Consider the following 144,179-nt stretch of genomic DNA (forward strand, 5'->3'; position numbering starts at 1 on the left):
GAAAGCAAGATCAAGCACTCTAATATGTTTGGTGTCATCCAGAGAAGGGTTCAGCTAGTGTGCCAAATGCTATCAGTGAAAGGCACCTTGAATTTTTCAGAGCATATGCTTATTCTACACTTAGCATCCATGGAAGAGTGCAGTCCCTAGATCATTACTTCTGGGGGTGTTTCAGGAGTGTGTGTTTATACTCAAAATTCTCTACAGGAGTAAAAAACAAAAACAACTTGCAGCTATTTCATCTGTTCTTCTTTCCATCCCTTCCCCTTTCACTTATTGTAGTTTCTTTACTAATTGGAGATGTTGAGATTGGAAAATGTAGCCATTTTCCAGTGGCTAATTTCATGCTTGCAAATCCCCATAGATCTCAGCAAGAGAGTGTGTAGTCTCTTGCAAACAAGAAACCACATGCTAGGATTACAGTGGCACAAATTCATATCCTGCAACGGCTGTATTTAACAACAACAAAAACCATCCATTGTTCTTTGTTGCCATTATACTTTTTGGGAGGATTTTCTCTATCCAGATATGAGATAGGCAACTGCATAACCACATCTCTCTCACTCTGTAATCTGATTTATATTAGATCAATAGAGACAGCCACCACTCAGCACATCTTAGCACGAAATACTTTGTTTGTAATTTTTCTTTTGCATGCTGTGCCCTTCACCCAACACTCAGAACTGTATCAAAAAGATTGCATTGTTAATGCAACCGGGAGTTCACTGTGGAAAGTATTCTATAATTGCTAAATAAAACCATGACCGTAGAATAAATGTGTGGCCCTCAGAGCTCCAGGGTCTTGGCTCAGTGATAGCAGCAGATGTCTTGCTTGCTGAAAAGTTCCCAGTTCAATTCCTGGCATCTCCAAGATGAAGGAATTAGAAAATCAGGACTAGGAAAGGCCTTTGATTGAGACCTTGGGGAGATGCGGCCAGATAGAATAAACAATGTTGATCTACACGGTAAAAATAAAAAATGACCTACACATCCACTATGTCAGAAGTATGAAGCCTCCTGTGGTCCTTCAGATGTTGCTGGACTCCAGCTCCTGCATGGAGAATTGTGGGAGTTGTAGTCCCAACAATATTTGGAAAACCTCAGGTCTCCACTCCTGCCATATATAGAAAAAGCATGTGCTCAACCCAAGCACACGTTAACCTTCATTTCAGTGGCCCATAACAATGGGACTTCTCATTTTTGGACGTATCTTTCTGAAAGAAGCTCCTCAGCCCTTATAGAAAATGTCAACAAGACTGAAGAACCCCATCACAGGGCTTCTCAGAGATTGTGACAATGAAATGTTTTCCCATTGTGCTTGAAGCCATGGTAAATGGCGTCAGCTGATACATTGAACTGCCATTCATCAAATGGAGAGCAGTTAAGATTACAGAACTATATGCTGTAACATACATGTAAAAAGGATGAACTGATTGTTTCCCTCAAATATACTTTGATTCAAGGATCACTTTGGTTTCAGTGAATACTTTCCAAATATTATTAAATTTGCCCATACACAATCTTCTTCTGAAAGCAATCCATTCATGGTTGTAAGAGATGTCATGCCATCTATCCATTGATCAAAAGAGGCCATGTTTTTGTCCTTCCAATATATCAATATCAATCTTTTTGCAGATGTAATAATGGCATAGAGAATCCATTTACGTTGACTGTCTGCAATCCTAAATATGTCTACTCTAGAATTAGTCCTAATGAGTTCAATGGGGGTAATTCTCAGGTGAGGTTTGTATTGTAGGCTGTGATTACATTCTTTTTTTTTTTGAATGAATCACACTGTAGCACAATTCTATTATTTTATTTTTTGTTATTGGCCTACTGTTTTATACTGTTATGGGGCTATATCCTAGCTTCACTGATGCAGATCAGTTTATTTTGACCTTGAATGCCTCCAGATAGATAAGTTGAAGGACTCATGGATTTTTTATGATATTCATGATTTCACATAGTCAGATTCATGAGAAGACATCAAAAGAGTTATGGCTTAAAGTAGGAACAAATGGTAAAAAGATACCAGCGAGGGGGAAATGTTTCAGAACATGGTAATTGTACATGGCTACTGTTAATGGACAGAGTATAATATGATAGATTGTTCTGCTACACAATAATTAAAATTTTATGTTGCTGAAATTAATCTTTAAAGTTGTCTAGAAGAATATGGTGAACACTGTCTGCAGAAGTATGGAGGTTTTATACTTGTATTTTATAGAGTAAGAAAAATTCTAATAATGGGGAAATGTACTAATTGTAACAGTAATTTTACATTGGGCTTCTAGATTTTTGGCATTTATATGCTTAAAAACAATAATGACATTTTTACAACCAGGGTTTTTGAAGTCCCTTTTTTCACTTCCCCATTTTAATGTCTCATTACACATATGCATCCCATTCCTGCACAGATTTACATGTCTAAGTCCATTGATTTCAGTGACAGACCTAACTCAGCACAGGATAAGGCAATCATGTCAGATGAACATACACTTAATTCTTAGCATGGCACATTCACTGTAGAAGTAGCAGCAGGAGAGTGTTCCCCAGTCCCAGAGGTATGAGGTAGCTTTGATTTGGCAGTAACCAAATCCATGGGAGTGAGATTAAATCTTCAAATATGACTGGTGCAGAATCAAAGTACTGTATTTTTCTGTGTATAACATGCCCCCATGTATAAGACGCCCCCTATTTTTCAAAATTCAGAAAATGGGGGGAGATTGCCCAGAGTTGTTGGGCTTTTTTGGGAGAGAGGTGGCATTGCCGTTCTAAGAGAACAAGGGAGGCATTCATGACAAGTTTAGGCACTCATTTTCCCACAAAAATAGCACTGATTGTGGTACACTTAAAGTCACGTGTGAAGGGAATTTTATGCCTCAGCTCAGCCACTTACCTGACCAGTGAAAGCCTTTGTACAGAGGAGGAATGGCCGTGATCCCTCACACACATAACGTCGTCTGATGTGACATGAAGCCCTAATAGTGTGGATGCTTCTTTCTGCAATCTTCCCCCCTGAACAAGCCACAAGCTCCATACTTCATTGAGTTCATTTTCCATAATGCCAGAGCGATAGTTATTTCCCCGTAGTACCAGAAAGGAACCATTTTGCCCTTGCACTCATCAATCTGCCAGCACGTTGACACGTCTAGAACAGTTCTCTTCCATGACATCTAATCACATTATCATCTCATGTTCTGTAGGCTTCCACATGATGCAGCTGTGCACCTGAGTGACAATATGGATTTCCGTCCACATAGTCAATGCTCAGCCATGTTCTGTTGAATATTTAAGAGCCATGAGCATGGATAGCCTGAATGGTATTTCTGCAGTGCAGTCTCATTTGCCATTTATATTCTCATCTTGAGGCCCAGAGATCTATGCAAGCTGTGGATTTATTGACTAAGATTTTGCCCTTCTTCTTTTAGCACAATTCTACTCCTATTTAGGTGATCTGGGTGTTAGATACAGATATGCTCCTGGTCCTTCCTAGTGTTGGTTCCATTGGGATCTATATCCCTCAACAGCTTTTCTTTCCATGAACCAGAATATCATCTTTTCTTTTACCTCCCATTACTACCTAAACACATCCTGTAATAAAATCACAGCAGCATCCCTAAACAGTATTTTCTTTCATCACATTAGACGGTTGTGTTTCCCACACACAACTGTCATTGCAGACAACTGTCATTGCATCTGAAGGGCAAAACACGATCCCCTGATAGTTATTAGCAAACAGGAAAATGCTACATTAAAACAGCCCCTTTTCCAAGGAGCCTGCATTACTGCTTGAAAAAACACTGATTGCTGCTTGACAGAATCTGTGGATAAAACAGCAAATCCCTCGAGTATCTGTTATTTATAGACATTGTCTTTAAAAGTGTGTGTGTGTGCTTATTTCCACGTATCTGTATATCAATAGGTATCATCTGAAAAACTCCATAGTTTTCATGGTTTTCAGCAGAATGTTACATTATTTTCCACAAAACATTTAAGATCTTTATTATTATTTTTTTGATGTTAACTGCTAGTCTGACATTTTCCACCCATATTTTAACACCCTTTACCTTTACCTATATGCAGATGACACAACCTTGATGGCAGAAAGTGAGGAGGAATTAAAGAACCTTTTAATGAAGGTGAAAGAGGAGAGCGCAAAATATGGTCTGAAGCTCAACATCAAAAAAACGAAGATCATGGCCACTGGGCCCATCACCTCCTGGCAAATAGAAGGGGAAGAAATGGAGGCAGTGAGAGATTTTACTTTCTTGGGCTCCATGATCACGGCAGATGGTGACAGCAGTCACGAAATTAAAAGACGCCTGCTCCTTGGGAGAAAGGCGATGACAAACCTAGACAGCATCTTAAAAAGCAGAGACATCACCTTGCCAACAAAGGTCCGTATAGTTAAAGCCATGGTTTTCCCAGTAGTGATGTATGGAAGGGAGAGCTGGACCATAAAGAAGGCTGATCGCCGAAGAATTGATACTTTTGTATTATGGTGCTGGAGGAGACTCTTGAGAGTCCCATGGACTGCAAGTAGATCAAACCTATTCATTCTTAAGGAAATCAGCCCTGAGTGCTCACTGGAAGGACAGATTGTGAAGCTGAGGCTCCAATACTTTGGCCACCTCATCAGAAGAGAAGACTCCCTGGAAAAGACCCTGATGTTGGGAAAGATTGAGGGCACAAGGAGAAGGGGACGACAGAGGATGAGATGCTTGGATAGTGTTCTCGAAGCTACCAGCATGAGTTTGACCAAACTGTGGGAGGCAGTGGAAGACAGGAGTGCCTGGCGTGCTCTGGTCCATGGGGTCACGAAGAGTCGGACATGACTAAATGACTAAACAACAACAACACCTTTACCTATATCTGATGATCACTCCTGCATCCCAGTCAAAGAATCCATTGTTGTGAAGTTCTAGCTACATTCAGAAGAACAGAACTCTAACAGCTGCTTGACTTTGTACCAGAAACTGTACAATCCTGTGCATGTCTACACAGAAGCAAGTGTACACTGGAGAGTGTATAAAGGATTTTAGAGGACTGGCATAAAGCTACAATCCTATCTACACCTCCTTGGAATAAGCAAATCCAGTGATACTTACCTTTGAGTAAGCATGCATAGGATTCTGCTGGTTTCCTCCACAGAGTTTGATTTGTCTATCAAACACAGCTGCTATCGAACCTCCACTGCAAAAGCCCCATTAAAACCAGTTGAAGTAACGGCTGCAGAGGTAAGACCTGGCAGAATGCACTATGTCAAATAATGGGAAAATTTGCCAAATGGGAAAATTTACTTACAACAATGTTAGCAAAAGAAGAGAAGCAATGAAAGAATGCATTCTGTAGCTCGCAACAATGACAGATACTCAACAGTATAAGGTAAGAGAAATATTTATTTAAATTTTGCACAAGAACGAGCTTATACTGAACAAATTTAATCAAGAGCTAAGTGCAGTCGAACGAGGAAATATAGATGACTTCTCCCATCAGACAATATTAAGTAGTCATGCCTGTGCATTATTATTATTATTTTACAATAACTTGAATCAGTTTCTCAGAGCTGTACATATGTTGTTGCAACATTCAGTGTTTCCAAAAGATATCTTCCTTTTAAAAAAGATTTCTGGCAAATTCTGTAGTGAGCAATAAAAAATAATGATGATGTAGATTCAAATATCATTAGGCTACAAAATAAATAAATCTGTGGCCATGGATGAGGTGTATTTTCAAAACTCCAGAAAGCTTTTTACATTCTTGAGGATTCTGACACCTTTATACGCACAACATGTCAATTTTCCTCTAGTCCAGTATCTTACATAATGATGTCAAACACAGACTGGACCAGAAGTTGAACCTCACACCCAAACACAGGTTTATACATCTGAAGTCATTACTAGTCTTACACATTTCACCCAGAATGAGGAAAGTGACAGCTCATTCAATTCATAGCATTTCTGCACTTTAATTGGGAGGGAAAACTGGTCTTGCTCCAGTTTAGGCTTTATACAATTTTTGGTCTGTAAGTCTTTTGCGAAGGAAAAAATTCTATAGCCAGAAACTGCCTGCCTGTGATACATGGTCATTAGCTTCACAGTTCCTGAAGGCAATGTGGATCCACCGAACAACAAACATGCCCATTCTAGAGAAGACAAAGAAAAACAAGAGAAAGTGATTCACATTCATGCAAACAACTTTGTTTAAACAGAGTATAAGCATTTACACATGACTGCTTGGACACGTGCTGAAATACCAGCATTTGCTATCTAGTGATTCTGCATTAAATTCTTTCTGATGTTCCGGTGAAAATTAACTTAGTGGCTTTTTTACTTCTGAATGTCAACATAAAGAGAGCAATTTGAGTTCCCATCAGGCAATCATCCAATGTATTTGCATGGCAGAGGCAGATTCCACTGCTGAGCCATGCTGTCAGCAACCACACATTTGCACAGTGCAGAGTGAGGCAAATGCTGCTTTCATGAATGGTCAGCAGTTCCAAGGAGGAAAATGCCACACAAGCCAGCACTCTTCACTAATGTCAAGAAAGGACTGCATGAAAAAATAACACTCAACTTTTTTTGTAGCTTACAGTAGCCTTCCTTCCTTTTCATCTGTTTTACTAGCCAGAAGCAGTGTTCTTTTAGGAGATACCCAAGGGTTGAACTTTCGTTGTTGTTAAAAAGTGTGGCACTTACTGTAACAACTTCATGGTTGAGTACCGGCACCTACGGTATTTTTCTAGAGGAGGAAAACAGCACTGGCCAGAAGTAACTTATCCAGAAGCTATTTAGAAGCCTAACTTAAAGCAGTGTTTCCATTAAATTGAATTGTGAGGTGAATGAAACTGGAGAAATAACTTTCGCAAGTTCCCATAATTCATTTTAGCTATAAAGTACTGATGCACACGAGATGGATAACCATGTCCAGCAGCTAATTAAATTGAGGTATTAAGATTGTAAATTAGCTTAAATCCGTTTGCTTTGGTTTAAATTGAACTGTATGTTCTAGGAAGCAGCACTAAATAAGCTTTCCCCCATGTAGCTTGGTTTAAATGGCTTGTGGATGGGGCCTGATTTCTCCCGATTATAAAGCCTAGGTCCACAATGCCTCCACCTTGCTGCACCTAAGCAGATGTGGGTCAAGGCAGCATCTGGCTGGCCCATCTATTGTATGCAACCTTGAGTTTCATGATGGAAGAAAGGCAGAACATTAAGGCACTAAATAGATAAATTTGTAAACATGGATTTGTGGAACCTTTGGACCCCAAAACTCAAACTTAACTTACGTTTCTTCATCCGACACACATTTCCCGTGAACAGAGGGACAGATGTGATTGAATAAACTTAAACTATTCAAGAAAAGGAGGATAAAATTGTTTCTCCTTCCCTTTCCCAGTCTGGTTCTCTTACAGTACAGAAGGTTTAAAGTAGGTGATCATTTAGGAAAACAATACCAAAACAAAAGCAAACACATTTTGATAAAGTCACACACTTGAAAGGACTAAATGCAATTACATGCCAATTCTGACTATATTTACTTGCTTTCAGTAGAAGTTTGGTGGGAACTACATGTTTATCTTCATATTGGGATGCAAGTGAAGAGAGAAACAAATGGTCTCTCTGTAATATTTTGGCACATTTAGCTGTGGCAGACCAACATTTTTGTGGCCCTGAAACTTGAACAGTTATGGGGGCCTTTTCGCAACCAGCAACAAGGTCTGGCTAACCACTGTTACTCAATGGGGTTGTTCCGCGACAATTCACCGAACCATTACATCATCTGTGCTACTGACTCTCAGACTTTGGGGTTGTTGAAATATATACAACAAAGAAATAATCCATTTGAGTCTTGTGACTCAGATTGGGTCTACTAGACCCAAAAGTTTTAAGCAGTGTGGACTTAAGTCACTTCTGGAGCCTCTCCAGGATTAGGGACCCTGAAGTTTAAGCTTCACCATTTTTGCAGCAGATCCACCCATCCCTGTATAGTGACATTTTCAAGTTATGAATTTCTCTGCTTTCTTATCATTGGCTGCTGGTGGTGAATGTGGAAAGACAGACTCCATGATGCCAGAACACTGAGGTGTGCTTAGACATTACAGAAGGAAAGATGTTGACATGAGGTTGCTGGTTCTGGTGGCAGTCCCATGTTAAAAACATCACATAGTTACTACCTTTATAAACAAGTTTAGCCTATGGCACCTGGTATACCCAGGTGGTCTCCCATACAAGTACTAACCAGGCCTGACCCTGCTTAGCTTCCGAAATCAGACGAGGTCGGGTGTGTTCAGGGTACAAGTTTGCTTAGAATTGCATTTGGGCAATTTGTTATTTTCTTTTCTTGACTTGCTGTAGAAAACCATGACAGCAATCCTGCTGCTCACTTTTTCCACTTGCATTTTTAAAATGGTTTTGTGCTTAAAGCTGCTTCAGCCGATGCTCGGCTTTTCTGGATTCTTAAATGATTATATGTAAACCTATTTTGTGTAGCTTGGCTACAGAGGCTTATCCTGTAGCTCTGACCTTCTGTGAGATGCACTCTATTAATGTACAGAGCATTAATGTTTCATTTTTTACTGTATACACAGTATACCGTACTATTAGTCTAATTTGAATGACCTTTTTGGATTGTTTTAAAATTCAGGTGCCAAAATGCTTATACCATATGTTAGGCAAGAAATAAGCACAGATTCTGTTTCAAGGATAAAGTGGTATATTATGATTTCCAGTGCATCAACATAAAAAAAAACCCCAGCTGCTCTTTCATTTCACATATTCTTCCCCAGCCATTCCCCTGTGTATGTGGTTACAAGGAAAAATAAAATCTGGATGTATGCTGATAAATCCATAGGGTAAACAAAAAAACCAATTAGTCTACCCCTAAATTTATTTGGGAACAGATACGGGATGGGTGGTCCCTGGGTCACAACATGGGGGCCACAGATGAACACCCCCCCAATGGTGGGTCGGGGAGTTGTGCACAGTCCTAAAATTACAGCTGAGTTTTCTTTTCATCCACTAAGCTGCAATCCTATAGACAGTTACCTGGAAATCAGCTCCATTGAATCCAGTAGGAGTTACTTCAAAATAAGCATGTAAAGGCTTACACTGTTAGGTTGTGATCCTGCAACCCATTACTTGGAGCCAACCACACTGAATGCACATGAGCTACTTTCAAGTAAAGCTGTGCAGGCATGGATCATCTGGATGACATAATAAGACTGTGGATGTTGGGAAGAGGAGGTGGTAAATGTTCAATTTATCTAATTCTGCTTTATTGGTATGAGTTAAGAACATAGGAAGACCCTGCTGGATGAGGCAATAACCCATCTACTCTAGCATGCTGCTTTCATAGTGGACAATCAGATGCAGGACTTGACTGCAACCTTTTCCTCATTTGTGATTCCCAGCAAATGGTATTCCAAGACATCCTCCCTCCAACCGTGAAGGCACAACATAGCCATGAGGGCTAGTAGTCTTTTACATAATCTTCTTTTTTAAGCTATCCAAGGTGGTAAACACCACAACCTCCTGTGGGAGCATCTTCCATACTTTAACTACATGCTGTGCAATTTTGTCTACTCTACATCTTCACATATTCAGCTTCATTGGAAGTCCCAGAGTTTTAGTGTTATGAGAGATGGAGGAAAAAAAATTTCTCTATCCACTTTGTCTGCACCATGAAGAACCTTATACACCTTTTCTGAAGAGCCCTAAAGGTGGGGTGGGGTGTAGCAGGTAGAGTACTTGTTTGGGTTCAGTGAGAAAAGTAGGAAATGCACTTTACATCACTTGTATAAATGAGAAGAGTTTATTCCAGTCCCTTTTTCTTAACTATTTTTAGAGGCTGCAAGAGTCATGTCAGCATATCACTGTGCGCCCTTCTTCTTCAGATAAGTGTTTCTTGTTGACCCTGAGGAATACTAAAGACCCAAATTATCATGTGGATTCTGTTCCCTTCACTTTATAAAAAAAAGGAAGGAATGGCTGTATTTCCATTATTGCCACGACAGAACATGAAAAAGTGTTTGATCACCGCAAAGCTTCAAGATTGTCTTGGGTAATTTTCTTCTCTTGACAGAAAATACTTTTTTGGGGGGGGGAGGGGAGGTGTAGAAGGTTATAGCCTATATGAGAAATTGTTTGATAGTTTAAATATCTTCAAAATACCCCCCAAAAAACTGATAACAGCAAGATCAGCAATCACAGCTGAGCCAATATATTTCCATAAAAAGTATACCATATGTAGATGTATAGAGGGCTAGATATCTTCAAGGTCAGACAGTGCGTGGACTTTGAGAATTTTGCCTTGCTGGTACATCTAAACCATTATCCAGATTCTTGAATGCTCCTGTCCCCCTGGCAGAAAAGAATGATGTCAACAACACTGAATGATTTATGTTGCAAGTGTGGAAAGAGACATCCCAGTGACTAGATGAGATGCATCAATATTTATAAACCGTAAGGCCAACTAGAAAAGACCCTTCTACAGCTCGATTTAGCTCTTCAGTACCTTGCACTGGCAGAGGGTGCATTCTGTGCCATGCTTGATCCAAGAGGACCCGGTGAAGCGAACCACATTAGTTTCATCCAGACAAGTCTTGGTGATATCGTTCCTAATGGTGTCTGCTTGACAGGGGTCAGTGACGCAGTGAGGGCAACATTCATTCTCAGGGAGGGTGCTGAATTCACACTCCATATCTGGACAAGGCAAGGGCCAACAGTCCACTTCACCCTGCTGTTTTTTTTTAAAAAAAAATGGACAAAGGAGCATTAATTCTACATTGTTATATCATCATCATTCATATTATGTTAAGACCCTATTATACCATCATAAAAAGGGACAGGGAAGCTTGTTCAGGCTGAGGGCCATGTTGAGTGCTGCTGGGGGTGCATTTTCCCACTAACCTGCCAGAAGCCCCATTGAACACAGTGGGACCTCTAACAAAAAATGGCAGAGGTTTGTGATGTGGATTTGTTTGCCATTACTAAAGCCAAGCAATGGAAACTGAATGATAAAGGATCTAGCTCTGAGAAAACTGGGCATGCTAAAGTCACATTGATTTCAACAGAGTTAAGCAGTGAATTGTTCATGTAGTTCCACTGTCAAGTGTGTTTTGAATTGCACCCTGTGCTGGGGGAAAACTTCTTTCCGTGATAAGGACTCACTTTCAATAAATATTTGCAGTGTACTCCTTGGGTTTCAATTATTTCAAGCTGCTCTTTCAACCGTGATTGGTAATGAGGCATTATTTCTATTCCCTAGATCCATTTTTTTTACAGTCAAATATGAACAATTGATTTTCATGCTGTGATTAGATGTATCTTCAAGTTACAAAAAAAGGTGATCCCAACTAAACATCATGGGGGGAAACTTTCTGACAGTAAGAGCTGTTTGACAGTGGAATGGTCTCCCTTGAAAGGTTATGGTCTCTTCCTTCCTTGGAGTTTCTTAAGCAGAGGTTGGGTGGCCATCTGTCATGGATGCTTTGGTTGAGATTCCAGCATTACAGGGGGTTGGACTAGATGACCCTTGGTGTCCCTTCCAACTCTAGAATTCCATGATTCTATCTACAGTCTGAAATTTTCAGTCTCTGATCAATTGAGCAATAGAAAAATTTAATTTCATTTTTTGAAAACTGATTGAAACAAACATGCACAATAAAAGAACAATTAAGGCAGATGTAGCTCCCGGCCTCTAGAGTGAGATGAGCGCACAACCCTAGAGTCTGTCAAGATTGGCCCGTATGGGCAGGGGTACCTTTACCTAACTCATAATGATTGCAAATGGTTTTGATTTAATTGTCTATTGTAGGAGGAGGACTTACCAAACAGCGGCATTGTTGACAATTTTGAACCCAGGTGTCTCCACTGTTGTATAAGATCTCACCGCTTTGATGTAGACACTGACTGCTGAGCCTTGGGTCACATTCAGGGCAGCAGAATAAGTCAACTGTGGGGTTCTCACAATCACATACCATTCGCCGACACATTACGTATCCACTCTACCGTTGCAAGACAGAGCAGCATGCAGTAAAAATTAGAATCAGCTTGCATAACTATGGTGAGGGAAATGAATAACTAACAGTTTGCGAAGCTACAGGACTAGTTTAAGAATGGGAGATTCAGGGAAGTCAAAAGGAGGAAATGGTTCTTCACACAGTGCATAGTTAAACTATGGAAAGCATTTCCACGAGATTTGGTTTAAAACAGGATTAGACTAATTCACTGAAGGTAAGGCTAAGTTCTACCTCCACTGCCCCAGAGCAGCAGTCACAAGTGAGGAGTGTGCTGTTGCAAGCAACTAGAGAGGCCTTTTGTGTAAGTCTGCAGGGCTCTTCTTAAATTCTCAAAGCTAATTTAAAATGAAGGAAAGGATTAAAAATTTGTAATATTGTGCACAATTGACAATACAGTATAATGGTTCAAATAAGGATGGGCTATGTTCTTTGAATATAGTGGGTTGGATGCAGCTGTGACCTTGCTCTAGCAGAAAGAGCTACTATTGGTGCAAATTGTGGCACGTGAGTTTTGCCGACAGCTCCTCCCACCTTGCCATCTGTTGGAAACAGGAAATTTGGGCGAAATTGATTATTTTTCTGCCTCAGTAAATCGGCAGTGGTGACTTAAGCATACCACCTTCATCCCTCGGGGGGGGGGGGGAGGAGTGAACAAACTATTCTATCTTCAGTTTCCTCCTTTGCTTTTTCACCTTCTCCCACCCCTCAAAGAACCCCCTGCTAATGCTGATCAAACTTACCTGGCAGGAGCAGACAGAGCACCTATCGTTCTCCAAAACCCAAATCTGCCCATTGTGTTTAATTTTGCCTTCGTGGACACAGTCACCTGTGCAGTTCTTCCCATGGGGACACCGGCAGTCATAGCCACCATCCAAGTTAAAGCAAATGGTGTCATTGGCGCAACTGTGCCTTCCTGTCGCACATTCATCAATATCTGCAAAGAAACAGCCATGGACTGATTTTAAACTAAAGACACTAACAAAAACTATATAGTTGATAGAAATTATCCTCGGCCATTAAGCCTCAGCTCCATAGTAATATGCATTAAAGTCTAAATTCTTCGTATTACAATTTACACACCATTAATTACGTGAATGGAAGTTCAAGTGAAATAACTGTGCAGAGCCTTACTTACTGTATATTAAGCAAGGAAATTCTTTTATGAACTTCCAGATGTTAGCTTTAAGTACTGGGGCAGTATTCTTATTCAATCTATTGTACCCTTGGATTCCAACCTGCTGAGGTTCATGGGTGCCTTGAAGTTGACTGGGCCAGGCCAAAGGGCTACTTGATTGCTAGCCCAATATGTGGGGCTATTGGGACCCATATGAGAAGAACTGTTGAGGGTTCTTGGAGGCAGCCCCAACCTACATTGCAGAATTGAGGACCCATGTGGCACTGGAAAAAGCAGAACTGCCAAATACTCAGATAAGCCTTAAGTTTGCATGTGGCTTGTAGACCCAGACTGAGCTCTCTCTGCCTTGCTGGTGCAATCTACAGCTGGCATACCTTCACTGCATCACAATATTCACCAGGGATGGAGAACCTTGGCCCTTGGCTACATTTCCAATCAGCCCCAGGCTGCATGGCCAATAGTCAGCGACCATCTGAAGGGTCAAAGGTTCCCCAATCCTGATATACACCTTGCTCAAGCTGGGTGAGTAAGGCATGTGAGAAGAGAATGGGTGCTGCTGTGCCTGTCAGCTAGCCTCATTTTCATCATGCAACAACCTGATATGGATGCCAGCTTTGCCAGCATTGGCTCCAGGGTGGCTTGCAACTTGGAACCATCCTCAGATGCTCTTCAGGTACACTGGTTATGCTTTTATGGGCTATGGACTATTTAAGCAAGAACAAGATGGACTTCAAGGACATTGTTAGATGTGATCAGCACAAGTTCTTCCTTGTTATATCTTAAGATTACTTCATCTAACTTTTCCATCAACTCCTGCCTTGTTGAGTCTTAACTTTAGGGACAAGCTAGTGTCTGTTCTTAGTGGAAGCCTGAGGACAACTCAGACAACTCAGACTTTTAATTACAGCTGTAAAAAGTGGCATTTTCAGGGTGGCAGAGCAATAAAGAGAGAACTTTGCTGATTAAAGTGTATATCAAGTTTATTTAAGTAGATTTTGTTTAAGTTTTTTTAAAAAAGCAAGCCAGCCAAGATCTCACAACTAAACATATTAAGCCAAAACATACAAAACAGATTTTAAAGATGATATAACAAATATGGACTATGGGTAATAAATATGCTGAATCCTTTAGAGCTAAAATCAGACCCTTGTGAGGAAGCAGCCGAGTATACTTGCCCCAGGCCTCAGAAGGCTAAGCTGGCTGGGGGCCTCCACCAGAGGCCTGCCAGATTAATGCTGTCATGCCAAGAATACCCCGTGCCTCCCAGCCAACTGGGGACCTAATGGGTGGAATGGCATGTGCAAAATGTATGCACTTACAAGGCTTTGATAGTAAAATCCAGACCTGTGTCACCAGTTCAAATGAGGCAGTGGCACATCTCATAGACAAGACTCACACACCAGGCCTCATATAAGCTCTGCGCAGGCCTGGCTAAACTAGTAGCAGGATATCCATGTATTTACAATTTAATGTGCTTATATATTCTCTCACACATGCTGTCATTTGCTCTCTAGAGGTGGTCTGACTTCGAGTTCACAAAGTTACAGAAAGTGAGTTGTATCCAATTTTTATTCAAAGTAAACCCATTGAAATCAACTGCCCTAAGTTACTCATATTAATTAATGTCAGTGGGTCTACTCTGAGTAAAGCTAACATTGCCTACATCCTGAAATCAGCAAGATCTTGGGATCTCCCTGGTTGCATTCATTGCTTGCAATTTTGTCTAAAAGAGAAGAGAGGTAAGCAACCTTAAAATTTCCTTAAACTAGCATTCAGGAAAGTCTTTGGGTTGCAGGCATGGAGCGTGTGCTACATTTCCTAAATATTATCTTTTAATATGTGTTAGTATTATTTTAAATTTTAATTGTTTAACTTTAATATTTTGCAAGCTGCTGCGTAATACTTGGTTTTTGTTTTTGTTGTGCAGGCAGACTGGGTTGCTATGTGCCTACGGCATTCTGGAAATAAATATTATGAAAATCGGCAACAACCAAAAAAAGCAAGGAAATAGACATGAAGCCTGCACAAATGAAATACACATCTGCATTATTTAGCAGCATCAAACTTTCAGCCATTATCTGCAAAAGTGTTGCACCACAAATCATCCACCCCTGCAAAAATCTTGCTCTACGCTTTGATTTTGGACTGGTAGCAAACCACCATAAAGAGTGAGTTATGCGGTTGACATTTTGTTTACAGCTGTAACAGGAACACCAAGCCCCATAAAATACTGAGAATGGAGGGACCAAACAGAGTGTCAATTATTGCTGCACACAGCAAAAGGAAGGGAGAGAGTGGGAGTTGGAGCTTGGAGTTATCGTTAATTCCAGGCACCAGGTGGTATGTCACTATTATCACTCCCATGTCATTTTAAAATGATACATTATATAAATGCATTGCAGCTTCTACCTCACAGAATTGTGCTGTGTTTCATTATGTACTGCCATGCTATGTAGAACATTTAGCCTTATTTTTTCCTCTGTATTAACAGACTATATGTGTATAATATGTGCCAGCCAATTTGTTTCTCTGTGTTATTTTTATATAATATGGGGACAATATTTTGCACCCCAGTCCTAGCTTTCCAATCGTTGCTTGAAAGTAAAGCTGGTTGCTTTCAGGTTTTTCCCCATTGCTATCCCATGATGCAAACAATCCAACGTCTTGAATCTGGATATGTGTGATAGCCCTGCTTATCCCTTCCGCCTGAAAATTAACCTTCACTAGAAGAAGATACATAACAGACATTGCTTCATTCTGACTTTGAAGGAAAAAAGAATCTCCAAGAAGAGAAAGAAAAATCCACTGGTAGACCTTAAAAGATTAATCTTCCTTCTGTATGATTATGTACAGAATCTGGACAGTCAATGATACAAAAAAAAAAAAGTTAAGAGAATTTTTGAAATTTAGGTTTAGAGAAAATAATATCCCCCCTCCCGCAACAATTTGGTTTTAACAGACCATATCTGAGCATGCTGTGTTGTCTTCCTCAAATACATTTCAACCTAAGCTTATAAATAAATACGACTGGATGTTTTGTTTTAGAAGAGCAGCAGCTTAAAATAACTGCATGCCCACTAACCTGCTGTTCCATGTAATGCCATTTGCCACAGCATCTAACGATCGCTGTGTTTCTAAGCTTGAAATACTGTTGCTCAAATTGCTTTTTGCTAAATGCAGTCGTTTCTACAAGCTGCAAAAGCAGCATAATATTACCCCACGGGTGGCAGTAGGTTCACTGTGCGATAAGAGGTTTCCTTAAAATGTATATTTATTATTTACAGCAAAAGAGGAAGTACATAAAACCAGATGGTTTTTACTCAGAAACCAGTAAAATTTGGGAGTGATTATATGGCTAGCATTGCATCTGCAGTCTACTTCTCTCTTTCTGCCTCAGACTGAGAAGTCAGCAGTGGAAGAGGTGAACCATACCTTCATCATTATGGTTAAACAGAGAACACAAGTTAATGCCTTCCTTGCCTTTTAGAGGTACAATTCTTCAGATCAACCCTAAATGCACATAGACAGTAGAACGAACAGTGCACCTTCCAATGGAGGCATTACATTTTAATAGGGCCCATGTGCACAAAATAGCCTGCACAGTTTCCTTCAGGCATAGGTAAACTCGGTCCTCCAGATGTTTTGGGACTACAACTCCCATCATCCCTGACCACTGGTCCTGTTAGCTAGGGATGATGGGAGTTGTAGTCCCAAAATATCTGAAGGGTCGAGTTTGCCTATGCCTGGCTTACTTCATCAGTCCCAGATTTTTTTTATCAGGGATTCTTACTACATAATCTGAGCCTGGTCACGCATTTCATGCCTTCAGACTATTTGAGCATACAGTTCTGCATACTGTAGCTATCTGGAGACAGCAGCAGAGATGGGGCAAGTCATTGGGAGCCACCATCTTTCTTTCTTTCCCCAGTTCTAGCCTGGAATGGGACTACAGTCCATCATAATATGTCGTTCCCAATGAGGCACTGTAATAGAACATGGCAGCTCGCTGAGTGTCATTTGCAGCTTCAGCACTGATGGAAACAATAAGCTGTTTTTAAAAAGAAGAAAACAATACAACCATACCTCTGCCAATTATTCTAATAAGCCTGAGCCCACCATTCTGCACCATTTTTAGAATTCCTCCTATCTCCCACACCTGAGGAAACTGTTGAATTTCTGCCCAGTTCCATAGTTTCTGAATGGCTGATAGGAACAGGCTAGCGTTTCTGGTTTAGCACTAGATAGAACTAAGAGTTGTATCCAACATTCTCTTGAGCTTAGTGGACAGTGAGTTTTAAAGCTGTGCAATCTATTGAGCAACAGAAGTTACCAGTGACATGTTTATTTTTGTATTCTCTTACACAACATCCCACTGCCACATCTAGAAGAAGGAAAACTCTAGGAGAAGGAAACCTCCACTGCCTTGCTGCCATACTCATCTGTGAGAAAGGCTTGGGGAGTAAACCTCGAGGGAAAATCCATACCCGCTGCCTTGTGAAACATCTTTAGGAGAAGAAAAGGCTAAAGAGTAAACCCTACACAAATCTGGAATACAGTCCCTAAGACAGTTGGATGGCACCTTGTACACTTCTTTCTTTCCATGAACTTCCTTCCATGGATTTAGCTTTGTAGCCAAGCTATAGTGTGCAGTGCCTTTTTTGACATGAATATGTACGACTGAGTGCTGGGACCCTGCTTCTTTGAGTTGTGAAGGAGAAGCAAATCAAGAAATCTATGAAAAATGAATCCCTTTTTTACTTGGTTATGGATCAGGCTGCTCTTCTGGTGTGGGTGTGATAGGTTTCTGGAAGTGATATAGGGTGGTATTCAACTAAGTTCTAATTAGATTAGAACCTTTGATGTTTACAGACCTAGCTTTGTCATGATAATTAATTTCAGTGGGTCTGCTCTGAGTATTTCACACTGCTGGAAAAATCCTCAGTCACAGGAATCCTGAGTTTTCTGGAGAAATCTATCATCTATCTATATCTATCTATCTATCTATCTATCTATCTGTGTACCAATTGATTAATTGCAGATTAATATTATTTTAAAAAATATTTCTCTTTGTCTGTTTAGGTCATCAAAGAATTTAGGTTCCCTGGGTCAGAAAGTACCTTGAAGCTTACATTTGAAGATGGCCCAAGGACAATGAATTCAGTCTGGGGCCTGGTTTGCACAACATGCAAGGCCATGCAAGAGTATGAGCTCTTAGAGAGGATTTTGCAGCCACCTTAGTCCTTTTTGCTGCTACACCACACTGAGCGAAGCCAAGTCTGGCTTAGAGTGTCGTGCAAACCAGGCTAAAGTCAGCCACACCAAGTATGACTCAAACACAAATGCATAGCAAAAGCACATAAATTATGCTACCCCTTTACTGACCTTCACATGACTCTCCACTTGGTGAAAACATGCCATTATCATGGTAGCCATCCCTGCACTCACAGTGGTACCATCCAGGGAGGTTAATACAGGTGGCCCGGCTGTCGCACTGAACAAAGCCATCTGAACATTCATCAATGTCTGTTCATCAAACAGAAAAGGAAAAACAGCAACAAGACTGTAACATAAACTAGCATAAGCTGCTGTTTGTGGACACACAAAAGAAACTGATGCATTCGTGAACAGGATACAGTATAGGAATATTTCTAAGCAGTAGTGTTTAAACTCCATATCCTAGTATGCAATAAATCTAATAGGAACTGGAACTTTGCCAGCCTTCTTAAAAAAAAAAGTGAAATGAAAAATAAATGAGAACCATAAACAAAACAACATTAAATTATACTCTGTATTGTTTAAACATTTCTAATTCATTCAATGAAGACAAATGATAAACAGACTGCTTTGTGTTTCAACTGACCATGGCAAGCGGGGAAAAATATGATTCCAGCAATAGTTATATTTCTAGCCATTATCTCCTCCCGGCAATCCTTACACCAGGCTGCCTCATGTAAACCAGGATTATCTATTTCTAGAGAATGTCAAGACATTAAATCCTAACTCCCATTATCTAGGAGCTAATGCTGCTGGGAATGACTGCAAAGACTGCTGATAGAAGAGACATAATAGTCCTAAACACATTTTTGAATATGAATCGCACCATTTGATTCTTAATAATTAGAAGGCTTTTTGAGCTGTAACAAACAATTTTCCTGGACCTACATATTGTTTCCCCAGAGAATGTGAAAAGGTAGAACTTTCAAGCCACACAAGCGATTGTACCAAATCTCTGCAGATGCTGTTTAGTACTTCTCTGAGAAGTGGAACAAAAAAAATAATGAGAGAAGTAAAGCAAATCTATGTCTAGAGTTTGCTAAAGTAATAAAGAGTAAGTAGTGAACAGTGCTCTACAAATTAGTTCCAGAAATAGAAGGACAGCAGCTAGTGTATTAAAAACCAAACAAACTAACAAAAACCCACATAGGAACAATTGATCCAGCTCTCTCAAAAAACCATAGTATTTCATTATACCTTGGGGGAAATGCTTAATTTGAAATCTATCTTGTTTAGCAATATTGATAATCCCAGTTACGACAAACCAAGACTATGGTTGGACACCCCCCCCAGTCTACATAATGCATAAATTGGGTAATTAATGAAGTAAATTGCATGCAACAATGTTGTGTACTCAGGTTACCATCTACTCTGTGATATGACTTAAAATATATTCCCAGAGTTCATTTCCTTTTGTCAGTTATACACATTAGACCATTAAGCCTCCTTCTGGCTACCCTTTTATAGTATTAAGCAGCAAATCCAAACCCAACGCTTTTACTTACAGCTTCTCACACCCTCCCTCCCAAATGTTTTTGCAGCTACAGAAAAAAATCTACACCAGACCTTCCAGTTCTGTAACGAATCCCTAGGTGCCAATAAAACAAACTATGCTCAAGAAACTAATTGCAAATTTAAGCCCAACTTCCCTTCTGCCTCTGCCTTTGCTTGCTCTTGGAAAGAAGTTGTAAGTGAGATATTGGGTAGCGGAGGGAGATGAAGATATCAATGAGAATTGTGTTGATTTGGAGGGAATGAACCTTTTTCTGTTGGCAGGAAGAATGCATTTGGACGTGCTATACAACACACAAGGAGAAATGAAAGCCTATCATCAGAAACCCCACTGTGTTCCTTGGAAATGATTGCCCTGATGCTTTCATGCCAGCTACCACATACTGGCCATGTTGGACATCATAGTAGAACACGACTTATTGTGATGGGAATGAGCGTAGCTTCAGCCTGGCTTGCATGCTTCCTCCTGCTCATCTGACACCTTGGATGCTATCAATGCCTGCTAGTACATATTGGCCAGATCTGAATGCCTTGAGAACCCATGGATTATCATAAGTGGAACTAGCATAGCTTCCCCTGGTTTTGCAAACTCCTGACATGGCCACAAAGAGGAGTCTGGAAGTTTCGGCTACAATTTTTGATCAACCCCAGTTTGCCCTGTCAACACCACCTACAGTAATACACTGGTTAATTTTAACAATGATTTGTTTGAAACAAAAATTCAAGCCATAATTTAGGAATGGACTGGCTTAAAACAAACCATAGTTAAAATTAACTAGTTTGGAGTTTGGATGTAACACTAAGCTGTGATTAATCAAAGCTGAAAGCAAAAACTTCCAGTTTCTTTCCTACAACTAAATTGGAGAAGTGTGGTAAAACTGCTGGTGAGTCCAGGGAGAGGCTAAGGTTCACATCACAATAAACCATAGTTTATCATGATGTCTGAACTAAGCCACTGAATTAAAGGCTACAGTGGCTGTCATACAGAATTCTTGGTAGTTTAGGAATAGTGAAAATCTCCAAGCCAAAACCATAAAAATGTTGAATGCAGTCTTTGTTGCAAAGGCAGGTGAGAGTTTGCATTTAGAATTATAGCCACTACTTAGCAACATGCATTCAAAATACTGAAAGACAGATTTCTCTCTTGCTGAGAGATCGGATTCATTCACTGAGAACAACAGGAAAGAAAACGCACAAATTAGGTCAAAGGTGTATTAATGAATTAAACAAATTTTGTACTCCTCTCTTCAGAACAACACTGTGACGCTGTAAACTTCTTAATTATGAACAGAGCATCATAGTCAGGGGCATTATGCATTTTTATGAGCACTCTTACTGATTATTCAAAAGTGTGGGGCGTTGGACAAATCTTGATTGACATGTCAGTACTGGTAAACTGACAGCCAAAATAACTATTCTGTATTTATTTTCCAAAAAACTGACAAACCAATATCACAAGAAATATTACTTCGGATGAAATGCTTTTACATATGCCAATAAAGAAAGAAATACTCTCCTCTCATTTCCTTATGTCAGAATGCAAAGTTGTTGAATGGAGCTGCGTATGACTGTCTGCCATTAATATGCTGATGGAAGAATTCTGCTGGTCTCTAGGAAATGACAGATTGTCTGCTAACAGCCAATTCCACTGAAAATGCCTGCAGTCAGTCAGTGCTAAATAGTATTCTATTACCCTCTAAACTAGAGGTCTAAAGCTGCGGCTGCAACCCATCCCTTTAAGCAAGGGATGGGCAACCTTTGTTTCTGCCAAGGTCTGCATGTCCTCAGGGATAATCTGTAGGTGGAGACCAACCAAACATGCCAACAGTACTTGGAGGGAAAACCAATGATGGGTGGAACCAGGGCTTTTTTTCCAGCTGGAACCCTGTGGCAGTTCTTTAGCAGGTGTTGCAAAGGTTTTATTTGTTCAATTTCTACCCCACCCTTCATCACACAGGGATTCCAGGGCAGGTTCCACACTAAAAACCATAGCATACAATCCATACGTAAGGTAACAAACAAAATGAAAATTCTCAGCCTGTAAAATTCTCAGCTCTTGTCTCCAATGTTGTTTAAAATCCAGGAGACATTGCCAGGGGACACTGATCTGGAGGTTTTGACACAGCTTTATTTTGCCTTCTTCTCAACTCCAGATGTAGCAGTGGATTAGCTAAACATGTTGAATAAAAAATAATCATGCAAAGTGGGTAATGTGGATACCCCTTGTCCTAATTCATGCAAACATTTGTGTGATTTGTTTATTCGTTTTATTTCACCACCTTTCCTCCAAAGAACTTAAGGTAGATCAGGCTAAGAATGATAAGCGCAGGGTCATCCAGTGGCCTTCATAGCTCCAGACCTAGATGAACTGTCTAATCCAGGTTTTCTCAACCTTGGGTTCCCTGATACTGCTGGACTACAACTCCCGTCATCCCTGACCACTGGTCCTGCTAGCTAGGAATGATGGGGGTTGTACTCTAACAACATCTGGGAGTCCAAGATTGAGAAAGGCTGGCTAACCACTATATCATACTGGTTCTCTTTGCTGATGCTAACATCACTGTACCCCAGAAAAAGACTCACGAGTTTTGAGTAGCACACCAGTAATTTGACAATAGTATACTCTGCTTAGTATTAGTCTGAGCTATTACTCTTTGTGTGGAATATTCTTCCTTTCCTTTTCCAGTGGATTTATATTGTGATGTGATTTGATGGTTAATTAGTGGCTCACTGAAAAGTTTTGCTTATCTAGCAGCTCTGAGCTCTGAGGAGCAGTGACACTCCTAATGAAGGCCAATTTAAGACTGAACTGGTTAAACATCAGAAAGCTGACTCTAACATAGGAATATATGCCTTTGCGATCTAGAAGAAAAACCCCAGTGAAGACCAATGTGACACAATGAGGTATTGTGCAAAGTATGTGCTTTCTTCACAGGAAGATAGTGACTTTTAAAAGCAATGACAAATCTCGATGCTACTGGGAAGCCAATTTATAGCAAGAGGCATGAAAATCTGTCTAGCTCATTACCTGACTATCCTATGGAGCCTCTACTAGTTGGCACTGTATAAGATTATTAATAATTGTGATCAAATGGATCCCATGCCTATTTAATAGCCAAGCCATTTAATGGCAGTTTAAGGCAGGCATGTTTTCAGACACTTGCAATTGTACATAATTAAATGTGAAGCTGGCCTTCCCAACTCAACTTGTGCCAGATTCTTTTTAGTGGTCCAAAGCAAAGGAGTTCCAGTGGGTTTCTTCTCACCAAATGTGTGCTCTCACTTTTAATCTCAGGTCTTCAGGAGTCATTTTCTTCACCTTTTACACAACAGCTTCTGGCCAGCAACAAAAATGTCTCCCAGTGGGTCTCTTGATTAGCTCTGGGGCAAAACTGCACAGAGCAGTTGCTAGGCAACTACTGAGATACTGAGATGCCCTGCTGCGTTTCCCTGTCAGCCAATTTCAAGTATTATGGGGGCAAGGGTGGACTCCAACTCCCATCATCCCTGACTATTGGACATATTGCCTGGGATTGATTAGAACTGGAGTCCAACAACACTTGAAGCTCCACAAGTTCCTGTTGCAACTTGACGTAAAGTTACATCCATCTGTTAGATCATGTAATAGCTTTTTAATAATAAAAATAATAATAATGCCTTGTGTTGTTAGTTATCAGACTATTAATGTTTATCTTCATCAAGAGAAAAAATTCCACAAGCCAGCCAAATACTCCCCCTTCTTTTTAATCATTCTACCAGTGGGTTTTATTATGCTGGAGTTTAAATAAGATTTTCATAATACATTTCCATAGCAATCTTGATTTCACACACCTCTGTCCTATCACTTTCTATGCTTTCCTTTATAAGCTGTTGGATTCCATTGTTTATTTTTGTTTTCCTTGAATGAAAGCATGTTTCAATAAAGAAGCAAAACACAAGGCACTCTCAATGAAATTGCATTTCCATGTATCTGAAAATTATGGACAATTGCAAATGGGCAACTGCATTTATTGGTCTGAAAACCTTTGCTTTTTTTTACTCATCCCAAACACAGATGTAGAGATGGTGAGTAGCATTTGCTGTGGGAAGTTTGACCTTTATTTACTTAGAAGAATGTGGTGCCAGGATTAACCTTTTAAAACAATAATTTAACATAGCTCTCTGGACTCCCAAAGTTGAGTTTTGATCAGCTGTAAATTGCAGAAGACCTTTATCCCCAAGACAGTACATGGCAATGGCAATAGATTTTGATGTAAAGGCTCCCTAAGGCTACAAGAAGCAGTTTTATTGCAGTAGCCCTTTAGAAGACTTGCAGTTCCAAAGGCCACTGCTGTTTAAGTACATCAATAAGTAAGGGGGTGGGGCAAAGAGAAGAAAAATATTCTGATGCTGCTACTGCAAGCATCCCTGTTTGCAGGTAAACAAAGAGGATGTGGTTGGTCATTTTAGGGGTGCAGAGCTGGTGAGTGGGTGTGCTTCATTTCCCAAGCCCCTTCCATTGTCTTAGGAAATTAGCACATTTGATGAAGATGATAATGATAAATCAGATCATTTCTGGACCAGTCTTGGGGACATCTGGGACAGTTAGCAGGAGTACAATCCTAGGAGTGCAACCCTAATTCATTTTATTCAAAAGTAAGACCTTCTAAAATCAACGGGTGTTACTTCCTAGTAAGTGTGCCTAAGACTGTGGTCATTGTTTTCAGTTGGGAAGCAAGGTTGGATTCTTATCCTAAAGAATCAGGAAGACCCAGTTCTAACAGCAAGAGTTTGTTGAAAATGAATCAGCTTAGGGGCCTTCAGGGAGACATGAGATATTTATACCAGTGTCTAGTATAACATTTACTACTATAATTATCAGGGGGCATGCATTTGATTCTGATGAATCCCAAAACTTGAAAATAAAAATGGCAGTTTCAGAGAGATATGAGGCTCTCCTGAGATCAAGTGGGTATCCTTTGAGGTGTCCCAAACTGAATCAGGCTGCTTCTGAAGCATTTGGACTGCTTTGGAGGTCCCAGAGAACTTGGACAGGCTCAGACTGTGTTTTTCAAATAGTTTCATTTTCCCATTTAAGGACAAGGGCAATTGTAGGAGAAAGATGAGAGGTGAAGTTTTTTGACTGTCAACTCTAGCTTCTAAACAAAGAATAGCTTTCCCAGGACTCTCCATTTTATTGTAAATCACAGTGGCCTGGGAAGGGATGCAGAAGGAATGAATCTGCTCATTGTCAATTGGACAGAAAACAAGCCCAGGAAGAACCACGAACTGTTTTCTTATTCCTTATACCCACATGAATGCTTCTGAAATTTCACTGGCTTCTTTATCAAGAGCACCTCTTTGATGTTTGTTGTTTTCTTGAAAATTGCCCACAAAACAACAGCAAATCACAAGGAGATAAGAATGGCTGGCTGGATCAGGCTAATGGCCCATCAAGTCCTGCTTTCCATAGTGAGTAACCAGATGCCTGGTTCACAAGAAGAAAACAAGCACAACTTCCCTCCCTTTCTCCACTTGTGATTCTCAGCAACTGCCATTCAGATACATGCATTCTCCAACAGTGGAGGCAGAACATATTCGTCATGGCCAATCCTTTTCAACAACTCAAAATGGTAAAGGCTGCCCTTTACCCCTGCACCTGCCCTTCTGAAATTTAGCAGTATTCACCCCCACAGGAGGGTCTATCAGAGTCCCTTCAATTTCCATGGAATTCTGCCAGAAAAAAAGTTATATAGACTCTGCTCTCTCTTCTTAATGAGACTAAATGAGAAAAGTGACCAGCAAAAATGCCCCTACAAATATTTGTCTGAAATTTGACAGGCTTTATATCCATGCTACAAAGCACACAAATTTCATCGAATGCCACCAAAAGTTAACGGCATTAAAACTGCTTTATTATTTCCCCATGACAGTGAATGTGGAGACACAAAGCTTCACAGGTTCTCATTCAAACCTGAGGTGAAGCAGATGTCCTCAGAAGCAAATCAGGCTTACCTCCAAGCAGCTGAATTGGGAGTCTGAGCAAAATTTCATGCTTAGTGCATACCCCCTAATAATTAGATTTGCTTTACCAAAGGGTTTGAGCAAGAAAGGAGGGAAGGGGAAGAACAGGAAATAGTATGGAGAAATAGAAAGCACTAATCCAGTTCAGAAATGCAGGTGACATCCCTAATATTATTTTTTTCAGACAAACAAATTCCACACTCTTGATAATTACTGAATTTCAGAAAAAACGTAAGTCATTTGATGCATTCAGGTTTGATAGGAGAAGGAGGGAAATGGATTACTTATTCACAGACATGCATAATGTTTTGCCACAGATGTGAAAAGTAAACTTTTTGGCCATAATAATCCTAAAATTGATTGTTAAATCCTTTCAAAATCAAGAAAACAAACGACTTATAACCAACAGGTTCCACGCATTGCAATGCTACTAACTTTAGTTGAACCAGGGACTTCTTTTGTGAGCTGACCCTTTCAGCTACAAATCTATATTTTGACCATCAATGTCTACTTTAGATTAGTAGGGTTGTAAGAAGCATCTCAAAGTTGCTTTTGGTATACCTATCTTGAGCATTTCCGTATCTACTAGCAAGACCAAACCTACCTGAAAAAATCCATCAATATCTTCTTGGCTCTCTTTGTTAAACTTTTGTGAATGGCTATAAAAGGTTTTATTTTAATGCTGCAAGGTCTACCGGTGTTTTATATTCAACAAACAAAAAGAGCATGCAGCACAGTTTTAGCATGCTCGAGCACACCACAGTCCTCAGTCACATATTTTATTTGAGATTGTGCATGGATCTTAGACCCCATTTGGGAGACATAACCGCCTGGAAGTATTTTGATATATGGCAGCTATTTCCATGTTTAAACAAGCTATCAGTCTTTTGGTTTCCTATACTGCCATAGCACAACAACACACGGCATAAGCATCCTGCAGAGGAACAGAGATAGATAAAGCAAGCAAGGTTCCATTTTACCAACTGATGTGGTCTGGCTCAACAGTAAAAGGTGCCCGAACGATCACATTTTGTATCAAGGTAATTCACTATTTAAAAAGCCAAAACACAGTTAAGAGGATAAAACTAGGTCTTTACTTGGTGCCAAATTGGCAACATCTTAGACAACAAGCATTTCTATGGAGGACATTGCATACCTAGAATATGTTATAACTAATAAATGCTCAGTAATTACTCATTTGTGGGGAGGCATTTGTGCCCATTTTTCCTCTGAAGAGTAGCGGATATTCTGCTCCTGTAATGCTGAAAGCAAGAACCCAGCAAAAATGTTACATGAATTATCTTAAAGTATTAATCTCTCACAAAGAGGAGGAAATTGGTTACAGCAAATCCATTTCCGAACTGTTTCAACAGGTTGAATTAATGCAGTTCTTCAATGCAATATTTCTGCTGTCATGTTGTGTGAAAGAGCAAACTTATTTCTACGACATATCAGGGCTTTTTGTAGCCTTGCAAGAGCATGGCTGTGGTATTTTGTGTGTTTTTTTAAAGTACCCTGTCCATGGAAAACTAATTTAGTTCCATTAATGAGAAGGAAGCAAAATGCGATTGAGAATGTAGTATGGAATTATAGTTCATTAATTCTTCAAGTATGTAATTTCCCACACTCCTGATCCCCCATTGATTTTTCTGCACACCCCTATAAGTCCTGCTAAATACCAGCGAAAGGAAATTCAGTCCCGTTGTTATTTCATGTGTGGCAGTGGCAGTGCTCCAAAATTAGATAGAAACATTATGAAAGGTGTGGGTTTTTTTCAGTGAATGCTTCACCATGTGGCCTTGTTAACATTTCTTTGTTGTCAGAAATTGATCAATCACAGACCCTACCGACAACCGAGGCTACCATAGTTTCTCATTAGGCAGCCAATAGCATCAAAAGATATGACACTTGTAACAATTGAAGATGATAATTCATAGCACCTAATTAGGCATGATGAATTGAGTGCATGCTTGAATACTTTAAAAAAGGGGAATATATTTTTTGTCTACTGGGATGTGTGCCTTTGGCTCTGTCACTGCCCATTAAAGAGACAGGCTAATTGAAAATACTGTATTACTATATTTAGATACTGACTCAGACAGAATCTTTAGGTACATCTACTTTCTGTGCCTCTCTCTTAACTCGTCCTCTAAAATTAAACTGGTTTTCCTATGACCTTCATAGTTTTGAAATATATGAAAAATAGAAAATTGATGGTGATGATGATGATGCATCTAACTCCCTGCTAGTATCAGAAAGAGTATTTTCAGCTGCACACTTTAGAAAGGGTAAACAGAATGTCATCAGGAATCTTTCCTATTTCCATTATTTCCATTCCTTTTGTTCCTTAGGCTTCAATCCAGGGGCAACATGCTAGGGAGTGAGTCCAAGTGAGTAAAATGAAGCTTACCTCCAAGATAGATAGATAGATAGATAGATAGATAGATAGATAGATAGATAGATAGATGTACCCCACCCATCTGACTGCATTGTCCCAGCTACTATGGGCAACTTCCAACAAAAATAAAAGCACAGTAAGACTTCAAACATTAAAAAGGTAATTATACAGGGCTGCCTTCAGATGTATTCTAAAAGCCACACAGTTGTTTAGCTCCTTGACATTTGATGGGAGGGCGTTCCACAGGGCAGGCACCACTATTGAGAAGGCTCTCTGCCTGGTTCCCTATAATCTCACTTCTCACAGTGAGGGAAATGCCAAAAGGCCCTGGAAGCTGGACCTCTGTGTCTGGGCTAAACCATGCAGGGGGAGATGCTCCTTCAGGTATACATAGCCAAGGCTGTCATTACATTCTATTTACCCTTTAACTTAAATCCTTTTCAAACAACTATCCATCTGTCAACTTCTGCACGTATATTAAATTAACATTTCCAAAACCTCAAGATAACCCTTGGTCGTTATGGAGTTATACAGAGGTGGGACCCGTCACACATGGCTTACCATGGCTTAGGATGAAAAGTAAAATCTGGATATATGTAGTCCAAGCTCCCAGCCTTGTCATGATGTTGCACATGCCTAGTGCTTGAGTTCATGGAAGTATAGGCACCAGCCTTGCAAGGCCAATGAAATGCACCTTCCCATCTGCCCAATGGAAGGCAGGTGTATGGAACGACTTTCTGTCCCTTATGCATGTGATCTGCAACAACTGCAATCCTTCAAAGAAATACACATTCACAAACTTTCTTCTCTTTTCTGGCCCAGGATTTAAGCCTGATAACAGTAGCATTTACCTGTTGCTGATTAATTGTATCAGGTTGCTCTTTTTATATGGGTAATGTATTGTTCTTTTAGTTTGGATTCACGTGCCCATGGAAAAGCATACATTTTGTGAATCTATTTAAAACAATGTTTTAGTGATAATACAGGCTTGGGCCGAAAGTAGACCATATGTATATTGTACTAAATATGAACACTGTTGCCACCTCTAAAATGAACACAGGGAAAGGGATAATAAAAGGGTGGAGGGGGAATTGGCTGTTGTCATTATTCACTTTATTTCCTATAATAATATAATGGACCATAATTCATAAAGGAAAGAGCTTGGAGTGAGTAATGAAGGTCATTCTTTATTCTCTTCATATGTGGAAAGAAATTATATTTATAATGTATTGCTGAAACTTCCTTTTCATGTTTTATTTATGCCACACTATAAATTTAAGAACTAAGGATTTGATCCAGTCCACCCAAGCATAGCACCTCTGCAATGAAAGACTACCATAAGAAATAATAGAGTTCTGTTCTCCCTCTCTCCCTAGCCTTGTGTAGGGTCACACACATTTGTGACAGAGAATGGGAGGTCTTCCTCTATCCCTGTCCCCAACCCACCTCCTCACATGTCTTGACAGAGCAAAGGTGACCGACTCAACATGGTAAGGTAGTGATGACAGTCTCTCCTGGCCACATACATTAGCATTGTATCCTGAAGCGAACAGAATCAAACCTTTTCATTTCAAAGATCTCTTAGTAAAACCAAAGCAAGATAAATATTCAGGAAATCCCCAAATTATTTTGTTATTTATGCAGCACACAATCAGTGTTCAGGGTGCTTTACGGAAAATAAACATAAACAAGAAGGCAGACTCCTGCCACCCCTTGGAGCTTGCAATCTGCAATTCAACACAATGGATTTATTTATTTATTTCATTTATGAATTGCTCTTCCTCCCAAGGGAGTCCAGAAAAAAATGTATAATAATAATAAGAAAAAACCCAAAATAATAATAAGAAAAAACCCAAAATAAAACACAACGTAAAACCAGATATAGTTATAAGAACCATATATAAGCAGGCAATACAGCAAAGGGGTGGGAATATAGGACCTTGAAGTATCAGGTGCAATCCTATGTACGCTTACTTGGGAATATGTCTCATTTAACCCAGTGGGTAAATGTACATAAGAATGCACTGAATTATTCTATGTTCATTTCAATTCCACATACTGAAGTTTAGTTAAGATGATGGAGAAAAGCTTTGAAGGATGAAGAGCTTGTGCTGACACTGTGAGTAGAGAGGATACCAGTGTAGGGATTAAAGACGGGGCTGAATGTCATCTTAGTAATAAGAAGGAAGGTGAACCTTTTTGGGTAGCAGAGTTGTGAATGGAGATGTAATAGCAATTAAAAAATAATGAAAGGCTAGAGAGGAGAAGGTTGCAGTGGCCAAGTCAGAAGACAACCCAAGCTGCAACACGCATTCATTTTCTTTTTAGAGGCTGCTGCTCTACAAAGCTTCCATTTTGGTCACACAAATTGGTCCTTTGTGGTACTATACCCAGAGACCCACAAATCAACCTGCCAGCTCACCGGGGCCAGTCCCCTTGGCTTTCTAGTAAGTAGGATTCTTTTTGGCGAGTTTGGAGAAGGTAATCTCTTCAATGAGCAACAGTGGAGACTCTTGCTGTTTCTTGCCTTCTACACCCCCTAACGCAAATGAGCGAAGAAATAATAGCTAGCTAACAAACCAAGACAATATTTGTGAACTTCTGTTGACACATGTTTAGCAACATGTTAACATTGTTGTTGTAAAAGAAGTATTTAATTTTTCCAAGGAGATACGAAGGCAATTATCAAAATACACAATTATTATTCCCCTTTCCTGTAGAAGTGCAGGGGATCCCTTGACTAAAATATAAAATAAAAGCAGCAAATAAAAGAAACAGAATCTTAGTCTGAGCAGAGACTAAGCAATTTTCTTCTTCCTTTCACACTCCTCAAAGTGCTTTATGAGCTGCATGATTAACTTGACAGGAAAATTCTATTTTGTATAACATTTAAGTTGCTAGGAAAAAATGAGCCACAATGCGTTTCTTTATGGCATAAAAGGAGCTAGGGAAATTGACCCCAGTCTGACTTATTAAATCCTGCCACACTTCTTACTTAGTGAAAAGTACAAACTTTAATGGTGACCTATTTTATCTTTACATCTGTAGAAACAGACATTCATCCTGAATACTAATTAAAGGAGGGCAAAAGATTGATTTATGGAAATAGGGCTAGGATGCACACAGAATGTAAAAGATCCTTGAGTTATATTCTCTCTTTCTTTAGATTGTATCTACTGTATACTTCAGAAAGTTGTTTGCTCAATATGCCATCACCAAACTTTAAATAATGGTTCCTGACATCACAGAGCTGGTTTTTGTCTAAGACTGGATACAATTGGAGTCCATTTTGAATCAAGATGGTGGGCTGAACCTTTCAAAACTGCTCTGACTTTTGGGTTTCTTAGAATTCTCAGTAGTATGTATGGAAATGAGAGCTGGACCATAAAGAAGGCTGATCGATGAAGAATTGATGCTTTTGAATTATGGTGCTGGAGGAGACTCTTGAGAGTCCCATGGACTGCAAGAAGATCAAACCTATCCATTCTGAAGGAAATCAGCCCTGAGTGCTCACTGGAAGGACAGATCATGAAGCTGAGGCTCCAATACTTTGGCTACCTCATGAGAAGAGAAGACTCCCTGGAAAAGACCCTGATGCTGGGAAAGATGGAGGGCACAAGGAGAAGGGGACGACAGAGGACAAGATGGTTGGATAGTGTTGTCGAAGCTATCAGCATGAGTTTGACCAAATTGCGGGAGGCAGTGGAAAACAGAAGTGCCTGGCGTGCTCTGGTCCATGGGGTCACGAAGAGTCGGACACGACTAAACGACTAAACAACAACAACAAGAATTCCTGAGCAGTGCCAGGTACAAGGGTGATATATCGACATATTTGTTGAGGGCTGATCAGCAACCTATCGGGAACCATAGATTTCACTTCCTTTTCAGTGAGTGAATCTGTTCATTGCCTTGCCAGAGATGAAGCACGAAGAGGCAAGTTCTTGTCCTTCTGCTACCTGGCTACCCATTCAGTGGGATGAGCAAAGGAAGAAACGAAAAGAAACCAGAGAAGGGGAAATGAAGCGTTACTTCTCTCCTGAGAGTTGAGGAAAAACGTGGACAAACTTTCTTGATTAGAATTTGGTTAGGGTCACCTGGAGTCCTATATAATTGCTCAGACCAAATCCAGTTAGCGATCTTACAAATCAAGTGGGTATGGGTTCATTGTGACTACTGTTATCTGAACACAGCAGTATATCTGAAGTGCTAAATACTCCAGCAGCTTTAGCAGTATCAGCACACTTAACAAGCTTTGTGGCAGCTTTGACAATAAATTATATTCTGAGTAGTAGTAAAACTATTTTTCTAAGAAACCATGAGTACCGGAATTAAAAGGATTTTATGCAAGCCTCCCCTAGGAACAGTCATAATCTAAATCTTTCTATTATCATGGCCAGTGCACCTGAACAAATTAATTTAAAGTTGCAGTGAAGAGCAGCAGTCACACATGCAAAATGTTTAGCTTCCACAGAATGTGACACGTAACTCTAGAGAGATCTAATCTATAGCAATTACCTGGGCAAGCCTCTAACCTGAGCTGAATTTAAATCTTTCAAACCTCAGGTATGCAAATTAAATTATAAAACAGAGAAATGATGTATTATTGGTCATGAAGCTCACCGTGGGACCTTGGACCTTGGACTAGTCATTGCCTCACAATATACCTACCTCACAGGGTTGTTGTGGGGGATTAAATAAGAAGGAAGAGAACCATATACGCCCCCTTGAGATCCTTAGAAGCCTTACCATCAGCTGAGTGACACCACTGGATACCACCCAAAGCAAAACAAACCTATATGCATTATTTGCCCTCAAGTAATGTTTGAAAATAGCCCCATCCATTTGCAGAGAAATGTGTATTCTTTCTACATGAAACTGTTACTACAATGGCAGTTTCTACCTAAGAACAACAGGATTATTTTTCACTTCTCAGGTGGAGCATTGCTGTTTAGAGCTTGATAACATCACACACAGACCTGACAGCTGTTTGAAAATCTTTTTGATAGAACTATGGCTTGATTGTCCTGTATCTCTTTATAGCATCTTCCTTCCAGATGTTTTGTACAAATACTGTTTAGCTTATGACTGATGAGGTAAGATAGTTCACAATGAAGATTGGACTTCACTGAAATCTGAATACATTCCTTGGCATTAGAATGGCAACCAAAGTAAGATCATGGGAGGCAGTTCTGACAGAACGGAAGGCAATTTTCAGATTTTAGCCAAAATGCTAAATTTCTATTTTCATTTTTCAATCAGAAATGGAATGCAAATCATATATATATGAGCTTTCTGCTCATGGATCAGTAGTAGTCCTGTAATCTATGTAACGTGCAGTATGCATGTGAAAGTGGACATAGACAAACAGGGTTATACAAATAAAAACTACACAATTGGAAAGCTTTTTGCATAAATTTCAAAACCCAGACTTTCCCTCTTGTTGCCCCAGTACACTGTAAGCCACACATAAGTAGTTTGGTTTGATCATAGCCATAAGATAGAAATAATTTCTAATGAACTCAGCGGGGCTTACTGCTACAATATAATGTACTTATGATTCGCTGCATTGCTAATATTGTCATTACCTAGCTTTAGATAATATTTCAATATATCTATGCTGCAGAAAGATGCTTATTTGCTTCAACCTGAGATAAACATAAATTCAAGATCTGCGCAACTCCATTCTAGGTTGTAGCAACAACTGAAAACAACTACAATTAAAACTAAAATAATGCCCACATACACACAGTAACAATTCTATGTACCAAAAATAGTGATGCAAAAAATATATTCCATGACTACATTTGATGCAGAAGAATTTACTGAAAGGAAACACGGAGCAAATGATCCAGTTATCCTTCCACAGCTGTACTTAATTTTAGATACATGTTAAAAAAGTGTAATTTTTTTGGTATGACTTTATGTAAGAATGTAAGACTGACTCTGCAAGTCAACGAGAGGATTTCTCACCACTTTCACAGCTTGGGCCTGTGAATCCTTGAGGACAGGCACAGACATTGGAAGCGATACAGGCTCCACCATTTCTACAACCGTCTTTGCAGAAAGCTGAAACCATAAAAAAAGAAAAATGAAAGAAGAAGAAGAGGAGAAGGAGGAGGAGGAGGAGTTTGGATTTGATATCCTGCTTTATCACTACCCAAAGGAGTCTCAAAGCGGCTAACATTCTCCTTTCCTTTCCTCCCCCGCAACAAACACTCTGTGAGGTGCATGGGGCTGAGAGACTTCAGAGAAGTGTGACTGGCCCAAGGTCACCCAGCAGCTGCATGTGGAGGAGCGGAGACGCGAACCCGGTTCCCCAGATTACGAGTCCACCGCTCCTAACCACTACACCACACTGGCTCTCAGTATTAGTAATAGTATTGTGGGAAAGGATCCCACAATACTATTGTAAAAAACAAAATAATAAGGAAACAATCTTATACCCACTTACCTGAGAGTAGACATGAACTGCAAATACCAAAAAATGAAAGCACTGTAAATATCTTAAATTAACACACTGTGAATGTTTTAAGTTAATGTGGTAGCTTTCAATTGTACTGAGTCCAAGGGCAAAAGTACTTTCCTAAGTGCCTGATTAAGAAGGATTTTGAGCCTCACTTGCTCATGTATTAGATACTGTAGCCTTCCAGCCCATCATGTTTTGATCCATGATCTTAAAAAGTCTAATGTGATGCTTGTCACATTGCCAGTGATAAATCTGATGGGCTTAATTACATCAGCCTGAGGTCTTCTTTGAACTTTGCAGGAGTGCTATGGTAGGCCCTTTTCCATGGATGCACAGCCTTCATTCAATGGTGTTTTGACATTTAAAGCCTCAAAAACATTGGGGGGTGGGGTCATTTGCTGCGATCTTCTCAAGAAAATTGACATCCTTCTAGAAGGGAGGGAGCCAGAGCCATACAAATGGCTCTGTCTATGTTTGGTGTGTGTTTTTAAATGTTGCATGAATGCTTATTCAGCTAACGACTGTCACTCCCTTGGCAGGAAGCAAAGGCCTTCAATTACAGACTTTGGAAGTTTCTAAAACTCAGCCGATAACCAAGTTTGCTTGCCTCTGTGACAGATGCCATACCTGAAGATAGGGGCTGAGCAACATAACTGATTTTGTGGGTGTGCTGATGGATAAAACTCTTTCTGCTATTCACATAGGAGGGGTCTAGAAATAACTAATAGCATTTAAGATTACAGTGGTACCTCGGGTTAAGTACTTAATTCATTCCGGAGGTCCGTACTTAACCTGAAACCGATCTTAACCTGAAGACCACTTTAGCTAATGGGGCCTCCTGCTGCTGCCGTACCGCCGGAGCACAATTTCTGTTCTCATCCTGAAGCAAAGTTCTTAACCTGAAGCAATATTTCTGGGTTAGCGGAGTCTGTAACCTGAAGCGTATGTAACCCGAGGTACCACTGTACATAAGTTTAATACCTTGCAACTCTTTAAAAATGGATCAATGTCTATTCACTCCCCATGCAGAAGTTCAAAGTATAAGGAGGGACTTCTGGAACAAAACTAAGGGTTTATTTAATTTCACCCTATGAGGGTTTATTTTTTCACAAAGGATGCATAAAACCTAGTTTAAGATACACACCCTTTCCCAAACCAAATCTCAGGTAGATTTTTCCCATTTAGAATGGCTATCTGTGTTCCTATCCAGCAACACTCACTCATCCAACAACTGTGTTGCCTTGAGTAGCTAACCCCACTCAAATAGCCCAAACCCCCAACTGCCCACAATGGCAGCTAACGCCCACCTAGCCTAACAAATAGTCCTCACTGAGAGTCAATTCCCTATCTGGCCATGAAACTGTAAGCTTCCAACTTTAACTCCCTGCCCACTGGCTGTTAGTCTCCCCAGCTCTCACTGGTTGCTGGATGAACAGGAGGCTGACCCAGAGCCTGTCCATCACAACCTCACCAACATTCTGAGATAGCTCAGATGGTGGAACACGAGTCTCTTAATCTCAGGGTTGTGGGTTCAAGCCCCACGTCGGGCAAAATATTCCTGCTTCGCAGGGGTTGGGCTAGATGATCCTCACAGTCCCTCCCAATTCCACAAATGCTATGATTACCGTATTTTTTGCTCTATAAGACTCACTTTTTCCCTCCTAAAAAGTAAGGGGAAATGTGTGTGCGTCTTATGGAGTGAATGCAGGCTGCACAGCTATCCCAGAAGCCAGAACAGCAAGAGGGATTGCTGCTTTCATTGCACAGCGATCCCTCTTGCTGTTCTGGCTTCTGAGATTCAGAATATTTTTCGTTTTCCTCCTCCAAAAACTAGGTGTATCTTGTGGTCTGGTGCGCCTTATAGAGCGAAAAATATGGTATATGAAATACAAACACCTATATGAAACACAAAGCAGATATTGACACAACATCCTGGCAGTGCATTTATCACTGAATGTTTTGCATCAATGCATATTCCCGGGAGTTGTAATTGCTCACAATTCTCCACTGCATTTGGTGGTAAACATGAAATCACTGCTTTGTCTGGTGTGAAACAGCATATTATTTATAAGTAGAGTGCATGCTAAAATGAATTGACTAGGTTTCTATTGGTTCTGCTTAAAGTCGTTGGGCCTGAATTATTCGTCTTCCAGGTACAAAGGCAGCTTTAGCATTTATCAGTGAAAAGGTAAAATCCAGCAAGACAATAAACAATTGCGGTTTTGTTCTGATACCTTACCTTTGCATACAGTGCCATTTCCAGTAAAACCTGGCTTGCAAACACAGTTATGTCCTCCCACGGTATTGAAGCAGAGTGCATTTTCATCACAGCTGTGTTGGTTTGTGAGACATTCATCGTGTTCTAGAAGGTGAAACAATGCTATTTAGAACAGCAACAACGACTCTATTTCTGATGCTAAGAAGCTGAAAGTTGTAGGAGTGGTTCATTCTTATTTACTCAAAAAGCTTTGTAAGAAATAAAATTGATATTTTGTTTCAAAGCTTGGGTGTTGAAACAGTGGGAATCCCAACACGTTTTTGGGAACTGACTGCTTTTTATGAAAGGGATGGCAATGTGCTGTTTTTATTTTAGTTACTGGTATGGTTTTAATAAATTTTATGTATGTATATAGTTTTATTTCTATCAACGTTTAATTGTTTTAAATGTTGTTTTTTCCCTAATTGTTTTTAGCAGTCCTTATTTGTATCTGTAAGCTGCCTTGAGTCCAATCAGGGGGAAAAGCAATGTATAATAATAATAATAATAATAACAATAACAATAATGTGGTATAACTCTCTTATGATCACTCAAAACAGAGTACACAGTCCAAAACCATTAAATCAGTGGGAGTTTTGCCATCATTGTCTCCACAAATCAATGTAATAAAAATAACAGAAGTACTCCACAATCTTAATAATTGTGCTTCCATTCTCACATACAATTCTAAAATGGCAGAAATAAATGTTTTGCTCCTTTGTGAAAAGATCGACATAATTTGAAGTTTCATACAGCAACTGATGCATAGAATTAAACCAGCATTTTATTTTATTTTTATTAAGAGTTTTACCATGCCTTTTCTTCAAAGAGTTTTCAATACAAGTCACCCATTTTACTCTCACAACAACCCTGTGAGGTTGATTAGGCCCAGAAAGAGGTGGGAGACCCAAAATCATTCAAGAAACTTTGTGGCTGAGCTGGGATTTGCACCTGAGCCTCCTCAGGTCCGAATTTGACCCTCTAACCATCACAGAACAATTGCTCAACAAACATTTCTCAGAATCTTGTCCATCAAAATGTCCAGAGTTCTATGCTCACTCTGCTTATTGCTACCGTACTTCCTTATTTCTGTCCCATTTAACAACAGAGATTGAAGTCAAGAACTCCTGAATTTAACACTAATTCTTCTGGAACCTTCCCCGGGTCTCGTGAACTATAGTCACTCATTTTCTAAGCTTATGGGAATAAAGCAGTAATTTTGTGGAGCTAGTCCTTTAAGCAAGGCTAACCAGTTTAGGACTGCACGCCCATCTGAACTTCAGGTTACTGCCTAGGTGCTAGCTAGACACCTTTTCTTTTTAGAAATATAATTTCAGATACCTGAGATACATCACATCAGCCTCTTTTGATGCTTTGGATTGGTAGGTTTCAAACTGTGTTTCAGGGAACCCTGGAGTTCCTCTGAAGCTTATCAGAGGTACTTGAAAGAAAAGATCAGTTATACAAGACAAACTTCATTAAAAGACAGCTTGCCTACTGCTATTGGTCTTTTCCTGCAGTGTGCTGCCACAAGGTACAGAGTTTGTACTAGGATATACACTGCAGGGCAAAATCGAAGTCCAATAAAGCCTCCGGCAACCACTTTTTGTGAACTATGGACCTGGAAATGTGCGCCCAAATTGTCTACAATCTGCAAGGATTATATGACAAATGTACCAGAGGCTCCTTGGCTGTTTGGTAGATATGAAAAGAATGATCTGAAGGATGCAAGTTTGAAACTGGCTTTGATTAATAGTTAAAACTGTATAACGTATGCAAATATCGCATCAATTTGCAGTATGGAAGTAGCACCTCTTTTTGGGTTGTGGTTCACAACTTCGTAGCACTGAGTGGCTCAGCTGAGAGGATTCCACCAACACATAACTTGAAATTATGTATGGGTTGTTTTTGCAAATCATGGTTTTGAGGCAATCCTAGTTACAGAGTTTGGGCTGATTTTGATATCACAGGAAACTACGGTTATAACCAACAAGAAAACGAAGCTAGAAATCTTACAGAGGAGGAGGCAGGGAAAGTAAGTTCTCACACAGTAAGTTCTCAGTGGTCCAAATAATAGTTCAGAAAATTAGAAAAGGTTGTCTGAAGTGGGTCATTGTGCAACTGCTTCATTTTCATCTGCCTCAGATCATAATGATATGGTCAGAACATTTGATCTTGCAAGCTTTTATTTAGTCTTTAGCAAACTATATTAAAGAACTTCTGTTTTTGATTTCTGAAGTACACAGTTTAATTACTTTCACCTCAGCATGTATAACTATATTACTATTCATAAAATTACCTAGCTACCTCAGTAATCTTGTTTCACTATATGACTTGGTGACCTCCAGCAACCATGAACTCCACAGGCTGCCTCTGTGCAGGAAAAAGAAGTGTTTATATAGGATCAAGCTATTAGGAAAGAAAGAGAAGTCACAACTTTGACAATGAGGGCTATGGACATTGGCTATGCTACAGAATTAAACAGATAGGCTTGGCTACTTTTTATCATCATCTTAAGGCTATTGAAATCTAGCTGGGTTCTCTTTTCATGTAATATATCCCATTCGGTGGACTAGTTGGTCTGGTGAAATTTTGTTACCTTTTCTTCCATTGCCATACTGTCTTGTGTAGATGTGCAAAGACATGGAGGAGCGCAGAATTGCAGGTGGTCTTTAATATATTTATTGCAAGGCAAAGGCCTTCAGCTAGAAATGGCAGCTTTGAAATTCAATCATATTTTAAGCTCAGCTGATTCAATTCTCAGCTGTTCTCTTCCACCCCTGGTGCCTGGGGAGCTGTAATCCTATAGCATTACTGGACCATGGCAACTCAGGAAAAGCCAAATCTATAAGCTTCTGCTCACAATGATCATAATCTTAAAAGGACCCCTTTGCCCAAATTTAGAGGTTATTCAAAGGGGCACCTTTGCCCATATGAACTTCCCTAACCTATAAGATTGTCTTCCCAGGCTCTGTTATCTAGTCTCCCTTTACATCAGACTTGTTTGGTGAGTATCAGACACAGAGCCTTTTTATAGATGCACTTCAATTATGGAATTTCCTGCCTGGAAAAAAACATTGTAAGTAAAGAAGTAAAACTGGAAATGAGACAGGGAGTGCAGGTGGTTCACTGGGGTGTCCAAGGTAAAAGGAAAAGGCTATTAATTTTGTTAAAGGCATTTTCATTCCTGTCACTCTGCATTGAAATGTTGTCCTCCATCTCCGCTACAAACCTCAGAAGAGGGGGGGGGGCTTGAATGAAAATGAGATGTGGTGGATTAAAGACTAATGACTCTCCTCCCCTACCTTTTACTGTACTTGTTTTTGTCTTTATGACTTGCTTAGGAGAGCAAATAGTGTGAGATTTAAGGTGACTTCCATTCAGCACTGGGCTGCCATGCCCCAACAACCATTCACTAGCTTAAATAACAACCCGAGAAGCCTTGATGGTTGTCTGGGACAAACAGGATGCATTTTACAGGGACAGGAGGGATCTTATCAATAAATGAGAAGATTGCAAAACTATTTGGCATATGCTTACTTATAAGTAAGTCCTACTTAGTTAAGTTACACTTGCTTCCTAAAGGTAAAGGTAAAGGTACCCCTGCCCGTACGGGCCAGTCTTGCCAGACTCTGGGGTTGTGCGCCCATCTCACTCAAGAGGCCAGGGGCCAGCGCTGTCCGGAGACACTTCCGGGTCACGTGGCCAGCGTGACATCGCTGCTCTGGCGAGCTAGAGCCGCACACGGAAACGCCGTTTACCTTCCCGCTGGTAAGCGGTCCCTATTTATCTACTTGCACCCGGAGGTGCTTTCGAACTGCTAGGTTGGCAGGCGCTGGGACCGAGCAGCGGGAGCGCACCCCGCCACAGGGATTCGAACCGCCGACCTTTCGATCAGCAAGTCCTAGGCGCTGAGGCTTTAACCCACAGCGCCACCTGTGTCCCCTACACTTGCTTCCTAGTGGGCTGCAATTCTAAACTTATTTATCTGGGAGGGAGGCTGACATCTTGCTTGGGAGTAGCAGCCATTGAATATTGCAGGGGCTTCCTTCTAAGCCAGCATTCACAGGATTATGCTGGAGTGGCCAAAGCCTATCCATGTTCTTCTTGGTAAGAATGCATAGGACTGTGTCTTGAAGCAATCAAAACTACTCACTTCCAGCTTTTACATTCTCCTTGCTGCCATGCATCTAACTGCCAAATGTGCATTAATTAAACAGGTAAAGCTTTTTTTTAGATAAGCAGACAGAGCTGGCCCTACCATTAGGCAAAGTGATTCCCTGCCTTGGATGCCTAAATAACTTGGCCAGCTTCCAGTACTATGTGCCTGGACAATTTACCAGGGCGATGGGTCGGGAATGCAAGTGTCTGCCTGCAGCTATCTATGTACCTTGTCCACATCCTTGAACTAACTGAAATTCTTCCAACGTAACTGGACAAAACATTACTTCCTTGTTATTGATTTGGGCTAAACACAGGGGCTGGGAACTAATGCACACATCTAGCTTGACCTTTAGTTACATGCATAGAAATAGAACTTGGACCTAAATTGTTTCCTATGAACTACAGCTTTTGAGAAGATCAAGTATGGTTTATTTGCTCCTAAGAAATAATATGTTTTTCAGTGATTCTCAGCCTTGGCATAAAAAGGGTTAGGCATTCACAGCTTTTAAAATGGAATTTTCCTCAAAATATACACCACCATCGAAGCAACCACTCTAACAGCTAAATAATGCAACAGAGAGGGGAAAGAGAGAAGACACACTTTTTTTTTTAATGCTGCAGTGCTCTGGGAAGGGAGCCCATCCATTTTTTACTATACTGCTGTAATGGAATTCTCAGGAGAAAGATGCTTTCTTAAAGATTTCAGGTTGAGTAGACAGTCAGATGCAATAGCTTTATTGCCACAAAAATAGCCAACATTGTTTTTCCAGGCCAAAATTATTGGGTGCACGGTGCTTTTACTAGTATATTAGTACAATATATCACGTTCCTAACAGAGTCACACTTAAGGTATTGCTTATTCAGGGATGGATGCGGACAACAAGCAAAGGGCTGATTTAAATTTCTGCCACATATAGGTATATTTCAATGCTTACATGAAGAAATAATTAGCTTTATCACTGAGTGATCATATGGATTCCTGAAGGCATTGTCTAAATTTAAAGCAAAGATCACATTTAAATTAAAGCTGCTTAAAACGTAATGCTTGTTGACAGCCTATTTGGATCACATAATGATATAGAGCACATAATAACGCTGCAGAGTTAATGAAGTGGTTGCGTTTCCATTAAATGTCTAATACAAACTGCACTCTGCATTTGCTTCGCGGCATGCACTTTGAATGATGCACCTAATGTGCTTTCCACATCGCTTCTGAGAAAGCTGTTCAGATGACCAAGAACATTATTTCCAAACAAAGATTGTATATATTGGTAAGATCTGATCCTAAAATTTACTGGACCAAGAGCTTAGCATACAGATATCCAATCTTGCACCCCCTGAACATATCTCGCCAACAAATGGCAGGCCAAATGGGGAGGCCAGGCAGGCCAAATTTGTCCTGTGAGACAGAGGTTACTCACCACTGCTTTAGGTAAACCCTTTTCCTGCTTCAAGCCTCCCTATGCCTCTAAAGCACATTTATTTTCTTTCTTTTTTCAGAACTAATCAGGAACTCTCAGTAAAGAGGCTCTTTGCTATTGCCTCTCTAAGGAACACAGGACTGTATCTCAATTTCAAAAGCATATTTTGGTGAATTCAAAAGGAACCCAGGGGCAATCAGATGTGGAAAGGGGAGTTCACCTTGGGGTCAGATAACCAGCCACTATTTTTGACAGGTGCAAAGGTTACCTTTACAAGCTAACTCCCTGTTGCTCAGCGTCTATAAACCTTGCCTGTGACTGTGAACTTAAGAACCACACTACTGGATCAAAGCAAAGGTCATTTATAGTCCAACATCTTGTTCTCACAGTGGATAACCAGATGCCAATGGGAGGCTTGCTAGCTAGACCTGAGTGCAACAGCACTTTCACCACTTGTGGTTCCCAGTAATTGCTCTTCAGAGGCATACTGCCTCCAACAGTGGAGATACAACATAGTCAGCAGGGCCAGAAGGCATTCATAGCCCTAAACACTGTAAATTGGCCTAATCTTTTAAAGCATGGATAGGCAAACTAAGGCCCGGGGGCCGAATCCAGTCCAATTGCTTTCTCAATCCAGCCCGTGGATGGTCCAGGAATCAGAGTGTTTTTACATGAGTAGAATGTGTCCTTTTATTTAAAATGTATCTCAGGGTTATTTGTGGGGCCTGCCTGGTGTTTTTACATGAGTAGAATGTGTCCTTTTATTTAAAATGCATCTCTGGGTTATTTGTGGGGCCTGCTTGGTGTTTTTACATGAGTAGAATGTGTCCTTTTATTTAAAATGCATCTCTGGGTTATTTGTGGGGCATAGGAATTTGTTCCCTTTTTTTCCAAAATATAGTCCGGCCCCACCACAAGGTCTGAGGGACAGTGGACAGGCCCCCTGCTGAAAAAGTTTGCTGACCCCTGTTTTAAAGCCATCCAAGTTAGCAGCTGTTGTTGCTGCTGCTGCAATTGTTATTATTACAATTTATTGCCTGCCCTTACTCTAAGGTCCTAGGACAGGTTACAACAATTAAAACACCATGTTAATATTAAAAACGGTTTAAAACAATTAAATTTTCAAAAACAAATAAGTGCACTACAGCTTGTGGGCCTGCATTCCATAGTTTATATTAACACGCACATGAAATGTTTTATTTTTATTTATTAAATTTGTATACAGCCCTATACCTGCAAGTCTCAGGGCGGTTACAACAAAAAATCATAATATAAAAACACAAAATACATAATAAAAACAAAAACAAAAACAACACAATAAACCCCACTCTCCCCAACACAGGGCATTGGATGTCAATCAGCCAAAGGCCTGGCTAAAGAGGAACATTTCTGCCTGTTTCCTAAAGGTGTATAATGAAGGCGCCAGGCGAACCTCCCTGGAGAGAACATTCCACAAACGGGGAGGTCTTTATTGCAATAAAGACGTTGAACCTAAAGTAATGCAACATTCTGGCATTTTTATAAAATGAATCTAATTTTATTCAAAAAGGAAGGCGGAAGTGTGAGAATATTTATTTTTCACATTTATCTAATTCCTTAGTCTCAGAATTATTGTCAGTCCAGTAACTGTATCAATTACATTGTTAATAGAGGAACAAGCTGCAGAGTATAACAGTGGGAACCTTTGGCAAGTACTCCTTTGAAAGTCGAGGATTGGTATCATTCCTTTTCAGTTTTCCATAAACATATGTGCAGATCAATATTTTGCTTGAGAAGAACTGCTTTAAGGAACTCATACTCATCTGTAACCAAGGCCTAAATACACAAAATGATATATTTGCTCTTCTTCATTGATTATTTTTACATTCCATTTTTCTTCCAAGGGAGCAGACAGAATGCTGTGCATGGCTTAGGTGACGAATCAGAAAAAAAATCACCCCTAAAACCAACCACTGGCTATTCAAGCAAGAAGTAAGAATAAAACCAGAATTAATTTGATTTCGCAGATATTATGCCATGCACTTTCTGTTACCTTCATAGATGTTTTAAAAGAGCATAAATCAAAAACATCAGCAGCATTAAGTGTGTTTTTCATTTTAGGTTTGCATTGCTTTGGAGAATCGGTATTTTAGGATTTAAAGTTTTTTACAAATTGATTCAGTGTCCATTACATTGACTTTGGCAAAGCAATACTGGCTTTGGTGGTCATTGAATTACACTTTTATAACAACACTTCAAAGAAATAAAACTGCAAGACATTTGCAATAATTTGCAGGTTTGGATTTGCATATATGTTCATTAATAGCAAGCAAGCTATTTCCACAAATTATTTCTAAATCAGGTTTACTGACTATCTCTCAGATAAATTTCAGGGCACAGAGGGTGGCACTTGGGGGGGGGGACTGTCGTCGCGCCACTCCTTGATGTGTAGAGTGCCGCAGGGTGCGATACTCTCCCCAATGCTTTTCAACATCTTTATGTGCCCCCTTGCCCAGCTTCTCTGGAGTTTTGGGTTGGGCTGCCATCAGTATGCTGATGACACCCAATTCTATCTGTTGATGGACGGCCATCCTGACTCGGCCCCAGACACACTGATCAGATGTTTGGAAGCTGTGGCCAGATGGTTACGTGGGAGCTGGTTGAAGTTAAGTCCTTCGAAGACAGAGATATGGGATTGGGGGGGCAACTCCCATCTCTTGCGGGGGGGGGGGCAATTAGTGCCAGCACTGTCCGTTAAGAGTTTGGGTGTAATCTTCGACATCTGTTAATAAGCTTTAGTTTCCATTCCCAGAATATTGTGCAAGTCTCCATTAATTATTGTGTAGGCCTCACTAGCAACCTGTAGCAAGACCTTTTGATACTATGAAGACCTGATGAGCCATGGATATCTGCAATCAATTTTCCAGAAAGCCAGTAGGCCCCTAAATCCTACGCTATCCCAATGTTTTTAATATGTAGGTAGATATAAGTAATTAAATAAATATGTATGTAACTGGCTAAATCAGATCCCAAATTAATTTTCCTGAAATTAATTCTTCTCAGTCCAGGTATTATTTAATATGACATTTTAACAAAATCACTGGCCAAAACAATAAGCAATATTTTATTAATAAACATACACATTGATTAAGCGATGAAAAGCATGAATAAAAATATGTATCTAAGAGGAAAGTCATTTTTCCAAGGAATCAATCCAATTAATTTGAGATCTACCTATCTATACAATGTCAGATGTTCTTAGCATTTATCTTCATTACTAAGCTGTGTGAGATTTTCTAAAACCCTGAAGATCAAAGGGGGAAAAGCATGTTGCAGCTGGTAGGTTCATTGCTCAGTGGACTGAAACAGAGCAAATGACACAATTACCTGCTGTAATTACTGTTACTGACAATATATTTTCCCCTGGTGATCACTTTATGAGACTCTGCTTCTTATCTTGTCAGTGCAATCCTAACCTCAACGTGCTTGTAATATCGTTATGCGGATACTGATTTCCTGAAATCCCATTAATTAAAGACCAATACTGATGAAAGCCGTGTAAATTCACTGCTTTTTAAACAAACAAATACCTATCATTTTAACATCAATTTGCAAGCTAATTAGCTATCATCTATTATCATCTGACATGTCATTGGGGTTATGAACACAAACAATACAAAGACTTTACATGTGAATGAATGGTAAAGACAAAAAAAAATTAGCTAAACAAATGTTTATGTATAAGAAAAAATCCTGTTTAAATATGATCTCTCCGTTGAGGTCAAACCATTGTTTATTGTCTCATCATGCTTTCTTAGCTTAGTGCTATTGAATTCAGACAAAATTCTATATATTTATACCAGGAATTGAGAATCTCTGGCCTTCAGATATTGTTGGACTACAACTCCCATCATTCCTGATTATTGGCTATGCTGACTAAGACTGATGTGAGTTGGAATCTAACAAAATCTAGAATGTACGTATGTTCAAAGTACTTTATACTGAATCCACACATGAACAAAAAATATTCTAAACAAATTTATCCTCAGAGAGCCAGTGTGTTGTGGGGGTTACAGTTTTTAACTAGGACTTGAGAGGCCAGGGTTCAAATTCCCCCCTCAGCCATGAAGTTTGCTGGATGACTTTTGGCCAGTCACATACCTTCCAACATCCGTTTGATCAATTGAGACACTCATAATTTTTTGGTCCTGAGCTCTCGTGGAGCCAGCTGATTTGTGCCAGAGCGTAAGACCAAAAACAAGTGTCTTTTGGTCCAGTAAAAGGTAAAGGGACCCCTGACCATTAGGTCGAGTCGTGACCGACTCTGGGGTTGTGATGCTCATCTCGCTTTATTGGCCGAGGGAGCTGGCGTACAGCTTCCAGGTCATGTGGCCAGCATGACTAAGCCACTTCTGGCAAACCAGAGCAGTGCATGGAAATGCTGTTTACCTTCCCGCCAGAGTGGTACCTATTTATCTACTTGCATTTTGATGTGCTTTCAAACTGCTAGGTTGGCAGGAGGAGGGACCAAGCAACAGGAGCTCACCCCGTTGCAGGGATTCGAACCGCCGACCTTCTGATCGACAAGTTCTAGGCTCTGTGGTTTAACCCACAGCGCCACCCATGTCCCTGCTCTGGTGCAAACCAGCTGATTCGTGCCAGAGCACTGGACCAAAAAAACCACCCAGGACATTCCAGGATGTCCCACTCAAAGTGGGATGGTTGAGGGGTATGTAGTTACTGATTTCCTCCAGCTTGCATATAGGGATGTAAGGATAAAAGGCTGGGTATTCAAACCCTGTACTCCACCTTGAGCTCCCCAGAGGAAAGGCAGGATGTAAAGTATAGTAAGTAAACAAATGGCCACAGATTTTATCTGCCTACAGCTCCACTGGGTTTCTCCTGCCTTCACAGCCTTAGACAGCAGCCCCAGAGCAATATCTATTCCAACTTTGTGCTATCTCTCATCTCAGTCCAGATGGACCTCCATTATACCTTCCTATTTTCTGATGATAGTGTCAGATTTCACGTTTTATGTGTTATGACACATTTCTACACAAAAGGGTACAGGTATCTGAGGGAAACTTTGGAGCATACTACAGCTTAAGTAGATCACAGTGACTTGTTTTTCTTGCATACATGTCCAAAAGCCCATCTGTTGTGACAGCTAGGAAGTACAAACTTCAGCAGCTCCACTAGTGTGGATATGTAGTCCCAGTCTTGCCACTATCCTGCCTTACTTGTAAACAGTAGGGACACACAAATGGGCTGCTGCTGATTAACAGGAATGTGTCACCATCATGATCATTGGATTACAATGCTTGAGATGACACACACACACCATTTTTAAATGAACATGAAACCATAATGAAATTAGTAAGGGGTTTTATAGCAGCAGAATGTGAAGTAGCATTTGAAGTGTCAGATGAGCACATTTGTCAGAAACTCAGAATAAATTACCAGGCAACTAGTGATCTTTGTTGGCATTTAAAACAGACATTAAGAGATGTCAGAGGTAATGAGGCCATATTGTTTAAACGCTGCATTGTTTAACATTAACTGTATGCGCAAACACACTCAGTATGAGTTTGAAGGGTCACTTTGCAATTTTATTCTAAAGGACAAAAAAATAAAAATAAAAATCCCACTTCTAACAAATGAAAGCAGTCTGTGTAACAATATCTTAACCAAAGAACTGAAGAACTTATCATACTTTTGTATGCAGCCCCACAACCAAGGGGCTCCCATGCAAAACAAACTAATTTTAAGAATCCGGGTGGCTGCTGAGTAAAAGTACTCATTCAAAAACACCAACCATAAGTTCAGCAGTTTGTGCTAAAGGCTCTCTCTCCACACAAACATACACACATATGTAAATTGTGAGGAATTATTACTCCCTTGCAGGTCAACAATACCATTTTTAAAGAATCCATTCAACAGTTACTAATCTAAACAATGTCTCAGTCCTGTATCTTAAAATTGTATCATTGCACTGGCCAAAGCGTATTATTCTTGCCCTTTTCCTTCCTGTTCTCCACAATTTATGCAAGTGCCCACATGGAAAATCTGCTTTTTAAAAAATTGTCTGCTTTGCTCAAAGCTCTACTCTCCCACTTATAATTATTTATTATTTGTCTCACTGGGGGACAGCTGGTTTCTACAGCTCTCACCTTCCCTATTGTGTGCAGATTTATAGGGTGTTCCTTCATTTGGCAAGTACCAGACAGAAGCCCTTAGAGACCTAAACTTGCATTAAAGCTGGCTGTGGCAGTGAACAAGACGGCATCTGGGTTCCAGAACAGCTTGATTAATAGGAATAGGGGCAAAGAGAGCAGGTGTGTTAACAAGACAAAGAAAGAAACAGGTCCCGTTATAATTGGATGCTATAAACAGCTGCTCCCAGCTGCATTTGGGCTTCGGAAGAAAAAATGAAATTAGGAAACATTGGTTTTTTTAAAAAAATAAAAGGATTGGGTTTCATAAAAAAAAAAATGGAAGTATGAAAAACCACCCTCTTTGCTTTCCATTAACAATGCTACTAGATTTAACAAAGATTCTATGTTCAGGATTTCACAAGTATAGCATGCTGACTTTTGCAGCTTTTCTGTAGCATAGCAACAAGCTTGAGACCAAGCTAAAAGGCCACCTCTGCAACTGTTCCTGTTCTCAACTATGAAGAACTGTGCATCTGGTTTGACATCATTCACTTTAATATGTTGATGAGGAAGAAGTATATTTATGTAACATTTTTGCAAATGCCACTTTGATGCATTCTGCAAAACATAAGGTCAAAGGCATTCGGCACTCTCAAATGGAACTGCTCTTCCTTTTCAGTAATCATTGTAAACACGGATCGTGGTTGTATTTGTAAATGCTCTCAGTCGTCATTAAGCAAATTGCAGCATAATAGCTGCTTAAAAACTTCTCTTATAATTTAATCTCTTCACAGCCATAACAATTTTATTGTTGTGTTACCAAGATTTATAGTTTATATGAAAATAACTTGCAGTTCGTAACCAAATTTATATTTCAGTTTGAGTTAAGGAACTTCTAATGAGTTCCAACAAACTAACATTTCAAGTGTTGTATTATTTTCATTTCAAGTCACTTATTCAATTCAGCTTATAATTGCTTCTAGGCAGTTTAAAGGAAACAAGTATAGGGTTCAATTTATTGATGGTTTGTGAAACCAGTAAATGAGTTATATATATTATTAGCTTTCCACAGATCAAGCAACATATAATTGTGATATCACAGAAACATATATCTATGCAATTAAAAGCAAGTATGCAAATAATTTACTAATTGATCTCATGATCTGCACAACTGCAGTCTATATGGAACACCACTGTGCCTCTCAGGGCAGACCTATAAAGGACTCGGAATGTTGGTATGAAATCATCACACATGCATGATATACAATCTGGTATAACCCAGATAAGGCTATAATATGCGCATATTCTAGGGCTGTGCACTGGATTTGTTACATCCCATACTAAACAGGGAGGGTGGGATCCAGGCTTCACCGGGGTTAGGTGGGAACAGCCTTGGATCACCCCACATCAGACTGCCTGGAGAAACCTGGGGCTGTCAGAAGGAGAGCCATCAGTTAGAAAAAGGAGAGGAAGACAGATTCTGTGTATTCTCTCACAGGGAAAGCAGACCCTAAGCAGGATTGAATCATCTGCTCACCAGTTGGGGAATGGACAACTCAATCATGCTGGTTGCAGGAATCTGCATTGCCATCATGTTTCCACAGAGAATGCACTGGGGAGGCAGCACACAGCAGCATTGACCCCTCTTACTTCCAGTGTGGACAGGGGAAGAGGAATGAGATGCTGTGTTTCCTTCTGGCTCCCCCCTCCCAATTAAAAACCTAATTAAACATTCGCCCTGCCGCCAAATTGATTTGGGGCTAGATTCACGGTAGCTGTCACTTAGGAAACTTTTTAAATTAACTAACTCACTTGCTTCCTTTCCAGTGCAGTCCTAACCCCCACTAAATGGGGTTAGGATAAACTGGAACTGACCCTCCACTAAGCTGCACTCTGTAGAGGACTCTACTGCACCCAACAAGGCAGGAAGCTACCACCAACCTACCTAGACTCCCTTGCACCCTTCACAAGGAGCTGCACTGGCATCCTCTGTCCCTTGCTCCCTTGTCAGAGGAGCCTACATGTATTGCCCCAGCCACCCAGAGCAGTGGAGGAAAGAGCTTGAGAAGCACACAAACAGGCAGATGGGCTCATAGCCACTCTGAGCCAGAGCTAAGAGGCACAATTTTTGCATTCCCCTGGGCAGGGCCCAACCTAGCCAACCCCAAGGTACACCCCTGGCTACCGGCTGTTCTCCTCAAAAAATGGTGTCTTGGGGCAAGGCAAGCACTGGTGACTTTGAATCTGTTGGATCTAAAGCCATTTGGGCTTTTCAGCTGTGCCAGCCTTGGGGTGTCGCAGCAAAACAAGAAGACGAAAGAGTTCCCACCTTCTGATGTGGCCAGGCCAAACGGCAGGATTTGTGATATGACGGCTATGACACCACTCCATTCCACCGCTTCCCATTCAGGAATTAAAAGTGCTGTTATCCATAAGCAAAGCAGCGTTTTCAAAACATTGGAAATATGGAGACTTTTCACTGACTAACTGCTGTCTCTTACCTGTACATGAGTAATCATCAATCCTGATGTAACCTGTTTTGCAGATGCACATGAATGATCCTGGTGTGTTTACACACATGGTATTTTCCCGACAGTAATGCCTTCCTTCAGCACATTCATCAGCATCTGTGGACAGAGCAATGAGGCCAATTGAGCAAGTACTGCTGGGGTTTCCTTTTGTTTACACAGACTAGAAAGCAGCTTGCACACTGGAGCGCTTGCCTCTGCCTTTTACATTACTCATAGGATCAGGCTGCAACAACTCAAATCACCAGTTGTGATGCATTGATTCATAGATGCAGCCAGCTTTACCTTTCGCAAAAGCTTAAAAAAATTGTTTTATAATCATGAATATAAGGGAGGAAAACACATCTAAATGCTTTCAGCTACTACTAACAGTGATAACAATGACATTTAATAAAACTATATTTATATTTATTGCTGTTTTAGTGTCATTTACATATAGGTGTCTGTGCACACACATTAGATTGGTAGACTTTAAAAAGTTTAATTGGCAGATTAATCAAGCAAAGCACCAGTTGATTAATCTGGAGGAAACAGAAATGAAAATTAAGCACATATTTACATGTTGAAACTATTGTATAGTTTCAATTAGAAGATAAAAACTAAAGCATCAAAGATGGTCTTCTAACACTACTTCATACTTCATAATGAAGAGTATTCATTAAGGCAAGATCCATTAAATTTCATGTGTAAATAGTGGTTGTCCACCCCCCACCCCCATACATACTCACTGTGGACTTTTGTTGTGTTCTACTCTTACAAGGGTCTCCTGTCTGAGGCTCTTATGCCAGGGGTTGGAACCTTATTCTGCCTAAGTGGCACATTCCGGGATGGGCAACCTTCTAGGGGTCACATGGTCTCCCAGGACCAGAAGAGGTATGAAGAGGGTGGAGCAGAGACAGATGCATCAACAGAATCACAGATTGCCTTGGGAGAACCCAGAGGAAGATGAGGCGGCTTAGGCCTTCCCTGTGGGAAGGCAGGGACCTTCAGTCCTCACAACTGCCTCATTGGGGCAAGACATATCAGGAAGAGTTGCTATGCCCACTAGGCCTGACCTCTTGAGCTCTTTGCTTCTTTGAATAAAGAGTTGTGCTGTCATGTGAGTTATTACTGATCTGCTCCTGTCCTTTGTCCCTGATAGCTACAAACACACACACACACACACACCTCCATACTCCATCTTGGCAAGCAAGATACATTATCACAGTTCAAGGACACATACTGGCTAGATAAAAGCATTCAACGAGGAAAGTACAAAGCAGCAAAAGAAAACCTGCTTGCTGAGTGATTTCATCCATTCACATGATATCAAGCATCCTTTCTGTTCTAGTGGCTGCAACACACAGGGCACTAATGGTTATTGTTCTCTGGGACTGTCTCTGATCACTTGAAGATACCTCAATATAAGCGTACAGTGGTACCTCGGGTTACATACGCTTCAGGTTACATACACTTCAGGTTACAGACTTTGCTAACCCAGAAATATTGCTTCAGGTTAAGAACTTTGCTTCAGGATAAGAACAGAAATCACGCTCTGGCGGCGTGGCAGCAGCAGGAGGCCCCATTAGCTAAAGTGGTGCTTCAGGTTAAGAACAGTTTCAGGTTAAGAACGGACCTCCGGAACAAATTAAATACATAACCAGAGGTACCACTGTAAACTGATACATATCTTGCCACTTCTTGCTTCATATCTTCAGCAGCTGACCTTTCCAAAATGCCAAGCTTTGAAGAAATACATGCTCAGTGAGACAGCCATGGTTATTTTGAACTGTGTCTATGTCCCAGGAGGCTGCTCCCCTCTCAACTAGGTGTAGAATAGGAACACAGGGCTGGGATTTTGGAAACTGAACTCTGCTGTAGCAAACTGTGCACCAGCTTTCAGACTGTGCAGGCATCTATTAGAACCCCTGGCATCACCAACCGTATCAAGATGCAAGAATCTTTAAATCAATCAGGAATCACAAACTAATATTGAGTGTGAGCTCCTTAGAAATGCATTTTGTGAAGTAGTACAATTCCCCACCCAGCCTTTAAAATAAAATAAAATCCAGCCATCTATTTATTTCAGCTAGTAAATAAAACCTGACCTAATTTTGGGAGATATGGGTAGAAATTTACCACCGGTTGAATGTCCTCATTAAATTTTAAAAGATAACTCTGCACAGCAGTCAGCTGAAAATGATGTTTATTCTGTCAGAAATATGTACTCAGAATCACCATAAACCTTTAAAAAGACATCAGTAAAACAATCACCTCCCATTATAAAGGACAAATTTGTCAGGACATACATAGAACAAATGGGGTTTCAAACAGCATAGAGATTGCCTTCCGGGGTGACACCTCGGCGCCCTAGAGTTGGTGCACCTGATGCCTACTGAAATTAATGGCTCAATTCCCATGCAGTGGAGTTTCTATCTATTTTATTTTTAATTAAGACATAACATTGTGAATATCTAAAACAAGCTACTATAGCAACAGTTCTGAAAATGTTTTTTCCCCCTTTGTACAAATTAACAATTGCTTGATGGCATTGTACGTAATGGGATTTAGATTCACCTTCTTATGATCTGTAGTATGAGAAAGCAAGAGATTGTGCCAGATTACAAGTAGCTGTTAAAAAATGGAAGGGGCAAATTTATTCACAGCACCTAATTAGCCAAGGAGGCAGGTGAATACAGATGTTGCCTTAGAAGATATGACAGCTAACAGCAAGAAAAACAGAAGTGGGCATTTAATAACAAGGAGCTCTCAACAAGGTAATCAGAAGTAGGGATGCAGTAGAAATTTGGTTCAATTTATATTTAATTGATCAGAAACATAGCTATCCTTTGACATTCACAGTTCTCCAATTTTTGAAACGAAATACCCCAGCCAAAGAAATTGTACAAAAGTACATAGGTCAGGGGAAAGTTTCCACAAAAATGGATAATTAGTGAAAATAACATAGAACAATGCACACTATTAGGAGAAATGGCTTGCAAAAATGTTTATAATATGTAATATATATAATACGTAAGACTGCATATTGAAATGTGTATTAGCAGAAATGTACATTAAAATAATGAACAGAAAATACTGAACAGAAAGCAATGTGACAATATACACTGAAATTATAAGGAACTGGGGGAAACCAAAATTGCCCAATTTGTCCATTCTATTCAGAAACTAGAGCTAAGGAAAGTTAGGGTACTAAATATAACTTATTATACCAACTTCAAATCATCCAGATTTACTGGGAGAAATTCCAACTTAAATAAATAAATAAGACATGCTCCTATGCAAATATCCTTAGGATCATGTGCTGATTTTTTGAGATTTCGTGATGCAATCCTTTTAAAAACGCCAACAAGAATTTCAAAACCATAAATAAATTATCAACTCTACAGGTGATACAAGTCTTGCCAGTGTTTTCATTGGAATGTTTGATTTACCTCTCATCTCTCAAACACAGCATCTTTAGAAAATGCTTCATTAGTGGAAAAATAGGTTTACCATTTGCCTTCATGGCTGGCATCAAGCACATTCCTTCTATTATTATTAACTATCTCAACAGCCACAAACAATTATAACTGCATAATATAGACCACAAACAGTGCAGCCCTATGTATCTCTACTCAGAAGTGAACTTCAGCTTTACAGTGCAGAAAGCATTTTGACAGTGACTACAACTGCAGCCTCTGGGTATCCAGATGTTGCAGAACAGATGTTGCAGATCCAGATGTTGCAGAACAGCAGCTTCCATCAGTGCCAACAAACATGGCCAATGACCACGGATTAAGGGTGTTCAACAACATGGGGGGGGGGCAAAGGTTTTCTGCAACTGCCACAAAATAACCCAACCTATTCCAGGATTGCAACGATAAAAGCCAATAATTATTTTATTTGTCCTGAAAAGTAAAACCAATTATTTTGTTCATGCTTAGCTACATTTTAATACAGATCTTGCAAATAAAGCTTTCAAATGCAATTATTTTCCAGCTTCACCTGACAAAGTAATTGCTTACAGACTTGTAATTAATGGAGAAGGAAATATTTAGTTACATGCTGTTCTACTTCAGCATGCCCTGCCAGGAGGAAATGGTGGTGGGAAAGGAAGATAATGGATATCTCTCATAACTGCAATGCCTTGGCATTTTTCTATTTCAGACTATTCAGGTGGCCAAACATAGCAATAATGTTTCTCCATATGATAGCCAAGTATGTGAGAGGTGGTTCGTACAAGCACCTACACAACCACGATATTCAGTACTTGCTGACTCACAGCTGAACTCATTCCATCAGAAGGCATCAGGCAATAACTGGAATGCCTTAGAATGTGCGTCATCTGGCCTTGATCACAAACTGGCCTGAAACTTTGAAAAAAACGTAAAAGCAAAAATTTGCTTTATAGCATATCAGCCTATAGTTGGCCAATGAGAACCGCCATCTCCCCCCCCACCTTTATGGAAACAATGCTACATCTTTTAGATGGGATGTTTGTTATTAAAATGATGCTTACCACAAGATATTTAAATCTATCTCCTGCTGCTTACTTTATACAACTTTTAAGGTAACATAAATATACCTGCGGATTAATTAAGAGGTGTAACAACTCAGGAGGTGTATTAAAACGACACGATATTTGAATTTTAGCTTATCTGAGTGAGATGTGAATGGGAAAAAGCACATACTGTAGTAATATATTAATTTCCAAATCAAGAATTCAGTTGTATTAACATATTACTTTGACACAGATCAGATTATTATTATTTTTAGGAAAGGGAGAACCTTAATTGGAGAGATAATTACTTCAGCTGATTAATATGCTTTAAATTAAATCCCCTGAATTTAATGAGCCCATCACTTTGACAACTTGTGAATTAATACATACTTTTTGCAGTAATCCACACTAATTATTATACCTGAAACAGATTTATTTACAAAGAATTACCTTCACAGTATGCATTGTCCTCTCGAAGAGCTCGGAATCCGTCTCGGCAGCTACAGACAGCCCTGTCTTCAAGGTTCCTGCAGAAAGAATTCTCCAAGCACTTGTGTCCTTCAGAGCAAAAGTCGTGGCCTAAAAGTAAGTAAAAATGATGCTTAGAAACGCTAAACAACTGAAGTAGGCTATTCAGTTCCTTCTGAATTCAGCAGCACAATTCCAACTAATTTGAACCTTCTAGGATTGAAGCTTACGTATATCCATTCATTGTCTTTCTTGGGCCACATGGCCATTTCTGTATTTGCGTGTCGAGACCCCGCAGCCACCACCTCATTGGAAATAACTCACACAAGGACACAGATATTAGATTTATGTTATTGGGCAAATTTTGGCCACAACTTTATTGAATTACAGAATGTGAGCGGTATTGGCTTAGGCATTGAATGGACCCAACTATATCTGACTCCTGCCCATGTGCAGGAAGTCCAGTAAGGGTAAACCACCGGTAGGGGGAGCCCTGCCGATGCGAACCAACTCAAGCTCCCCCGGTATTCCCATCAGGGTCGTGTCAAGGCCCTAGCCCCCAACCAGACTTCGGACAAGATCAGCACCCCCGGATTCCTTTAATGGAATACCCTTAAGCATGGAGGAGCAGGTGATGGCCACACCTCCCCTCACCCACACAAGGTCAAACAATGCCTAACCGCAACCCTAACAAAGTTGTGATGATTGCTATGAGGTAGGCGAAAACCAAGTGGCCAGTGCCAATTTGCCAAGTGGAAAAAATTCCTACCAGGCCCTTTGGACAACCAAGGCGACCAACCGAGGTCCATAGCAAGGCCAGTGCCTAACCTGCGAAATAGGAAGGAAGGGCGGGTGATTGAGGGAGCGAGCCAAAGAGGAAGTCCTCTGGCTCACTCCTCGGTTTAAACTGTCCTGGCCACGCCCCCTCCAACCAGCAGATTGGCTGGCTGGGATCTGACGTGGCCAGGATCCCCAGGCAACGGGGGGCAAAGTCCTCCACCCCCGGTGGGGAGTGGGTGGCCACGTAGTCCACCACAATTCCTCCCCACTAGGAAGTGGAGCAGATTTTTTTAAAAACTTGTCAAACGTATATTCAGTAGTGGCTGCCAGGACAGGGCAGTATTACTCACTTGGCTTTCTAATGGCATTCACTGCTGCTGGGTACTGAGAGTGGAAGAGAGGCAGCAGGGAGCTTGGTGTGGTGAAGATGCAGCAGCAGAACCATTCCACACCATACCAAACTCCCCATTGCCTCCAGCTCCTCTCACTTTCCCTCTTGGTATCTGACAGCAACACTCGACACTGAGAAGCCAAGTGAGCAACTATGCCCCACCAGCTGCTATATGAATTTTGCTTTTGATACTTAGAGCCTAGCACCTCATCAGCAGAACCAGTGAGTAGTTTCTTCCTCAACAACCATTATAGTTTACAACCTCTCTCATTTTCAAGTACTTAGGAGCAGTGTTTGCCAACATGGTGCCCTCCAGGTTTTCTGGACCACAACTCCCATTAGCCCCAGCTAACAGAGCACTGAGACCTGCAGGTATAGGGTGGTATACAAATTTAATAAATAATAATAATGGTCCAAACTACACAGGTTGGCAAAGGCTAACTTGATTATGATTATCAAAACACTTGAACTGGTGGTTGCCACTGTGAGAACTAAACCAAGGCTTCTAAAGCTCAAGAGGAAAATTTATGTTCAATTGACCCAGATCAATGCTATCATCATTATAATCTAAAAGGTAAAAAAGGTAAAGGACCCCTGGACAGTTAGGTCCACTCAAAGGCAACTATGGGGTTGTGGCACTCATCTCACTTTCAGGCCAAGGGAGCCAGTGTTTGTCCACAGACAACTTTCCAGGTCATGTGGCCAGCATGACTAAGCCACTTCTGGTGCGACAGAACATCATGACAGAAACCAGAGTGCATGGAAACTCTGTTTACCTTCCTGTCGCAGCAGTACCTATTTATCTACTTGCACTGGCCTGCTTTCGAACTGTTAAGTTGGCAGGAGTTGGGACAGAGCAATGGGAGCTCACTCCATCATGCGGATTCAAACCACTGACCTTCTGATCTGCAAGCCCAAGAGGCTCAGTGGTTTAGACTACAGCACCACCCGTGTCAGGTATATAATCTAGTTAAATAGCATAGGTGAATTCAACTATCTGCCTTTAATTAACAGTTACCACCTCTTGACAATGGCCAACGCTAAAGAGAAATGTAATAGTTTTAGTGTTTTGAAGTGCAAGGCACCAGTTTTAAGCCTTATCCAGCCATAAATCTCTGAGGGCATTCATGGGCAAGTCACTATGGGCAAATGCAGAAAACATTTATGGGGGGGGGTGTAACTTATGGGTAGTATGCATGTGATGTCACCTGTAACATCCTTCCAAGTGGTACATTCTCTTTCCTCCCAACTCTTACATTCCTGGATTTCTCATTGTGTTCAAATGTTCAGTAAAATGGTCCTCAACACTTGGAAGGATGTGACAGCCATGGTCAGTGCAAGTGATTCACAAGCAGAAATTGTCAGCTGCCATTGTGGGACAATAACACTGCTTACCAGAAATGACTCGGAAGCTGTATGTTGTCTGCCCAGCCACCTCCTCTGCTCCTCAGCAGGGGTAGCCAGCTAATTAGTAGTTAATTCTGAAGCAAGAATGTCTACTAAGAGCCATTCTTTGTTCCCAATCTGTATGTCACCCTCAGCATTTATGGCTTTTCTATTTGCTTATGAATAGCAGTATTTGGTCCTATGGCAGCCTTTGTCCTGTTCTGTCTTCCCTCACAAAGGAGCCCTAGTTAAGGACAAAGTATTAGCCTTAGGCTAGACTTTTCCCGGCTTCTATCAGTTTGTGTCAGAACCTGAGCATCACAGGAGATGGCGGTTACATTTTCATTATTGATCAATATGCTCCTTGTGGCTATGCGGCACTATGAGAGAGCAAGTACAGAGATTAATTATATACTAATTTAGGCTTTCAGAGCTAAGATCTGTAGGCAGCTCCTGACAGGCAAATTCAAGCTGCCCCACACACAGACAGACATGGGAATGTTCTGATAACAAGCATGAAACCTGCCAATTACACTTCTCAAGCCTGTGTGGTCTCCATGAATAATCAAGAAATATCATAATGAACATATCCCTCAGAGCCATTTAAATATTTTAAATCCATCCATGAAAATGTCCTTTTGAGTTTATTTCAATAGATAGGATAGCCAAGATCTTAGCCAGTTTCTGTCATATTCTTTCATTTAATTTTTATGTCTGATTTCACTAATTACATACTTGGTGCCTGGATAACCCAGGAACCGAATGTGGCTTTCTTTTTTGAAACACAGGTATATGGTGAAACCCAGGAGACTGGAAACTTGTTTCATATTTGCAATGGTTTATCTATTAGAAAAACCAGAAGTGTGTGTGTGAGGGGGGAGGGGAGAGATGCAACTGTTCACAGCTTTGAAGGAACCAATATCGCCCTGGATGAGAACAGCAGACAAGAAAACCCCAGAGAATACCTTTATCTTTTACCCTGCATTGCAAATCAGGGCACACACCATCTGTTCAAAGTGCTATGTGATAAATGTGAGATTATAATCCTCCGTATTCCTTTAACTCTCTGTAGTGAACAACATTAAAGTGGGAATTCGGTGTTCTATCAGCAAACCAAACCATGTTAACTGATAAAGCAACTACAGCTATTATGAAGTACACACAATCAGCCACGATCACAGCCCAGCAGGAACAGCATGGAAGCAATCCATATGTTCCCTACTATTTAGGTAACTGCAACAGTCCTGCTTCTAGCAGCTGGAACATGGAAGGATGCCATTTTCAGCAATCCCACCCCCTCCTGGAGCCCCCCCCTCTAAATCTGCTCCAGTGGATTGGGGGACCCCCCCACACAGGGGGTTGGAGAGTGCTGCAGGAGTGTGGGGGGGGGAGACCACAAATTGCTTTCTTCCCCATTCTGCTGACAGATTCCCTTCCATCCTCAGACAGTCACCGGCTGATACTATTCAAAGGGATTTTTTCAAAAGGGTACCTATGTTAGTATATTGACGCAGCAACAAAACAGGGTGGGTATCGCGGCACTTTGAAGATTCATAGATCTATTGTGGCATAAACGTTTGCTCGTTTTATCAGATGCATGAGAAGTTTTTCATTTTTCAGCATTCCCACGGTCACCATGCTCAAAGCAGTTGTGGCGGCAAGCAGCTGCTGCAGCTGCTCAGGAACTGTAGAGGCCTGAGAAGTGACTTCCATGTGCAGAGGCATGCAACACTGATACTAGGAGTGGGTGGGAGGGCTATTTAAGCCCACCTCATTCTTCTGGCATCCTCTTCATTCTGTTGGCTACCTATCCTCCCACCCTATAGACAGTGCAGGCATTGGCTAGTTGTTTTTGGGGCCCTGAGGGTGGATTTTTTGCTAGTGAGCGGATTGGCCTTGCTGGGCTGCTTGTTTTGCCTGCTCTGTACTGATGTGGTAGCCTGGAACTTAAAGGAGGGATAGTCTTTAAAGAGGTTACTTGACCACATTATAAGGTAGGGATGCGGGTGGCGCTGTGGGTTAAACCACAGAGCCTAGGGCTTGCCGATCAGAAGGTCAGTGGTTCGAATCCCCACGACAGGGTGAGCTCCTGTTGCTCAGTCCCTGCTCCTGCCAACCTAGCGATTCGAAAACATGAAGTGCAAGTAGATAAATAGGTACCACTCCAGCGGGAAGGTAAACAGTGTTTCCGTGCCCTGCTCTGGTTCACCAGAAGCAGCCTAGTCATGCCAATAAAGCTAGATGAGTGCCGCAACCCCAGAGTCGTCCACAACTGGACCTAATGGTCAGGGGTCCCTTTACCTTTATAAGGTAGGTGCAAGTAGTTGTGATGCAGTTTAGGTTTGGCGAGCAACTTCAGGCATCTTTAAGGGTAAGTGGCGTAGTCCTAAGACTTGCCTTCAGGGCTGTGGGACTCAGCGGCATGGTTAGGCAGCACCTTCGGTACCAACAAGTAACATCTACCTGGAGTTGCTGGGGCCCCAAAGTAGGGATGGATCAGGAAGGCCTTTTTACTCACTTGAGAGGGTGATGCTTGAGAGAGAAAGTAGAGGAACCATTCACAGGTTGGCTCACCCACATTCTATTAATTAGATCCCACACCTTGGTTTCCATGTGGAGATTGGTTTTGGGTTAAATGAATAAATATATAAATGTGCCCCAGTTCACTCAATCTTTGTATCTCAGCTGTTCATTTCCCTGCGTGGTTGCAAGAGTAAATTCTTTCATTTGCCTTACCTTTACAAACTTTACAGCAGCTGTTAGATAGGGAGATTTGCTGAGATTCAGGACAGTTCAAGGTGGGACAATCTGACTTCACTATACGTTGCATTTTGTAGTCCTGTTGAGGGGGAAAGATCATCATATACTTTTTAAAAAACACCAAATTAAGTGCATATGCAGATTTAAAGCATGCAATACAATAAAAATGCAGCTAGAAAGTATAAGTTACTCAACAGCCAGGGTTTTTTTTGTCATCATTCAACTTCATAAAAAAATCCATAGGAGCAAAACCATAGAGAAGCAATGAATCAAAATGTTTACCGTATTTTTCGCCCTATAGGACGCAATTTTTCCCCTCAAAAAATGAAGGGGAAATGTGTGTGCGTCCTATGGGGCGAATGCAGGCTTTCGCTGAAGCCTGAAGAGCGAGAGGGGTCGGTGCGCACAGACCCCTCTCGATCTCCAGGCTTTGCAGACCTCTCCGCAAGCGGGGGGAGCGCTCCCGCCGCTTGCGGAGAGGTGCCTGCATGCGGAAGCCTGGGCGCGCTGAGCTCAGCGCGTCCAAGCTTCGCACACCTCTCCGCAAGCGGGGGGAGCGCTCCCGCCGCTTGCGGAGAGGTGCCTGCATGCGGAAGCCTGGGCGCGCTGAGCTCAGCGCGTCCAAGCTTCGCGCACCTCTCCGCAAGCGGGGGGAGCGCTCCCGCCGCTTGCGGAGAGGTGCCTGCATGCGGAAGCCTGGACGCGCTGAGCTCAGCACGTCCAGGCTTCGCGGACCTCTCTGCAAGCGGCGGGAGCCAGCCCTGGGCTCCCACGGCTTGCAGAGAGCTGCCTGTTTGGGGGCTGGGGTCAGGGGAAGCTCCGGCGGGCCTCCCCCGCCCCAGCCCCGCGCCTGGGGGGGAAATAATTTTTTTCCCTTTATTTCCCCCCCAAAAAAAACTAGGTGCGCCTTATGGGACGGTGCGTCCTATAGGGCGAAAAATACGGTAATTAAAATACTAAGAATAGTTTCACTTCTACCCCAAAGTTTTTTTTTTTAAAGGACAGATGCTTTCATTGATATGGATTACTAGCAGGTTGCTACAGATAGAAGAAACTCAAAACTCATTTTTCTTTCAGAGTTCCTTTCTCACAACAATCCAGAAGCTTAAATAAGCTGATCTCAGTTTTATCAATATTCTTCTTTTTCTCTCTCTCTACAAAAGTCAATAGCCATATGTCAGGAAAGTATTGTGTGGAGGAAGAAACTTTGTATAAAATTCAGCTTTAAAGTAAAAGCAAAAGCACTAACAAAATCTCACATTACTGAACCTTTCAATAATTATAATGAAACAATATTACAAAGTTAGTTAAATATTGTACACAATGTGGCTAGGGTGATGCAGAGCTTATTAGCTAGTTATAATTATAAAGAAGTGAATTTTATATATAGGGATCAGGACCCAAATGTGAGAACTTCCTGGTTATTGTGTTCCACATTCTCAATTTTCTCCTCAGATAACAGAAATCAAAACAAAACAAGACCGTATCCAACATGCTCTGTCTGCTAGTGTATGGGCCAGGGGTTGGCAACCTAAGGCCCATGGACCACAAGCAGCCCACGGGAGTCGTTTATCTGGCCCATGGACCCCCACTGCCTGCTCAGTCAGCTCCCATGCGCTGCGCTAAACCGGCGCAGAGCAGAGCGGGGACTGCCTCCTGCAACTCTGGCCAGCTTCCCATTGGCTGCAGGAGCTTCCTGCAGCCAATGGGAAGCTGCACACACCTCCTCTGTGCTGGATGGAGCACTGGAAATAGCATTTGCGCAAGCACACACTCCAGCCCACCGCAGCGTCTCCAGGACCATGAACCGGCCCAAGCCACAAAAACTTTGCCGACCCTTGGTATGGGCTATCCTGCCGTGTCAGATGAGTTTTAATAATAATGTTCAACAAAAAAATCCTATGCAACAGCTGCAATGGCAAAAACTGTTTGTGCAACTGTTGTACAATATATTGTGCAGCGACATTACCAGCAACCTTATGCATTCTCTTGTTCAATAACACCCCACTTTTCCAAAACATTTGTCTTGCAAAACAAGCATACCACTAAGGGACTTAAACTTACATAGAACCATATATATATATATATATATATATATATATATATATATATATATATATATATATATATTTGCTTTCGTAGATTTTCACGGGTACAGGAATGCAGGTTTTGGTGTCCTCGGGTGTCTTCCCGTGTAAAAGTTGGGGTGTCTAGGCGACGTTTCGACGAGGTCTCACTCGTCATCTTATATATATATATATATTCAGTTAAGATTGGTATAAAAACTGGCAAAACACATCAAACCTAGAAAGCCACTGCTACCATATTTTTTTTCAGGTTTAACTATGGGTAAGGGCACATTACAAGGAAGAGAATAAGCTAACAGTGATCTTACCTTGCATTCAAACAGAATGCAATCCCCTGAGTTTGAACGTACGGTTTCTCTTTCACCTTCAAAGTATGTTTTGCCTTCAAACACACATATTGCTGCAGAATTGAAAACAGTACAAAACTTTGGTTTAATTTAGGTACACAAGTTTTAACATTAAATACCCCGAGTATATTTCATATTTAAGACACTGGCAGAGCATGCGAGATCATGTAAGCTTAGACATCGTGTAATGGCCACTTAGAAACATAGGCAATGTAAATTAGATAGAAAAGTGACTGGTTGTGGGATAACTGGCTTCAAGGTCAGAGCATGAATGGGATGCTTTAGAGGTGAACTTCCTATCTGTCTTCATGTGACTCCTCCACAAGAAGTCCAGAGGTTAGCAAGACAAGAAGGGGCCTTGTCTGTGGTGGCTCCCTGTTTGGGGAATGCTTTCCCCAGGGAGGCTCACCTTGGACCTTCTTTACATATCTTTAGGTACCAGGTGAAAACGATTTCCTTCAACCAAGCACTCGGCTGATTTTATGGCTTTTAAAAATGTGTTTGTGGGAGAGGGGTTATTGGCCTGCTTCTTGTTTTCATTTTATTGTGTATTATGTGTTCTCATTTTGTATTTTTCAGTTGTGAACTGCCCTGCAATCTTCAGGTGAAGGACAGTATACAAATTTAATACATACTAATAATAAAGCCAAATCCCAAGACCTTTGAGAACTTCAGTCTTTTCTTGAAAAAGAAATGAAATAGTGGTAATGTTGTTGTTGAAATTTTAAGCATTTGGGGGTTTTGTTAAAATAAAAAATCTTATAAATCCAAGGTAAGTAACAGAGAAGACTACCAGCATAGATGGAAAGGAGCAGGCAAGTATAATATTCTTGTATTTTTCTACTACATGTATGCCAACATAATATGTGATTGTCTATGGTGACATGTGATTGTCTGTGGTTGCATATTTCTTTTGGGGGACTGTCTATGTGTTCACATGCATCCATAAGCTTAGATGGTCTGTTCAGATAATTTGTGTATGGGGAAATCTAGTACAGTATAAGCAACATCCCTCTCCTGTTCAGTGTGCCATTACTGGAACCATCTATGCATAGCTGTCAACTTTTCCCTTTTCTTGTGAGGAATCCTATTCGGAATAAGGGAATTTCCCTTTTAAAAAGGGAAACGTTGACAGCTTATGCATCTATGCCAAGTGATGGATTACACTAAGTTCCATTTCCAATTCACTTTGCTTTCCACCAAAGCAAGATGTGGAATGCTCTATTCAGCATTCCCAACTTGTATTAGCTATATCCTTTTTAAAGAGAATATATATTCTGCCTCTTAACTGCAAATTTCACAAGCCTGTATGTATCTGTTTCCTGTGCCAACAGGATTTTGATGTCTATTTTGACCTTGGAAATAAGGGTGAAAGGCAGGTCATCTTGAACTGAAGTATGTAAGTGCAATGTCCAGTGAAGATTTCATTTATGCCTGTCGGCATCTCTCCTAGGTATGAGAATGTGTTTATTTTGTCACTGATAACTCCCTATTGGGCTGTTTTATCTTCATTCATCTTAACGTCTGTTCCAGAAATATCACAGAAATAACAGGATAGTGGGCTTTTCTTAAATGTAGCCACTGAGTGAGAGATAGCCCATTCGCAATGTCATTTTAGTCAAGAGCAAATTGGTTTACTGTCCTTGAAATGCCTCACCTAAAATTATTTGATCTGAAAGATCCAAATGACCAGCTATGTTTTTTGAGGGCCACCAGATACACTATTTTCAGCTGTAGATCTATCTTAACTGAGCATAGCATGTTGATCTACTTTAAGCACACCATACACAGTTTCCCAAGAGTAGGTCCTGCTGAACTCAGTGAAGCTTATTTCTGAGTATACATATTCGGGATTGCATAACAAGTCTGGATCCAACCCATTGTTTATATTTTTCAGCGATAAATCTATGTTCAGATCGCATAAAACCATGGCACTAATCAGTGAGGAACGTTTTAGTGAATCAAAGTGTTTCTGACTAATGATTCTAGCCAAATTAATTATCAAATCATTGCAACATTATTAGGAATAGTTTGTAAAGTGAATATATGCTGAAATACCCAGATTGCACTACCATGCCCTTCAAAAACAACCTGATAGTTAAATACTGTATTAAATACTGTACTGCATTTCCATTTCCTTATTTCCATTGTTGAGTATTTAAACAGCTTCTGCTCACTGCAGCTCTCTATATTAGATGGATGTACTTGGAACAGGCTTGTCTTGATTATATCAATTCCAAACACTTGACCTGTACAACATTCACAGCATATGTATTACCCTCTGAACTCTCACCTATCTGCATGATAGATATGTGAAATCTCAGGTGGTGTGTGATCCATATGGAGGGGAGAAGCAACATGGAGAACAAGTATAATTATTACAACAATCTGTTACTGCCTAGTTCCACTGATATTCAGCTGAACAGGATTAGCCATCCTACTGGTGAAAAGATCTAGCATAACTCATTTTCTTGAATTTTCATAAAAGTGACCATGACAGCTTGATGCTCTAAAGCACTGCACTGGATCAACCCTAATTCTCTTCAGTGGCACAAGGCTTGCCCTAGTGCTTTGAGGAGAAAACTGTGAGTGACAGCTCCTAGCTGCAGGCTTGCTTCCAGAAATTTCACTTCCGAAATCTCCCAACAGATATTTGCTGAAGGCTCTTCCCTGGGGAATTTTGTAGATAGTAGGTAAGCAAAAAGAGTTTGATATCCAAACACCTTATAGACACACAGGTTTTTCTAGTAATAAGATACAGTTTCTATAAACTTGTTGAAGTGATATACATCCACTTAATTAGATAAGCATTCCATTAAAGCTATAAATGAAAATATATTCGCTTACGTCAAACCTCACCTGCTTAGCTGGTTTGTGGTTTACAAACCTATACTGAAATAGGCCAATGGCCCATCTAGCTTTGTGTTCAGAGACTCAATAGGGTTCCAGATTGAAGCCTTTTCCAGCATTACCTTGAAAATTAAACCAACAGAGCTAAGCATGTGCCCTATAGCTATGCAACAGGTCATCCCTAAATATTCAAATAGTATTTGTCAATTAGCCTTGTGTACTCTGTTGGGGTTAGATTGAATATACTGTATATTGTTCTTAGAATATTATATAGCATAATATTCAGGGTACTCAGAATATAATAAAACACTTAAGGAATTGCTCACTAGCCAATATTTTTAGTCTCAAATGCATTGCCATGACAATTACATCATTTTTTAAAATATATAAAAACAATAACACCTGTTTTAAAAGCTGTTTGCAAAGGGGAAAACTTTGGTTTATAAATGGGTTTTTGTGGGGTGGTTTTTTGTTGCTATCTATACTTAGCATGCAGTGAGATTATCTTTATACATTGTTGTTTAATTAGAACACCAGTTTCTATTGACATTCACATTTAAACACCATTTAGGGCAAGGAATTTCTATAGCATGCCAAGAAAAAATAATAATTATTGGGTATTTTCAGGCAGCCCTTTCCCAAGCTTTCCTAATGTTACACAAGCATTAGTCCCAATCTAGCACATAACTTGTCACAGGGAGATTGACTCAACTGTCACTTAAATAATAATATTAAGGAAGAACAGATCTAAAGAAGGTGCTGAGGAAGACAAATGATAACGAATTCCATCAGCAAAGACGATAGCCTTGTGGATAATTGCTAGGTTTCCCCCTTCTCTGTTACAAAAACTTTGCATGAACAGTCCAGCATCTGCCTGGAACACTCAGCTTCCAAGCAGGTAACCTAATATTTCCTATTGACATAGCAGATATCTGTGACTGCTAAATAGGAGAGGCAAGGTCCACCGTCTAATTGACATCCATGCTGTGGCCCCAGGACTTTATTAGCTCCCAGTAACACCCAGTCCTCCATTATTTATTGCACTATTAGGGCTTTTTCATCCTAACATTTCTATTTTTAATATACTTATTTGGTATAATTGCTGACAGCAATGCCAAGTTTTGTTGGCTACCTTGAGTATGCCTATGGGAAAGCAGACTACCAACACAAGCCATCAAAGGGTTTAGAAAGTATTGTGGGTTAGACATGGGGAGTGTGCTACTCCCCATATTAGTTAGGACACCAACCAACAAAATTATGCCTCCTGTCATTCATGCAACCACATTCCATGCATAAAATTTCTGCACCACGTAGCAGTTCTGTGCTGGGGAAGGAAGGAGAAAGTATTTTCTTAATAAGCGAATATTAGGAGTGGCATTCAATGGTTGTGCAACCAGAATGCAATTCATGCAGCTCAACTTTCTCTTCCCCTCTATATTGCCTTTAAAAAACAAAATCCTTGCAAGAGGGTTGAGTGGCCCTGAAAAGTAATGTCTGTGTTATGTAGGGCTGAGGTACAAGGAAAGAAGCAGGCACAGAGATTTTGCTTCAGCAGAGCTAACCCTCTAGGTGGGATTCCCCCCCCCCCCAGATACACTGGGTTACAAAGAAGAAAGCTGACACGACCTCTCGGTACGACTCTACAATGCGAGCACTTAAAAAATGCATTCTCTAAAACATAACTGCCAAATTACATTTTGATCCCCCACACTGACTGAGCTACTGCTGTGTGTTTATTGGATGACAAAACAATTGCCTGAAAAGATGTAGCAATGGCTACATCTATAAACTCACTTCGGAAAAGAAATTTTTACAGTTCCAGGAATGAATTAAAAATGTTTGTTCAAAGGAAAAGGGACCACAGCTTGAAACTGTAACTAACTGGTGATTTCCTACATGAGGCATAGTACATAATAATCCATATCTATTTTAGAAACATAGCTTGAGAATTAGTAGTGTCTACCAACGTCTTTTTAAAGGTGGTGATTATATAGGGTGAATCACTGCCATTTATCACTGCCTATCTACAGAGTCCAACCGTCCACTTACTATGGTAACTGGGGAAAACAGATGCTCCAAAGTGCAAACCAGAAAAAACAGGGTTTTTTTCTCAGAACAATGTAAGATGCCTTTTACAGCTGCAATGGAAAACCATCATGCTTGAGAAACTAATTTGCTTCACTAATCCTACCATTTACAGTATATGTAGGTTTAAACAAAAACATGCAATTGTCAATGACAGCTTTGAGCTAATGTTCTCTAAACACAAAAAAGTTTGTGTAAGCTGTTATAGAAAATACCAGCAAAGCCCCATGCAAGAATGTATGCTTCTTCAGGCCCTTTTGAGTGTGTGGGTGTTGTTGTTGTTGTTGTTGTTGTTATCATTTGCATGTGTGCAGAAGGAATCCTGTCCCTTATACAGAACAGTTCTTCACATGTCACCATTTGTGGAGTTCCAAATTTCCTTAGAGTTTGGGGGATGGGGTGGGGCAGATAAAGGTAAAGGTAAAGGGACCCCTGACCATTAGGTCTAGTTGTGACGGACTCTGGGGTTGCGGCGCTCATCTTGCTTTATTGGCCGAGGGAGCCGGCGTAAAGCTTCCGGGTCATGTGACCAGCATGACTAAGCCGCTTCTGGTGAACCAGAGCAGTGCACGGAAACGCTGTTTACCTTCCCGCCAGAGCGGTACCTATTTATCTACTTGCACTGGCATGTTTTCGAACTGCTAGGTTGGCAGGAGCAGGGACCGAGCAAAAGGAGCTCAACCCATCGTGGGGATTTGAACCGCTGATCTTCTGATTGGCAAGTCCTAGACTTAGTGGTTTAACCCACAGCACCACCCGCGTCACTCTAGGGGTGGGGCAGATACCTTCCAGTAAATAATGATCAGAAGAATCACTAAACTGTTGTATAGAACATAGAACAGGGCCAGCTTCATCTCGTTCCCTTCCTAATAACTATATATTTGTCTTTAAAGCTCAACAAAATGGTAATAGAAAGTGTAAAATATCCCTTCCCTCCCACAGAGTCATCTGCTACCCAGCTGGAAGGATCCTGACAGGGGCTTTTTGTTTTTGGATTTTGATTTCACTTGTAAGTCACTCTGAATGATTAGTATATTGTCTACCTTTTACAGCCAGTCACAGCTTTTCTGGGTTTGGGCTATGCAGCAGCTTTAGTTATATGAACTCCCTACACAAATATGAATAAATGTTTGCTAGGGAATACTGAAATAGCTGCATATCTGCACTTTCATATATGGGGGGGTGTCTGGGGGGTTAGGACTGTAAACTAACCTGCAATAAGAATACAGCATTAGAGCATTGCTAAATGACATTTCCCAGTCAATATGAAAACTCTGTCCCTTAAAACATCTTAAACGTTGTTATGCACAGGAAACAAAATTACAGTAATAATTAGCCGAAGGGAGTTTTGTATTCTGCAAACTCCCTGGTGAGGGTGAAATGAAGAGGAAAAGAGCTAAACATCTAGACATAAAATAAATTATAAATTCTTTAAAAGGAGAAAACAAAGAAAAACCCCTAAAGCACATTTGCTGTATGATGATATTTTTAATTCTCCCCTGGCAAAATATTGCAAATATTATGATACTTTAACTCCTTAAAGAAGACAAGTTTCATATATGTGTGACACGTCGTCTTAATGAATTCATATTTCCTTAAACATTCTATTTTATTATTTATACCTTAGGCAGCAAAACAGAATAACTCTAAGTTATTTAATTAGCATTATAAGATCTTTTCTGTACGTTCACACAATTTCCCATATTGACAATGCTATTCGCTGTAGATACCAGAACCAGTACTCAAAGGCAAATACTTTAAGAATGGATTGAAAACTTCGATACATTCAAACCAAAATAAAAGCAATAATAATAATAATAATAATAATAATAATAATAATAATAATTTATTTGTACCCTGCCCATCTGGGCAGCTTCCAACAAAGATTAAAAATACATTAAAATGTGTTTTTTTATGTATTTTTGAATAATTTTATCCAATTCCTACCTGTTTCTCAAGAATACGTAGCTGAAACCAAAGTGGTACACCAATCCTAACTCCCTACTGGGGCATCTGCATCCCACTTGTTACAGTGTTTGGCAGGGAGGGAAAAAAGGTGGTGGGTAGGCAGATTGGCTCCAGGCTGGTGAAGCAATTGGATTCTCATTGGTCCCATTGTTGGCGATGAGACTGGCTCAGGATCCAATGAATCCTGTGTGGTCACAGTCCAGCCTTCAGAATGCTGCTTTTGGGGACCATCTTGCAGCAGTGTCCACTGGGAGAGACATCACCAACAGGACTTCTACACACACACATATTCAGTGGGTGCGCAAGAAAGTTTGTGTCACTCCATCTGTGGCAGCCAGCTGAGCCAGCAAAAGCAAGCAAATGAGCACCACTCAATCCAACCCCTCCGTAGCTCAATATATGGGAAGTTAGCTTGAAGCCTTAGTTCAGAGTAAGTGTTGGTGGTAGTAGTATATTAATGGAAGGTATTTTGTTTTTAACTAAACTGGTTCAGAAACTACCTATTTTCTATATAATTTGGGTCTAGCAACTGTCACAAATATATTTGAGGGTAGACTACTGCACTGCGGGCATTGCCATGAAAAATAGTGGGAGTACAGTAGCACATTTCAGCAATCTGAGCTCCATAGGCATTTTGATGCCTATGCATAAAAGAAGGAGGGGTAGGGGAGAGAAGAGAGTGACTACCCTGATTGCAAAGATCCTAGTTGTCTACATGGTCGTATTGGTTCTCTTCCAAGTCAAGCTTGTAGTGTTTCCAAATCAAGCTTGTAGCCGGGAGTACAGTATATGCTGAGTTTACTGTCATGATGCAAATTAATTTGGAGGGCAAAAGTAGGTTTGGCACACATTTGGGAACAGGGTTCATAAATAATTAAGCCATTGGATCTAGCCAATTTAGCTAGGGCATTACATTGGAGAGATTCTGTGACAACAATGGGACCAAGTCAATTCAATACCAAGTACTGTAGGTTTGATCAGTTGACTATGCAAATATAAAAACCGTAGAGGTTATATCTGGTAGTCAGCGTTCAAGCCACAGTCTCTTCATAGTTCATGCTGGAATCCTATATGTGTTTATCCAAGTGTGATACCCACTGAAATCAATAAAGCCTACTTCTGAGTAGGCATAATTAGGATTACACTGCTGTCTGCTTTTTCCTCTTAATCCGATAAGAGAGTTGAAACCCTTTGTCAATTTTATCTCCACAATGGAGGAACTTCTCCATGTTAGAATGCTTGACAAGTTTACTGCTATTCTTTGTAGCTTTTGCACAGCAACTGGGTAATAAGCAATTAGCACTGAACATTCTTGAACCAGTGGTAGGATGTGCAAGTCATTGCAGAGGCAAGCAGGGGAAGAACAAATGTTTCCCCCCCCCCTAGGGGAATACCACATCCACGTGCAGGTGACTGACTTAATTTTTTCTGAACATTTAGTGTGACTTCATATTTTCAAAGGCCGTCTTACCACTCACTTATCCAATCTGCTCTTATAACATGTTCTAATTTATATGGACATTTCCTTGAGTGCTCTATTCCACTTTACTAGCCTCCATTACAAGACTGCATTATGGCTTTCTCAAAGATATCATGATTTGTTGTAAAGTATTGATCAAAGAAGTGCAGCCCAGGAAAGTCTGAATTCTTGGATGGCAAGTAGGGAAATAATGAAGCAGCTGCATCTCTTTTTGACACAAATAAGGCACTGGATAATGCCAGTGGCTTTGCTGCACTGTAAAAAAAAAAGTCTCACTGCAAAACTCAGTAGATTCACACTTCCACGACTAGTTACAGATGGGAGTCTGAAAAGCCATAAATGAGAAACACAGAGAGAAGGAAGTGAAATCTAGCAGCTTTGTCTGTAAGCAGCCTTGTAAAAAGGAATCTCACATGCAGATTCTACTGAACTGTACAAAAATCTGGTGAAAAATAAACAACCAATGTGTGTAACTTCTCTTTTTGTTCTAATCTAAACTCTTCATCTGATTTTAACCTATCTTTTATAATTTCTGCTCTTCCCTATCATTTTGTAGTGATATGAAAAGAAAATGCTCATTTCCTTTACTGAGTAAATCATATCACAGCTCACCAAAGTGGTCATTATTTTTAGCCATTATTTCCACTGATCACTAAAGTAGGCTTCTGAGCACTGTGCACAATACAATTAAGCACAATTATTTGAATCTGTGTCAATTTAGTCCACTGAAGTCTGATACAGTGGTGCCCCGCAAGACGAATGCCTCGCAAGACGAAAAACCCGCTAGACGAAAGGGTTTTCCGTTTTGGAGGCGCTTCGCAAAACAAATTTCCCTATGGGCTTGCCGCCCGCCAGCATTTTAAGATCGCCCCGGGACAGCGGAGAAGTCTCCGCTCTCCCGGGAAGGCAGGGGGGGAGCAAAGACTTTCGCCCCCCGCCGGCCTTCAGAAGAGGTCGGGGGACAGACTGTCCCCGGACCTGGTCTGAAGGCGGTTTCCATAGGAACGCAATGATTGATTTTCAATGCACTCCTATGGGAAACCGTGCTTCGCAAGACGAAAAACTCGCAAGACGAAAAGACTTGCGGAACGAATTAATTTCGTCTTGCGAGGCACCACTGTAGAGCTAAACAGTCTTAAATCAAAAGGCATTTGGTTCAAATGCAACTTTACAGTGCTTAACTTTGGTTAGCCCGTATCCAATGTATTTTGTTTTGTGTGAACTGAGGGATACAATGTGTTTTGGCTATGAAATTAGAGTAGACATATCTGATTCAAATAACTGATCGTTCTTTCCTTGTCAATCTTGATACTTGCTCCCGAATTTCCTAACATTCCTCTTTTGCAGAATGCACAGCTTTATAGTTTGGTTCTAGGAGAACACTTTATGGATGAAGTAATGCTTTTTGATAACAAAGCATTCTGAAAACCAGACTGTCCTAATACAAACACCTACCACCTCATTTCACAGGTGTAATTTCAAACCGCAAAATGTCAGGGTTTACTGTGTTTTGTGATAAAACACACCACTGATGCCTTTTTTATGAACTGGACCTTTGCTTCTTGCATTAAGGACTTCTCCAGTGGTTTGAAACCAGTTATTTAAAATGTTTTTCTAGGAGAAATGAAGCGTACAGCTACTTCTCACAAGAAGGCAATGCAAACACATGCCTGCTGGGTTTTCTATCCTTAAACCAATGAACTTCCTGCAGCCTCCAAAAAGCATCTAATTTCACCTACATTTTTCCAATTACTCTGTCATCCTCAGCCTCTCTCTAGCTGCTATTTTCTTTGGCTCACACATATACATTGCTCAATGAGGTTGTCTCCCACTGCGTATAGCCCTGTCTGACTAGATTGCCCATTCTCTCAGCTAGTTCACCTGCTGAAACACTATGTTGCACTCAGTGCCCCTAGACTCACTTGCCCACCTGCTTATGAGCTTGAAAGATTGCAGCAAATATGATAAATTTCAGCATAAGTGTGCAGAACAGCTACTGGGAATTTTATTTTATTCTAGAGCTATAGCTAATTATGAATACCTATTTTCATACACAGGAGTAAAGCCCATCTGCTACTGAATTTTATGATTATAGAATACTGTATTCTGAGTTGCGGTATGATTCCACTGCCTTTGCCATCACTGCAATGAAATCAAGAACTTATGCAGTCTGGAAGGAGATTGACAGCTGTAACAAAGATTATCTAGAATGAAAATTCTGAAATATTTAAGGATTCGTCAGTGATATGAGCTTGAAATTAGTTCAGAAACAAGCCAATCACATTCAGTTAGGTAATTATAGTCAATCTAGTTACTGCATCTCTGCCACTGGGGAATGATTAATTATTAGTTATTTCATATAATCTTAAGAGTTAGAAGGGATCCCAAGGGTCATCTAATCCAAGCTTCTGCAGTACAGGAATTCCTCCCACAACTGTCCCTGGGTGGGCTCGAACCACCAGCCTTCTGGTTAACAGCCAGGTACACTGACCCATTGCACCACAGGAAGGCTCATCTTTTGAAGTATGGAGGAATCTGAATCTTATAAATGCTCAGGAGTTCATGTACCACTTAATTCTCAGAATAAAGTTTAATAGCCTGCTCATAGTACATTTACTTACATGATTCGTTATTTATTCATTATTGATTGTTAGACACATCATTTGAAGTATCTAGGACTTTAAACAAAATGTTGCATATGCATGTATGAATACTGTGTGCTAAATACAATAGGCTGTAGCCACTGCTAGTCCTACTTACAATAAACACATTGATATTAATGGACATGACTAATTTTGATCCATTCATTTCAATGGGTCTTCTCTAGTAGTTGGGGCTAACATTGGGTACAATCCAATAGCTGTAAGGTTTGGAAGCTGGATATTATATTATGTACATATACTTGTATATTACATACAGAAGATGCTGTCTCATACTGTGTGAGACCCCTCGTCCATCAAGCTCAGCCCTGTCAACACTGACAATGGATCTTCAAGGATTCAGTGGGCAAGAGTCATTCCTAGCCCTACCTAAAGCACTATGGTATGAACCAGGAACCTTTTCCATGGAAAGCATGGAAGACACAGCCTTATGAAAAAATAATGGCTGGAAAAGCATCTTTGTTTAGTGTATCAATTGATTCTGGGCTGCTTCCTTTAAGGAAGTGTCAGCATTCACTCATACATTCATCCATTCATACATTTAGCAGCCTTACTAAAACACTTAATGAAAATGTCAGACAATACAAAACCATTTTTAAAGACCATTTTGAGAACTTGCCTGCTAGAAGCATAACTGAAATAAGCAATGCTCTGATCTCTGTCACTTAATGCAAACTCTAGGGAGTTGGCACTGCACTGTTAGCTGCAGTTTCAACAGCAACTCACCCACCTCCTCCCACACACTTACACACTGAAACTCTTTTTAGTTGTGAAAGTCACATTTAATTCTTTGTGCTCCAAATGCATGTTTTCCCATAATTCATACGGATTGCACAGAGATTTAAAACTAACATTGCTTACATTTGGCCATTTATTAGAAAATGTATATCTTGCTTAGCATTTTTGGCATTTTTGCTTAGCATTCTGTATTTATAAAATATAAATAACATGGCATGCAAATGAAAACCAGATTACAATAAATTAACTGGAAGCCCATAAGTAAAACAGACAGTCAGCCACTGAACAGGATAGGTACTTTCAAACATCCAAACAAACCTTAGTAAGAAACTGATTTTTAGGAAAAAAATATCAAGCATTCAACAGATAGGACTTTGTGAATCTCTTTTGGGAGAGTATTCCACAGGGTTGGTGCTATAAATGAAAAAGGCCATTTCCAAGAGGTTTCCAGATGGCACTCTGCTGCTGACTGCAGTATGGCCATCAAGGTCTCGTCTGATGATCGTAAAGATCAATATGGACTAGAGTAGGGGAGGCAGTCTGCCAGACAGCATGGTCCCAAGCTGTTTGGGGCTTTAATATGTCAACAACAAAACCTTGAACTTGGTCTGGTGGCAGATAGGCAACCAGTGGAGTAAGTAATTATGAAGAATGAATTACAGTCATGATCTAGCCATTAGTGCAAGTGTCATTGGTTTCAATAGAGAGCCAGGTGTATACCTTTATTCACCTGTTGAAAGCAATGGTATTCAAATGCTTATCTTTAAATGAATCATGCCTACAGTATGGTCCCATCCAAACTGGAGACTACTGCATAGGATGTAAGCTTTAGAAATGTTATAATGCTGAGACATCAAAACATCTATGAAAAACAGCCACTTACGTTGGCATTCCTTGCAACACTTGTCATCAATATATGCAGGAGCAGAATTAAGAGGACAATCAGAAAGCGAGCAGATCAGTGCCTCACACTGAATAGTACCATTCTAGAAGCAACAAAAGGTTGTTTTGAAATAATTTGACAGAATATGGTCAGATAAATAGCTATTTTAAATTACAGGTTTCTTTAAAAAGATAACATCTCATACCAAATATACAATTTTTCTTGTCTTGATTGTGAAGGTAGACTCAATATACTATATATCTATATTTTTATATTTCTATCTACATAGATTTCTGATACACACATAACAGGTTCTTTATATAGTGACAGCAATGCAATGTTGTCCTTAAAACTTATCATTTGCTATCCTGACATTCTGCCAGTTGAACAAATTGGAAGATTACTCTGAAGTATAAAAACACTATTGAATAAAACCTTTCCAATAATTTCCACAAGACAGCCATTATGCATGTTTAAAAATAATATCATAGTCCTGTAAAAAAATTGCCTGCAATGAGGAATTCTTATAACAAAGTGAGTTGGATATGTTATGTATAAGCTGCCTTATTCTTTTCAATCTTGGAAATACTTTAGTCACAAAACGCAGAGCAATAGTAGGTACTCTGTGAGCCCTCCAGAAGTTGCTGGACTTCAGTTCCCATCAGTCCTACCTAACATGACCAATGGACAGGGATGATGGGTGTTGTAGTCCAGCAACATGTTGAGCCCCAAAGGTTTCCCACTCCCATAGAGCATTCCCAAACATGAGAATGGCATAGAGCAGGGTGGTCCAACACATGGCCCAAGGGCCTCTTTTGGCGTCACTCAGCAACATTTGACACACACACCCTGCAGCCCTCATGCTGCCTTCCCAAAACCAGGTAAGCAAGGCGCTGGGCTTTGGGGAAGCAGGCCTAAAGGCTCTGACAATGTCCTAGAGTCCTCCAGCCTCCTTCCCAAAGCCTTTTAGCACTCTTACATCTTTGGAAAGGAGGTGGGATGGCTCTAGGACCCTGCCAGATCCTTGTGCCTCCTTCCTTCTCTTAGCTGGCTTTGGGAAGGCAGCACAAGGGCTGGAGGGCCATCAAATTTTGGCCTCACTCCCTTGCCCCAAGGACAAGGCATTGTGTGGCCCACTTGGTATGAAAAGCATAGAGCTTTGGATTGTGGTTAATGTACTGCACTTCAACATCACATTTATATGCCACTTTCTCTGAAGTTTGATACCTGCTTCATCCTGCATTTTTTTTTACTGTTTCCAAATACTTTAATTGCTCAAAACTGGATGAGAGGTTTCTTTTCCAGAAATATGTTTTTATTAAGTAAAAAAGAACCCTAAAACCAGACTCACTATACTTCAGAAGATGATATGTACTTTCTACCTGATCCAAAGACCATAGTTTATGTATTTCTTTTGCATCGGAGCCATGATATATAAACTCATTTTGTCCCACATAAATTTAACCTAGTTGAACACATTTGAGTCCTTTTCAAGGGCCCCTCATTATATAGCCCTAGCAAACTAATGGGCAATATGCCTTCCTATTGGATTGTGCCACAACCTGAGCCTTGAGCCCACTGTTCAGTGTAACATCAGTCAGAGAAAAGATATGCCTGGCAATGCCAATCTTCCTTCATAACTCTTCCTTTCGCCTTCCAGCGCTGGGCATAACAGTTCACCCCCACCCCCCACATAGGCAAGAGCTAGATTTTTTCTACAGAACATGCAACATAATGCATAAAGAACAATGTAGGTAAGTAAATTCATTCCAACACAAATGTATTTTTAATCTGACAGCTTTTCATGTCTAAAATGCATAAACATTTTCAGCAGGCTGCATAACCAGGTCCCTGAATTTCTACGCAATTTACAGCCATACCATGCAAGTGCAGTTCTTACAGCCATCTGTCCACGATTCAAATTCCCTGTAGGTTGCACCCTTCATAGTGCAGGTTCTTTCACAATAGCACTGATCCAACCTATTCATCCTCTGCTCAGCTCGGGACAACTAGGTACATGTTGCACAGAGAGGGACATGTTAACTGTGAAAAGGCTTACCTAAAACTATAACAACAATTTAAGACATCCTGTATCATCAAGCACTACTGAAGCAAAAAAAAGGAAATTGTGAAATATGGAAACAAATATCCAGACACTTAAGAACAAAAATGCAAAGTTTGAATATAATTCACCTCATCTTAACAACTCAGAATACGGCTGTAAGAATGACTGTGTGTTTTATCCCTTAGTCTATATATAAATGTGTGCATTTATCTCTCTTGTGCTTATGGTCTGCCCCATTAATTCCAATGGAGCTATCTATGGAATGAGCATACAGATCTCTTCTATGGAAAAGACTTCCTTTGAGAATAGGATTTCTCCACATATGTGTTTTTTATCTGAATGCATTCAGAAAATTACAGATAATAAATAGATTGTTTTGATGATAATTAGCAACCCAGAGCCATATGAGGCAACTGGTTTTTAATGCATAGTGCTTGTGGTGATCAATGTTAGTTTGAGATATATTCACTGCTCTGGCATTGGGGTATGATTGCTTAGAGGGAACTTAAGTGTAAATATCATGGAGGATAAGTCTATCCATTGCTACTAGACATAATGTAGATTATGCTCTGCCTCCATGGTCAGAGGCAATGTGTTTCTGAACACTAGTTGCTGTTCTCAGATCTTGCTGGCATGTTTCACACAGGCATCAGTTTGGCCACTGTGAGAACAGGATATCACAGATGCTGAACTCCATAGGCCATTGTCCTGATCCCTCTATCTGTCTGTCTATCTATCTATCTATCTATCTATCTATCTATCTATCTATCATCTATCTATTTCAATACATTTCTGTTCCGCCTTTCCTCCAAGGAGCTCAAGGTGGCATACATTGTTCTCTTAGTTCCCATTTTATCCTCACAACAAAGCTGTGAGGTGGGTTAAGCTGAGACACTGAGTGGACTAAGGTTACCCAGCGAGCTTCATGACTGAATGAGAATTTGCACCCTGAATTACTGGGTCCTAGTCCAACATTCTAACCACTGCACCATAATGTTGTACATTCCTGAGGTGATGACAATACCCACACTCTAATATATCATCATTATTATTTTGGTTATGCGCTTATTCGTTTTAAAACTTTGAGCAGGAATTTTCCTCCACAATGAAACTTTTAGCCCTTAGCAAACTTTTGATGTATAATTTTCGGGACATAATTAAGTAGTTGCAGGTATTTCATGTGTAGTAAAATTATTATCACATTAACATAGACACAACATCCAGGAATGATGTTTTGCGCACTAAAAATATAAGAAGGTCAAAGGGTTTCAGGAGCACCTTGAAAATGTTTTGTGCATCTCCCATGTTATAATACTAATACTAATATTGCATTTGTCTTAATCAAGAATTATAAAGTAAATTACTAACTCCAAGACATTCTAGCATCATACATAAGACAGTAATTAAAATTATATTAACCTAGAATTATATTAATCTAACAGCCACTAATCCCATAGGTAGCCTCAACAACAAATCTTCATACAGTGGTACCTCCAGTTGTGGATGGGATCTGTTCCGGAGCTCCAGTTGGATCCCAAGGTTTTCACAACCGGAAGTGCTTGTTCTGCGCATGCGTGTGGTGTGGTTGAGCACTTCTGAACATGTGCATGCGGCAAAACCCGGAAAAATACTTTGGGGTTTGCCATGTGCGTATCCTGAAGGATACGTAACCAGAGGTGCTTATAAGCAGAGGTACCACTGTATGCCAATCAGTGGTTCTGAATATTTTTCATTGATTTTGGTTCAGTTTTTTTATTCAAAGAACAAATAAATATTTAGCAAAGTGTTATACAAGAGTCCATAAAAATATACATATGTGCATTCATATGTACAAGTCCCTAAATAGAGCAATGGTTGCAGCATTTTACCCCAACCCACGCACGAAAAAGCAAAAATAACAGCAACCTGAGAACTTGTTACCTTTGCAGAGGTTTTGGCTAAAATATCTTGCAACTCCATAATTTTCTGCACAAGCCCATGGAAGTCATTACACGTTGGGCATGCTGAAATTACAAACACTAAATTTGTCAAATTGTACTTAGGGCAAGTCTGTCAAAATGCATTGATTATCAATTGAATCTCAAGAGAGATCTTGCAGGATAAATATTAAACAAAGTGCATCTCATTGTTTCTTATGGTAGAAGAAATAGCAGACTTACTGCGATTAAGATCTGGGCACTGAGAGATAAATCCTTGAGGCATGACAAGTAATTGCACATCTTGCATTATGCCCTGCGCAAATGGGGGTGGAGGAAGAGAAAGGTTATGTTATTTTTTGTCTGTCAGCATTATATTAGAAAGTTAGCATTTCCATGTGAAACATTCTAGCACACAAAATAGGTATACTTCACTCACAAAAAGCAGTTTCCACAAAATTATTATATCTTGCTCTCCTTCACTGTATCATTAGGAAAGTAGAGTAGAAAGAAAATAGCTGCACATGTACACACTGATACATACATATGCATTCAACCATTTTCAGAGACTTAAGATTAAATGTCAAGGTGTAATTAAGCAGCAAGAGACTAGTTGCCGTGACTTTGCCGTTACTTTTATTTAGTCACTGAACGAAAGCTTTCAAGTGACCTTTAAAAACAATTTTAAAATAATTTGTACTTTCACTGAGTTTTAAGATACTCATTTAAATAAAATTTGAAAAGCAAGAGTACAAGTCACAACTATGATATTGTACTGCAAAATTTCCATTCATGTCAATGTAGTTTAAGCAGGAGATTTTTATGTTAGATTGTGCACCAAGTTATCAAGGACCTCATTAGCAAAACTTCATAAATCAGCTACAAAAAAAACCTATGCAAGCAGGTACTGAAAACTGCAAGTAGATGGTGCAATTCATACTATATATGTGTTTTGTGATTCTTTCTACACTCTACAAGGTTGTCTGGGTTTTGGGGTGGGAGGGATAGAGTCTCCAAAATCTGACATTTCATTAAAGAGGCATGAGATTTAGGTCTAAAAAGTAGGCACCTTAACTTATACTGTATCTTTTCATTGTCATTACCCCTCTATACTTCAATTATTTTAAATGGTTAATGCATCCATTCACCTATATGCTTTACCAAGTTTGCCTGTTGATTTATTTTAATATATGCTAGGAGTAGCTGTCTCATTTCTTTTTTAAAAAATGTGATCTCACATGCACAAAACAGCATATAATAATAAAAATAGTAAAATATTATCCCAGAACTCCGTGAACGTAATCTATCATTTCAGTCCTTGCTTTCATCTCAAGCCCAGATCCCTTTCTTCAAAACAAAACAAAACCCTTCATGTTCATTGCTTTTATCTGTGAAATTTTGTGTTTATCAAGAAGGAACAAATAAAAGTCCAAGGCTTTAGTTCTAGGAGAAAAATATATCCATGTATGGAAAAACCAGAACAATGAGGTATAGAAGTGAAATGGAAAGAAACAAAAACTGTGACCAGAGTGTTGGACTGGGCAGTTAAGTGTATGAGGGCCATGACTCAAGGGCAAATTCACTCAGCTACTTTTTACACCTTTAAAATATGCAGGTAATCCAGCAGATTAGCAAAGGTCACTATGTACTCAAATGTGGTCATACAAAATTAACTTCTATATATTTCCAGATGAACGTAGTATTGCATCCCTAGGGGAGTGAAGAACCCAGAGACGAACCCTGTAAGAAGTGTTTTTTTTTTCCATTTCTCTGGGCAGAACAATAATAGCTTAACCAATGAACCCTTTCCCAAGTAAGCCAGCGGTGAATCAATTCCTAGACATAAATCATTCTTCTGGTTTCTTAGTATTTTCATCTCTTCTGTCAAAGGCAACCCATAAGTATGCCAAAGGAAGTTCAATCAATACTATCAATTAACTTGCTCTGGACGTAGTAGACCCTGGCTATCATGTAGCCCTTGCGATTCCAGTTCAAAGGATGCTGATGAAGAACGGTCCTTCCTCCAAAGGCAATGAACAGACCATATTCTCCTGATACAGCCAATGAGTTTATACTCATTATATTTCCAGTGAGAAGAAAAATCCATTTAAATATTTATTGTGTTTCCTCCCTCTGAACATTGTTTCCTATTCTGCAGGAAGGCAAGGTGAATGCTCTCCTGGTTCTGTGCAGTGGAGAAAGCTTCTAGTGTCTTACATCAAGTCCAATCCAATGAAGGGAGAAAGCTGCTGCCTTCAGCCTTCTTGTCTCTAACCCCCTGTAGCCGCATTTCTCTCAATGGAATATTTTTAATCTCTGGCCACTAGAGTGTGCTAAAAAATTGAAAACAAAGAAAAAGATCCAGAAGGAAATAGAAAGGCAAACTTAAAAGCTTATGTTCCCAATTCAATTGCTCTCAAACAGTAATACGACTGGAGAAATGGAAAGCTTTTTAACTGCAGCAACTTTGAGATATTCTTTTGGAGCTGGAATTACTGTTCCTTTGCAGTCCTGGCTCATCACACACCTACAAAGCATGAGTCCAAGAGATTTTTGGTTTGGCCCACCACTTTCCCTGGGGAAACCCATTCATTACTGCTGAATCTGAGCAACCATCAATCTGTGGAAAAACCTGATTGGGATTTGCTCCAATTCAGCAGTAAAAGGGGAGTGGGGGGGAAGGTGGGACATGCAGAAGTGTGGACAAGCCCTCAGTCACTTGTGCCTGCCTACTGTCGATGGTGGGGGAAGAACCCACCTGAAGAGGGTGGAAAGCCTATGTGGATAAGCACTTCCCAAATACATTATGAATATTCATATTCCATCTGCCCAGTTCTGAAAGAATGACTATTAATACAGATAATGACATTTACAAGGTTTAGTGTAGCAGAAGGCTTGCTAAGAGATGAAAATATGCCAACTGGAAATAATCTAGTTTACTTAGCGTGGATTGCTTTAGAAGCACAATGTCCATGCATATTTTCTCAATAGTTTATAAAGAGCTTATAAAGGAATGGTGCTCTTTCAAGGAGATAATACCCAAAGCATGAAAGACTTTAAAAGTCAGAACCAGAGTCTTGAACTGGGCTTGGAAGCTAATTATGAATGAGTGAAGCTGCCAAATAACTGGTTTTATTCCTGTCTCCCTAATCTATTAGCCACAAATGGGGTCAGGATTCCACGCACAGCCCTACCAAATACTTCTCCTGGAATCTGCCATCTGCAGTGGGGGCCTTGCTGGTAACCTCACCATCATGATTTAATCTACACTTATTTTGGAGCAGATCTCTAAACTGAGAAATTGGAAAAATAATTAAAATAATAATAAAATAACCCGACAATATCAGTTGCCTTGCCAGCAGCTGTGCCTTGAGCAAATTGCAGCAGAAGCCAAAGTAAACGAACTTTGAAGTAAGTCCAATTAATGTTCTGTATAGTACGGTGTCCTAAGGTTTGCAACCTAAGTAACCCTTTAAGGAAAAACAAGAACAATTTCTGGATGTCTACAGGTCTGGAGCTTTCCCCATCCTGTTTACCCTTTTCCTCCTTCACTTAACATCTAGTCTGAAGAAGAATTCTGAGGAACCCAAAATTTGAATGTGATGGTGAATCCTATCAGAGCACTCTCTGCATTGGCATTCCACTGAAATCCCCCCAGCTTGCCTCATGAACGGTTGGTTTCTGCCCAGTCTGAGTACATATTTATTTGTGCAAGCATTTGGAAATAAACTGAATTGATCAGGTCCTGAGCTATTGATAGCTGCTGGTGTGTTTTAATGATTTCCAATTGTTTTTCATTTTAATGTATTGTTTTGTGATGATAATGCCATGCTCCTGTAAATATTGTATGCCAACCTGGGATAATTGTTGGTGAAGGACAGCCAATGAATTAATTCATGTAGGCTGTGGTACTACTCTCAAAGCAACATATGAAAGCCAATAATAGTGCTTCTTGCACAGAAAGCTGTGGGCTCAACATATGCCCAGATGTAAGCAACAATCTCTTCATGTGCTACTCCATATCAGCATCTTTCCTCTGTTCAACATGCAGAATGCTCTACAGTCCTATGCACACATTATTCAGGTGTAAGGCATACTCAAACACAGAATGAAAAGGGGAAGCATTTTTAGCCCCACTTGATTTCAGGGAGTTTGGGGGTTTGTTTGTTTTTAAGCCATGCACTGAACATGGTTGTTTGCATAGGAAGGCAACTGCATGAGCACCATCTACCAGATAGAAGACACCTGGTTGTGCAGGTATTCCAATCATGCTGATTCCATACGTACAAGGAGACAAACTTTGGCCTTTTTATACAGACAATTGTGCTCTGTGTGCAATTGTTTAAAAGTGGGGTTTGCTAAAATAGCAGCCATACCCCATTCTGTACTTGAGTATGCCTTACATCTGAGTAATGAGTGCCTAGAGCTTATGCATTAGAGAAAAGTGTTTTCATTACAGAAGTACAGCATTAAAAAAAAAAGTTTCCAAATTCCCCTGTTCTGTCCTTCTTTCTTCTATATTCCTTGACCCTTCTGTATTGGTCACCTTATCAGATACAAAATGCCATATTAGATTTTGTTGACCTGACTCAATATGTTATCTTAGTTCTTGCATTGCTTATATTCACACGGCTGCATAGATGTGAAACCAAGCAACACTGAATACACACTATTGCCAAAAGTACTGTTTTTTTCTGGGCAAATAAATGACTTTTAGTTCCAGGTCAGGCTCATTGATGTTTGCAAGTCATTATATTACATTTACAGAGAGGAAAATAAAATGTTAACAATTCTTATTTAACACAAACACCACCAGTGCACTAGTAAACAAACAAACAAACAAAAACATAGTTTTCAAGTACTGACTTGAGCAATAAAGCTACAAATGCACTCTTTGGCCTGATATAGCACCCCCAAAATGTAACTGAATGATCAGCCAATTCAAATGAAATGTAGTCCAAATCTTGAAATCAGAGATACGAGTGCCCCAAGTTCACATTCATTTGAGATAACTTCTACAATCTATGTAGAAGATCCTAACTTTAAAATTAAATATATATGTATATGGAGGAAAACATACCTTGAAGTAACCATGTGCACTATTCCTTTGTCCCAACCAGAAGGTTGTGCCAACAGGTAAATCCAGATAAGGCTTTTCCACCACTCTCTCATAAATTCTGTTTTTAAATGAGAGAACAGGAGCAAAGTAAAAAAGAACAAGAAATTACCTTCATACTATCCAGTAATGATCTAAAATGCTGCAGCATTTTCAAGTAATTGAAACACAACTCTTCACTTACTTATTGCAGTCTACATGCAAAATGAGGTGTGATGCACTGATTGCTAAAGAGAGCCTGTGCCACTTGTCATCTGCCAATATGTAAGGAAACACTTCCGTATGTGAGCGATGGCTTCCTGAACGGTAGTGCAATCTAATTTCATTTCTATGGCCGCTGCTTTCTAGTTCCAAGTACCTGCACCAGAAATGGATCATCAATTCATGAAGCAATGTTAATAAGGAGGAAACAGAATTCATACTGGTTTATAAACAGAAACGAGAGAAAATCCAATTTATACATTATTCACATCTAAGGCGTGATTTTGTTGCCTCTTGGATGGGGTCCCACTTTTAGCCCTTCCCCTGATGTGATGTCTTCTTCCTCCAACCACAGCACTTTGTGCACAGTTGTCTGTAAAGAAACTGCAATGAGCAAGCTTCTGCTTTTGAGTAGGGCCTCTGCCAGGATTATGATACATGAAGATGCCTCCATCGTGCAGAGCCCCTATATATGAGCAAGACACCATGTGTTGGGTTTTCTTTATGGACAACAGGCTTTCAGTGTGACAGCCCCCATTTTGTGGAACAACATTCCTGTTGATTCCAGTATTTGTACAGTGGTACCTCGGGTTAAGTACTTAATTCATTCCGGAGGTCCGTTCTTAACCTGAAACTGTTCTTAACCTGAAGCACCACTTTAGCTAATGGGGCCTCCTGCTGCCACCGCATGATTTCTATTCTCATCCTGAAGCAAAGTTCTTAACGCGAGGTACTATTTCTGGGTTAGCGGAGTCTGGAACCTGAAGCATATGTAACCTGAAGCGTATGTAACCCGAGGTACCACTGTATTTCCCTTTATTGAAATATACATATATAGTAAAAAATCTCCTTAGAAAAGCAGCACCATATGCCTTTCTTTTATTTCTGCACTTCTCTCTTCAAAGAAACATTCCCAGCTAACAGGAAAATTCAGGCATTTCTGACTTGTTTTGCACACCTAGCAAAGTGCATTTATTTTCTCTTCAACATTCAAGGTGTCTCAAAGCACTCTAGTCTCTGTATTAATGAACACTTAACTGAAGTCAGCAACAAAAGTTATGCATGCAATAATTCTTTGTTCTGTGGCCAATTTTTATTGCACTGGCAAGAAGTCAAAACCAACTGAATATATATATATATCCGCAAACAAAATAGTAGAGTTGACAGAATATATGCCAATTGAATTACCTCTTTTATCACCACAATCTTAAAAGGATTGAAATAAGGCAATTTTTAATGAAACAAAACAAGACAGTGATAGAACAGGCCAAAGCACTCTTCACATCTTAATTATCTATTTATTTAAAATTAACATGTGAAACAACGCAAAATTAAGCAGAACTATTCATAACTCTGAGCGCTAACAACAGAGATATGGCATTACGACAAAATAATCTAGCTTCTTTAATTGTGTTCACATGAACTAGTAGTGAATTATCTACAGGAGCAGTGCATAAAACATGCACCTCTCAGTCTGACTGAATGGTGAATGAGCTCCTATACCCCTTGAATAGAATATAGCTTCATGGATTATCATGGTTGTGCAATAGTATCAGTGACTCCTGAACTAATCTTTCTATTTAAAGCAGAGGTCAGAATCTTCTACCCATTGATCTAGTTAATCTCAAAGGCCATTTCCCCCAACCCTTGCCCTACACCTAACATCATATATGATATCACTTGCAGGCATGTAAAGATGCAGCCCTTTACCGAAAGCACAGTTCACAGGTACTGGTCAGCAGCATGTGCAAAACCTTTTTACTCTGCCTGTGCTGCTTGATTTCAAACTGTAAGGGCAAATGAAAACACTTCACCTGATACCATGATAGAGGCAGTGGTCATAAAACATCAGGTGGGTTTGGAGAAGTCAGAATTTGGCAGCCAGATCCAGCTCCCTACCTCACCAAGCATAAGAACAAAGGAAATAATAATAATGATAATTTGTAGGATCATTGAATCTGAAGGGACCCCAATGGTAATATGGTCCAAACCCCTGAAATGCAGAAATCACACCTAAATAGCCTTTATTCTGTTTTTACTTGACATGACTAGGTTTTTGCACCTTCCATTTCCCTTTTACTTGTGTTGCTTTTTCTCATGGATGCTTAATATGGAAATTCTATTGGCTCAAATCTTTATACTAGAGCAGAAGTAAAATTCAATTTTAAAAATCCAAAATTCAGCAATATTCCAGCCTTTTCAAAGATTTTTGAACTCCATTTCTGAAATTCAGCTTTGAGAGAGCCTTTTTAAAAAGATTGATATTTTCATTTAATTTTTCAAACTTGCTTTTAATTTTCCCCCAAATTATTATTCTGTTGCTTGCTGCTGCTGCTGCTTTTTACAAAAATGGAAGCTAGAAAGAAAGTGGCAAAAAAAGGGTCTACAGATAGTGAATTCTATTTCTCCTAACTGGTGATTTGTTCAGAAGTGAGATTACTGGAAAAAACCAACCACGCAATGCAGGCAAAAACTGATGAAGGCAAAATATGCAAATCTTCACAAGCCTATCATTTGCCAAACTAAAAAAGACAGAACTATTTTTTTATTCTACATGTTCTTTTTAAAAACTCTAATATACCCTCAAATGTGACTGGACTCTACCATTAGAGAACAATTTTAAGCAAGAACTTCAGTGAATGAAATTTTACAATTTGGCTTCCTGTCTGACCTGCATAAATTATACTTATAAATAAACTTTCTTTTTAAAACACAATGCCAATACAATGCTAAAGGGGGGGGGGTGTCTCAACTACAGGGAGCATGATCTAAGTAGAGTTCCTCTCTGCAGATGTTCCTGCTGGTAGAGAGGTGGTAGATAACTTTTGCCCTTCCTTCTGGAGTCACAGAACCACCTCCCATGCTGTTCCAGAGGGTTAGGTGCCATAGAACAGTATTAGAGAGTGCAGGATCAGCAAATTTCACACACACACCCCACTCTACTGAATCAAAAGCCTTTTATAAATAAGAGCCTTTCTGATGACTAGAGGTGACATCTAGCCAGAACCCATGATATTTTTGTTGCATCAGCAAATTCTGAGTAACTTCTGAAGCTTCATACACAAGGTGGGCCAGTAAATATAACTCATTAAACTGTTTGCTCATGGGAAGTTTTATAAACTGGAATATTTTACACCATATTGCCAGAATTCATTTTGTGCACTGACAAGAAGTTTAAAAATTAAATGAAGCCTAGCTGCCAGGAAAAAACCCAGAGAAATATAGCAGGACATCCATCAATTTAATGAACTGCTTTATAACCAATATTTGGGGTTATTCCAACTTGACAAGGTTAAACAGAAAACAAATACTTATTTTAACTGCTTCAACACATTTCCACTACTCATGGTGTCAAGAATGTTCAAGAATGATCAAACAGTTGCCCAAATGACTAAAGAAATCTGGTTGATACTTATGCTATTAAAACTGAGTGATAAGAAAATATTAGATGAAAAAGACAAAAAGAAATTGATGTCATTGTTACTTCTTTTGATGGAACTTACAAGATTCAAGTAATAGATAAAGTAGCTGTGGTATGTTGCTTGTAAACTATGAGAGATCAGGTAATGAAGCAGAAACAGAAGGAAAATAATGAGGACTATGGCAAATCATACCCACTTCTAAATCCAAATAATAATAATAATAATAATAATAATAATAATAATAATAATAATAAATTTTTATATCCCGCCCTCCCCAGCCGAAGCCGGGCTCAGGGCGGCTAACAACAATCAAACTATCAAACTATCAGATATTCACACATTCTAAAAATATTTCATTATAAAAATCAATTAAAATCGAATTAATGGCAACTAATTAAGCAAGATTCTGTGCAGGTTGCCAGAGGAGAGAGTCAGGCTGCGCCCTGACCAAAGGCCTGGTGGAACAACTCTGTCTTGCAGGCCCTGCGGAAGGATGTCAGGTCCCGCAGGGCCCTAGTCTCTTGTGACAGAGCGTTCCACCAGATTGGAGCCGCAGCCGAGAAGGCCCTGGCTCTAGTTGAGGCCAGCCTAACCTCTCTGAGGCCTGGGACCTTGAGGATGTTATTATTTGCAGACCGTAGGTTTCTCTGTGGGGCATACCAGGAGAGGCGGTCCCGTAGGTACGAGGGTCCTAGGCTGTATAGGGCTTTAAAGGTTAAAACCAGCACCTTAAACCTGATCCTGTACTCCACCGGGAGCCAATGCAGCTGGTATAGTACCAGATGAATGTGATCTCGCAGCGAAGACCCCATAAGGAGTCTCGCCGCGGCATTCTGCACCCGCTGGAGTTTCTGGGTCAGTCTCAAGGGCAGCCCCACGTAGAGCGAGTTACTTATTTTGGAGCAAGTGGTCTTATACACTTTAGATATCCATCCCCTACTTTACGCCAAAACCTTTTACACATTTATATTGTTTTTTCTGCTGTAACCATGTATCTAAATACCAAAGCAAGTATTTAGATACTTCAGTAGATATGAATAAACTGTACAAGCACAGTTTTAAGTTGAGCACAGTTGCAGTTCAATGAGCTCACTGTTTCTGACTAGCATCATTTAATAAAATAAGTATTCAACTCAAAACATATAGTCTATGTTTGAAGTTTTTCTAATTTCTCATTTTCTTATTTGCTCATCTGAAGGGAAAAGTGCTCCATCCATTTGTGCTCATTATTTAAACCAAAATCCACAAAGATTTCTTAGGGCATTGGGATTAACATTTATTAGTACTGATGACCTCTTATCATCAACAACAAGATGAAAGATTAATGAGGAAATCACACAAAATGGATAATAGATTCACACTCCATGGTTCAGTGTAATAGAGGAGCATTTGGTGGCAATCATTAATTTGTATATAATTAAGAGATCATACTTGGTTAGTTTCTAATAAAATGTATTTCATTCAACACATCTTAAGATGCTTTCATTAATCAGAAGCTGTATTCATAGTTTTTATGTTATAGCTGCACATAGACTACAGAAAAGGAATTTGATCTGCAGAAAGTCAGTCTTGCCATCATTGTCCTAATAATCTGATTTGTTGATACTAATCTTGTTTTGTTGAATTATAATTTCTAAATTTCATCTATGCTACCATATTTTGAACTGCTTGCAATTGTCCCATATCTGACACTAGTGACACTAGTGAGATGAGAATGTAGGTCCAATTTGGACCCTTACTTCAACTGTCCTGTGACTCACATAGTGAAGGAGAATACAGGTGTATCCCACCTTTTCATCACATGTGACATGGGTGTTGCACATGAAAGCCCATACGTGTTATGGTCTGATTTATACACTTTCCCGCTCCTACCCCAAAACAGAGAAAATGGGCTGTTGCACATACTGCCCTTAGATGAACTGCCCACTTGACATTTCATACTATACCCATTGCACACAACCACACCTCCACCATACATATTGTGGACCAGCCCAATAAGAGTCTGAAGAAGGCCACTGGGAGATATTTTTTTAAAGCACATTATCATAATTAGACAGTGGGCTGAGCCAGGTCTACAAGCTCTACAGCAAGGGCAGCTAAACTCTCTCAGTCCAAGGGACACATTTACCCATGGGCTGCATGGTCAAAGTGGGTGTGGTCTCCAGGGGCTGAATGTCAAAGTGGGTGGGCCCAAAGTGTACAGTAGGTGTTGCAAGAACTGCAGTTCTCAAGACTGACTTTCAAACAACTTTCAAACAACTCATTGACTTGAGAGATTCAAGGACAGAGAGAAAACGAGAGGGCTGGTGGCAGCAGACCTAACATTTTGCTCTGGGAGTTACTCACATTCACAGGTAGGGAGTAGGTGAGCTATATTGGTTTCTATTCCAACTTTTACCTTTGTACAGCAGGCTACATTCCAAACAAACAAAAGTCACAGATTTCTACACATGCACATCTCTATTTTCCATCTACACGGCAAGTGGCTTTCCAAGCAAGAACAAATATTCAAAGAGGGCACAGAAAAGGATTCATAGTGGTGTGGCTTGTGGCAAGATGGAGAGGCCTGGAGGACCACATTCAACCCTGAGCCTGAGGTTCCCTACTCCTACTATGCATACCTACCTGGGAGTAAGCCTCCTTGAGGTCAATGGCACTTACCTCTGAGTAGAAATCAGACAAATCATGTGCCTAAACCTCTACAGGAGCATGTTCTGAATATTTGTTTTAATTCTTTGAGGGACTGAATTGAGAAATTTAACCCACCAAGAAAATTCAATAAAACTCCAATAATATTTTCAGGATGTGCCGCTAAAGCCCAAAGTATCCCTATACTATGACCATCTTCTTTCTGGGATTATAATAGTCCCAGCTATGTTGGATGTGGTGTGCCTTTCGAGCTCACTGCTACTCTGCATTATCTGAAAGATGCTTAAATGTTATTAAATATGATATACACCTGGGATGAAAAACTTTCTATATCTTCAGGCATCTGCTTACGTAAGCATGTACAAAGTTCTAGCCAAACCAACTGTACCAATTTCAAATGACTTGAATTCTTACAAAAACAGCTTCTTAGAAAGGTTCTGCCATTGTTCCTCTTGTTTCGCATGTGCAATTGACAACATAAATTTAAGAGGCACTCTAAGGAGCTTTTAACACTTAAAATTTAAAATTACCATGTTAACAATCATTATAATCCCTGTGAGATACAATATAAAGTTGTTCAACAGTAATAACATAAAATGTATACACCATCCCTACCATAGTTAAAGGTAGTTTAACTTTCCCATAGTCTGTTAGAAAGAATGAAAATGTCCCTATTACAGCATGATAGCTCAGTTGCCAATCATATGCTACTTAATGGCAGCAAAACCCATTTGTTTCAATGAGATGCTATAGGAGCTTGAAGTTTGAGTTGAAAATTCATATCGTTTCATGGATCATTGTTGACAATTCTTTGCTAGGGTCATATGTTGACTCTTTCAGCAGCTGCAGCAGATGCGTAACAATCTTAATAACACCTCTTTTAACTGTGACAACAATTTTCTTGTCGTATCATGATGAAATCATTCTCAAATGCCCTCAGGTCACATAGTTTAGTCTCTTAAACCTAACAGCATTGCTTTCCTTAAACCAAACAGCATTGCTTTTCCATTTATTACTATCGCTGTTATTTCTGTAACCTTGGATAGTCTTCACTGTTTGAAAGTAAGTGAGGCAAATAGTAAGAAGGCACACAGGTAAGACAACAGATGCTGTGATATAGTAAAGGGCTTTTACAGGCAATGAGGTTGAGCTGATTTACACTAGATGAGGATGAGATCCACAGTAGTGTGACAGGCAAATGGTAGAAAAACTTTTTATGCCCTTAGCAGTGGGAGACATTTAAATGGTGACAGCTGTTGATAGATACTAGTTATATAATCTGTTGATAGATCTTAACTTGTGAATTTCTATCTATTTACATTATTCACAGTCATATAAGCCACAGTAATTTCCAAGTAGTGTTGCATATATGTCAGCTAATATTCCAATCATATAATTAGTGGAAAGTGACTCCAATCTGCTTCCACAAAATTCATTTCTACATAGATATGCTTAGTATCGCAGCATAAAGCAGCAGTCTTATACACTTTTACCTGGAAGTAAGTCCCACTGAACTCAGTGGGGTTTACCTCTTGAGTATAAATGCATTGGGTTATGCTGCATATTAATCTCAGGTTTCTCTTTCTGATTTATTTTGATCTTATTTCACATTTCAGCATGCCAGCAAAAAACAATAAATATTAGGTATCTGCACCTACCTGTGATCTAAGTGGTGAACAGAAAAAATAACACCTGAATTTAAGCGAGTTTGTTTGAGTGACACCAAAATTGTGAATTCATGTTTATTTCTTAGCTTCTGAAAAAAGAGTTCTGCTTTCTCTGGAGATGCTTTTACATTTCTTGAAGCACCTAGAATGAAACAAAAAAATGAGAGTTGCTTTTTTTTACCAAAAGTACTCTATGTATCAGTAGTACTAAGCATGAAGACAAATATTTACAGTTGATTAAACTTTGAAACTGTAGTTTGTATAGTATTCCACAATGTAACTCAGATGACAGTAGTGCTTCCATCAACAAAAAGGGGAAGCAGCAATTACCAGCTATCCCCCCCCCCCTTGCCTTCAGTCTCTGCATTCCCCAGATCTGCTCCAGGGTGTTGGGGGACCCTATAGGTGATATTTAGATGTGTGTAAGAGAGGTGCAAGAGAACAGAAATCTCTGGAATTAGTTTTCCCATTCTTCCATTGATAGAAACCTCAACATCAGCTGAGCAATGCTGTTGGATGTAGCCCAGTAACTACTCAACTGACAATTCAGTCCCACAAAGCTGTCAACCATCTTTTGGACCAAACCATTACATGCTTTTAGTGTGGATTCACACAGTCTTGTATTTATACCAAAGAATAAAATGTTATCCTGTCAATTAAAGTCTCTAAAGACTTACACAGAAATCTATTGTTAAAATCTGAGCATAAAATGGCACTATTTATGAGAGCCAATTCTTTCTAGAGATCACCAAGGATGGATTTAGCCCAACTGAGAATACTTAAGCATTTCATTTTTGAAAGAATATCAAATTAAAACTGATAGTTTAAAAACTTTGAATACTTTTATTATCCTTGCTGCTTTGGCTCATATGGTTCTTTGAATGCAATACATCTTTACCATTTAATGGAAGTGTTTAATAAATTATGAAGCAACTCAAATACAATTACTTCCCAGTGTTCTTTCTTTTTTAGCCATGGCATACTAACAGACTCAAGTAACACGCTTTTGTATTCTGTACGATGGTTTGATGTGCACTAACAATTTCTGGCAATATAAACAATTTATTCCCCAAAGGACGGAAGGAAAAACACACACGGAGAAATGTCTTTCACCTCAAGGTCTTAACATGCAGCAAACTTCTACAAAGCACAATGGTACTTTACATTTTGCAAAGAATGAAGAATAAAATCCACAATTCAAATCAAAAGCATTAAAATTTTAAATAGTATGTTTTCTAATAAGCACTAGTGTTTATAAATATTTAAGGAGGCATGTAATTTTGCAGTTAGAAATTGTTGTGGAAGACTGTAATTCTTAAATTATGCTGTATTCTACCTTAAGCATGGACTGCCCACGTCACCACAATATTGTTATGAGTTTGGGTGTAGGGAGCAGGCTGTATGCTGAGACCATTCTAACCCTGGGATCCAGGGTTAGTGTTAAAATAAAAGCAAGGCTAGCTTACAGATGAGGTGATTACCTGGGTGATGGGCCATTAAGGGGAACAAAGGAATGGATCTGTGTGAGACAGCAAATGGGTCCTCAACTGGCTGGTAGTTAGAAAAAGAACAAAGACAAGAACTGAGAGTTCAGTGGCATGAGCTAAAAGCAAGGCAGCAAAAGGGCATAGAGAGAGGAATGCATGATTTGTGTTTGTATCCAAGCCTGCAGCTATGGGATAAACAAGAGCCTTTTGGGATGTTGATGCTGTGAACCTTTCCAGGTTGAATTTCCTAGGCACTGACACCAAGTGCAGGTCCTTCAAGGCCAGTGCTAGTGAGAACCAGTTAAGTAAGACCTGTGATAGGAAGGGGTGTTTGTTCCTTCAAGATGGGAGGGATGAGTGTTCACTGTTTTGAAGGTTCTTTTAATCAAGCATCATGATTGATTACATCAAGTCATGGGATAGGGTCCAGCATTTTGCTTGAATCTGGCTTAGGTCATTAAATGGAGCTCTCTTCACAATGTAGTTACTATTGCCTGTTATGCTGCTAAATCTGAAAAGTGATTGTATGCTCAGCGATCTCCTACCTAACCTAATCTATGCTGCATAAGTGGTTGTTCAGTTGTTAGTAAAAAAAAGATAGCTTTGCTATTTAAGCTTCCAGGTTACTTTACCTTGTTCTGTTATTAGAAACCTGTTTAAACCTTGCAACTTTCTATCAATAAAGCAATATTATAATAAAGTGTTTGAGTTCCTGGACCTCCCCAGCTTGGTTATGGGCCAGTCTCCACAAAGATCAACTCACTCTGCCCCAACATCTGCAAAGAAATCTGATTCACCCAACCTTTGGAAATAAATTTGTATTTACTTCTCTTGTCTTGGTGAAAACTCTTAAAAGAGAAGAATCAAAAGACTACATTATGGAGTCTGCTGCAATAGTAAAGATTTGATTCACCCATCGCCTATTCTCAATGTGTCCCTGCACAGGTAGGTTTAAAGCTGGGTGTGCTGTTAAGATTTCAATGCCAAAAGTGGGTACCACTTGCTAAAAGGGAAAGGAGTTCTGGCTTTTCTGCCAACAAGATAGGCTTGTTTTCAGTTATTTCTATATGTGCCCAGCAATGGTTTGTGCACGGGATGCAGGTTTATAGAGAAATTATTTTCCCATTACACCATGATTTCATGCCTTGGATTGGTGTTAAACTTTCTAAACCATGCTTGCTGGTTCAGGTAGGATGGAAGGTTCTAAACGCTTTGAAAGTACCTCTCTAATGGAGAGAGATTGCAATCTAAGCATAACATACCCATGAGCTAAGTCCATCATTCTATTGATTGAGACAACAGATACAACTGTGACGTTTTCCAAAGTTTTAAAAATGTTGAAATTCCCTGGTTTTTATCTGATTCCAGTTTTCATCTGACATATAAAAATGAGTATTGGACAGACACAGGGTTAGAATAGGTGGGCCAATTTAGCCTAGTAAATGAGGCCAAAAGAGGATATTGTTGTAATCTATTTTTAAAAAATCAGAGAGATTGACACAAAAGTGTTTGGCATTATTTAACATTAAAATATAATGGATACAATGACTAATAGCTACAAACTATCCACTAGTGACTCTAAGATGATTATCAGGTGCTTTATAACTATTAGATATGGGAAAAAATTATAGAAGAAGCTCTCTGAAACAGTTGCCAGAACAGTGGCTATCTCTTTCATTTTCAGAACATATATATGTTTATTATGATACTCCAGTTAGGTCCTGGTTGAGTAAATGGGTTTTCTACCATGAGTGTCTGCTCATTAGGATTTTAGTTTTGTTTTTCTTTTTTAAAAAATGCATTCATTGTATTTGCATTTTTAAATATTTGGGTATGTATTGCCTTGAGACGGTGACTTAGAAGACAATTAATAAATCAACTGTAATATAATAGTAAATTCACTCATTGAGGAGTAAGTCCCATTGAATTTAGTGGGGTTTACTTCTGCACAGTCATGTAGAGCTGGACTGCATGAATGACATGTATAAAAAGCTTCAGAGAGAAACTTATGCAAAATATATTAAAAAAAATAATTAGAGCCAGAGAAGAAAATAAGAAGTATCAAAAGTTAAATTTTGGTAGAAATGAAACAAGATAAATGAAGAATAGGCAAATCAGTAATGACTGCAGAATGTTCAATTAGCATGTTCCCAGTGTTAATTGGAATGGAGACTGTTTCATTATTAAACCATATTTTAGCTACTTCCTTCAACTCTAACGCCAATTGAATTTGGTGAGAGATAGCTACCTTTTGATAGTCACAGGGATGATGAAAACAGTTCACTTGTCATGGCTACTCTGCAATACTTATAGAAAGTAATACTTTTGCAATATCTTCTCCAATGGATGGCCTGACCAATTACTTCCTGTTCGGTTTGACCCTTCCTTGAGGAATATGAAAAATGAACCAGGTAGACTTCAAATAGTTGCCAGTGAAGATGAACCAGGACAAAAGTTCAGCAAAATGTCTATGTGCTGATAATTGAAATTCAAACCCATTTTTTATTCTGGCTGCCCTTGAACTATCAGAGTAATTTTTAAAATGTTCTATCCACTGTGTTTCAGCAAATTGTTAGCGCAAGTTTAATTGTGACACCTGCCTCCTAAAGTAATAGTTCGTGAATTAATAAAACGTTTCCAACCTAAGCACTTTCCTAAAAATGAGCACTTTCATGAAATATTTCAAAGGTATGAATTCCAGAATACTGTTATTAAAAGGTTTATTAATACGGCATCTATAGTCTAATGTAATTTACATAAGCAATTTATATTGTGCAAAGCTTAAATTTAATCCCAAATATGGAAATATATCTCCAACACACAAGAGCACACAAGATGAAGCAGAGTTTATTGGCTTACTATTGATAGAAATCATGGTTTAGAATAAGGATGAGGAATTTGCTGCTTTCCGGATACTGTTGAACACCAACTCCCATCAGTTACAGTGAGCGTGGCAGTTGGTGTCTCGGTGGTCACATGTTCTCTTTCCCTAGCCTGGAACATAGGTTCCAGAACCTATGAGCCTATATAATTTAGATTGATTTGTCTATTAAAGTTCAAAGGAGATCTATTAAAGAGCCCAAAATTCATGTGAAATGAGAGTTAAGACTTTCTCCCTCAGTGAAAAGATAGTTGCAGGAGCAGAAACTGCTTCAGTACCATGTCAAAAGTTTGGAGAAAAATTATAATTCCAAGACCCATAAGCTTCTTGTCCCTGGGATATCTCAGATAACAGTACAGTGGTACCTCGGGTTAAGTACTTAATTCATTTAGGAGGTCCGTTCTTAACCTGAAACTGTTCTTAACCTGAAGCACCACTTTAGCTAATGGGGCCTCCTTCTGCCGCTGGAGCCAGATTTCTGTTCTTATCCTGAAGCAAAGTTCTTAACCTGAAGCACTATTTGTGGGTTAGCGGAGTGTGTAACCTGAAGCGTATGTAATGCGAGGTACCACTGTAATGAGAAAACACAGTGGAACAGATTCCTCCACTAAAGAAGTAACAGAATCATCTTAAATCCCCACCACAACGATCACCAGTCCCTAGGATTGGGACACCAGTCCACCAGTCCCTTCTAGTTGCCTCGAATAGCAAGGAATGCTCTTCACAATCTCTGCAGCACCCAGCATCCTGCCATCATTACCATACCACACCCAGAAGTGACAAGTAGTGTTCCAAGACACTTATCAGAATTGACAGATTACATTTGTGAGCCACTCTTTCTGAGACATGCTCATCTGTCTGCCAGGCTCCATACAGCCTACTGTCCTCTGTCCATGGTCCTGATGTGATGCCTACATCCTACATTCCTAATGTGAACTGTTCGCTCTTCCGTGCTGCTTTCCTACTGATACCTGAATTCACCTATTTCTAGAACTGAAACTACTCTCTGTGGCTGTGCACCAGCCTTGAACAGTGCCATGGCTTCCTCCACATGAAGCCAATATAGTTGCCTACAACTGTTTCCCGAAACTCCTTCAGGTGCCTGATATCCATTTGAAAGTTTGATGCAGCTACTAACTGGACATTCCTAGCTATGAGAAAGTTTTATAGAGTTCATCCTGTGGGTGAAGGGGGTTTATAACTGATGTAAGGAAGCATTGCTTTAATAATATCTGAATTTAACTTTTTTTTTAAAAAAAAGATATAATTAAATCACTCCTAAACGTTGGTAATTACTTACTACAGGAATAGGTAATATCAAAACTGAATGAAGTCTCCTAACTGTTTACATCTGGCTATAACAACTCACACAGCCCCAGTTAACATAGCCACTTTATGACAATTCTAAATTGGTGAGATTATTAGATACACAATAAGGTTTCCCCAAAGATGGGATGTTACCACTGTTCTTGCTGAGCCCAGCAAAATATACCACAGAGAGTCCCCTAGCAGCCTGTGGAAATGATCTTAAGGAGGAAGTTGCTGCTGCAGAAGAGCAGAGAGGATGCAAGTAATAAGATGTCATCTCCTCATTTTCCATGCTACATTTGGCCACTTAACTAAGAGAAAGAGGCTATGCTGCACAACTGTTGCTTAAGCAAAACCAGGGTTTACCAGGGAGGAGTTCTGGAAAACAATATGCTTCTTAAATGAACTGTCCTTTGTATAACCTGACAAGTGAATAACCACAACTTGCTCCTACACTTCTACAGATATGAAATACTGCTTCCTGAGGAAGTCCACTAGCTTCCTGGATCGTCTCAGTCAAACCAAATTGCCACAAGAGTATCTGCGATACAAAGGCTCAACATATGGTTTGTATAAGAAGCATATATACCCTTAACATTACACGTGCCTACAGCCTTCCAGATGTTTTTTGAATCCCATTAGACTCCAAGCAATATGGCAATGTGGCCCCCAAGGTATTAAAGAAAGACTCCAAACTTCCCTTTCTTACATGATGTTTCATTTACACATTTCATATTTACATCATGCTTTGATAAAGGTGATAATGGCATTAAATTTATTACCAAGGCTTGGTGCAAGCAAGCTGTGAAAAGTACTGTGAGAATATTGTGCTGATGCCCTATTCCTAAACAGGCATATGGAAATTAATTCTATAGAAACTTTTTTCAGTGGCACTGGCCATGCTTAAAATCTCAGGCAGTGAAACCTTCAAGTCATTTTATTAAGAAAATACTATATTAGCATCCTTGTTCTACAATCAGCTACTTCATTCTAAACTTCATTCAATGGAAATAAGCATACCTAGGATCATATACTTTGTACCCCCAGCCCCCAAAAAAGGCTTTTTGACAAAACTTCCTCAACCAAATTGGAGTATGTATTCATATAATCATCTTCTAACTGTTTCAGCTATAAATCAAATTTTAAGTGTAGATTTGTTGAACAGTCAGAATTTAATTTCAGCCACTTGTGAACAGCTGAGGTCTTTAGACATCACAGTCTTGGGAATGTTGATAAAGGAGCTTTAATCTCTGCAAGCATTCCAGAAGTGTCAGAATCATGATGCAGCAATAAATTAATGATTTCACTAGATTGGCTGGGAAGAGGACTTACTTCTGCAGAACATCCGGAAAGAAGAATACATATCTGGCAATGATATTCACTTTCATTATTTACAATGCTATTTCCACACTCAGCTACTTTTTTAATAAACGTGATGGAAGAAAAAGCCAATCAAACAGTCAGAATCTCTCTAAGTACCTTCTCCAAGGCAACAACGTGCTTCTCCTCTGACAATGGCCATGATGAGAACATAAGCACATTTATTACAAAGACAGACATCAGTACTGCGATTCTGCAAAAGCACAAATCTATTTTTAATCACACATTTTCATTCAGATTAGTACAAGAGACACCAGATTGTGGCAGGGCATAAGAGACAAAGGATGACAAAATGCAATAGAGGATTGGGCTCCTTTGGTGAACACAGCCCTTCTTACACTGCAGTGTTATGGCAAGACAAATTGTGCTTCTGGAATGAAAAAACAAAAGTGGTCTTCAGCTGGTGGGTCACGTCACATAAAGGGAACACACAAACCAACCTATGGTGGGCCACCCTTCAGTGCTGCCACCATTCTTCAAAAGTTTGGGTCTTTTTTCATTTCTAAAATGCTAGGGATGCAAAGAAGCCATGAACCTGATATATAAAGTAGCATCTGTTGCTAGGTTCATGCACAGAGTCCTAAACCAGTTAAAACTGGTTCTTGTATCAAAGGCTGGAGTCGGTGTCTGAAAATCTGAAGACCACTTATCTATAACCCCTACAGAGTATCCGAAATTATTGGTTCCTCCAGGTTACCACTGATCAGACCTAACACAGGGAAGTAGGCTGAATATCAGTAGCCTCAGCCCATTTAGTTAAACTTTAGAAATCTAAGCCAATTTAAGTGAGGACTTATACCGTAGATGGTGAATCTCTCTAAAGATGAATATATCTTTTATAACCATCCTGTGTTGTCAAGGATCCTATAGATGTACTTGATTGCAGTTTGCTCTGAATAGTACCCTCATAAAGTACCCTCCAGAGCCACTGTTGTCTAATCACATCGTATTCCAACAAAAGTATATTTGGTTTATGGAGATTGACTGTAATTGCATGCACTTCTACAGCCACTGCAGCCTACTATATTCTCACTGACTTAAATGTGTGTTAAATCAGCATTTTTCTATCAAGCTCTTTTTAGGTACCACAGCATTGTCACAAAAAGCACAACTGTCACAGCTTTCAATGCAGACATCACTTTTTTCATATTTTCCTAAATATTCAATTCACAAGCCAATGGAAAATGCATACCATGCAGAGCAAAAAAGAAATTTTCAATTAGAAGACTGTCAAGCACCATTTTAAATCTTGTCACATTTTTGCCTTGAAGCCTAAAACTTGGGTCTTCAGTGCCTAGCATGCTCACTTGAACAGGTCCAACTGAAATAAATAGAGTTTACTTCTTCATAAACATGTTTAGGGTGGAGCTGTTAGACTACAATTCTATGTTTACAAATGGTTAACAGAACACATCTACTGAAAACACACTGTGCTTGATGGAGTTTGTTTACTTATTTTCAACCTTCATATCCCCACCCTTCACCTGAATGTCACAGGGTGAGTTACAACGCCAAGTACGGTATGTGTGCGAAGGATTATAGACTGACAGGTCATTCCAGAGGTGGGACATTGCAGTAGCAGAGCTGTATCCAAAGCCCTGCTAGCTCATGTCAGCAAGCGTGGAAGCTGGGGTGGATTTGTTATTTTGTCATGCCAGCTCCAAGTTGGCATAACAGAGAAACCTGCGCTACTCTCTTAAAGGAGCCACTGGGCTTTATATCCAATGGATCCAAAACAGCTGTTACCTCATTACATGGCTTTCTCACTCTGCAGAATTACCCCGCCCCATGGTTCTCCCCACCCTGTCCAATTTATCTGCTCACAAATAGGTTGGATAATTTCAAGAAACCACTTGTACCCAGTTCTAGCCCAAAACAGAGGTTTTATACCTTTGCATTCTCAACACACTGTATATATGTGTGTGTGCCTCTGTGTGTATCTTACACACACACACACACACACACACACACACACACAGCAGTGGATATAATGGAATCATATGGAATTTAGCCATGTTTTTAATAGCATCATGGATGTTGACTGTGTAGGGAGTTAGCTTAGAATATCAGAGGCATATCGCACCACTCTAATATAAAATACTCTCAGATGGGCTCCAAAGAAGCCTGCTTAACTTCATATATCCCTTAGTGTAGTTTTAGGGCCCTGATCTGGCTAAAGCTAGTTGCAACCTATTCTCAAGTCATTGTGCATGGGATTGCAGTGTAAGTTCCATTGGAGACTGTGGGACTTTGCATGCTTCCTGAGGAGCAAGCATGCATAGGCTCAGGCTGCAGTCCTTTGCCCTCTTCTCCAGCAGTAAGCACAGCTGAAATTAATTGGACCGGCTTTATATGAATAGAAAAATATTAGGTTAGTCACAAATAACTTGCTTCATTGGTTTCAGTGTGGTGTGCAGTGCAGCTCTATGTATGTTTATCCAACAGTAAGTCTCATTATGCTCAGTAGGGCTTATTCCTTGATAAATGTAAATTAAGTTTAGCTGAACTATGGTCTACAAGCATTGTTTGTAAAATAGATGATTATTTTCTTCAACTGTAAACTATTTTGCATTTCTGCATCTATTGTCGTATTATATTCTGACCAGGGAGCATTTCATGAACTACCATCTGTGCCTGTTTGTGGCTGATAAGTTAACTGCATATGTGTTCATGCTCTTTGAAAGCCCCCATTTATCTAACTGTGACAAGCTTTTTCATCACACCTATAAGCAGAGTTCCATCTCTTCCCATGAATAAGTTTATTTAAACATATTATTATTGTCGATTTTAATTTAAACTATTTCTTACCCATTCTTCACTACACAGCAATTTCAGCAGGGTTATAAGTAGTGTTTCAAGTGCATAATACAATTACCGTATTTTTTGCCCTATAGGACGCACTGGCCCATAGGACACACCTAGTTTTTTTGGGGGGAAATAAAGGGGAAAATTTTTATTTTCCCCCCCAGGTGCACTGCGCTAAGCCCGAAGCTTGGGGCATGCGGAGCTCAGCGCACCCCAAGCTTCTGGGTGCCCAAGGTCTCTGCTAACCATGGGAGAGTTGCGCAGCTCTCCCACAGCTAGCGGAGCGCTGCACTAATCCCGAAGCTTCGGGCGTGCTGAGCTCAGCGCGCCCCAAGCTTCTGGGTGCAGGTAAGCTCTCCGCTAGCCCTGGGAGAGCTGGGTCTCCCACAGCTAGCGGATAGCTTCCTGAAGCCTGGAGAGCGAGAGGAGTCAGTGCGCACCGACCCCCCTCGCTCTCCAGCCTTCAGCGAAAGCCTGCATTCACCCCATAGGACGCACACACATTTCCCCTTCATTTCTGGAGGGGGAAAAGTGTGTCCTATAGGGCGAAAAATACGGTACTAAAAACAAGGCCTACACTCATTCTCAGCATGCACACACACACCTGATCCCTATTATTTAGCACATTATCTACCTCGTTAGCATTTTTCTGCAACCTATTTTATTAATTAGCATCATCCTCAAAACCAGCGAAACAATGTGTATCAGCAATTTGCTTTTTAAAAAACTATTAAAATTGCTTTAGCTAAGGGTACTTTCTTAACATACACTTGCAAGCAATAAAGGGCATTTTGAGCAGCACTTGCTACTTAAACAGTCTTTTTTAAGCTTCCACCCTCTCCAGCTCAGATAAAGAATTGATACAAGACCCACCTCAATCATTGCTTAACATACTATAATTATTCAAAGCAAGAAACTGTAGCAAAACCAGTGAAGGAAAACAAAACCAAGGACAAAGATTTTTAACCTGGATTATAATGCAGGATCCCTACATTATTTTCAAATATAGTCCATCTCTTGCCTTCTAAAGTGGTATCTAATAGAATATCTGCAAAGGAAAACATGGAAACGTGGCTCTTGCATATCTGAAAGCATAAATGTTGTTGCCTCTAGCTAAGACATACACAGAACAGACCCACTGGAATCTATGAACTTAAGTTAGTCATGCCAATTTATTTCAGTGGGCCTACACTATACTGTATAAGACTTAGTTGATACAACCCTAAGGTGTTAAGTTGGCTTCATGTTTTGTATGGTACCATACAAGCAATAACGGCTGTTTAGAGCCCTTCAAGCTGAATGCCCAGGAGATCATATTGACAGCTTTGCAATATCTTAGGTTACTTCAAGCAACCAAGTTTTCTGGACCAGAGGGACATAATTCCACTTGGACAAGAACTTCAGCATTTCCCCCTCTCTCGTAAATGAAGCACTGGGTAGAATAGTTTATGTGGTTTGACTCCATACTATTTTGGGCAGGACTGGCTCACCCATGAGACAAGTCGAGATGTGGATGTCTTCACCTGATGCACATTCATTACCTGTTTAGTTTCTCTGCACCTGCAATCCCCCACACACACTCCTATTCATAAAGCTGTCATCTGTCTCAAATGCACAAGCCTCAGCTTAGCAGTAAAGCAAATATGCCTTACAGTTTCAAATCACAAGGAATGGCCCTGTACAGCTGGAGCAGCATCTCCACCCCCATCGTTCAGCCCGGATACTGTGGTCCAGCTACGAGGGCCTTCTGGCAGTTCCCTCACAGCAAGAAGTGAAGTTACAGGGAACCAGGCAGAGGGTCTTCTTAGTAGTGGCACCCATCCTGTGGAACACCCTTCCATCAGATGTCAAGGAGATGAATAACTATACAACTTTCAGAAGACATCTGAAGGCAGCCCTGTATAGGATAGTTTTTTATGTTTGGTGTTTTTATTATGTTTTTATATTTGTCAGAAGCCACCCAGAGTGGCTCGGCTAGGGCAACCAGTCTGATGGAGAGGGTGCAATTATTATTATTACTACTACTTAGAGGGGGAAATGCATCAAACAACAATATTTCTCAATGATAGATATGGATTGTGGCCAGCTTCATAAGTGCACAGCTTTAGACACCAGTTGTGGGAATTCATTGGAGATGGAGTATATGAGTAACATGCACACAGCCTAAAATTCCACACCCTCCTTGAGTCATTTTGCCTGGTTAGAATGTGTCCATGAACTGTAATATTCCTTCTGGTCTAGAGGGAGAAGAAAGTGTGTATTGGAAATCTCTGGTTTTGCATGGCTAGGATGTAGCTTGCTGTACAAAAAAAGTCAGTCTTGTCTTTTCTTTGGGCCATTGGTTCTGCTAACCAAGGGCATGTAGTCCCCAGAAGGTTGCTCATGAAAGAAAGTAGCCCTTGGGCTAAAAGGGGACCTCCCCACCCCACCCCCTGCTATAAAAAGTGGCGTGATGTGCATAGAGAATGGAAAGTATCTCAGTTTTATTCATTTTGCAGCAGAAGATGCATTTTAAATCCATATACTAGTTCTGCTTGTTTTTTTGTTACTTGGTAGAAAGGCATTATGCAATGGGCATGCTATGTGTATAACATATATCAGCTAGGAAAAATCATCTCTCAGGTCCTGAATGGACTGAGTGAGAATCTCTTAAAGAAATAGCTTATATGCTTATAGACAAAGCAGGATGCTTCCAATCCATTCATACTTTCATCTTACTCTTAAAAAGCCAAAATATCTCTCTCCCCCATGTCTTCAAGCCAAATTCTGAAAAAAGTCTACTTTTTCAAAATTCCCTACACCAGCAACAGTTTGCTTTGTTTACCTTGCACCCTGAGAAAAAAACAGCTATGATTGAGTCACAACATCAAACATTGTTTCCAAAAATGTAGACAGAAATAAAGTTAGCATGCATGAAAACTGTAACCCCATAACGATAACAAGTTTTAAACAAGGCTACATAGTATTCCTATACCACAGTACAAATTGACCTGTTTTGGTTTTGTTTTCTGACAGCAGAAAGAACCATTGAGGAGCCACTAACTGTGAAGTTCCTTCATGCATCATGCTGACAGATTAAATCTGCTCTTTGGTGTTCTGTTCCATGGTGTGCTTTATCACAACCCACCATATAATTCCACCCCATCTGTTGGTGCTGATGGGGTGTGTGCATGCATTTGCTTGCTGAAATAACTGAGCATACTTTATATACATACATGCCAACTGTTCTAACAAAAAAGGAACATCTTTTCTGAATGTCTCCCATCTTCTAACACTGAGCACCAGCTCTCATTCAGCTGGTCAGTATGCATTAAAGTTATCAAATATGTAATTAATTGTCCTCAATATATCAAGCACTGTAAAATAAAGTCAGTAGACAGCTGTATTCATTAATTCGAATGGTACAGTACTGCGTTTTGTCCATTTCCTTTTTAGTCAATATGTTTTCTATGACTCATCCCAGAAATAATTATAACAGAGGGTGGATTATTTAACAAAATATGGATTTTTGCGGTTAATGACCGGTGTTCATATAACTTGCTTTTATTTTTTACCTACGCTGACTTGTTTTGCAAACAAACATGGTACAATGCATCATTGGATCATAGTAAGAGAATTAACCAATCGAAATAGATATTGAAGCTTATTTATGTATGTTTGGCTCTTTTATTTTATTCCATTCAACAAATGCCCAAGAGAACCCACTCTGCAAAATTCACAAAGTCAAAGAAGCTTCTTTGAGGTCATTTCAGTCAGGTATAATGTATATAAACCCAGGAGTCAATCTATGTGTTTCATTTCTATATCATTGTTTTCATATTATATCTATTATGACATTCTTTTGTTGATATTTATCTTATACTTTCATTAACTCAGTCAAAAAGAAGTCCATTAAAAGATGCATCAGCTTATGAGGCCAAGGACATCTTGTTTTCTATACCTCACAGCAAACTAGTGCTCTCTTATTAATATTCAGTGTTCCAGCAAACATCTTAATGCAAAATCTAAGTTTCAGAGGCAAAGGGTTCACTACCATATGCTGTAGCTTGAGAAAAATTAGTGCTTCAGCCAACGTACTCCAGAGTAGTCTTAAAAACATCCTTGAGATGTCTCAAAGGCAAGTTTACAGCCTAAGACACATATATTTCCATAGCTGAAATAGATGTACATGTGACCAATGTGATCTCTATAGTTATTCATTCACACTTTACATTATCCTTGTAAATATTCACTTGCGGGAACTGTGTGTCCCCCCCCCTTCAATCATTCATACTCACACACAAGCTTGTGCAACTATTACAACAACATAGATGGGAAGTTTTGTGGAAGAAGCCCATGCAATCTGCATGCTCCCTCTCATTGGGGGCCAATGAGATGAGAAAGATCCATCCAATCAACTCTGTCCACATGGTTCATAAATACATAGTGGACTTTATTACACCATGAGCAAACAGTTTTTATGCATGCCAGTTAGGTGAAAAGCCCCCATGTTGTTAGCACTTTGGGTTCATTGGGCGAAGCCAAGAAAACAGAGGCTGGGGAGATTTGTATGGGTAAATAATTGCATAAGGCCAGTGGTACTGGTTGAGATTTGCCCAATTTATATAAATTTTAATATGCCACATCTTTCAAGCAATATAACCTTGATGGCATCCATGACTAGATAAACTTAATGTCTCCAGTGGGACAATGGGTCAGCACATCTGGCTGTTAACCAGAAGGTTGGTGGTTTAAGCCCACCCAGGGATAGCTGCGGGCAGGATTTCTGCATTGCAGGGGGCTGGACTAGATGGCCCTTGGGAGCCCTTCCAACTCTACAAATTCTGGGGAAGCTGCCTCTTCACAACTCCGGGGGGGGGGGGAGAGAGAATGGTAAGAGAAAGAGACAACAACAAGAATCAGAATGAAAGTAAAGTCTTTGAATTGCTGTACTTGCTTGGCTCTTCTCCAAGGAGAAGAAATTATAAATTAGATCACTTTACAAGATGCATAGCAAATTTAGAAATGCTAAAACGCATCTGCAATTACAGGTGTATTGTATAAAGAAAAAATGAATGCTGAGCATCCATTTTTTTCTGAAAATTAAAAGAGAAATGCAGGCTAAGTCTTCAGACTCAGCAAAAATAGGAGAAATAGAAATGTCCAAACTTTAAAATTCACTTTGCTGGAATTGCATTTTTTTTATAAAAAAAATGCACACAGTGATATAGGTATACAAACTTAATCCATTCTGGAAGTCCGTTCTTAAACCAAGGCGTGCTTTCCCTAATGAGGCCTCCAGCCGCCGATGCCCTTCCACCTTTCGGCTTCTGTTCTTAGACCAAGGTAAAGTTTGCAGACCGGGACACTACTTCTGGTTTTGTGGATTTCTTAAGCCGAATAGTTCATCAACAGGGCTGTTCTTAAACCGAGGTACCACTGTATGTGCAGTCCTGAAATGTTCATAATTACTAGCCTCAAAATTGGAATTTTATATTTTTATTCTGTCAAGAGCCCTTTCATGTAGATGTCTACATCCTGTTGAAAGAAGGCTTTTTCTGTTTAAAAATAGCAGGTGTCAATTTCTCTTTTTAAAAGTGTATGCTCTGACTTTTCTGTGTTAATGGTCACAGTGACACACTCTGGTTGAATGTAGAATAACATCCTTCCAGAGTCCTCCAGTGACTTAGGTAGTCAGCTTTTGATACATGATCTTATTGATTCAGAAGTTCAAGCCAACATCATTGCCTGGATTTTTCCTTAAATTACAGCTTCTTTGCAAGGCCTCCCTTTGCCTCTTGTACTAAAAGAAAATTTAAAAAACCCTATAACTGGAACTCCTAAGAAAACAAATGATACACATAGACTATGTGCTATATAGAAGCAAATTAAAACTCTTCTTAATTCACCGTGTGGCCCATGTTCTCCAACTTTACATAGCAACATTCAGCATGCACATACAACATTGTTCCATTTTCTTCCCAACGCCACTATGATATCAGCCCTCTTTTAAATGAACAGTCTGATAAGCTTCAGAAATGTTCTGCATTGTGATTTAAAAATCTAATTCTGTATGTAATCTTTTTCATATACAAGGGATGAGGAAAAGCATTTATCTCAGAATATTTTACCTTTATACAATAGACTATAAACTGCACAAAATAAATGCTGCTTTTTGGAATCCTACATTAGAAGTGTCTTTGAATATATTAATGCAAAAATGAATCAAAAGACAGCTGTCTCCTTATTCTTGGAAGGAACATTTAGATTTATTAAAAATCCTTAAAATCAGTGGGTGATTAGCTAACTAAGTCATACTCAGAACGGACTCATGAAAGTCGTTGATTTGTTACTTAGGTTCAATAGGTTTACTCTGAGTATGACTATACCACCCATTGTGTACACAAAGAATTCCCACCCACCCCCAAAAAAGTTCAAAATTTAACAAGGATAAAGGGTATATAACCTGTTAACAAATCTTTTTGCAAGGGCTTCTATATTTTTCCTGCAGACATTTTTATGGGGGGGATGCAGTATTTATCCCCATTCCCCACTTCTTCACACTCTTAGTTTCATATTTTCTCCCTAGTCTTATCTTCTCCTCTAACCATCAGCGAGAACAAGAGCTTAGCCTGGCGTGTCTTCCCAAATAAACCAATCTCAGCCAGCCCAGACGAATCTGTTTATTATTCAGGGCTCCCCACGCCTGGCAAAATAAGCCATCTGCCATCAGCTTTCCTGCTGACCATTAATTAAGGGTCTATCCATCAAAAGAGGGGCCAGAAAAGTGACGGGAGAGAGACAAAAGTGGAGGGAGGGAGGGGGAGAATCAGCGAGGCTTAACAGAGCAGGCAGGCAGGTGCCTCGCTCAGCAAATGGACCAAGTCGCATCGCGAGCCCAGAGGAGCATCGCCTGCCATCCGGTTAATGCAAAAAAGTTCAATCAAACACATTTGCCAGCAAGTTCAGGAATTATTCAGGTGGCCTGGGCTGACCCTGCCCACAGAGCCAGCCCTGGAGCCAAAGCGAGAATGAGGAAGGATGGATGCATGCATAGGAGCCAACTCCTAGGGACAGAGCTCCCTTTGGGGTCCCTCCCACCAACAATAAAATATTGGAGGGGGGCCCTGTCCCACCCGCAAAAAGTTGATGGGAATTGCCATTCAAATAGTGTGATAGATTGTGTGGGGCGGCGCTTCCCTCCCCCACCCAATATTTTATTCAAGTTGGCACCCCTGGATGGATGGAGGTCCCATACCTTGGAAGAAGAAAGCTTTGCTCCCGTTGTGCAGCCCTTGCACTTGCACCACTCCGGCCACCGACTCCCCCAGCTGCAACTCGCCCAGCACGTCGATCTGCAGCGAGGGGTCCACGCCAAAGCCGACCGCTGGATCCAGGAGGGGAAGAGAAAAGAGAAATTACTACCCAATCCCCTAACTTTTCCTCTCCACCTTCCACCCCCCTCCTTCTTTTCCCACCCCGATCCTGCTGCCACTCCCGTTCTGGAAGGCGCAGGTATCTCCTCCCCGGCTCAGCCGCACCAGCCAGTCCTATTTACATGACCTACTTTCGCAGCATCCCTTTCGCAAAGTTCTCGGCTCGTTTTCCTGCCCGGATCCTCCGTCTTCCCTCTTCTCCACCTCCCCATACTGAGCCGATTCCCCATCGGGGTGGGGAAGGGGGAGGTTGGGAGACACACCCCGAGACGCCCCCCTCCCCCTATGCCTCAAGGAGAGGCTGGAACGCCCCGCTCGAGTCTCACCTGAGCTCAGGCAGAAGAGGAAGAAGCCCAGGGCGCTCCAGCAGCAGCCCGGGGACTCCATCGCGCGCGGGGAGGAGGAGGAGGAGGAGAGCGGCGCCCAGAATCACTCCATAGTCCTGGAGGCAGAAGCCGGGTCTGAAGGAAGCCAAGCAGCCGAACGCCCCAGTCTTCTTCCACACAAACCCCTCGGCGTCCTTCTTCTTCTTCCCTCCCTCAGCAAAAAGGCAGAATCCACCGGGCGGAGGAGGAGGAGGCGCCGCGAGTCGAGTCTTCCCCAGCCCGCAGCACCATCTCCGAGGCGCCTCAGCCGCCGCCGCCGCCCGGAGGCGCGAAAAGGGCGCGGAATGGCGCCAAAGCGGGAAGCCGCGAGAAGCGCCTCAGCCCCAGAACCTGTTGGAGGGAACCCGGCGGAGAGAGACAATGGAGGGCGCGAGGCGACCCGGCGGAGGGGAAGCGGGCAGCCTTGCGTCGCTCGCTCCCTCACGCGACGCGCGCGCACAGACGCTTTCTTTCTCCTCAGGGCTCCTCGGTCGCCAAGCCTCCGCCGCCGGCGCTCACTGCCACCGGCTCCTCCTCGCAGGCAGCCTCAAAAGAGCGAGGGAAGGCGGCGGGGTTGAGGACGGCGACGTGGGGGGGGGGCGGCGGGCGGCGGCCAATGAGGACGCGCCGGCGGGAGGCGGGAAGGAGGCGCCTTCGAACACCTCCCCGCCTCAGGCTCCTCGACGGCACAGGAGCCAAAGGCTTCAGACCGGGCGGGAGCGGGACGCGACTCCGACTCCGGCCGGTGGTGTCTCTGCGGCTGCTACTCCTCAGGCTTTGTTTCTCTACAGCAAGAGGAAGCTTAAGCCTGGCAGATAGAAGAGCTGTTGCTCGCGGACGAAGAAGACGCCATTCGGGCCAGCGGGACCCTGCCAGCCGCAGTCTGCCCTCAGCCAGGCTCCGCCGCCGCTGGCTGCCTTCTGACTTAGAGGAGCCAGTGCGGCGGGCTGTGGCGAGCAGCAGGGAGGAGCGCGGGGGCAACACTGGAATCAGGGGGCGCCGTCTGCTGTTGGCTCTGGCGCCCCCTGCTGGTGGTCTCCCTGCCTTCCGTCCTACCAACCCCAATGGGCGCCAGCCGTCGCTGCGCTTAACTTGCCCCCACCCTTCCGCGCGCACCTGGATGGAAACCCGTCGGGAGTCTAAACGCGGAGGAGAAGCTGCCTGAGGTTGATTCAGAAGGGACGGGCAAGCACTCTGCCCATGGTCAGAAGCACGGAGGTGCTTCCAAGAGTTCAGGGGCTCAGCGCTGGGGAACGAGTGCTGGCTGAAATTAAGCCCATCCAATAGCTAATGGCAAATCCACAGCCGCGGTTCAGGTTCAGGAACGCTTCTCTTAACTGCGGCTGTTGTAGTTGCAGAGATCGGGGTGGCCGTTTCCTGGCTTTTCTTCCCCAGAACGCCTGGGGGCGACCTGAAACTTGCAGACCACCTGAAAGAGACTCTTTTCTGCATGTCTCCTCCAGATCCCACACTCCATCTTTAAAGCAATCTCAGATTATAAAAGGATGCCTTGAACAGCAGCCTCCGCTGCCCTTGCGGGGTCTGTTTTTGCCATCCAGCCTGGTGAAGATTTCCGGGGAACTCGAATCTTGGGTTGGGGTATTGTTTAGGCAGGTGTTGTTGCTGCGGTGGGTGTTGTTGTTGTTTTGTATCTTTATTTTGGATCTTATGATTTATGTGGAAATTGTTCGGTTGAGTTGTGTACTTTTTGATGTTTTATTCTTTATGACTACTTTTCTTACATTTGTAGTTATGTAATTTTTTATATGTTGAAAGCCGCCTTGAGCATGGTGTTAACTTCAGAAAGGCGGCATACAGATAAAATGATTGACTGATTAATTGACTTTTCTGTGACATTTTGGTTGGCCTAATAAAGGTATTGCTAATATGTTTTTGTTTTGTTTTGTTTGAATTTATGTTTTCTTATGGGCCAACATGGCTGCCTTTACCTTTTCGTATACTTTCCTGACTTGGGAGCTTTGAAGTAATCATTAAAGTAGAAAGATTCTCATGGGAAGCGGCTTCATACTGAGTCACATCGTTGGTCCCTCTAGCTCTGTATTAGGGGCAGCAGTTCGCCAAAATTTCAGACAGAAGAAGTTGCCAGTCCGACCGGGAGATACCAAGATATTGCACCTGAGACCTTCTGTACTTTCTTTCCTTGTGAAACCTCCAAGCATGCGCAGTAACAGGTTCACACGTGCATGCTGTATTGTATTGTATTGCTGTGCATATGCCATCTTGGTATGCTTCTAGATAGAAATCGCGCTCCCACTCCCCACGCCCACATACAGAATAAAGCCTGGAAACAGCTCGTGCGGGATCCCCAAAGAAGATGAACACGTGTATAAGAAGTCGACGAGTTTGGGATTCGGAAAAGAAGGAGTAATCTGCAGGCAAGGGTCAGCCACCGCGCGAGGATGATACAATTCCCCCTGCACAACCTGAGCGAAAGTGGAATTGACTCCTTGCCCTTGTGAAAGAGACCTCCGTGTAATCCATCCTAGACCCAATGGTTGAAGTGCATCTTTCTTGCATGTAACCGAAGAATTCCCCAAATGGGAGGCGGCGATCCTTTGGGTATGCTTGTTCCGACGCGCCAGAGTCCCAGCTTTGCGCATCCACTGACATCTCACCATTCCTATGAAATATTGAACGGTGAACAGGAGGTGGTAGCAGGAGAAGGGGGAAACCAGCGAAGAGCGAGCCCCGGTTTCTCACGCGCTGCGATGTCGAAGGACCCCGCTAGCCCCCTCTCCAGGAGACTGCGTAAAAGAGCCGTCCTCCCTGCCCCCTGCATGCGGGATGCGGGGTAATTCCCAAGCCGCGAGATCGAGGCACCAGCTTGCGCTTTTGGGCGTCGTCTCTGATCAGGAGATCAGCATTTGGACAGCTCCTGAAAGCAGCTCTGCAAGAGAAAAGGCGAGACCTTCGGAGGCTACGGTTGTCCGATGGAGAAGGAGCTGCGCTCGCTCAAAGGGACACCCTGGCCATTGTTTTCTTTCAAACCTCAGCTCCAGTATGTGTAAGCAGAGCACGTGTGGTGTAGTGGTTAGAGTGCCCCTGGGAGAGCAGAGTTCAAATCCCCCACTTGGCTGGGCAACCTTGGGGCAGTCACCGCCTCTCTCAGCCTAACCTGCCTCACAGGGTTGTTGTGGGGATTGAATGAGGAAGGATAGAACCATGTATGCCACCTTCGGCTCCTTGGAGAAAAAAGGTGGGATAGAAATACGATAAAATAGCTCAGCTGGTTAGAGCATGGTGCTGATAGTGCCAAGGTTGCAGGGTTGCAGTGGCGTGGCGTGGGGGGTGCAGGGGGGCCAGCCGCACCGGGCGCAACATCTGGGGGGGGCTCGCACTCGCAGCTCTCTGCCCCTACTAAAATCCACGGGTTAGGGGGCACAAATTACTTGCCTTGCCCCGGGTGCTGACAACCCACACTACGCCACTGCAGGGTTGATATGGGACAGCTGCATATTCCTTCATTGCAGGGGGTTGGACTAGATGAATCCTGAAGGTCCCTTCCAACTCTACAGTTCTGTGGTTCTATGTCTGAAAGTGAGCCTGATGAACCTCAACTCAAGTTATGACCTGGACAAGGAGTTTTGTCCAAGAGCACAAACTTTCAGCTCACAAGGCATAATTTGTGGCAGGGTTAACCTAAGCTGGACATGGGTGGTGCTGTGGGTTAAACCACAGAGCCTAGGACTTGCTGATCAGAAGGTCGGCAGTTTGAATCCCCGTGACGGGGTGAACTCCCGTTGCTCGGTCCCTGCTCCTGCCAACCTAGCAGTTCGAAAGCATGTCAAAGTGCTAGTAGATAAATAGGTACCACTCTGGCGGGAAGGTAAACGACATTTCCGTGCGCTGCTCTGGTTCGCCAGAAGTGGCTTAGTCATGCTGGGCACATGACCCGGAAGCTGTACGCTGGCTCCCTTGGCCAATAAAGCGAGATGAGCGCCGCAACACCAGAGTCAGTCACGACTGGACCTAATGGTCAGGGGTCCTTAACCTAAGCTCAGTCCTGGTCAGAGTTTTCATTTTGAGAGAGAGAGGGGGGGAATGCTAAGGTTCATTTATAGAATATGGAAAGGGAACAATAGTATTTCTGAACATGTGCAGCGTATGCCATTACTATGAGCCTGGCTTCTATTGAGAAACAAAGGATTAAATCCCCACTCCTATCAGTGCTTTTTAGTGACTCAAAACCAAGCATACCAGTCTAGTTTGACACAGAGACAACTCTGAGCCCAGGAACCACTGTTTATCAAATTAGCTACTGGCAGAAACTCCTCATACAACACAGATGATTTCCTAGTTTTAAAAAATCAGTTGGAGAGCCCTTTGCTGAGTGTTGATTATCAGAGTCCTGCCATCGCTTCCCATCACTCAGAATCATCCCTTGCTAAGATAAATACTCATTCAGCCTTCTGTTGGATAGCACTCCATGCTCTGCCACTTAATTCGTTTCACCTGTTGTGAATTGGTGTCATAATATTTAAGTATGAGATGACTGCCACTGGAACATATAATTTGCTGGAGGTTCTGGTAGAACCTGAAGCTGAGCAAATGAAACATGCACACAGACAACATGGAGTCTAAAAGACACTTTAGCTGCAAATGCGCCAAAAATTCTGTGGTCATGTAAACTCTCCTCCAGATTGCTACAAGATTAGATTCTTTCCAGATTTATCAGGAAGCAACTCCTATGTGATAACTTTCAGCTGTGGAGAAAGGGACCATTTACAGAGCTGGTATATACATTTGCAAGCACTTTTATTACTCTTGTCACTTGGATTAGTGTAGGTGTTACAGTATCAGGCTAGGACCTGAGAAACCAGGGTTCAAATCCTCAGTTGGCCGTGGAGCTCAATGGGTGACCTTGAACCAGTCACTGCTTCTCAGCCTAACCTACCTGAAAGGGTTGTTGGGGGGATTAAATGAGGTGGGTGAAAACCACATTCACCACCTTGAGCTCCTAGGAGAAAAGGGTACGGTATAAATACACCAAATAAATAAAAAGTTTGATTCCGCATATTGTGTATCAAAGCACACATCAGGACTCAAAGTTTCCAATGTTCTGTTACTTAAAAAGGGGGGAAAATAGCAGTATTTTGTTGATGGGGTAGATTCACATAACCACCTGGTTGCAGGGTTACTATTCACTGCCCAAACTGGCTCCCTTCACACATGGAGTGCACAAGTCTCTGGCAATGCTGCGAACTGCACACAAGTGGCATATAGTGAACAGGGTTCACCATACAAAGCAGTTTCAGCCCTGCCTCCCAATCCATTAATTCATTTAATTTCTGCCCTGCCTTTAAAAGAATCCTCAAAGTAGCTTACATAAAATAATACACTTTGGCAAAAATTGGACTCCTACCCTCTCCAGCACATGCTCTCATTGCATATATTTTCTCCTCTTTAGGAGTCTAGGACTTTACACTGTCAGAAATCAATGAGGGAGGAGTGAGATGGTGCAGCTGGGCTTCAGGTGAGCTGCCTGGTTTCTAGTCTTTTCGCTACCCCAAAACAGAAGAAGGAGCCAGGTGTAGTAGCTGGGACTCAGGTGAGCAGCTGAGTGATAGCCATTGGTTCTTCTGTGGCCTGGATGTTCCCCAAGTTCAAGTGCATTTCCATCAAACACCATGAATCAACTCTCAGCAGTTCCAAACTCATGAGATGCTTTTGAAATGTATATATCAATCTGTCAATAGATCTATGTGTGAATTGGTAGATGATAAATAGATGCATAGATACATAAAGATACATAAAATATAGACAGATACAAATAGATACAGATGAGATTAGATTACCATGCAAGTCAACTGTCTATCAGGCAATTTAAAAGTACCTTCAGGCAATCCTTCAGCCTAACTTTGGGGCAAAAAAAAAAACCACTTTAGAACATATACATGTCAGTGTCAGGGCTCTCTCAGAGGTCTCAAGAATGATACTGAAATGCAGTGCCTGCACAATGATAATGGTGGTGGTAATAATAATAATAGGTGGCGCTGTGGTCTAAGCCACAGAGCCTAGGGCTTGTTGATCGGAAGGTCGGCAGTTCAAATCCCCGTGACGGGGTGAGCTCCTGTTGTTTGGTCCCAGCTCCTGCCCACCTAGCAATTCGAAAAAATTTCAAGTGCAAGTAGATAAATAGGTACCACTCCAGCGGGAAGGTAAACAGCATTTCCGTGCACTGCTCTGGTTCACCAGAAGCGGCCTAGTCATGCTGGCCACATGACCCAGAAGCTGTCTGTGGACAAACGGCAGCTCCCTCGGCCTATAGAGCGAGATAAGCGCACAAACCCAGAGTTGTCCGCAACTGGACCTAACGGTCAGGGGTACATTTACCTTTTACCTTTACCTAATAATAATAATAATAATTTAATGCTGTCCTTCAGTTTAACGGAGCATCTTGTAAGCATTCATGATAAAACCAGAATCAAATAGCATCAAACATAAACATAACACAGCAGAGCAGAGCAATCAAAACTTGAGTTGAGCAGCACAAATCAGTAGCACTAATACAGATTGTTGCATCAGTTTTGATGGAGTGCAGGAACATTTGTACTAACAGAAAGCCTGGCACCAAACACACATCAGCTTAAGCATCAGGAAATCCTTCCAAGGGAGGTAACTCCACATATGGAGCGCCACAATTGGGAAGGTACACTCCCCGGTTATCTTTCCCATTTTGAAAGGTAGAGGGACTCAGAGAAGGACCTCTGATAACTTATGGGAGGAATATGGAGGCTGTGGCTCTCTAAATATTGTTGAACGCCAGCTTCCGTCACCCCTGAACATTTGCAATGCTAACTGGAAATTATGGGAATTTGAGTCCATCAGTCTTTGGAGGCCCACAGAGTACCTAAGCCTAAATTAGCATTTGGTTAGTCAGGCTCATGTTGGAGAAGCTAGTCCTTTGCATTGTTGCTCTAATGGTTAGCTCTCGTTGTATTTGTAGGCAGCTCCATGAACTCTTGTATCGATCTGGGTGGAAATAAGTGAGAATGACAAGACTCATCAAAGCAGGCTGATACATCCTCTTGCAAGATACAGCAGTTCCTCTGATCTGCCGAGGCAAATATGTTAAATTGACATGAGCGGTAGAACAGATGCTTCTTCCATCAATAGATGAATTCAGTGTGTACCTGGTGTTTGAGAAGCATCTAGATTTTATTTTTACCTTTGAAATCAAAAGCAAGTGTAAGGGTTTCTTACCAGACTGTCTCCATTTCTATTCAATACATATACTAATACTATACTAGAGCAATTGATAAAATGGGACATAGTAAGTGGGACAGATCTTATGGGGTGATCTGTCAGTCCATAATATTTAATATATTTATTTTTACATACCCCACACTTATTTGAGTCAGGTTCTCAAGGCAGCTGACACTTTAAGAAAACAAAGTATTGTTATGGCACCCCAACCTCCAAGTGGCCATTAAAGAGTGCGTTTGTACATCACATGTAAGAATTTCATGCACACATTGAAAGTGGTACTTAGACACTCGAGTCTAGTCTACTAAAAGTCCCTGGTGTAAGCGACACTTACCTGCATAACTTACCTGAAACTATAGCACAATCCAAGCATGTTTACTCAAAGGCAAGTCCCGCTATTTTTAGGGGAATTTACTCTCAGGGTTGTATGCATAGGATTGCTGCCTAGATCTCAATCTGAGCCAATGTAAATAGGTTTGCACTCTTAAGCATACTTAACTGTTTGAGATTTACCCAATATTTGAAAGTGCTTTTCATTAAAAATCAGTAGGAGGGATTGGCAGGAAGACTGTGTGTCGATAAAATATAAGAGATGGCCAGTATACTAACTCGAGTATCATATTAGGAGTGGCTCAAAGCCCTATTTAGACACTGGTGATTGTAGCAATAAAATGAAGGTAAGAAAAATGTTCACTGCTTGGAGAAAAGTTCGTTGGAGCAAAGTTGGGAAGAAAGGAAACAGATTAAATAAATAAATAATTTTCTTGATAGAAAAACAAATGTCTGGATAAATCTTGATGCAAAACAAGTTGCTTCCAAATGTGGACATTTGATCTGGTATTTAGTTGCACAATTCTCCCTTGGCTGCTAAAGACAAACATGAAAGATTGACAATACTTCAAGGTCATCAGATTCCAGAATAAGAATATGAAAAGCACTCTTAAAACAAACCAATGATGACATCCATTGCAGTAGGCAAAGACTGCATCTCTTTCTTCATCTTAACTCAGTCTATTTATTTTTAAAGAAAACCATGAATATTTCATTTGCTGTAGTTTTAGACATGCATTTCTTACCCAGAACCTGGATATTCCAAGTAACTTTAAGTAGTACAAACCACTGACCTACTTATAAAACAAAAAAAACTGATGATGCTCTTTAGCTGTGTTGAAAAATTTGTGTACATCTTCAAAGCTGATCCCATTGTTTTGATAGCACTGTCCTAAATGATATGTAAAACATAGACGGACGTGGTTTTCAAACAGAGTACAAGCCATGTTCCGTTGTCACAGAGAAGCATGTTTTCCAGCTTTGTGCTGATCTAATGCTTTATGATGGTTAAGGGCATTTATTAGATCAAAGATTAGTCCAGGTACAATGACTCATGGGCACTTGTGGTTCTGGGCTTTGACAGCCTTTCCTGTCTTCAGCTAGATTCCCCCATGGCAGAATAATACCACGTATGAAAAAAAAAGTGTAAATCTTTTGCAGTGCACACAAGTCCCAAACGACAATAAGGCGAGGCCACCAAGCCTATTTTCACCTGATCCTAATGTCACACCTTCGAAGCAGCAAATCCCAGGAGCAGTTGTGTTTGTCTTGATAAACCTCAAAACATTTACCACCTGATCCTAAACAAAAGTGCTTGGAACTAAGTCGTGCTGAGTTTAAATGCCTCTTCAGTCTTTAATGAGGACCTCTATTTCTTCAGTCTCTCACATTATCTAATGTATCTGAACCCCCATCAGCTCCACTTCTCACCCAGTGTTCCCTTTGCTGGACCTCTAATTTGCCAGCATTCCTCAGCTCTTTAAACATTTTGCCTTGCTGTTTTCCGACTTGAACCATTTAATATTTAAAAGACTGCTTTTGTTTCCTTTTGGCAATGCACCGGGGCTTTCATATTGTGATACTAAGAATCAGTCCTGCTGAACACATTGGGATGTATTTCTGAGTACACATGATATCATCATCATCCACAGTAATTTATTACATTCCCCATCCCATATGGTTTTCTGGTTCTCCACCCCAGCGGTCAGTCAGCATTCCATGCATTCCAGCATGGCACTCACACCTGAACATTGGAAACAGAGGGACTGATCATAAAGCCCATTATCCTAGGCGGAAGGACCCAGCTGTCTGAGATGTTGGGAGCAGGAAATGGCATTGATGTGTCTGAGGATAGAGCTTGGGATGGCATGTGGTCTGCTGTGTCCTCCTTAAACTAACCCACTGCTCTCAGATGTGCTGGAAGATGCTGTCCCATCACCAGTGTTAAAGGGAGATTCAGTGGGTGGTGGTGTGGTCTAAAAACCACTGAGCCTCTTGGGCTTGCCGATCAGAAGGTCGGCGGTTTGAATCCCCATGATGGGGTTAGCTCCCGTTGCTCTGCGCAAGCTCCTGCCCACCTAGCAGTTCAAAAACACACCAGTGCAAGTAGATAAATAGGTACCCCTGTGGCGGGAAAGTAAATGGCCTTAAGGTGCTCTGGTTTCCGTCACGGTGTTCTGTTGCGCCAGAAGCGGTTTACTCATACTGGCCACATGACCTGGAAAACTGTCTGTGGAAAAACACCAGCTCTCTCAGCCTGAAAGTGAGATGAATGCCGCAACCCCATAGTCACCTTTGATTGGACTTAACTGTCCAGGGGTCTTTACCTTTTTACCTCAGCTTCCAGATGACTCTTATATATGTAATCAAGGTGTCCACCTTGGTAGCAAAATGTCCTGGGCTGTCCCATCAATGAATAGGCCAAGTATATGTTTATAATTAAATAAGTAAATAAAAATAATGTGGAATGAGTTATTTCTATGGTTCAGCAACATTGAAGATAGTACAAAGAATCCGGGAGGGGAGCTGAAGCTGTTGATAAAGCTGAATAAAACCTATTAGTGATGAAGCCATTTGAGATGTCAAAATTGTAGTATCTCACAAAGCCAGAGTGTATTAATTGGAAGTTCTTGTGCATCTAAAGAATGGAGCACAATGCATTGTCTGCCATTAGAACTGAAGATGTGCAATTTATCATTTAAATAGCTGTTCTGCTGGGTAAGTGGAAGGTGACCAGCTTTCTCTCAATCTTTTAAAGCATCTTTTAAGGTTAACTGAGGGAGCTAAAAGACCAAAGAGCCTTCATTTAGTAGCTAGAAAAATAGTGGGGGGAATCGGGGTGGGGGTGGGCAAGCCATATAACTCCCAAAGTACACAAATAGAATAGATGGGGGGGAAACTGGTATGAATATATTGCAAGTCAGCACAGAGGAGCTGATACTGTTATCTGTGAAGATAAATTGTGCCTCTCCAGCTTCTTAGAATGGTATGGTGGGTTAGGAAATTCTTACATAAAAGACAAAACCCAGGCATGCGTGTTTACTGAAAGACTAAAGGGCTTTCATTATATCATTCACATGACGCCAGATGGAAACTTTGCAAGAGACTTTCAGTGTCAAAAGAAGAAGACTACAGAAAAGTGTAAGGGATATCCGCAGCTCTAATAGAGGATTGCTGCTGTTAGGACCTGTTTTCCCACCCTTGCCATGTATATTAATTAATGGCCAACAAGAGGCAGTGTATAATGAGAAGGCAAAACTGCTGACGACCAAAGATGTTTAAATTAGACAGACCCTCAGAGGATTGTAAATACTCATGGCGGAGCTGGAGGGAAACTGGCAAGAGAGTGGCAAATTAAATTTAGTGTGGGCAAATTTTGTACAATAGGCTAAACTGATTTTTAAAACCCAGTAAGCAACACTAATGAGCGGTGAGTTAATTACCGTAGAATCTTATTAATTCACATTGATGGATTCAGACACTGGCAGCTCACAAAAAGGAAAGGCAGCAATACACAAAATAAGGGGGGTTGTTTTTCAAGAAACAAGCAGCAGCATTAAGTCAACCTATTTTGGGGCATTTTTTTAAATGCCTGGGATTTCTCTAATTGTGCGCTGGGGATAATCAGTCACTCCTTTCTTCTACAAGGGCTTGTGCTATCCCATCACAGCTCGGTGCTGAAAGGAAAAACTGGCTGAAGCAGGAGCACTTACTGGTAGAGAAGTTAGGTCTGATAAGGCAGGATCGCATCAGAGACAAAACTAGTAAGGCAAGGCCATGACTGGCAAGGCAGAAGCTGCCAGGATCCTGGACAGAGCACTACACCACAGCCAGTGTGGACACAGTGTGGGTTAAGAGCGGTGGACACGTAATCTGGTGAATCAGGTTCACTCCCCCGCTCCTCCAAATGCAGCTGCTGGGTGACCTTGGGCCAGTCACACTTCTCTGAAGTCTCTCAGCCTCACTCACCTCACAGAGTGTTTGTTGTGGGGGAGGAAGGGAAAAGAGAATGTTAGCTGCTTTGAGACTCCTTAGGGTAGTGATAAAGCAGGATATCAAATCCAAACTCTTCTTCTTCTAGTTTCTATTCTCTCTCAATCACTTAATGCATATGACGCACGTATTGAAGTGTTGGTACTGGCTCCCAATTAGTTTCCAGATGGTATCACCACCACCTATAAAGACCTAAATGGCTTAGGGTTCCTGAAGGGACCACTTGTTCTCATATGAACCTGGTCACACCATCATCTGGGGGCCCTGATGGACATTCCAGCCTCACTTAAATCTTGTAATGGCCTGGGATTTGGACTCGGAGGCTGAACATGAGGAATCCCAGCCTGCACAGGATTCCCCACCTCCAGAACCAGCTGAGCTGGGGCTGGGGCTTGAGCCTGAAGGGTCCTCACCTGTGCCAGATCCTCAGGTGCAGGCACCAGCTGAGTCTGCTCTGGCTCCTGAGGTGACGGAGGACCCATTGCCTGCAGGTGCTCCACTCTCAGCCCCGTCAGGGGAAGCTGAGATTGCCTCTGGGTCCAGTAACCCTCCAGCCTCTCCTGAGCTGCAGAGGATCAGGGCAGAGAGGTGGAGGGAACTAAGTTCTCGCAGGAGGAGTGCTCGTCACCTGTGGACTGGGGCCGCCCTATGCCTTGGGGCAGATAAAAGCCAGCCAGCCCCAGTCCCAAGTTACAGGAGCAACGTTGTTGGTAGCCAGTTCCTGCCTGCATCCTGTCCTGCCGGATCTCCTGACCTCACCCGACTCCCTGCTTTGGACCCAGCTTCAACTTTGACGGACAGCCTCAATACTTCACCCTCGACCTCAGACTGGGCTCGGACCACGCCTCACGGAAACCCACAGGACCAGCACAAATCTAGATTAGCTATCAGCAGATGCTGCCACCTTTCTTTTGGTGCCCCTCCCCTGCTTACAGAATTATCTTCCAAATTGGGTGCTTGGCTGGCCCCTTCCCCCATCTCCTTTTAAAGAACTTTTTCCCCAGAGATGCGGGGGCTAAACTCTCTCTATGCTTCTTTCTATTTCTATTTTTATTTATTTTATTTTACTCGCTTTGTGGTAGCCTTTTTATTATTATTATGTGAGAGCTACCTGGGGTGCCTTTTGGGGTATAAAGGCTGAGAAACAGGATGAAAATTGGCCAGCAATCAGCCTGATGAAAGACCCGCTGTTGGCATGAATATCACCCTGCGGTATGCAACTATTAAACATTTGTTACAAAATGACTGCCTAACATTTTGCTGATTCATACATAAATAGAATAAGGCCCCTCACTGATTAAGGAAAGCGGGGATATTTTTCTTTATCCTAAACTCCATATTATAAATAACATTTTCCTTCCGTGCTTGCTATTGAGGTACTAAGCTTTAGGTTTCCTTTTAAATTAAACTCAGCAAAGGCTGGGCTGTTTTACATATGCATAGGAGTACCAGATTCTGTACGGTACAGGAATCCTCTTCATTTTATAGGTGTGTAGAAAAAGTATACTGTACATCCAGTAGTATGGAAGTATGGAAGTAAGAGCTGGACCATAAAGAAGGCTGATCGCTGAAGAATTTATGCTTTTGAATTATGGTGTTGGAGGAGACACTTGAGAGCCCCATGGACTGCAAGAAGATCAAACCTATCCATTCTGAAGGAAATCAGCCCTGAGTGCTCACTGGAAGGACAGATCCTGAAGCTGAGGCTCCAATACTTTGGCCACCTCATGAGAAGAGAAGACTCCCTGGAAAAGGCCCTGATGTTGGGAAAGATTGAGGGCACAAGGAGAAGGGGACGACAGAGGACGAGATGGTTGGACAGTGTTCTCGAAGCTACCAGCAAACTGGCCAAACTGTGGGAGGCAGTGGAAGACAGGAGTGCCTGGCGTGTTCTGGTCCATGGGGTCACAAAGAGTCGGACACGACTAAACGACTAAACAACAGAATAAGTATTTCTGTGGTTGCAGCTTCTTCTCACTTGGGTGCTAATTTTCAATGCAGTAGGAGGGGTGCAGAACCAGGGTTTACTTAACTATAGGGAGAGGAATCTGCCATTGGATGAGATTTTGTTGTAAAGCTGCACTTCCCTTTAGATTTGCCTCTGAAAATATGAGCAGTGCTGAAAATCCCCCCCCCTCTCTCTCTCTCTCTCACACACACACACACACACACACCTCACAAGTGAGCATAAAAACCACAAATATACTACTTTCTCTCAATGTTTACGACGATAGCATGTTGCTGTTTTTTACAAAGCAGTAAGAATCATTTATATGGATCAATACCGCAAGTGACACCATTTTGAAGAATTTATGCCACAGTTATTTATCTTGTGCAATCATGTAACAGCAGAGGTACCTAGGAGAACAGGTGGCTATTGAAAGCAATGCCCTGGGAAGAAAATGTAGTGTGCAACTATTGTTCCAATAATGTGAGACTGCTTCTTCAAAAATAAATGTGGACTCCAAGGTCAGAAAACACATTACTTAGAATAAACCACCAGAACCTCAAATAACACCACAGGTTTTGCTCTGTGCAGAGAGCCTGCATTTGTCTTCATCAGCAGTGGAGTCTTCTAGACTAGTCGGTGTCATAAATTAAAGTGCTAAGACATTATGGAAGTCACTTTTGATTGAATCAAGAGTTTGTGCAGAAAGATTGAACTCCCGGCATATTATGTAACATTGCAAAAAGCAGACAATGTGCTAAAGAGTTTTCAGGACTGAACTTTAACATATTAAGTTGATTTGTGCTGAGCCAAGCCATTGAGTTACCTAATCCAGGAATGTCTATTCTAACTAACAATTGTTTTAATTACAGTGGTACCTTGGTTTGCAACCGCTTTGGATTACAACTGTTTTGGATTACAACCATGTCAAACCCAGAAGTGTGTGTCCCTTTTTTGGATTACAACCCATTTTTGGGGATTACAACCAATTTTGGGGGGAGGCCCCATTGGCGAAAGCACGCCTTGGGTTACAACCTGTTTTGGATTACAACCACATCAAACCCAGAAGTGCATGTCCCTTTTTTGGATTACAGTACAACCAATTGGGGGGGGGGGAGGCCCCATTGGCGAAAGCACGCCTTGGGTTACAACCTGTTTTGGTTTACAGCCGGACCTCTGGAATAGATTATGGTTGTAAGCCAAGGTACCACTGTACAGTGAAACTAACAGAGTTAAGGAGGGGAGCTTTTTCCAGCTCTACTACCTGCAGTCCTTTGAACTAATATAGTCAATATGTGGGATTTTCTGCAGGCAGAGCAATGGCTGCACCACGAAACCTCCTTCCAAACTTTATTCCTTAGATACTGCTGGAGGATAACTCCCATCATTCCTATCTACCAGCCATGCTGGCAAGGGCTGATGGGAGCTGTTGTCCAAAAACATCTGACAGTCAACAACATCTCTACCCCTGCCTAGAGAAGAGGAGCTCAAAATGTGAACAGGACAAGCAAATCTTTGAATCATCCTATATATCTTCTCTCTCTCTCTCTCTCTCTCTCTGTGTGTGTGTGTGTGTGTGTGTGTGTGTGTTTGTGTGTTTTCAAAAGATGGACGCACATGGTCTTTTGTCATCCCCACCTTAAATAATTGAAAACCATATAAAATTCAGGTTAATCTACCTAGTCCTACATGTAATACATTTGCTTGCCAAAATATTTTTCTATGAAGCCCTTGAAAGCCGTTTACATGACTGCAAGAGTGATACAGGTGTGTTTGTGTGGCAGGGGCCCCAACTCCAGGGGGCCCTGGGGGCTTGGACACCCCACCTTTTTTTCCTCCTGCTGCTCCTGTCTTCACTGCCCCAGGCTTCCCAGTTTCTCGCTCTCCATCCCATGCACCGGCTACCCACTGCCATCCGCCGCTGCCTTGCCTCTGGTGCTCCAGTGCCCCGGTGGGGATGTCATGTTGCGTCGCAATGTCACAACACTGGGCACCCACAGTATGGGACCCAAGTTGGTGCCGCTGTTGTGTGGGGTATAATCATGGATCAGAATGTCTGCAGATGACCCAGTTGGGTCAACTGTTGACTCTGCCTCCTAAATTATGGTCACATTACTTGGCCTACAGTTACAGAAATTTGTTACAAAGTCAAATGTAGCTTTTAACTTTAGACAGAAGTATTAATGCTCCAGTTTGGTTTGAAACTGTGAAGCATTTTCATTAAGCAAACCTGAATAGCTGAAGCATGAGGTTGGCGGCTGGAATTTGCTAGCACTTGGCTGAAGATTTGCTGCCTACACAGTAATTTGAACTATCAAGAATTTATAACACCGGTTTATTTATTCTCAGTGATTCATACTTCAACTTCTAAGTCAGTTCAAAGGACTGATCTTCAATATCAATGTACCAAGGAAGGAAATTCGCTCTGCAGGCATGTGCTAAAGAGACATGAAAAACACTATATGAGAGGCAATGATAAACTCTACCAAATGATATAAATTGTAGCATAAACTACAGAAGGTCACATGAAGCCAAAATCTAAATGAATTAGAGTTGGAGCACAGAAGAAAATCACATGGTATAATTTCAGAATAGGGTGGGAGAATTTATGTGTGGTTTCTCTCCACATAGAAAACAAGTGAAGGAAGGTGAGGACAGGTGACCCCACCTAGGCCCAAAGTCACCCCCACCCCAAAGCAGGCTCAAAGCTTCTCAAAGCTTTTCAAAATCATTTTCTCAGCAGCTAAGCATCTGCTCATTTGCTCTGCTGTTGCAAGGCAAAGCCGTTACTTTTATCAGCACAAGAGAGCTTCAAAAAACTATTGAATAGACTCTGTCAGAGCAGGCCTGAGAACGAATCTTATCTCATTCTAGTTGCAACTTCTTGGACATGCTGAACCACTCTCATTCCCTTTCCTGGGAAGGGTGCCAAGAGTCCAATAGTCCCAAGACAGCTTTCTGTTCATGCTCAGAGGAACTCATGGGCAGGACTCCTGAGGGAGGAGAAAGGGGAGGGAACTAGAAGGGGAATGTATACTCTGTGCACATGACTGTGAACCCGTGCATGCTTTTTGTGAATTATCACACTTGCTCCTTCTACCAGTTCATGGATGGTAGAAATAAAGCTTTTTCTCCGAAACTATTCCTTGAGTGTCTGTTGACTCCCATCTCCCTTTCCCGGGTGCAAAATTTTTCCCACCCGAGGGCAAAGCCTCATAAGGCTACACAAGCATGTTAGAAAGAAGGATAGACTTAAAATAATCTCCTGATATACTAGATTTCCACATTAGAGAGTTTGTGACATTCAGTCACACAGGTTTCCCATCTACATTCTGATGTGCAGAGCCAAGAGGACTGTACCACATGCCTTTTATGAAATTCCTCAGAGTCTCTTTAAATGGTAGTGGGGAGGAGCTGTTATTTATTGGCAAAATCAAGGTAAATGGTTTGGATTTTCTACTGGTATCCATTCTGGCCCTCCAAAGGCAGGTGTGAAGGAGTGATGTGAAGTGAAGTCACAGGGAAATAGGTCTCCTCCACACCAAACCATATTTGCAGAACCTTGAGAGAAAGAACCACAGAGCAATGAATCCAATATAAAGAGCCATTTTTATTCCAACAGTGTTCATCAGTACAAGAAGAATGGAGGAAATGGCAGCCCATAGCATACAAAACTGATTATGGTGCATAAATGGTACTTCTCCCTCTCCTAATCCATCAATACAAAAGCCTGAGTAGAGATGAGAGATTTTCCAACAATGAAAATACAAACTTTAGGAGAGGGATTTTCCTCTTGACCATAGAACTGGAAAGGAACTCAGAGGGCATATAAGCGAAGCCACTCCCAATGCTACATCTTCCCTGACAGGTGTCCATCAAGCCTCTGCTGATCAACCTCATCCATCATCTTCTGAGACAATCTGTTCTACTGTCAAGAAGTTCCAGCTAAAACCATCAGGAAGTTCTTCTTCTGGTTTAGTCTAAACCCCTTTTCTTGTAATTTGAACCCATTAGTTTTCCATTGCTCTTGAAGATATGTCCCAAACCAAGGAGTGCAAGCTACAAAAAAAGGGGGAAAGGGTTTAGACTAAATGTCAGGAAGAATTTTCTGATGTATGTGCCATGTATGGCAAATTGAACAGGCTGCCTTGGAAGGTGGTGGATTCTGAAACATGGGACAATTGTTCTCTGCCATCTATGTGAAAGCCCTTCGATGTTTTGAAGATTGATACCGCCAAGATAGGAGTTTATATGGATTTAACAAAAAATAAAAATGAGACTTTTATAGAGCCCTGTATACCAGTTGCTTTTCCTGCTGTATCAGGCTTATTCAGAATGGGCTCTAAAGTCAGACTAACTGTTTTGTCCCTATTAACACATATATCTGTACACATATATCTCTAAGAAATAATACATTACTATTTCTTTTCTTCTTTTTTGCTACTTATTCATACATTTTATTACAATGTTGATTTAATAATGTCAAGGTGTTTGCTTTGAAACAGCTGCTAAAATGCAGATGCTGAATCATTTTAGCAGTGCCTTGCTATCTGTGAGGTGCTTTGAAATCCCAGCTTTGAGACTTCAAAGCACCAAAGCACCTGACATCATTTGTGATGGCTCCTCCTACCTGTCACATTTGTCCTGTGATGCAGATCCTAATAAGTTTCTGACCTATGGAGCAAAAATGCATTTGATCATTCAAATTTAAACTAGATAAAGTTATTGCCATGTTGCCCTTTAATTGTCTCTTCTTAAGGCTAAACATACCCAACTGATCCTCAGAAGTCTGTGCCTCTAGGTCCCTCAACATCTTTGTCACCATCTTCTGGATATGCTCCCTAGGGAGAAAGGGACCAACTTCCCTATCAATGCCTTCTCTGATCCCATTAATTACATCCCAGCTGCATTGGGGGTGGGGGAGAACCAGTACGCTATATACAAAGAAGCATTTAATTATCACCAGTACTTTGGTCCAGGTAGCCAGATCCTGAGAGGTCATGACAGATATCTGAAGATAAATTTCTGAATGTGTTTTTAATCCCAAAACTTTAAAATATGACTGTTGCATATTTAATAACAGCACCGTGAGATGAATTGTCAGTAAAGGAAGAAGATATGCAGGAAAGCATCCTGAATTGAATTTAAATACATTGTGGGGGTTTTATTCAAGCCTTTATGGAACAAGGGATATTTGAGGGAAAGCACTCTCATCTAAAATTAATCGTCTATCTCCCATGCAGCACACATCTGATTTACTAAAAATAGTGTGGCTTGTTCTGCAACTTGAAAACAAGTATTCAGAACTATGGGAGACCCAGGGTGGTAGTTTTGCATTCACGTATATAATTTATTCTCAATCAGCTCTTGCATTTCTCCTATAGTACAGGGGCGGGTGTGCATAAGAGCCACTGAAAAGGATAAGACATGCTGCAACAATTTAATAAATTGCTCTTTGATAACATTAAAAGGTAAAGGTAAAGGGACCTCTGGCCATTAGTTCCAGTCGCAGATGACTCTGGGGTTGCGGAGCCGGCATACAGCTTCTGGGTCATGTGGCCAGCATGACTAAGCTTTCTGGTGAACCAGAGCAGCGCACAGAAACACCATTTACCTTCCCGCTGGAGCGGTACCTATTTATCTACTTGCACTTTGACATGCTTTCGAACTGCTAGGTTGGCAGGAGCAGGGACCAAGCAATGAGGGCTCACCCCGTCGCGGGGATTCAAACCACTGACCTTCTGATCGGCAAGTCCTAGGCTCTGTGATTTAACCCACAGCGCCACCCACGTCCCTTCCAGTAATTTAAAAAGTTGTGACCGATGATCTGTAGCAGGTTAATGAACAAAACACTGGGGGGGGCCGTGCTGGGGCCAAAAAAACTTTATAAAATGCATTTATGGAAAAGCATCACTGCAGCATCATAAGTCTATGCTATTTTCTACTGTTTTCTAACTGCTCTTTAATGGCGTGTTGTTGTGCTGTGCTTTTCCTTTTCTATGAGTTTTCCAGAGAGAACTCCTGTTATTGGTCAGCCATATAAATATAGTGAAATGAAATATATGTCAAGAGCACTGTGACACTCCTCAAACCAGCGTCTGCTGGACAATTTGCTGACAGGAGTGTTGAAGGCAAGATTGTCTTGGCTTTCCTCTGCTCTTGCATTTTGATCTGCTTTTTTAAACAATAGTGTGGAAGAAGGTGGGGAGGAGAGGACAAATGTTCTTGCTAATGGCACTGCAGCACTGGAGCGTGTATGTCAACAGTCACCTCTGCGCTATACATTTAAAGTTGCACTATACCTCTAGCCATAACGGCTCTGCTCTTCCTCCTTGATCGGAGGCAGTCATGCTTCTGAATATCAGTTGGTGGAAGCCACAGAAGGGGAGAGTGCTCTTGTGCTCAGGTCCTGTTTCTGGATTTCCCATGTGCATCTGGTTGGTCACCTTGAGAACAGGATGGTGGACTAGATGAGCAATTGGTCTGATCTAGCAGTCCCTTCTTATGTTATGTAAAACAGTTGTGGCACCCCTCCAAAAAAATCCTGCGAATGGTCATTTGTTAAGTGTTCCCTGGGAAGAGGCATTGACCATTACACCACTCTGAGAACTGTAGCTCCGTGAAGCAAACAGGAGTCTCTTAACAACTCACAGCACCCTTAGCAAACCACAGTTCCTGGGATTCTTTGCTGGAAGCCATGACTGTTTGGAGTGGTATTGTTGGCCACCATCAGCCTTCGAGATATAATGGAGTGCACCTCCAGGGGTGAAGTAAAATGACAGCATTAGCAACACCAAAGTGACCTCCCTGGAACACAAGCCTGGGTGGTGTGTATGGAGGTCCTGAGCTGCCCAGACAACAAGCTCCCCTTCTCAGCCTCTTTGGTGTGGTCCAAAGAAGAAGAAGAGTTTGGATTTGATATCCTGTTTTATCACTACCCAAAGGAATCTGAAAGCGGCTAACATTCTCCTTTCCCTTCCCTCCCCACAACAAACACTCTGTGAGGTGAGTGGGGCTGAGAGACTTCAGAGAAGTATGACTAGCCCAAGTATGACTAGCCCAGCAGCTGCATGTGGAGGAGCGGGGAAGCGAACCTGGTCCACCAGATTACAAGTCTACTGACTTAACCACTACACCACACTGGTAGAGCAATACCTTTGGCACCAGCTTGGCTGCAGCAGTTGCCAGAAGGGTTTTACCTACTGGCATATGACAGACAGAACAAATGGGATGCAATTTAGCAACAGGAAGCATTATTGTTGTTGTTGTTGTTGTTGTTGTTGTTGTTGTTATACCCCACCCATTTGGGTAGCTTACAGCATATACAAAAACGTAGTAAAACACCAAACATAGAAAACTTCCTGATACAGGACTGCCTTCAGATGTCTTCTGAAAGTGGGGTACTTCTTTATCTCCTTGACCTCTAAAGAGACGGCGTTACACAGCGAGGGTGCCACTACCGAGAAGGCCCTCTGCTTGGCTCCCTGTAACTTTGCTTCTCACAGTGAGGGAACCAGTAGAAGACTCTTGGAGGAGGACCTCAGTGTCTGGGCTGAGCGAAGGAAGCTCCTTCACACAGGCTGTGAAATTTCGGTCACACCAGGATAGGTAAAACCAGGCTGAGTAAAAATTCCCCACCTGCGCACCCACACTGTGTTGAAGGAACATATAGTCACAAGCAACCCCAGTCTCCAAGCCCTGCGAGATTCCAGGGATTCCAGGCACTTACCTCGGGTTCAAATTTCCTTCCCCCATAGCTGCAGCCTTGGATTCAAACAGAAATCAAGCATTGTTCTCTCTCCCTCTCTCCAGCTTGCTGCTTTGCTTCTAGCCTCTAGCTCACATCACTCAAGTCTCAACTCTCAGCTCCCAACTCTTGTCTTTGTCCTTCTAACTACCTTGAATTGAGGGAGGCAGCCCTTCCCATTTGCCATCTCACACAGAGCCCCTTCCTTTGTTCTCTTAACGATCCCATTACCTCACCAGGAAGCTACCCCGGCTATTCCAAGAATTAGAAGGGGGCTTAAGCATTCAGCCTAACCCCACTTTTCCTCTCCCCCCCTCACCAAAAAAACCCCCTCATAACAATATAATGACGGGTTCTCTGGCAGGTTTTTAGAAATTATTATTAGCTATGAGCACAAAAGCAAATAGCTGAGGACAGTAATATTGGTGTTCGCATACCCAGCCCGACCCAACCTCTTATTGGGATATACTAGCCAAAAAAAGGACAAACGAAAAAACCACACCTGTTTTCAAAAGACAAAGGGTTTGGTTTCCAGCACTGCTAAACCACCTTGTATGCTGACAGATCCATTTTAAGTGTGCATAGTATGATACATTTCCCTTTGTTATCTGTTCCCTATAGTCATGGCAGGAACAGCTTGTACCAAAACTGTCAGTTTTCGAACAAAAAACTGTCAACGTGCAACACATTTCCTGTGCAAATATGTCACCGTGCATTTTCCTGATACGCACGTCATGCTTTTTTTTTTCATCAATCATTTATGGTTAGAAGAAAGTGGGGAAATAAAGTTATTATTTTCAGGTGGGGGGGGGGGAAGAAGCAAGGATTTAGTTGGCATTCCCCATTCCTCCAGGAATACAGGCTGTTGTTTTAAGACTGCCTTAGTCGTTTAATATACAGTACATTATGCATTTCGTGCGGCTGTCTAAAATTTGGTTAAGGTATTACATTATCAAACGTCAAGTGACACATTTCTGGAACTGTCTACCCAACAAAGCACTGCATCCGAAAATGAAATAACTCTATGCAAAAAGGGCCTTAAGTCTATAATCTTAAAACACTTATCACTTGGTGTGGCGGTGGTGGCACTGACCGTTCATTTAATAGGAACTGCTCTGTGGGAGTGGGACACATAAAAATGGGGGCCGAGGAGGGTGAGTTGGGGGGAGAGTGAGAAATGTCCCTCTTTTCATCTGAGGAATGTTGGAGGAGATGATATTCTAGGGCAGTGGTTTTCAACCAGAGTGCTGTGGCACCCTGGGGTGCTTTGAATGATGGCCAGGGGTGCTGTGGGCAACACTGGCCTCTGCCCCTGGTTCCTTCCCTCCCTCTTCTGATGCCCTCTTGTGTCCTCCCCTCCCAAAATCCTGCTCAGCTTTTTGTTGCAGCAGTCCTGGCTACATTCCCTAGGTGAATGACACCTCTCTTGGGGCAGCAAGGTTGCAGCTCAGAGACCAGGGATGGTAGCAGCAGCCACTGGGAGGACTTCCAAGGAGAGGGGAGAGGAGGCTTCACAAGGAGGGGTGTTCAAAAAAGTGTGAGGGGCTGTGTGGCGATCACACAGGGTCCCCGGACGTTTGACGGTCTATTGATCCCTGTGCCACCACTGTGCCCGCTTTCCCACTGCCACCAACACGTTACTCTCGAGTACACACTGAGTCCAGACAGTTATTAAAATTTAACCAAATAAACAAGTTTATTTTATAAGCGTTAACAAGTTTATGGTTTCTCAGATAATATTCTTGTCAGTTTCTTAACTTTAGTTTCTTTACCGGCCTATACCTTCCTAACACCTTCTGACTGATTATATCAACTGTTTGACTGACTTAACAGATTCTCTCACTCTCTCACATCAGTCTAGCCCAACCCACAGACTTATCCTCTCTGTCTCTTCTCTAACTCCAGACTGACTTCTTAACAACTCTAACTCTTAACTCCTTCCCTTGGGTTCCTATTGGTTAGTCATTTTACACCAGAAGGTCGGCGGTTCGAATCCCTGTGATGGGGTGAGCTCCCCTTGCTCGGTCCCTGTTCCTGCCAACCTAGCAGTTCAAAAGCACGTCAAAGTGCAAGTAGATAAATAGGTACCGCTCCGGCGGGAAGGTAAATTGCATTTCCGTGTGCTGCTTTGGTTTGCCAGAAGCGGCTTAGTCTGCTGGCCACATGACGCTGTATGCTGGCTCCCTCGGCCAATAAAGCGAGATGAGCACCGCAACCCCAGAGTCGGTCACAACTGGACCTAATGGTCAGGGGTCCCTTTCCTTAACCCTTTCCTTATGACCCAGTATGATGTCACACATCTAGGAGGGCAAACGCCATAGGCTGTCAGCTCTACAAGCAAGGAGTGACATAACTGGGCTCCTGAGCCCCGCAGGAAGAATGTAGTTAGTTAAGGGAGCAGTAGACTCAAAAAGGTTGAAAACCTCTGTCCTAGGGCACATGTGGGTTGACTGAGCAGGTGTTTGGGGCTTCCTTGTTGTCTTGTTTGAACGGAAGGAATATCTAGAAGACCCAACACACTCCTGCCCCTTCACTTTGCAAAGGAACATTGAGAGTGGCACAGGCAAGCTATCTTTCCACCAAGCGCATTCATCACGTACCGCTTAACCAGGAACTTCTGACAAAACCGTCTAACAGCTTGAAAGCCACCATCTGAAATGTGTGAGATGGAAGAGGAAGATTCTGTGTTTCATTTGTTTACAATTTGCAAGCACTTGGGGGGATTGGCTGGCACATTTTTTTGACATATAGGTTTCAAAGCCTTTTTTAATGCCAGCAGTATATATTTTTTAATGTATTCAGTCTGGGCAGGATATATATGATCCCTGTTAATCTCTGCATCCTGACCACCAGCATCTTTGCAAACACCTTTCCTTCTGCATCTGAAAGGTGTCGCCTTTCCAGGTGTTAAGCACAAATCATCATCTCTGTCTGCTCTCCAAGTCCTCTTCTTTTTCATCACGAAGAAAGCCCATGTTGGCCATATAATAAAGTACCAATCCTAATTTTGTACAGTACATTGAATCAATTGCCTTTTGGGGAGTAATAAAGTAATGGAAAGGAAATCTTGGTTTGCAGAAATCCTCCCAGGGAAGGGGAACAAAGCCTAAAGCTCTCACCTATAAGCCAGTGGCTGTGAATGGGACTATCTTAGTTCCATTCACTTCAGTGGGAATAAGCCACATTAATGGAAAATAACGCTGGAAATGTGGTGCAGGGGTGACCTCAGGACTCAATTATTGCAAAGCTCAGTCAGTAGAGCATGAAATTCTTAATCTCAGGGCCGTGGATTTGAGCCCCATGGACAAAATATTGCAGGGGTTGGACTAGATGACGCTCAGGGTCCCTTCCAGCTCTACAGTTCAATGATTCTGTGAAATGTTCTCTGTGTGGAGCTACCCTCAGGCCTGCTTTGGTGCAAAATATTGTGGCTAGATTGTGGGTGGGGACAGATCACTCCCAACACATAGCTCCAGCACTTAAAAGCTGGCACTAGCTGCCCATCTAGAAATATAGCCTTATTGGAATTCACCTATTGGGTCTGCGTTGCTCCGGGACAGGAGAAAGGAAGTCAAATGACACCAAGGTTGGTTCAAAGAAAGAGTTTATTCTGCTCTCCGGATAGCAGAAGGCACTTGCGTGATCAAGTCCACAGCAAGTCCAAAGAAATGAGAAGTTTCATGCAGTATATATATCCTCCAGGCACCCTCTGCCTCCTTCCCCAGGAATCCAACCACGTCAGCCTATGTACGCAGGTTGACATCACATATGTTCTTGCTTTGGTATTCTTAACCATAGAAGGGAATTCCTTCCTGTACTTCTGACCATAAAAGGATCTTCCTCTTCCTACTCTTATCTTGGAGGAAGAGGTCATCATCTCCGAAGACACGCTTCTGGCGTTGTTCCCGGACTTAGGTCTGTGTGTCTTTTGTGGTCAGGACATAAGATAAGCCACTGACGTGTCTTCTCTGTTCTACTGGTGCAGTCAGGGTCATCCCTGCTGTCACAAACTGATAAAGGAGAGGGCTCTGAGCACAGACGGCTTTTTGTTTATACATTGACTCAGAGCTCAAGTTAATGGATTTTAGCTAAGGAAAAATAAGGATTTTGGTGCAGTTTCAAACTGCCTGCACAGTCAGTTTTGGGTTTGGGAAACCCATTCCTTCAGTCAGAGGGCAAATTCAAGCTCTCCTAAAAAGTGAGAGACTTAAGAACAAAAAGCCTTCTGTGGAAAAATGGGATAGTTATAGATGATATGTTCAAAAATACAATAATAGTTTTCACTACGTGCTAGCATTCGAGTGATAAAGGAACTAAAAGGAGGTGGCCAACTATTAGGGATTTATTATGTTTTCAGAATGTATTGGAAAATGTATATAGAAAGGTTTATTGTTTTGTGTACATTCGATTGTAAGATAAAATATGTTGAAAGGGACTTGACAGGAAGTCAAAGTTGAAGAAAATATTTTGTAAAATAAAAGGGGGAAAATATTTACTTTCATTATTATCATTTTGTGTGTGTGTGTGTGTGTGTGTGTGTCTGTACATATGTGTGTTTTTGTATGGAATGTTTGGGAGGAAATAAGACGGTAAATAACAAATATTGATGTATATAATTTTTATTTCTCAATTATATTTAGTGATAGTATGGTTGTAGTGTTTTTTGTAACATAAAATCATTCAATAAAAATTATTTTTTAACAAAGAAAAGAACGAAAAGCCGTCTTATGGAGTTGTTAATCCGTAGCTTTGTGATTGTTATGGGACTCCAACTCCCAGCGGCCCCAGCCAGCAGCTGCCATATTTTGAAGAGCAAAAGAGAAGACACATTCACTGACTTCTACTTTTAACTATGGATCACTATGATGACTCTCATTTTACATACCCATGAAAAAGAGGACGTGTCCCGAAAAAGAGGACATATACTCAGCCTCGGCCCAGTATACCTGAAGGAGCGTCTCCACCCCCATCGTTCTGCCTGGACGCTGAGGTCCAGCACCAAGGGCCTTCTGGCAGTTCCCTCATTGCGAGAAGCAAAGCTACAGGGAACCAGGCAGAGGGCCTTCTCGGTAGTGGCGCCCGCCCTGTGGAACACCCTCCCATCAGATGTCAAAGCGATAAACAACTACCTGACATTCAGAAGACATCTGAAGGCAGCCCTGTTCAGGGAAGTTTTTAATGTGTAATATTTTAGTGTATTTTTGGTTTCTATGGAAGTCACCCAGAGTGGCTGGGGAAACCCAGCCAGATGGGCGGGGTACAAATAATAAATTATTATTATTATTATTATTATTATTATTATTATTATTATTTATTAGGCAACCTTTAAATAGTCAGGAATTATGGGAGTTGTAGTCAACATCTGGAGGGCCACAGATTAGGCATCCCAGCTTTAAAGCATGAATGAACACAAGAGGGGGCCAGTGGGGACGAGCAGGCTAGCTCCACCCTCTTCGGCTGCCATGTTGTTTACCTACCAACTGGTGGAAGATGAGTTATTGTGGCAAACTCTCCCCAAGCGGGTTTTGTTAGTGGCACATCCAGTTGCAATTCGGGGCAGCAGTAGAGTCTTCACATGATCTGCTCATGCTGTAAGCAAATTGCTGGGGAAAGGGCGAGAAAATCTGACCGTGTTGAGGCTGTTATTTGCTGGATTTTTGTGTGTGCGTGTCCCACAGCCCTTCTCTTTTCATACCATCTGTGACTTGAAAAGTGATCAATGATGCATGCTGCTCTAACGGGGAAGGCATTTGATTATTTGTTTTATAGTGTTTGCTTACTGAGACTCACTGTGAAAATGCAATTGGCCAGAGCTCGAAAAGGTTACGTGAGCATATTTGGCAGCAGCTTTTACTAAGGTGATAAACATGGACCTTCTTAAAGTTTATCAGCTATAAACTCAAATGGAAATTCCTTATTCAGCTGATCCATGGATGTTCCAAGTACTGAGGTGGGTAAGAGATTTTTAAAAATGAGATTGCCAACTGATTAAAGTACCTTACGGTCAAGGAACTCTACCGCTTCAACAGTTTTGTTTTTGCTGATAAAACTGCTTCTGCAGAAGTGTCAATAAAACTATAGGAGTGATTTGACCATCCTCACTAAACTTCCACAGCTCTGTGCATGAACATCTCAGGGGCTAGGTGGGGAAGAAGACAGGGAAGGAGAATGCCTCTACTCATAGCACAGGGGTGGAATGACTTCTTATTGTAGTGGATGATCACTATGCTAATATGCTGGCATTTGTCTGTCTGGACAAGACAGTGGAGTGTACTTCTGGGGGGTGAAGTCAAACTACTGGAGAATCACAGCCAATTTATTAACCTGTGGCCCTAAAATTTAGGATCACCCCCTCAACTGATGCCAAAGTTTTGTGCTAGTTTTGTGGCTTCCAAACTTTGGCATCAGATTGGGGGGGATCCTGAATTTCAGGGTCACAGCTTAATGAACCTAATTACTGTTAAATAGTGGGTAGACATAGCAGACGATGCGGCAGCTCTTTATTTGTAAGCTGGAACAGAACTGAACAGCAAACAGCTCAGCCGCCCTGCTTTTATAGGCAGCCGGCTGTCAACATTGTAGCAACAACAGCCCAGGGTTTCACGCCTAAAGTAACTGACGTGTACCTGAGTGAAAACTATATACAGTGGTACCTCGTGTTAAGTACGTAATTCGTTCCGGAGGTCCATACTTAACCTGAAACTGTTCTTAACCTGAAGCACCACTTTAGCTAATGGGGCCTCCTGCTGCTGCCGCGCCGCCGGAGCACAATTTCTGTTCTCATTCTGAAGCAAAGTTCTTAACCTGAAGCACTATTTCTGGGTTAGCGGAGTCTGTAACCTGAAGCGTATGTAACCTGAAGCGTCTGTAACCCAAGGTACCACTGTACACGATACTCCTGGTGGCCAGGGTGAGAACTTCAATACATAACAATTACAGCACCCACTGTGGCTGCAGAGACTGTATTGTAACTGCTGCCTCCCATGTTGTTTTTGTTGCATTAGCAGCATCAAAGTAATATCTCCAGGGTGCAAACCTGGGCAGGGTGTATGGAGGTCCTGGGCTGCCCAGATGACAAGAGAGAAACCCAGCCTCGCTGATTGTGGTCCAAAGGAAAGCAGAACAATAGCTTTGGCAACAGCTTGGCTGTAGGAGTCACCAGAAGATGTACATTCTTATGGACTCCACTTCAGATTTGTGTAGGGTTTATGCTGTAGCCTTTTCTTGCCTTGAAGATATGCCACAAGACAGTGGGTATGGATTTTCCCTTGGGGTTTAGTCCCAAAGCCATTCTCACTGATGTGTTTTCCTTCTCCTAAATCTGCTGAAGCCTATATTCACATGCAGGGCAAGTCCCTAACTCGCTGAAGGTTTGAGACCCATCGGCTACCCTCACCTGGTTTAGCCAGCCAGTCAAAGTCATTTCCCAAGGTGTGACCACTGTCACATGCTGACAGCGTCTAGGAGCCACAAGTGATTGCTGAGTGCAGGGTAGGGACCAAAGGTGGACAAACTACCCCAGGAGCATTACGTGTTCCCCACCAGAGTTACTACCCTGCCCCTAACACTCCATACACACTCCCCAAAAAAGCCTATGACACCCAATATTCCCAAGTGGTCTCCCATCCAAGTGCTAACCAGGCCTGACCCTGCTTAGCTTTCAGAGTGTTCAGGATAGAATGGCCATAGACTACCTAGAATATACCACTTGCCTATTGTGACCTTGTATCCTGCTGTTGTTTCCATACATAAGCATATGAAGACAATGCTTGAGATGAGTCAGGTACAAAAAGCTTATTTCAAGTCTGTTATTCTTTGAGGTGCCGCAACAAGCACCTTGGACGTTTGGGTTGAATTATTGTTTACTGGCAATTTTTCCATGTGGACCTACCTATCATTTGGATCATCATTAGTATAGTAGTAGGGGAAATTTATTGGTCGCTTGCCACATAAATAGTCTCCAAGTGACATGCAATGTTCTAAGAGCATAATACTTACACATAAAATCAGAAAAAGAACAATACATTACAATAAAAGTCCTACAGTAACCTATAAAATAGACCAAATAAAACAGCAGCAAACAATTCAGCAACAAAAGCATGCCATCAACATGACAGCAAAATCATTTACATCCATTTTCTTCAAGCATCTGGAAGCGGCAAATACTGAAATATCGAAATTTCCTTATTGCAAATCATGACATATTCGCCTAACAGCTTATTGACTGTCCAGCTTAAATCTTGCTGCAAGTAAATAAGTGTACACAGTTTCCATTGAACTCAATGGAACCTACTGTGTACACAGAGGGGCAGAGAGGTGTGTGCTTGATTGCAGCAGTATATATTCTTCCATCTTTGGCACTCACTGATATATTCATATGGGAATTCTAGATTGTCAAGGCTTTTCCTTTCTAACACTACTACTGGGAGCAATATTGCACCAAAGAAATGTTCCCTCCAATCTTTTTATAGGATCATAGAATTGTAAAGTTGGAAGAGACCCTGAGGATCATCTAGTCCAATTCTTGGCCATGCAAAGATTTGCAGCTGTCCCATACAGGGATCAAACCTGCAACCTTGTCATTATCAGCACCACACTCTCATCTATTATTTTGATGCATATATCCAGTGATTGAGGACACCACTCTGTAAGTCAAGTACACACACACACACACACACACAGAGAGAGAGAGAGAGAGAGAGAGAGAGAGAGAGAGAGAAGCCTTTGATTATCCAGGATTTGCCATAGTTTTGTGTACATTTCTAAAACAGGTGCTCATCTTCTCCAGTATTGAAAGGGGTTCTGAAAAGCTCATTTCAAATCAAGGGATGGGATTCCATTTCATAATTATTATCTAAAGGTTTACAGTGCCATCTTGTGGGAGAAATCCGATGTTAAAATTGTAGGTAACGTCATCTATGAAGGCTTTATGAGCAATGGTATGAATGGTAGGGAACAAAGCGAAGTAACAAGTAGAACAGTTTGAAACTAATTATCACCTTGTATAATGCCCTATAAAATTATAATCCTTTGAAAGCATATTCTAAGCAACATTTTGGCAATCATTGGGACTAATATTATTACTTATTACATTACACCTTTCCTCTGAGGAACTTAGGGTGGTATACATACTTTTGCTCCCCAATTTACTCTCACAACCACCTGTGAGGTAGGTTAGGCTGACTGGTCCAAGATCACCCAGCAAACCTCTCAGCTGAGTGGGAACTTGACCACCAACCTACACTATACCACGTTCCTATTTAAATGAAAGACCTGATTTTCCTCTCTTTCTTCACCTCAACAATCACTCACATAACAGGCTTTTATTCTGGCCTGAAATCTTATCTTGGGTCCAGTCCTTCTCATTGAGTTAGTGGATTTTCAGCTGCATTGAGAGCTACTTCTTGAAGACAGGCTTTCACCTTTTAAGATTCATCCCACAACACCTCCATTTTTACAGCTCTGGACACCAGTATCTTCTGGAGGACCTCTCCTGATATGAACCTACCTAGACCGTTAGATTTTCTTTTGAAGCCCTTTTCCAGGTCTCCAATCTGAGGGAGATTTGGAAAGCAGTAGCAAGAAAGAGGGTCTTTTCAGCTGTGGCTCCCCTCTGTGGAATGCTCTCCCCAGCCAGTGCCCTGGCTAGGCCTGCATCCTGGCCAGGCCTTAGCTCTCCTGACAGATGATTTGGTCTGGAACCACAGTGTGGAAATAAAGGATGAGCTTGCCCAGCAGATATCAAGCACTCAACTGCTCAAATTAGGCCCCAGTGTTTTTCTTACAATCGCCTTCTCAATGTGCCTGATTTGAATTAATCCAGTTTAATCTAGCATGTAAATTCTCAAAACTTTCTTATTTTAACATGAACCATTTTTGTACCATCTTGTTTGTTCTCAGTAACCAAAATTGCATTAGCAACATATACAAGCAGAAAAGTTATTTTCCCATTTTGTTGTTTTTCCCATGAGACATCAGTTGAATTGGACCACATATATCAGTATGAATAAGTTGCCAAGGCTCTGCTGAACTTTTCTGGCTTTGCTTGGGGATAGAAGGTCTTGTTTCCTTCCCCAACAAACAACTTTCACATATTTCACTATTCAAGCCAACTTTACAAGGCTTCATTTCCATTCCTCTCACCAAACCTTTCTTTGGCCTGCTTATAAATCTTGAAACCTCTGTGTCTAAACCTTCTGTGCCACAGATGAACACAGGTTGCACTTGAATTTTTCTTGACCATATTCGCTCGTTCTTGACCTGTATCTAGCACAAAGACTCCATTATTTTCAAAACCTTGTGCATACAAAACTCCATATTTGGTAACTACACATTTGCTGTGATTAAAATTAACATTAAAACCACGCTTGGTCAGGGCTGGCACGTTCAGCAAACTGTCTGTTAATTCAGGCAAGTAAACTACATCTCTCACTTCATTACAAACAGTATTTCTACCTGCAACACACTTGAGCAAACCTGCTCCTTTTCCTTGCACAGATATTTTGTTGCCGTTTGAGACTGTAACTGTCTCTGATGAGTTTTTATTTAACCCTCTGAAAAAAATTAGCATGCATGGAAGCTGCCGAATCAATTAACCAACTAGAAGGGTTACTGTTAATAGCACCAGTTTTCCTATAACTTGATATTGCTAGATAGTTAAGATGAAGTGCAAAAGCATTTTTCATTTGCTTTCTGTCACCACCCTGGAACTTTTCTTTATTAGTGCCACTTTGTTTTGTACAATTCCTTGCAAAATGTCTTATTTTTCCACATGAGAAGCATCTAGTTTTGTCATTTTTGTCTGTACCTTGAAAAACGGTTTTATTTCTAAAGCGCAAGCACCACCCACCAGATAATAATGATAATAATAATAAATTTTATTTACACCCCGCCCTCCCCAGCCAAGACCGGGCTCAGGGTGGCTAACACCAGATATAAAAACAATTGATTGAAATACAACTTAAAAAACAAGATTAAAATACATTAAAATGTAGCCTCCTTTCAGTAGAAACTCAAATAAAAACTTTTGGGGGGATGAAAACGCCAAGTCTTCACCAAGGCTAACTATCCAGACTGGTCCTACATGGGCCAGAAAAAAGCCAGAGAAGTCCCCAAATAGGAGTTCCATCGCAAAAGGAGAAAGGAAAAAAGAAAGAGGGGAAGGGATCAAGTTAATTCCAAGCCAAAGGCCCTGCGGAAAGAAATCAGATCTTGCAGGGCCCCGGTCTCATGAGACAGAGCGTTCCACCAGGCCGGAGCCAGTGTTGAAAAGGCCCTGGTCCTGGTTGAGGCCAATCTGACTTCCTTAGGGCCCAGGACCTCTAGGGTGTTGCTATTTATGGACCTTAAGGTCCTCCATGGACAGGCTAAAGCATCCATGACAGATGGCCATAATAGATGATTCATATGGGAAGAGGTATTATTTCCAATATAGACAAAAGTAGCAACTTGGACAGAATTGGGCCCTCTGCCATCACAGTCACCAACAAAAAGCCACATTCATAGCATTTCATTATTGTATCTGGGACCTTAGAAGTCCTTGAAAATAATAATCTCCCCCCAATCTACAGCAATCTA

General features: G+C 41.2%; 1 protein-coding gene across 2 annotated transcripts; it reads right to left on the reverse strand.

Moving 5' to 3' along the window:
* Window positions 1-5,384: 5,384 nt before the first annotated feature.
* On the reverse strand, window positions 5,385-112,075 carry NELL2 (neural EGFL like 2). Of its 2 annotated transcripts, XM_081928962.1 has the most exons (20): window positions 111,319-112,075; window positions 110,815-110,943; window positions 93,708-93,858; window positions 85,962-86,135; window positions 85,742-85,838; window positions 80,905-80,977; window positions 80,666-80,748; window positions 78,561-78,689; window positions 76,681-76,783; window positions 63,978-64,069; window positions 61,559-61,661; window positions 56,248-56,376; window positions 51,291-51,416; window positions 37,053-37,175; window positions 34,318-34,413; window positions 18,543-18,683; window positions 12,766-12,959; window positions 11,834-12,010; window positions 10,519-10,743; window positions 5,385-6,148 (listed from the first exon to the last, which is right to left on the reverse strand). In XM_081928962.1, the coding sequence occupies exons 1-20, from the start codon at window positions 111,377-111,379 to the stop codon at window positions 6,098-6,100; spliced, it is 2,457 nt and encodes an 818-aa protein (XP_081785088.1). In that variant the 5' UTR covers window positions 111,380-112,075; the 3' UTR covers window positions 5,385-6,097. The 2 variants fall into 2 exon arrangements, with proteins under 2 accessions (XP_081785088.1, XP_081785089.1); XM_081928963.1 differs by lacking the exon at window positions 18,543-18,683.
* Between the last annotated feature and the right edge of the window lie 32,104 nt (window positions 112,076-144,179).

Source organism: Podarcis melisellensis, assembly GCF_964234715.1.
Source record: "Podarcis melisellensis genome assembly, chromosome: 10".
NCBI lineage: Eukaryota > Metazoa > Chordata > Lepidosauria > Squamata > Lacertidae > Podarcis > Podarcis melisellensis.

Bases quoted from the DNA above. Each gene is read 5' to 3' on its own strand.
- NELL2 (XM_081928962.1), bottom strand. From the start codon at position 111,379: ATGGAGTCCCCGGGCTGCTGCTGGAGCGCCCTGGGCTTCTTCCTCTTC. The intron at 61,662-63,977 runs GTAAGATCACTG...CCCCCTCAACAG, and splicing joins GCATTCTGTTTGAATGCAAG to GACTACAAAATGCAACGTAT. The intron at 34,414-37,052 runs GTAAGGTATCAG...TTATGGTTTCAG, and splicing joins AAATGGCACTGTATGCAAAG to CTTTCTGCAAAGACGGTTGT.